The following is a 126,171-nucleotide window of genomic DNA, read 5'->3' on the forward strand; positions in this document are numbered from 1 at the left end:
GAGCTGACGAGACAGGCGTGTCCCCGCTGCGGATCTGGGCGCCCCTCCCTGCCACTGCCACGCGATCCGTGATCCCTCGCGCGCGAGCGCCGTGCCCCCGCGGGCCACCGGCCAGTGGGACGAGAGTCCGGTTCGGTGCACGCACGCGGCCGCGCCGTGAACCTCGCGGTGCCGCGCGCGGCGTCGGAGCGCCCGCGCGGTGACTCAGTCCGGTCGCGTGCGTGTCGGTTGGCCGGCAGTTAAAACCGTTGCAACTTGCGGTTTGCCCGCTGCTCCCAGCTCTGCTCTGCACGCAGCATCGGGTTCTGGCCTCTGGGGTTCCCGGCTTCTCTATGCAATCCAGGTCGTTGTCTGCCAGACTGCCACCTTGATTTCCAGTTGTTGATTTGACCTTGCTACTAGGAGTAGACTAGTGGGACGCAGTAATTAAGGCTTTGTTTGGTTTTGTGATCGTGTTACTTTGATCGCTAATTACGGTGTCAAATAAATCTAGTTTGACCGCGCTAGTGACCCTGAATAATCTAATGAGGCATTTGACCGCACGATTAGAGGATGGTTACTGTAGCATCACTGTAACAAATCATCGATTAATTACCGTCATTGGATTCGTCGCGAAAAGTTACACACATCTCTAAATTTTTTTTGCAAATAGACTTTATATAATACACCATACATACAAGATTCTCTTTTCGGGAAACGTGCGCGCTAGAATCCTTAAGGGCTAAGCTGGGCAACTGAGAGAACTGTGTGCAGCGGGTGCAGTCACTCGGTGTGTACTCATGTGGTGGGGCAAGTGTACTTTATTTTGTTACTAATAAATCAGTTTGACAATTGGCTAACCCTGCACGTACGTACTGTGTCTCCTGATTATATGTGGTCAGATGGATTATACTAGTGTCCGGTGGTGATACTACTCCTACTGTATAAGTAGGGTCACATCGGTCGGGGGACCTGCCAGATAGGCCGCGTCCGCATCCAAGGAGGCCCGCTTTAAGACCGGACAAGGACAGAGATCAGATTAGAGCTGTGTTTAGTTTTTGCGAAAAATTTCTAAAATTTTTCTCCGACGCACATCACATCGAATCTTACGATACATGCATAGAATATTAAATATAGTTAAAAATATAACTAATTACACAGTTTTGTTGTAAATGACGAGACGAATCTTTTGAGACTAATTACTTTATAGTTGGACAATAATTACTAAATAAAACCGAAACATACTACATTAACTTTTTCGCGAACTAAACACACCTAGGTTCTCCGGGGAGATACTGTGGCCATGTGAGCTCCATCTCGTGCTGTCACCTCACCCCGCCAGCAGCGCCTTCCTCTGCGCGCGATACGTAATAAGTTGCCTGAACAACACACATAATATATCCTTTTAACTAGCTACTAGAGAGAGGAAATTGAGCAAGAAAGAAATACACACGGCATGCATATGGTTAGAGAAAAGCATCATATAGGCCGAAAAAATAATCAGTTCGCAACGGGAATGGCATCCATCAGCCAGTATTCCGGTAACATGACAACTCAACAAGGCGTGTACCCGTAACTGGCACAGGTACTACTCCCTCCATTCCAAATTATAAATCATTCCAAAAATTTTGGAGAGTCGAACTTTTTCAAATTTGACCAAATTTATATAACAAGATAATAACATTTGTGATACCAATTAAATATCATTAGATTCTTTGTTAGCTATATTTTTATAGTATACATATTTGATGTCATAATTTTTTGTGTTTCTCTATAATCTTGGTCAAACTTTGAGATGGTTTGACCCTCCAAAATTTTTAGAATGACTTATAATTTGGAACGGATGGAGTAGTATATATGATCCCCGCCATGCATGCATTGTGTTGCATATATTCCTGCAGAGATATATCGAGTCATCGAGAGCACGTAACGCTGCTATTGGGGCCGGTCTAAAAAGAAGAAGCAACGACGCGAATCATTATCAACTTCGATCAGATCGGCACAAGCGATGCACTCATTACTAGTTCACTACAGCCCGTATGGGTCGTAACAAAATCTTAGAGCAGTCCCAACCCTTCAACTCAGTTAGTTTCCATAGTATTAAATACGTTGCTATGTAAGAAAAAGCTGCGATGACAACAAAGTTAATGAGAAGAGAAAATAAAATATGAAGAAACCAGGTCTAATACAAGAAACCATGTCTACATGAAAACCAAGACAGAAAGAGAGAAGATTGGAGAGGAATAGAAGAGAGAAGAGATATGATTGGATAGCAATAATTTTAGAAGAAACTATCCATTGGAAATATAATTTTTATGAATAGTATTTATATAACATGACAAATATAGAAACTACCAGTGGTTTCTTAGGTTGCGACTACTCATAGAAACTACGAGAGACCACTAGTAACCCGGGCAGTCTCTCGTCTCATCAGCAACCCGGGCAGCCGCCAATAGACGGAATAATGGAAGCCGTGACGGCCTGACGGGATGCATATGGGCTCACGGCTCAGGTACGGGGTCCGTCTGATCCCCCGGCCGGCTCGCGTAAATACCGATCGATCGGTCGGCCGGTAGGTCGTAGGTGAGACGTTACGTGCGTCACAGGCATATGCATGTGCATGCAGCAAGCATGCGTCCACACGAGAGAGAAAAAAAGGTCCTGCTCCGCGCGGCCGGGCCGGGCCCATGTATGGAGCCGGCCGGCGGCATCGGTCGGATCGGAGCCCGTCGGCGGCGCCGATCGATCGGTGCGTGGGGGCACTCGGGCGCGGGCGGGACGTCGTCCTCGCGTACGCTCGCGCGTGTCGGAGCGCTGAACCTCGCCGTGCAGACCGTCGCGCCGGCGTTCGCTAGCTCGCTGAAGGGTGAAGCTTAATTGCATTGGGACATGAGAGGTGGTGGTGGGCGCAGCATGTGAACGTGTCCAATACTACTATATATATAACAACATATGCATGGTCGTCGCCGGCCGATGGATCGAGCTTTAATATGGATGGACGACTGGACATGCGTCGTGCACGTACGTACAGGGCCCCAAAGCAGCTGCTGCTGGTGGTGAGAACGAAGGTGCACGAGAGATCAATGAACTGCAACGCTCCCTGCATGCATGTGCCAAGTTTCAATAATTCAGTAGCGCATGGCTCCACTAGAACCAATTGTACATTGCATGTACGCCGAGCTGGTCCGGCCCAGCCGGCCGCTACATTATCCGTTTGGCAGTACTGCGTAGGACCGACCGTAGGTACGCGTACTGTCCATGCTAGGCTTGGATTAATAAGCTTGTGCTTGCTGCTCGTACTAGCTCTCACTTCATCTGGAGTTCCGGACCCGTCTTCTGCTCATGCGGGAGGAAGTGAGAGTTTAAATCGGATAGATTGAATGGACCCTCATTACTGGTTTCAAACTATGTATATACTCACCTTTCTAAATGATTAGTCATTTTAGCTTTTCTAGATTCATAAACTTTGTTATGCATCTTGACATAATATATATAGATACATGTATATATACTTCCTCTGTCATAAATTACTAGTCATTTTGACTTTTCTAGATTTATAGACTTTGCTACGTATCTACATATGTATTATGTCTAGGTGTGTAACAAAGTGTATGAATTTAGAAAAGCCAAAACGATTAATAATTTGAGACGGAGAGAGTAGTAAAAAACTGTGAGTATAGAAAAGCCAAAACGAACCAACTTGCGGGCTCAATATTTCTTTCTTACCTTAAACACCTACATCTCTATCGATACACTACTCCATCATTTCAGGTGTCCCCAGCTAGCTTAGGCATCCAGGAATGCGATTACCCCGCCAACCAAATCCACGAAAGACAGACATCCCCATACGGCCATACGTATGTCATGGCCCTCGTTGTTGAGATCGACCACCAATTCCGCGATTAAATGGCGGAGACGCAAATATCACTCTAGCTAGCTCAGGCCAGTCTTGCATGCACACGCACATGCATGGTGTAGCTGCTTGCTAGCTCCTGCGGTGGTGTACAGGGATCAACTCTTAACTAAATTAATCCTGCCGTGACAGTGTCAGAATTAAAGTCAGGCCGTTGATCCGGGAGCTGGTCTCTCCCTCTCCAGCGTCCAGCCTATGGACGGAGAGCGACCGAACTGGCGACGATGACGGAAATGTAAACCTAAAAGCTAGGAGTCCAAGCTGTAGCGTTCGCACATTTATCCGTGTAGCCATCACGTCCGGTGGCGCATGCATGCGTACCCGCACAGAAAAAGAAAAAAAAAAGCGATGGAGCTACCGTATACTCTCGCTTGCATGTGCGTACAGCTCGGCACCAGCGGCGTGTCCTGGCCCGCGACAGGTCACGCCGCCGGCTCTCTACATCATACTGTTACTGTACATGATACATGCCCTGCCATGCCATCATCCTCAGCTCATCATCAACAACATTCTCCTAAATCCGATCATTAGGACCCGTAATCCCGTCCAACTGTCGTATCATTGTAGGTATGGCGATTCGGTAGCTAAATTAAGATCGATCTTTATTCTGCCTCTCCTTATTAATCTAGTTGTTCGTTTGATGCTGAATTGCTGCTGACTTGGACCCATGGATGTGGACATGCATACACGTACTGCAGGCTCGCCAAGCCAGGGTGGGGTTGCTTTGAGAAATGTTGGAGATAGGGAGAAGCCTACATTATGTTTAGTGAAAAAGAGGAAAAACACCATGGTGCGGACAAAAAGCGCGCCCGTGCGGTCACCACTGTTATCTCGGTCGAGGGTTTAGTGGGTGTTTGAATACATTAGTCAGATGACTAAAATATTTAGTCAGGTGACTAAATTTTAGTCACCCTTTTTGGATGGAAGGACTAAAAGAAAAGACAAAGAGGAGGAAGAGAGAGGAGACAGAGGAGGAAGAGTGAGGAGACACAGCCATGCACGTGGTCTAAGAAAGGGAGATATAGTTTGTCACTATTAGCAGCTCTCTATGTGACTAATGGACTAAAGAAATTTTAGTCCATTTTAAATATCCTGTTTGGTAAATAGATGACTAAAAGTAACTGAAAGAGCCGTGGTTACCCTAGGGGGCGGGGTCTATTCCTCGGGTGAGCGAGTGGGGGGCGACGAATCGCAGAACGCGCTCGCCCCCGCCGTCGCTCGTCTTCCCGGCCTCCGCCGCCTCGCCTTCCTCTACTTCCTCTGTCGCTGCCTCCGCCGGAGCCTTCCTCCGCCTTCGGCCTTCCTCCGCCGCCACCTTCGGCAGCCTCCGCCGGCCGACTCCGCCTCCGCCTTGCAAACTCTGCCTCCGGCCGCCTCCACCTCCGCCTCCGGCCGCCGGATCTCGCCGGATCCCGCCGCCTCCACTCCTCTACGACTCGCGCGATGAATAGACGCCCCCGTCACCCTATCCAATCACCCCCCCCCCCCCCCCCCCCCCCCCCGCACGAGCCAAATAGTACTAGCAGGCTAATAATCCAATCCACGCGAGCACATGCATGTCCCGGTAGCGTTCAACTTTGCCCACCAAATCAAATCAAATCAAATCCACCGCACCCAAACCACCAATTTGACGCTTTGCCCCCCGGCCGCGGGCGCCATCGATCCGCGCGCGTCAGCAGGCAGGCCCGGCCATCCCCAACCGGCAACCGCGCGCGGCCGCGGCTACATATAACCCGCGCACCGGAACGGGGCACACAGCCACTTGCCCGTTCATTGGTTGCAAACTTGCAACCGCGCGGCTGTTTGAGCGAGCGGGCGAGCCGAGAGCTCGCGATCGCCCGCCAGCCATGGACCCCTGCGCGTTCGTGCTCCTCACCGTGGACCAGCTCCTCCTCAAGCTCCCCGCCGTGCCGCGCCCCAGCTCCGGCGCCGGGGTGCACCCCTCCACCTCGCCCTGCTTCTGCACGCTCAGCCTGCAGGACCACCCGGCCTCGCCGCCCCGCACCGCGCTGCTGCCGCTCGCCGGCGCCGCGGCGCAGCACGCCGACCCCGTCGTGCTCAGCCTCGACGCCGAGGCCGTGCGGAGGCTCTCCGCGCGCCCCGCCGAGCTCGTCGTGTCCGTGCACGCGGGCCCGACGGGGACCAGCTGCGGCATCAGCGCGGCCCGCGCCCTGGGCCGGGTGCGGGTGCCCGTCGACGTGGCGCGCGCCGCGGCCGGGGAGACCGTCATCGCCCGCGACGGATGGGTGGACGTGGGGAAGCCGGGGTCCGCGTCTTCGCCGTCCTCCGCCGCCCCCGCGCGCGCGCAGATCCACATGGTCGTGCGTGCCGAGCCCGACCCGCGCTACGTCTTCCAGTTCGGCGGCGAGCCGGAGTGCGGGCCCGTCGTGTACCAGGTGCCCGGGGGAGCTGCCGGCGGCGGCCAGCGGCAGCCGGTCTTCACCTGCCGGTTCAGCGCCGGACGGAGGGCATCCAGGAGCAGGTTGGTATAGCTTGAACTACCTTGTTAGTTTGGCGTGCAGTTCAGATAGCACATTTTTCTGAGTCCCACTTGCATCGAGATACCTTCGTCGATTTGCTTGCAAATTTAGTTATCCTTGTTCTTGTGTTGTTAATACTAGTAAGTTGTTTGATCGTTCATCCTTAGAACTTGATTTACGGAGCCAAGTCCTTTCGTAGTAGTAGTTCCTATAGTCGCAGACTTGCAGTGGACCTAGAATGCTAGCTAGACATTAGCAGGCAAGGGTAATCCTGGTCTTATGGAGCATTAATTGTTGGTCCAAATCAACAGATGGATACAATTAAGTGGGCTTAAGAGACTGATATACAAATCCAGAGGTCAAAAATTCAAAACTCGAGGATAAGCAGACTACTCTAAATTAGCAAATTTACTCAAACAAAATAGGTTTATAGTAAAGGGGTTTGGTCATCAGATAGCTGGTGGAGATTTTTTTTAACAAGCCGGTGACAGTTACCATAAGCTAATTAATGATAACCCCATATCCACATGCAATCAGTTTTGAACATTTCTTTTTGGAAAGGAAGTAACTAGTGAGCACAGCTAGATAGCTCAATACCTCTCTTCATTTTTTTAGAGAAAAAAAAGTCAAAAGCATCCCCCCTTCTTTCTGTTTTTTCTTTTGATTGTTATTCGTACCTTTCATATTATTGGAAGCCAGCTCTTAGATACTTTGTTGTTTATCATACATTCAAACTCCTACCGGCATTATACTGCAACTGAACATAAATTATATTTGTTCTCCGTGGAAGGTAGCATTTCTTGTTGGAATCAAAATGAATTGGTGAACACATGAGAATCCATGTCGCTGTCCGCGGAATTGTAAAACGCAAAAACAAACTAGACCCACAATTTTTTTGATCAAATTCCTCAATACAAAAATACATTGGTCCTGCAATCTGAGAAGCCAAGTTGGGTCTCTAGAGAAACCTTCAGTGTCAGTGCTGCTCTGCTCAAATCCCCATGTATGCATTAATCCAGCTAGCTTAATGTACCAGGGTAATTTTACTTACAGCTAGCTGGGACTGAATGACTGATTTCTTAAACCTGAACATCCACCATGCTGAGGTACAAGAGACACACCAACCGTGCATGTGATGACTTACCAACCTAGCTCCTTATGGACTCATATAGCTAGCTGGCTCAGAATCTTCCTATATCATGTCCAGCTAACCTTGCACGAGGCCGGATTGCCATAGCCCTTACCTGCTAATTAATCTTGTCGCATTCACACTTGGCGCCACGAACGCTATGAGGTTATGCAGTAGTGACACTTGACTAGATTTATTTACTAGGATAGGATAGGAAATGCAAGCATGCGCCTGCACTGCATGTTACGTTCCTGTAAACTTAACTAACCCCGCATGTGCGCTCCGAATTTTGACCAGATCGCTGACGCCGCAGTCGTCCATGACCCGGGGCGCCAGCCGGAGGCTGCGGTCCTGGCTCAGCAGCACCCTCCACGGCGACGGCCGCCGCGACGGCTCGCGCGAGCAGCGCAAGGGGTGGACGGTGACCATCCACGACCTGTCGGGCTCCCCCGTGGCGGCGGCGTCCATGGTGACGCCGTTCGTGCCGTCCCCGGGCTCCGGCCGCGTCTCCCGCGCCAACCCGGGCTCCTGGCTCATCCTCCAGGCCACGGGCGCCGGGCCGTCCAGCTGGAAGCCCTGGGCGCGCCTCGAGGCGTGGCGCGAGCGCGGCCCCGTAGACGCGCTCGGCTACCGCCTCGAGCTGGTCTTCGACTCGGGCCCCCACGAGTGCGCCGTCCCCATCGCCGAGTCGTCCATCAGCACCAAGCGCGGCGGGCAGTTCGTGATCGACCCGGCCACGTTCCCCGAGGCCGCCGCCGGCGCCGCGTGGCCGTTCGCCGGCGGCTTCGTCATGGGATCCACGGTGGAGGGCGAGGGGCGGGCGAGCCGGCCCACCGTGCAGGTCGGCGTGCAGCACGTGACGTGCATGGGCGACGTCGCGGTGTTCGTGGCGCTGTCCGCGGCCGTCGATCTCTGCATGGACGCCTGCAAGCTCTTCTCGCAGCGGCTCAGGAAGGAGCTGTGCCAGGACCAGGACGAGTGACAAGTCGGAGAGACCGGCCCGACCGGACCGGACCCGAGGGGTGTGTATTAGTGCTCTTGGGTGCGGCTTTTGTGCTCCTGTGGATTGTATGGTGCGTGTGGTTGAGGTAGTCCAGTAGCTATTTTGTCTTGTGGCGCTGAAGGCCCTGTGGCTGTTTTTAGTGTAGGCTGGGTCGGGTCACAAGAACAGAAACGGGGTGTGTTCATTCCCTTATTCTTTCATTACAGCATTCACTTCTTTCCATTCTTTCTACACCTCTCTCTTCTTTGTTCAGTTCAAAAGATGCACATTGGATGTCTTCAGATACAGTATTCTGCTTGCGCTTTCAGGGCCGCGTTGCACTTCTTCTAGAGGCCTTTCAGGAACTCGTCGAGCGGCGAGGCGGCCCATCGCGTCGGGCGAGTCGACGACATCGATGACGACGGCCATGCCGCGGCGCAGGAGCACCTTGGCCAGCTCGACCTTTGGGTTGAGATGGCCCACTCCCAGCGAGGAAGCGAGGGGTACAGGACCACGGTCGTCTGCTTCTCGATGGCCATTGCGAATTGCGACCGAGCAAGGGAAGGACCAGAGATTACAGGTGCATTGTGACTGCCGAGAGGCTTGGACATCTATATAGAATGGGTTGCAAGAATCGCTGCGTGTTTACTGTTTAGTGTGTACTCCTCCATCTTGACACGTATCATTGTACTAGTATGGGAGCAACGACTTCCCCGCAACCACATGTTTCCACTCGTTCTTTCGGCAAAAGCTCACGAATGCATCAACTGGTTGCATTGCGAGAAAACAGGAAATATCCTATTATACATTTGACAGCAACAAGTTAATTTAGGCCTTGTTTAGTTCCTAAAAATTTTCAAGATTCCTCGTCACATCGAATTTTTGAACACATGCATGGAGCATTAAATGTAGTTTAAAAAAACAACAAATTGCACAGTTTAGCTGTAAATGATGACATGAATCTTTTGAGCCTAATCTATTATATTATTAAGGGAGTGTTAAAAGAAGCCACCACGTTCGCCGAGAGGATCTAGAAATTCTCACATTAATCTAAAAAAGAGAAGAATGTACACCATTGATTTTTATGATGATCCGACGACTTAGATTAATTCAAAGAGTCAATACAAAATACTATTATAAAAAGCTAAAATTTAAAAAGAAAATACATAAGCCAATAGAAGTATTAGACTACAACTCTACTTAGTCCGTACATGACCAATATGGCAGCAATTCTATTCTCGCTATAAAATTTAAAAAGAAAATACATAAGCCAATAGAAGTATTAGACTACAACTCTACGTAGTCCGTACATGACCAATATGGCAGCAATTCTATTCTCGCTATGGAGACCAAAGGAAATCTAGGCTAGGAAATACAAACTATTATAATAGGTCAGCAACTCAGCCGTGGAATCAAGGACTATGAAAAATCATTTTGAGAAGCTCAGTGTTACAATCTGAGAACAACGAATGATCCAGTGTGAGCTTCATGGGTCGCTCTTTGATGACGTCGTGATAAAACAAGACATTCAATTTGATCGGAAGGGGCAATCTGAGACAATATCAGTGTGGTGTTGAGATCGCCACCACCCCTGGAGATTCAGATGCCATGGAGGAGGAAATCGCTATCATAATCGACGCCCTTGCCATGTGGATTGAGCTCCCCACCACGAGCAAAACGGGTGCTATGTATATGCCCAGCGGCAGCGGTGGTTGGTTAATTCCATGTGCTCGACGGTAATGGTGGATAGTTTCATACAAGAGCTCGACGATGACCGCAATAGAACCCATGTTTGTTTGGCTTATTATTTAAGCAAGTGGTTGAAGTTGATTCCATGTTTACTCAGATTCTGACCATACCAGATAATGGAAATCAAGGAGGCAAAAAAGATATTGAGCCTCTGAGCCGAATGGTCACCAATGATTCTGATGTCGTCGAGGTTCTGATTCACTTAGACCAATGAATAATCACGCAGGGGGTGCAAATGATGATGGGCACATAATTCCAACCAGCAGCATGATCTCAGCGATAAAAATCAACAAGAAAAAAAGAGAGGACATCCTAGATGATGAGGGGCTTCATTTGAAGCCTCTTTATGCTCTCCTTGATAATACCGTGATTATTACCATCGAGGATCCCGAAAAGAAGCCGACAAGCCAAAAGAAGAATCAGAAGAGAGAGACTTTAGAGGCCGGGCCGTCAGCTTCTACCGCTACAGGAACACATTTGGCCTCACATAATTGGCCGTCCATCATAGTGATCACCATGGTGTGCGCAAGCAGAGCGTTGGAATAGCACTATAAGCAGTGCATGAACCAGTGATCTTGGCCTCAATATGGTGCCGAGAGCGCCTGGCGCAGATTGAGGAGTTTTATCGTGTGGCCATGTTGCAAAGATGGCAGGGGATCACAAGACCATTTGATGACACACTGACTACCATTCTACCAACATGTTCATCATCTTTGTTGCCGTATGACATGCTGACTACCATTTCATAACAAGAGCATGTACAATACAATCAAGCTACTAGCATGTAACTTCAATGGTGGATGGAAAAAAGTGGTGAAGTAAAGAAGATCTATATGTATTTTATCTTGAAATTAAAATATGCTATTCTACATGAATTAGGAAAAAATAAAAAATACATATAAATAACAAATAAATTACTAAATTATAAGAAAAATAATGAATGACATTTAAGTTTCTATTCATATTTAATTGAAAGCAAATTACTTAGCCAAAGAATAGAGTTACATAAAATTTTCATTCTATTGTCAGTAAGGATTTGCACCGTTAGATTTTATGAAGATCTAACGGTCGAAACTAACTTGACAATTTATACCAAAGAGTTCATGCCGAAAATAATTAGTAAATATTTAAATTTGGAATTTGAAAATAAGAAAATTAATAGTTGACCAAAGAGTTTCTGTGGAATATGATTAATTAAATAGATATGGAAACCATGAAAGATACCTGTGCTATTCAAGTCGACATCTTCACCCGTTTGCCCTCCCTCCTTCTTGCCCATCCACCAGCAGACGGCCCATGTCGCCTTGTATGTCCTTTTCAGAGTTCATCTATATCCATATATACCTAGGGTTTGTGCTGTGCTTGCCTTGCACCATGGCAAAGACAAACAGGTTCCCTCCCGTGAGAGTGTTTGCTGGGGCAAGGAGAGACCTTTGATCCGATCTGGCACACATCAGTCTCCCGTCTTGCTCGGATGAGAGTTGCTCGGTTCAAGTTACAGTGTCGTCACATGGCCTGTCACGATTCAAGATCTTACAGGCTCTCTCCATATAATTACAACAAAAGAAAAAAAGTAACGGCACCCTCCATGCAAAACATAATAATACAATTATGTTAGCCTCTCCAGCAATGCATGCAATGATGGACAATATGCTATCGTTCAACTGCTAATGCGAGCCTGGTGACTGGTGTGTTCATAATGTTACTATAGTGAGACATTGATTTCGGCGGTGATTGATAAACAGCTCAATTTTGACCGAGAGTGACCTAGACGCTACACTTTGTGGAAAGAGAGAGATAGAGAGAGAGGTGGGAGTTTGCACAAAGGTGAAAAGGCAGTACATATTACATCCATTGGATCTCGGGAGTTAAAAATTGGCATGTTAATTAATTTGAAAGAGAGCTTTTTATTTGTTTGGTAAAGTAATTGCATCAACACTAGAGAGCCCATAAGTATAAACAAAAGTTTATATTCAAAAGAAGTAAAGAAAACCAATCAATATTGTTATATTATATAGAGTTGTTAGTAGGTTTAACTTAAGTTTACAAAAGCAATATCCGGTGTAGCCTTGGAATGAAAAAAATAATTTAGGGGTATTGACTAAAATAGGAGCGCTAATTTATCCCTCGGTGCCCTAATGGGCTAAATAAGGACTAACAGGCTCTTAAAACCAAATAAACATTATTTGTGCAATTAAATTACCAATTAGCCCATATTTAGCCCTTTTATTTGGCATCCATATAAACAAAATTAAAGTTTAACTCTGAAATCCAAACACCCTCTAAATACTTAAGTGTTACATGAATCCAATAGAGTCTCTTATTGGTTTATAAATTATCACAATAATATGTCAAAATATATAAATATCTCCATCATTGATCTTTGTGGACTCATGTAACACATAGATTTTCTATGATACAAGGGTAAACTAAAAGCATCTCAGGATGACACACCTATAACGATTACCTTAAGTGCGTAGTATATACTCCCTCTGTCGTATTAGGTTTGTCCCAAGTCAAACTTGGTAAACTTTAACCAAATTATGGAAAGAAATAATAATATTTACAATACCAAATTTGTTTCATTGAATCCACCATAAAATATATGTTGATAGTATAGTTGTTACTATATCTTTCTACAGACTTGGTCAATGTTAGTAAAGTTTGACTTAGGACAAACCAGCTAATGCGACATGTAAATAAAAATGGAGGGAGTAACTGCCAGAGTGAATTAGTGTTTGTAGAATCATCAAGGTGCAATGAGGGGGAGTTGAGGAGATCTGAAGTATCCTAAATTTCAAGCACCAGTCTAGAGAAAGATCAGTGGTCCAAATTTGATTATGCGAGTCACAGAATACAATAGCTGAATCAGCTGGAAGAGGGTAGAAAGGCTTCCTATCTACGGGAAGATGCACGAGGCATTGGTACCTGTCAGCGAAATAATTTTAGAAGTAAAAGCTTTTCGTGAAGCTATAGAAAGCGGTATGTGAAATAGACAACTATGAAACAACTAAAAACTAAAGATCCATAGTGAGTCCAAGAAGATGACAAAATTTAGTGAAATCAGCATCCTGATTTTCATATGAGTTAATAATTAAAATAATCAAATAAGAGTGTAATTCAAATACATAAAAATAACTCCTAGAGTTTTATAAACAAGTTAAGCAAATCACTATATGAAAATACACGTTTTTATGAAACTATTTTCATAGGTATCAGGAAGAAAAAGACACAAACAAGGTAAAATCTAAACCATAATAAATAAATGTTTAGGGCCGTGTTTGGTAAATTTCGAGCATGTTTCCCGAGAAAAGAATCTCGCATGCATGGATTACTAAATGAAGTCTATTTGCAAAACCTTTTTAGGGATAAGTGTAATTTTTCGAGACGAATCTAATGACGGTAATTAATTGATGATTTGCTACAGTGATGCTACAGTAACCATCCTCTAATCACGCGGTCAAAGGCCTCATTAGATTCGTCTCGCGATTTACACGGGGGATTGTGGAGGTGGTTTTATAATTAGATTTTATTTAATACTCGTAATCAGTGGTTAAAGTAGGGTGAAAATTTTTTCACCCTACAACCAAACACGGCCTAGATAAAAAATAGAAAAAAGAATCAAATACAGTATTAGGAAAAGGGGCAGTAGCTAGCAAAGGAGGATTGAAGGAATTATAACATAATCCCTACTCTTAGTGTTTTGCTCTTAATTTCATAATTAATCTAAATTGAGGTAAGCTGATAAGGACTGATCAGCCAAGAGTACGTAAACGCACCATCAAAATAGGGCATCTGCATTAAATTATGTTTACATATAGATATTCCCTTTTGTCATGTACATATTTTGCACAATGAAATAAGATGATATCTTAAACTGGACTATTTGGACAAAGTAATGACAATGAAACAATTAGACAAAGTCACTTGAATACATTTAATTTTAAGTTAAAAAGATCCTAATTTTAACATGAAAAATTGCTAGCTACCCGCGCTATCTGCGCGGGCCACCTTGCTAGTTAATCTATAATTGGACAGTAATTACCAAATAAAAACGAAAGTGCTACAGTAGCCAAACCCAAATTTTTTCGCGAACTAAACACGCCCTTACATGTTTTAACTGCTATATGGATACCAGGCAGGGTACAGATACACAAAGTACTACCGCAGGCAGCATACTAAAAATCTATTATCTTATTATTTGGCCAATAAACGGAGTCTCCACGTTCACTCTCAAAGCCTAAAAATTTCCACATTAAACGATGAAAAATAGAAAAATAAAAACTACCCACCACTGTCATTATGATAAAAATTAGCCTAAAATACCCCTGTGACTAATTAAAAATCACCCACCAATGCCATTATAAAAAATTAAATATAAAATATCATTTAGCTATGTATCAGTTACAAACATATACTATTAATAAAAACTAAAGCTAACAAGGCCAACAAACGAAGCATCCACGTTCGCTCTCAAAACTTAGAAATTCCTACGTTAATCGAAAAAATAAAAAAAAAATTACCCACCACTACCATTATGATAAAAATTAGCCTAAAATACCCCTGTGACTAATTAAAAATCACCCACCAATGCCATTATAGAAAATCAAATATAAAATATCATTTAGCTATGCATCGAAAACAAACATATACATATTAATAAAAACTAAAACTAACAATAATCAATCAAAATAAAACGAAAATAAAAATAATTATATGCATAATATTATTAAAGCTCAACAGATTAAATTATTATTATAGGTAGATTATATTTAAATTGTTTTAATCAATAATAAGACATAATTTATGATAATGAACAAGGTGATATATGGTAAAAAAATAATATAATCTTCAAGTAAGGATACAACGACATGCGAAGTTTTGAATTTTCAATACTAGCCGCGCAAATGTACGGGCTATACGCCTAGTTCGCTGTAAACCTGTTGGAATCGATTACGACTTCTTCTATATTAGGTATCCTCCGTATCGTATCCGTCCGGAACCGAATTACCTGGACGATCAGTAGTTGTCGGCAGGGGGCATGAGATTATCCTGGGCGCCTGTATGCTGTAACTGCTGAAACATTTTTATTTTTTTCGATAGGTGATCCCAGTTCTCTCATGTCAGACGGCCACTCAGTACAGCAGATGCCTGTGCCACGGCCCTGGCCACTCTGTAAATCTCATGCTGTACAGACTTCCAGGACTCCGAAGTGTTGCTGCTCCGAGCGCTGGCTATGGCATTGGCTATACCCGGATAGACTGCAGTATCCCAGTCGTTCTGCTCTGAAGGTCCATACACCTGCAAGTGTTAACACTTGAAATTAGTGTAAGCGTTCCAGAGAGGAAAACGAGTGCTTCGTGCAGGAGTCTCGGCTCACCAGATGCTTAAACCATTCTTGCTTGACGATGCCTTCCCTGCTAGTGAAGGCTCGCTCGGCCTGCATGAGCCGGTCATTGAGCTGTCGGATTTTCATTGAATCCTTGTTCAGCTGCTTGCTCAGCAGTTGCTCTCGAAGTTCCTGAAAGTGGCCATGTCTCATCACAGTGCACAAAACGCAGTACGGTAGAATGTAAGTTTTGCATAACTCGAGCAGCAATTCTCAAGTGAAGGTACCTTTTGTTGGTTGTTGGCTTTGGTAGCTGCCGTTCTGAGATCTCTGATTGAGTTGTACAGTGGGGAACAAGTAACCGCTGTTCCCTTCAATCCATTCTCTAATACCTTTGTGTATGCCTGCATTCAGAAATAAGGTTAGAACTTCGTCATGTGTTCCCTGTGTCTGAGTGGCTCTACTGGCCTATAGATGCAGTTGCATTTAGGGACACAAGCTGACCTCAAGCTCGATTGCATAGGACATGTAATTGAAGGGTATGATCTCATCATTGGCCAGCCTCAAAGCCATCATTCCCCATATGCTAGCAGCTGCAAGATGAACATCTTGGTTACCAACGTGGTGGTGCAGATAGTGCATCAACTAATATTATGCACAAGAACAATATAACAGGTCAGACCTGCAACATGCCTTCGGAACCCAGGATCTCCGAAATTTTCCATCCACACGTAGTCATCGTATAAGGAGTGGTAAACCGGATATCCTGGTCCTACAAACACCAACCAGAAACATACATTAAAAGAGGAAAATCGCTAGAATAAACGAATTGATGGAGATCAGGGGCCTTACCTTCACCAAACACTAAATTCATTGAAGGAATACCAGCATGTTGGACAAAGGCTGAGTAGTCAGATCCTCCATCGCCTAGTCTTAGAAACTAATGCAGGGGAACAGCAGTGAGAGATGAGTGATTCACCCACTAAAAACACAATTCTGGAGGTATGGAATTAAAATGTGCTGCTGAATAAATCAGAACTTGAAGTCCTTAGAACCTCCAGGGCCTGTTTCAGTTGAAGGAACTAGTAGCCTAATACAACTAACCGGCTCCTCAGGAAAAATATAGACAGTAGATTATATATTGGACAAGCAATTTATTACAACTCACCTTTGGAGAACCATTTGATTTGATCCATGAATCATATACAGACTGAGATGAATTGTCAGGATCTTGAATCTTCACAAAATGACAAAGAGCAGTTTTACCTTTTAGGCGTTGTAATATGGAAAATACTATAAACACAGAAGAAAAAACCTATGTTTGACTAAAAAATGGTCACCACAAGAAAACAAAGTTCACTATCATGACCATGCCCCCCCCCCCCCCCCCTCCTTTTTCTTTTCTCCTGGGTATTTGACTACCACTAGTTTCAGGCAGGGTGCCCATACCACTTTAGTTATTTCCTGAAGCAACTCATCAAGTTGGGGAGTTGTAGATGGCAGGAATCCTGGGCCAACGACTGAAACGTCAATATTTAAATAAGCAACAGCTCTAGAAGATAGCATCTCCTGGTTTTCTTCAACCCATTCAGTCGATCCTGTCTGAGTAAATGCAAATTTTGATCATTATTGCTGTTTCATAGTAAATATATACAGACGGACAAGAGTGGTTCAGAGACAGATACAGACCAATCCATATTCTTCCGCATCCCAGCTACAGAATATAACGGTTCGTCGAGGTCTCCAACCTTGCTTTTGCATCATCGAAAACCTTTGAGCTAACTAGATGGACAGAAGGTGAAATAACATGTCAAGAACCAGACAGGCAGCAGATCTTTCTCCATGTGCAATATTTGAGCTAACAATAGGTCACGCACAGAAAACATGAGATGGGACTAAGCTTCAGTTACTTAAGCTTACATATACCGTGTTCGGCTTGCTCGCGCGGCCGGCCGGAGCTACAGTAACACTGTAGCTACAGTACCCTCATATTTAGGCTCTCCGCGCTCGTCGTACTCCAAATTCACTCTCTAAACAGAATATTCCGTTCTGGTCATCAAGATTCTCAACTCTATATTCAGTTTCTCCGCGCCCATCCATTCTCTATATCTCCTCTCTATACCAACTACCACATGTGGGACCCACACCTCAGATTTTTTTCCCCTTTTTTTCTCCCCCTCCCTCCCTTCTCCTTTTCCACGCCGCGCCTCCTCTCTCCCTCTCCACCATCTCCCTCTCCCCTCGGCACCCTCCCTCCGGCGGGGACGCAGCGGAGGCACGGGCAGGGGCGTGGCCATGGCGCCGCTCCTCCCTCGCGGGTGGAGGCACGGCGAGGCGCGGCCGCGGCCCCTGCTCGGCGGGCTGGACGGACGGACGCAGCGGGGAGAGGCTCTACACAAGGGCTCCGGCGAGCAGGCGAGGGCGGCCCTCCCCATGCCAGCGAGACTGGCGCCCTCTCCTCCTCCCTTGCCCGCGGGACGTCGGGGCGCGCGCAGAGCGGCGGCATGCCCACGGGGTGGCGCGGCGCGCGAGGTGCGGCAGCGTGCTCGCGGGGCGGCGGCGGCGGCAACAGCAGCAGCTTCGGAACGGCGGTGTGCGGGCTCCGGCCTTGCTGCTGCTCGCCGCGCCGGGGATGGCGGCCAGCGCCCCTCGTCCTCCCTCTTGCCTCCCGCGCCCCTCCTTCCCCAATCTCCCCGTCGGCGCTCCTCCAACCCTCCATGGGCGCGCCCCTCCTCCCTCCCCCTGCTCCCTCCCCGCGCCGGCCATGGGCGCTGCCACGGCGGAGCTTGCGAGAGGAGGCCGCGGAGGCCCCGGCACCCCTCCTCTCCTGCTCGGTCGGGCGGAGGCCGCGGCGGCCAGGCTCGAGTTCGGCACCCTCTCTCTCCCTCCCCGTTCTCTCTCTCTCCCCTCCCCTGCGGACGGCAACGGCCCGCATGGGGAATCGAGCAGGGGCCTCTCGGCGGCGGAGGCGAGCGCACGGGACCGCGACCGGCGAGCGCACGGGACCGCGACCGGCGAGCAGGCAAGGGCGCGCGGAACCGCGGTGGGCGAGCGGGGACATGGCGGGCGGCGGGCGAGTTCCTCCCTCCCGGCGGCTGTCCTCCCTCGCCGCGGGGCTTGCTCGCGGCGCGGTGGTCAGCACGCGGCGGGGTGGGCCGCAGGCGGTGCGGCGGCGCAAAACGGCCTCGGCGGGGGGCCGTGGGCTGGAGGAGCAGGGGGCGTGCGCGCACGGCGGAGGAGCAGGGGCCCCGCGAGTGCTCGAGCTCCCGGCCTCCTAGCTTCGTCCCGTCAGCGTGCCCTTGCGCCGGAGGTGGAGGACTCCCACGGCGAGGCCCCCTCCTCCCTTGCGCCGGCGCATCCTCCTCCTCCCTCCTCGCGGCGGCGACGGCGGACGCCTCTCCACCCCCTCTCTCTCGGCGCGAGGCCGTTGGACAGTGCGGGACCCGGGCCACGGTGGCGGCGTAGCGCGCGGCCGCTATCTGCGCTCGATTTGGCGAGCGGAGTCTCGCCCGCAACGATACAGAGCGATGTAGCGCGCCCCGCTGCAGCAAAAAATCTCTATATCCGGTACTCAAGGACGGGATGGAGAGCCCACTGCGGGCAGCCTTATGCCTTCCCGTAGGTCGTTGAGCATGTGCAGTAACTATTCGCTACAGTACCATCTGCCACAGTAACAACCGCTACAGTATATATTCTCTCTCAAAATCAGCTGCTACAGTGAATCTCCAGCCGGAACTAGCCAGCCGAACAGGGTGATAAGCGAATCTAGGATTTCAGATTAGGGTGGTCCAATAGAACAATATTTTTAAATATGTTAGTGAATAAATCAATCTAATCTTATAAAATTCCTCGATTTGTACATTCTTAATTAAATTCTATTATGGAAAAAGTCTATATCACCCCCTCACCTATGGAGGGTGGAATACATAACCCCCCAACATATGAAATGTCTATATTACCCCTGAACTTTCCAAAACCGGTCAAATTACCCACTAAAGCAGTTTTGAAAAATCATAGTAAATCACAGAAAAATCATAAAATAGAAAATTCAATTGTGTTAGATTCCAAATGAGTAGAACTACACATTGAATATATAATATAATATAATATAATATAATATAATATAATATGCTTTAGTATTTTTTTGTTGTAGCTTTAAATCTATGCTTTTCTTCATAGCTGTAAAAAATGTACTAAAGTATACCATATTTTATTTTCACTGTGTAAATCTTCTCATTTATAGTCTAACACAATTGAATTTTCTATTTTATGATTTTTTTGAGATTTACTATGATTTTTCAAAACTGCTTTAGGGGGTAATTTGACCGGTTTTGAAAAGTTCAGGGGGTGATATAGACTGTTTCATAGGTTGTGGGGTTATGTAGTCCATCCCCCATAGGTGAGGGGGTTATATAGACTTTTTCCTTAAATTATCAATTGCTATATGCCAAAAAAAAGTAGCTATTTTGTCTACTAGTAGTAATAAATAAAATCAAATATGAAAAAAATCAGGGGGTCAAACTCTTTAGGCCGAATCTGGGCCCTGGCCCATCCCGTAAATCCGCTTATAGAGGAAATGGTTGGTTGATACCTATTCTAAGCGAATCAGCATTCTGGCCCAGCAGGCCTACAAACACAGTGACTACTCAACAATGGCGAGGACGTTCTGTAAGCGACAATTACCTCAATCATAGCTGCAGTTCCGCTGTTGGGGTCGGATGCTCCAAACGTCCAAGCATCACGATGGTTACCCAGAATAACATACCTGTATCACAAAACGCAGTGTATTCTCAGTTCAGTCACATGCTTAGCAGAAAAAGACGCGGTTCTGTGTGGTTTAACTTATGCCTACGGCAATGACACGTCCCTAACCTCTGTTAAACAGCGAGGATAATGACTGGCTCTAATTTTTTGGCTTTGAAGGGAACGGCTTCCAGTAAACGAAAAGGACGAGAAAATTGTGCTTGGCGTTTTAACAGTATATACGGCATGTTTCCTTCAGGACCATCACTTAGCTACGTTTTAAGCTAGTTTTCCCTGAAGGAAACATGCATTTCCATAGCTAGTACATTGCACCGAAGGCCCAAAACCAAAACTCCAAAAGTAGGCACTTGAAACGTGTATGAGGTCGGAATAATGGTTAATAAAAAAGACATAGTCTTTTCTGACTTTCTTAGAGAATGATATGCCGCAGATTCTTCCGATCTGCAAAGCGGAGCTCGATAGGATATTGTAGGTTATCGTAAGAAGCCAAGAACCATACCCCACCGGCACTATATATGCGCAACTTGCCAGGGTATCATAATTTTTTTACTATTTTTTTATTAGACCTTCTATATTGAACAGCGGCGTCTTCTACAGAGTGAAGGCAGGTGAGGATAGCTCCTCCTCATCCATATCATCTAGAAGGTCAATGGATGGTCCAAAAGCAGTGCTTTGAAATGCGCAAGGCAGCGAGTATGGCGGTGCAACGTCACATTTCACAAAGAGTATGGCAGAAGCATCCGTGACAACGAAGGATCACTAAAGAAATCATCGCATTCCATGAACAATTTGTTACCTATCTGGCTCTTCAGCGCCTTCGATGACGGCAAAGACATTCTCGATCGTTGCCATCGTATCGTTCCCCTGCAAATTCCACAGCAAAGCATCAATCCAAGGACCCAAGGCGGCCAACCGTAGAGCGAGAAAAAGCCGGCTCGAATCGCCCATACAAGATACGTCAGGTTCAGAACCGCCGGCCCGGGCCCGAGGCGGTACACGGGGCTGTCCTCCCGGCCCTGCCAGCCCGCCGGCGCCACGGCCCCGCCGATGGCGCCGTGTATCTCCATCGCGTCGCGCGCCGACACCGGCAGCGCCGGGATGAGCGGCATGTCGTCGGTGCGCATGGCCTCCTCTACGCTGAGGCGCTCGCAGCCCTCGGACGACGCCCACATCGGCGTCGTCGGGTCGCCCACGCCGCGGAACAGGCTGCCCACCTGCACGCCGCTGGGCGGCAGCCACCGGGAGTCGGGGAACGGCGCCTCCCCGGGGGCGCCGCCGTACTGGAGCGGGTCCGTGTACACCACGGCGGCCGCGGCGCCCGCGGCGCGCGCGTTGTGCGCGATGTCCTCGCAGTGGATCCTCCCGTACCGCGCGAGCGCGACCTTGCCCGCGACGTCGACGCCGCGGGCGGCGAGGTAGGCGAAGTCCTCCTCGCGGCCGTAGTTGGCATACACGGCCTCCGCGGAGACCGACCCGGACGCGGCGTACGCGTAGAACGTCGGGACGGCCTCCGCCGCGGCGGCCGCGTAGGGGTCGCCCCGGTAGGTCTCCTGCCTCAGGGCGAAGGAGGTGGCGGCGGCGCCGCGGCCCGGCGCCGAGAGGGAGAGCGAGCGGTGGACGGGGTAGGAGAGGAGCACGGAGTAGGGCGTGACGTGGGCGGGGAAGGAGAGCGCGTCGCGCACGTAGTGGGCGGTGAGGGAGTTGGCCCTGGTCCCCGCGACGTGCGGGTGGAGGGTGAGCGCGCGGAGGTGCGCGGCGGCGGTGTCGTTGGAGCCGAGGGAGAGGAAGAGCGCGCCGTAGTTGGGGGCCGGGCTGGGCGCGGGACGGAGCGCGAAGAAGAGGAGCAGCGAGAGGGAGGCGAGCGTGGCGGAGAGGCCGAGGCACAGGAGGCGCCCGCGGGGGCGGGGCTTGGCCCGCGGCGGCCAGGCGGGGGCGAGGAGCGAGGCCGCGTCGAGGCGGGACATGGCGCGGCGGGGGCTGGGGGCGCGCGGTGCACGGCCTCTTGTGGTGGCTCCTTTGGCGGGCAGATGAACAAGAACAAGAAGTGCGGGGGTTTAAGCGGCGGGCGCCGCTGACGTGGTGCCCTCTCCTCGCCGGACGACGGGCACGGATCGTTTGATGGAACAGTGTTTGGAGTCTGAAGCTACTGCAGAGCTGAGATTGCTAGTGGACGTTGCGCTGTCACGGATCACTGATACTGTTGCGCCCAACTCTTATCACCAATTCAGTCGATGCATTTATAGATGGCCAAATAGGCTCGATCAAATGAGCCGTATACACGAAAAAAAACATACTGTAACTCAACCCAACCCATGACCAATAGGGTCAGTGTCGACCCGACCCGATGCATAAGGTCGTGCCCGGGCCTGAACTCCGACCAATAGTGCCGACCCTGACCCAGCATGACTAATGAGCCTGACCTATGTGACACGACTATTTTGGGTCAGACCACTAGCCGTTAGAGGCTCTGGAAGCCCATTAACAGTCCAAGGCACATGTAAGAGCCCACCACCACCCTCTTCCCCCTCTCTCTCCCTGCCCCCATCCCCTCTCTCGTTCTCTCCCTGCCGCCCCTTCCTTTCCCTTGACGATGATGGAGGAGAAGCGGCGGCGACAGGGGGCCGGCGAGCGGCAGGGTGGACGGTCGCCGACACGTGAGTAGGGGATGGCCGAGGTGCGCGCGCGACGGGGATGGCTGGCGTGCGAGCGGCGGTAGAGGGTCGGGGCGTGTGGCAGAGGACGGCGGGCACACGAGCGGCTGAGGTCGTCGGCCGCCGCACAAGCAACATGGACGATGGTGTGCGCGCCGCGGTGGAGGCCGGCGGCCGGCGTGCACGCCGACGGGGAATGCCGGTATGGGCGCGGCGGAGGCCGGCAGCCGACGCGAGAGTCAGCCAGGAGAGCCGGCGTGGGTGCGGCGGAGGCCGGCCGGCACACACGCGCCGCTTACCCGGTGGCCAGTGGTCGGTGCGGTGGCTCCCACACGGAAGTCGTGCCTGACGGGCCGTCGCGCTGGCCGTGCTGATGGGTTTGGATGGGCCGGCCCGGCACGATTGAATCGCTATAGTGTCGTGTCTGGGCCGCCGGCTCAGCCCACGGACCATCACGGCATGACACGATTAGTTTAATGGGCTTTGTAACTGGATCATGCCGTGTTGGGCCGTGTCGGCCCATTTGGCCATTTATAGAGTAAATTAGAGAGAGTGTGATTGCTTTGTTGGTGCATAGAATTAAGTTATGTAGTGCAAATACGGTGAAAAGTTGAATATAATTATTGTTTTTAATTTTAGAGGGTGCATTAACACTCCTAATTACTCCCTCTATCCATTTTTGATAGCTATATTTCACTTTGACATAATGACCAAGAAAAATAACCTTACTTATCGTATAATAAATACAATACAGATTTTTGTTGGTACTCCAATGTTTTAACTGGAAATTTCTTGTTACTAGTGCTATTTATTGATATACCCATACTAATTGTAAATATAGCTATCATTTTTAACATTTGAATTTTTTAAATATAGCTATAAAAAATGGATAGATGGAGTATTCGCTCTGTTCAGATGGCTTGTCAGTCAGTCAGCCAGCTGTGTTTTTCTCTCAGACCAAATCAGCATCAGCCACCAGTATTTTTCTCTGACAATAAATCAGCACCAGCTACCAGGCACAGCCAGCCGAACAGACGTGAGATAAGGGAGAAATACCCAATTCTGATATAGTCTCTTGCAAAATTAGCTGGCAATAACACATCTCCCTCGCCAGCAGTAGTTTTATATATTCTTATCATGCAGTAAGAGCAACACATGCAGCACCGATCGTCAAAAAAAAAAAGAAGGAATCGAATCGCCAGGATTCCTCCCAGGAAGAATTGAGCCCCCAACTCCCGCCAGCGACCCCACCCCATCACGCCCTCCTCCCTCCGTTCCGAGGCACCGACCCTCCCCTCCCACAAACCCACACCCCCTTTTCGAAAAACCCTCCTCCCCCCGTCCCGTTCGATCGGCGAAACGGAAGCCTCCCCTGTCCCGGCCCCGCCCGCCCGGCGGCTGGTGGGATCATCATCGATTGGCAAGCGATGGACCCCAACTCCCCCGCGGCGGAGTTGGAGGTCGTCGGCTCTCTCTCTCCGCCCTTCACGCCGCATCCCCCGGCGGCGGCGAGCGCCCACGCCGACAGCGATGATGGCGGGGGCGAGGTGGAGTTCGCGAACTTCACCGATCAGGAACTGGGGTCGAAGATTAGATTTTGGGAGGGGGAGTTGCAGCGGGGTGCACTCCGGAAGACGCAGGACAAAGGTAAAAAGTTGCGGGCACGCGTCGGCCGGATGAAGAAGGAGCTTGATCGCCGGATAGTCCATAGGCAGAAGCAGGTGAACAAAATCTGGGCTTTGCGCTATCATATAGGGTTCGAATCATGTGTTAGGATGTCCGATGGATTTCCGTTACTGACAGTGCGGTTGGCGATTTGGCTCCATGAATCATGTGCTAGATCTAGATGTCTCATGGATTTCAGAGTTTTGGGTAAAATTAGGGTTTTTAGTTGTTATCAGCTATAGTGGATTAGTGGATGGAGAAAACAAGATCATCCTAGGAGGAGCTAGGTGTTTTTTTTTTTCATTAAGAAGAAATAGCCATTCAAACTGGAGATGACATTTTACTCCTCACCAACTGAGCTTAGTTCCTCACAGTAGATAGAAATGAGATGTTAGTTTGCATGTGATTGACAAAAGCACAGTTTTTTTTTTTGCTTACATCACCGAGAGAGATCTAAGCAATAGTGGTATCAGTTAGCAATTACAGATTAAGTGGATACATAAACAGCTTTCTTCCCATGATGATGTTTGCTTGGACTTGAAAGGGAGATTTTGTCTTTATGATCACAAGTTTTTTTTAAAGACTCTGAAATTACATGTTGGGTTTTTCCTGGCTTGCATCAAGTACATTCCTATTTTTAGCATATCTCATTTGCAACAATGCATTACGGTTCCTTTTCATTATTTTAGGATGACACAGTTCGGAGACGGGCAGTGCAAGCTAAGTCTACCTGTGGTAACGGGGGAAATGTCTACGACTTCAGTAAGAATTAAGCATTTATTTGTTGGTTCTGGTCCGTTTCTTTTTTAGGCCTTGTTGGTTATCTTTCTTATAACCACTGCTCATGATTATATCTTTCTTATAGCTATTCGGTAGAGTTTTAGCTTGCTTATGTTATTAATCCTGCAGTTAACAAATGCACTGATGGCTGGCCGAAGTCTCTCTCGAAGCTCGAGAAGGCCAAGGAGCATGACATGCAAATACTGTAGGGAAACGGGTAGGCTACGCTAGCATCACTACCGCATAAACCCAAGATACTTACGAGTAGAAGATCATAGATCGTTACCACTAGACGCGCAGCGGAAGAAGTCGCGCGTCGATTTAGAGGAAGTAGTCGATCACGTCCCACGAACCGAGCTCCTCGTACTTGATCCCAGCAGCCGATCAGCGCAGCAGTCGCAGCAGCGCCTCCACGGAGTCCACACGTACGGGGATGAAACGCCGGGCGTCGGTGTGCTAGCACCGCACGCACAGCAAGGGCGGCGGCCGAGAGAGAGGGAGGGGCGGCGGCTAGGGAGGTGGCGCCGCTAGGTCATCTCCCCCCTAGCCCCTCCCTCATATATATAGGGCGTACTAATGGGCTTCTATCTCATAGGCCCATTAGTAACCCTAATCCCTCTTGGATCAATATCCACTTGGGCCTTTAAACCGTATTGTGATGATGGGCTCTTGGGCATATCACCAACAATCTCCCACTTGCACTAGAGACAATCATACATGCAAGCTTTCCAACATTCCAAACCCCTTAAGTGTGTGACCCGTTAGGTTCATGTGTAGGTGGTCGTGATCGGAAATCATTTCCGAATCACAAGTCAATAGCGGCACCTAGCAGGGCATAGTGACTCACAAATACACATAAAGATCATATCGGCCGAACCATAGATATACTCATACACCGATCCCTTTGCCACACGATATTAGTCAAGCTCAAAGCGAGATGCGTGCCACCTTTGTGATAGCTCGACCATTCTCTCGATCTAATAGTGGATTCTATTCATAACTAACCTTTAGTCATCATGATTAACTCTTTAATCACTTTGGCATGGCCATGCACTTTCAAATTCAACTATCTCGAGGGGCCCAGAGATATCTCTCCCGTTATCTAGGAGGGGCAAATTCCATCTTGATCCGCTCACATCCCATTCCATGTTTCATGACATACCTGTAAGCTGCTTTTGTAACTACCCAGTCACGGAGTAGCGTTTAGCAGCCCCAAGATGCACCACTACACACAGTGAGAAACAATGGCGATCTCAGGTCTAAGGATTCAGTAGGTATAACACTCAAGAACAACTGATGGCACATACAAAATAACAATCCCAACATTGTCTTGGAGTGGGTCAATCCAACACCATGTTCACCTACATGTGTCCACATCATTAATCCGATATCTCCATATCCATGATCCATGAAACATGATCATCAATTAATGCATGTGCTAGTCTCAACGTCGTTGTTGTCCCACACAACGACATAAACTAGGGATAATTTAGAATCATATCATTTTCAACAAAGAGTTTCACGAACAAGTCACATACTTGATAATCAATGTAAAATAATCATCCATGGAACAAATAACAATTATTTATCATTACATAAACATACTCATGACACAAAATCTCCCACGCACACTAGAATCACTGATGTAAGTATCTAATACCCATAGATCTCATGTGCGCCTCATGCTTTGGTTGTGGGAGAGGCTTCGTCAACAGATCAGCAACGTTTGAATCCGTGTGCACCTTGCAAACCTTCACATCACCTCTCTCAACAAAGTTACGGATGAGGTGATACTTTCGCAGTATATGTCTGGACTTCTTAGTTGTTCTAGGCTCCTTTGCTAGTGCAACGGCACCACTATTATCACAATAGAGGTCCACTGGACTGGACGCACTAGGAACAACACCCAAGTCAGAAACAAACTTTCTGATCCAAACAGCTTCTTTTGCAGCTTCGGAAGCTGCAATATACTCGGCCTCTGTCGTCGAATCAGCCACCGTATCTTGCTTGGAACTCTTCCAGCTCACTGCCCCACCATTGAGGCAGAAAACAAAACCGGATTGCAATTTGAAGTCATCTTTGTCTGTTTGAAAACTAGCATCGGTGTAACCCTTTACAAGGAGCTCATCTTCGCCTCCAAATATTAGGAACATATCCTTAGTTCTTCTCAAGTACTTAAGGATACTCTTTACAATTGTCCAGTGAGGTTCACCGAAATCTGACTGATACCTGCTCGTAACACTTAGAGCAAAAGAAACATCTGGGCGCGTGCAAAGCATAGCATACATGATCGACCCTATGGCTGAAGCATAAGGAATCGTACTCATCCTCTTTTGCTCATCAGGTGTCGTAGCACACTGACTCTTGCTTAGAGTAATGCCATGTGACATTGGCAAGAAACCTTTCTTGGAATCTTACATATTGAACCGATTCAATATCTTGTCAATGTACGTGTCTTGGCTCAATCCAATTAGCCTTTTTGATCTATCTCTATAGATCCTAATACCCAGAATATAAGCCGCCTCTCCTAAATCCTTCATCGAAAAACTCTTTTTCAATGAGGTTTTAACGGCTTCAAGCATTGGAATATCATTTCCGATCAGTAATATGTCATCCACATATAGGACCAGAAACACAAGTGCGCTCCCACTAGCCTTTTTGTAAACACAAGGCTCATCTTCATTCTTGATGAAGCCAAACCCTTTGACTACTTCATCAAAATGAATATTCCAACTCCGAGATGCTTGCTTCAATCCATAGATGGACCTCTGAAGCTTACATATTTTCCCAGCATTTTTAGGATCGACAAAACCTTCAGGCTGTGTCATATACACATCCTCACTTAGATGTCCATTAAGAAAAGCGGTTTTGACATCCATTTGCCATATCTCATAGTCATAATATGCGGCAATTGCTAGAAGAATCCGAACAGACTTTAGCATTGCGACGGGCGAAAAGGTTTCCTCATAGTCAACACCTTGAATTTGTCGGAAACCTTTCGCCACCAATCGTGCCTTATAGATGTGAACATTTCCATCCATGTCTAATTTTTTCTTAAAAATCCACTTACAGTCGACAGGTCTTACACTGTCAATCTGATCGACCAAGTTCCAAACTTGATTATCATGCATGGATTTTAACTCGGATTCCATGGCTTCAAGCCATTTGTCGGAGTCGGGTCCCATCATTGCTTCTTTGTAGGTCAAGGGCTCATCATTTTCCATCAATAATATATGGCACTCCTCCGTAATAAGGAGGTTAAGCTTGTCAGTAGCGCGACGTGCCCTTATAGACCTTCGTGGGGCTGGTGCCTCAACTACGGGTTGTGCAACATCTTGCACATCCCGTGGATCTTCAGTGGGTGCTGAAACAGTTTCGGGTGTTTCCTGAATTTCTTCAAGTTGCACCTTGCTCCCACTAAATCCTTTTGAGAGAAACTCCTTTTCTAAGAAAACACCATTGCGAGCGACAAACACTTTGCCTTCCGTCTTATTGTAAAAATAATATCCTTTGGTTTCCCTAGGATACCCCACAAAGAAACATTTGTCTGACTTTGGAGTGAGCTTATCTGACATCAAACGTTTGACATAAGCCTCACATCCCCAAACTTTGAGAAAAGATAATCCGGGACGCTTCCCAGTCCATATCTCATATGGTGTCTTCTCAACAGACTTACTTGGAACCCTATTCACTGTGAACGCAGCAGTTTCAAGAGCATAACCCCAAAATGACAATGGAAGATCAGCTTGGCTCATCATGGACCTAACCATGTCCAACAAGGTTCGGTTCCTCCGTTCGGATACCCCATTCCATTGAGGCGTTCCGGGCGGAGTTAGCTGCGGAATAATTCCACATTGCTTCAAATGATCACCAAATTCAAGGCTCAAATATTCTCCTCCACGATCAGATCGTAGAAATTTAATTGTCTTGCCTAATTGATTTTGTACTTCATTCTGAAATTCTTTGAACTTTTCAAACGATTCAGACTTGTGCCTCATTAAGTAGATATAGCCATATCTACTAAAGTCATCAGTGAAAGTAATGAAGTACTGAAAACCACATCGGGCTATTGAGCTCATTGGTCCACATACATCGGTATGTACAAGTCCCAACAAGTCACTCGCCCTCTCACTCTGACCAGTGAAAGGCGCTTTGGTCATCTTTCCAACCAAACAAGACTCACATGTGTCAAATGATTCAAAATCAAATGAGCTTAACAATCCATCTTTATGGAGTTGTTCAATGCGCTTCTCATTTATATGACCTAAGCGACAATGCCAAATAAAAGTGGGATTCAAATCATTTGGTCTAAGCCTCTTAGTATTAATGTTACAGACAGATTTATCCTCAAGATCAAGAACATATAATCCATTCATCAATGGACAATGAGCATAAAAAATACCATTGCAAAAGATAGAACAACGTTTGTTCTCAATTACAATCTTAAAATCACCAACTTCTTCCAAACATGAAGAAGAAATAATGTTCTTGCTCAAAGCAGGAATGCAATAACAATTATTTAATTCCAAAACTAATCTGGAGGGTAGAGACAAGTGGTAGGTGACGACCGCCAACACCGCAACCTTTGCGCCATTGCCGACCCGAACGTCCAACTCGCCTCTTGCAAATCTTCTAGTCTCACTTAGACCCTGCAACGATTTGTAAGTGTGAATCATCGATCCAGTATCAAATACCCATGATTCACTAGAAGATAATGCAATATTTATTTCTATAACATTTATACCTGAAGTGGAAGTCTCACTTCCCTTCTTCTTCTTCTTTTCTTCCAAGTACTTCTTGCAGTTCCTAGACCAATGTCCCTTTTCATGACAGTGGAAGCATTCATCTTCAGAAGTAGGGCCAGATTTGGCCTTAGGTGCTAGCTTTAGCTTAGAGCCCGAGGACTCACCACCGGAACTCTTTTCCTTGCCTTTACCTTTGGGATTAGGAGGCGTCCAACGCTTCCTCTTTTTGTTCCCCTTCTGAATCATCATCACATGATTGGATTCTTCTTAATGCTCTCCTTTGCTGTTTTTAGCATCCCATGCAACTCACTCAATGTTTTATCCAAGCCATTCATCTGAAAGTTCATGATAAAAGGCTCATAGCTCGCCGGGAGCGACTGGAGAATAACATCAGTAGCCAAGTCTTGGTGAAGTTCAGAACCAAGTCTATCCAAAGTCTCAATATAACCAATCATTTTGATCACATGAGGACTGACTGGGCTACCTTCTGCCAGCTTGCATGCAAACAAGGACTTTGAGATATTGAACCTCTCAGTCCTGGCTTGGTTCTGAAACATCCCACGCAGCCCCTCGATCATGGTATGAGCATCCGCATGCTCATATTGCTTCTGCAGATCAGGGGACATGGTGGCGAGCATCAGACAGCTGACATCAAGTGAGTCATTGCAGTGCTTCTCATAAGCTCTGCGATCAGCAGCAGTTGCATTGTCAGGGAGATCATCAGGATATGGCTGCTCAAGAACATACTCCTTTTTCTCTTGCCTGAGAACAATTCTCAGGTTGCGGTACCAATCAATAAAGTTTGTTCCATTCAACTTTTCTTTCTCAAGAACAGAACGCAAATTGAAAGCGGAATTGTTACTGGCAGACATGATCTACAACATTAAAGTAAAGCAAGATTTCAGCACTAAGTTTATGTAAAGACTTTCATTAACTGATTTAACAAAAGACAACCTACTATATCAAAGTCATCTTCCCTCTAATGACATATAGTGGTTCAAGATCCATAATCACTAAAATTCTAGTGAGCTTTAGCATCACGGCTAGAAAAGTAGTGATACAGGTAAGTAACAAATTACTAATCACATCTCTATGCGACTCTTGTTTGTTGGGTGGCATCCAATGCCCCGGCCCCAACCCTATGCCTTAAAGCCCAAAACTTTTTTGATAGCTTTGCTGAGTAAACCAATACTATGCTTGTGAATGTCCGACATCCACCCTATACAAAAGTGATAGCTGAGGGTACTCTACTTTGGTAAACCTACCACACAACGATCAAAATTTATAGGTGCAGCTATTGGTAAAAGACATCAAAAACTCAAACTTTTCTGAGGGAAACTATTCTATCATGATTAAAGCATCCACCATATGTAAAAGCATGAAAGAATAGTATGACAGGAAAATAAACATCACAGGCATATAATCATATTATATTGTGAATAGTATGGCCTCTTGCATCACAATGGGCTCCATCACCATGGCTCCAAGGTGACCTCCATTGCCATCCGTCCTGTCTTGTGGTGATCATCATCGCCATCATGATTGAAACCTCCATGAAAAGATACTAAGCTACTACATCTAATAGCTAGTGAAATAATTACATGAGGATTCAAACATCACAAGTCGACACGCAGGTCGTTATACAATAATGGTGCAACCTCAACCCGGTTGTGTTAACTTGCGACACGCAGGCCGCACAAATCATCACATACATCATCACATGACATTGAGGCCATACCATTCACATCACACCCTGCAAAAACAAGTTAGGCGTACGACGTGTTCTACCAAAGTAGCGCTTGAGAAGCCGCTACAGCGAGAAAGCAACGACGGTCCCTATGAAATCCGCTACGGAATTACACAGATCACATCTATGGAATCCCTATGAAAATCTCATCAGAGTGATCGCATCACCTCAAATCCGAGCCATTCATAATGCCTCAATTTTCACTAGGTCAATCACCTTGACCGTGCAAACTTTGCACTTGAGAAGACTGCATCTACACATGACCTTGATCTGTTGGTTCAATCTGCTGACTATGCACACAGTTAGTCCCGATGGTGATTCCAGCCGGTAGGGACTTGTCGTATGCATAACAGAGAAAGAACACAAACTAATCTTTTGTCATATGCCGCGCAATCAACTTGCTCCAGTTTTAACCCCTTATGACCAATTGATCTAATCAAACCGTGCAAAAGTAATAGATCCAATCTACTACAACATATCACCTATATGCAAAAGATCCAGACCAAAAACTACGCAAGATGGCTCTGGTACCACTGTAGGGAAACGGGTAGGCTACGCTAGCATCACTACCGCATAAACCCAAGATACTTGCGAGTAGAAGATCATAGATCGTTACCACTAGACGCGCAGCGCAGCGGAAGAAGTCGCGTGTCGATGTAGAGGAAGTAGTCGATCACGTCCCACGAACCGAGCTCCTCGTACTTGATCCCAGCAGCCGATCAGCGCAGCAGTCGCAGCAGCGCCTCCACGGAGTCCACACGTACGGGGATGAAACGCCGGGCGTCGGTGTGCTAGCACCGCACGCACGGCAAGGGCGGCGGCCGAGAGAGAGGGAGGGGCGGCGGCTAGGGAGGTGGCGCCGCTAGGTCATCTCCCCCCTAGCCCCTCCCTCATATATATAGGGCGTACTAATGGGCTTCTATCTCATAGGCCCATTAGTAACCCTAATCCCTCTTGGATCAATATTCACTTGGGACTTTAAACCGTATTGTGATGATGGGCTCTTGGGCATATCACCAACAAATACTCCTGGAGCGCGCCAAAGAGTTCAAGGCCAAGGCAGACGCTCGCACCTCAGAGTTAGTCCTCAAGCGTCCGCAGTGCCTTGCTGATCTCGTTCATTCCCAAGCTGGAGTTGAGAAGCATCTCCTTCTTGATCTCCTAGCAGAGTCGGAGCGTGAACGCTCCAACGCGCACGGCATTCACATCGAGCTGCAGGATATTCAGCGCCTCTTGAAAGAGGATCCCATCGACAAGGAGATTGCTGCACGCCGTATCCGCATGTACATCCACTATTGGACACGTAGCTACAAGGGAGCGTGTCCAGAGAGTTTCAGCAAGCCCATCTCACGTCAGGAGACTCTACGTCACAGACCCGCCGAGTTAAAACGTTTAATTAAGCGTGATCACCATCATCTGAACGCATCAGACGCATTAGATTAATTAAGTGTAATTTGACAGGCTGCTTTCAACCCACAGGCCGATCGAAACACACCAGAAGTCCCGCACGACGGCGAGCGCAGGCGGTACCAGCATGATAAAATATTATAAAAATAGTAAATAATATAAATGCTTTTACAAAACAGTTTTAAATTTAAAACTTACAAAAGAAAATATAGCAACGGAAGAGAACCTAATTTACAGAGCATTTTACTAGAGAATAAACAAAGCAACTAAATAAGTCGAGAACTATCGAGACGTGAAGACAAGGCGCCACATCGAGCCCACCGATGTGAAGCCTAGTTAGCTCCTATACCTGAAATAGGATAAACAACAAACCCTGAGCAACTAATACTCAGCAAGACTTACCCGACCCGTGGGTATAACTTAGCACACATACCTAGACATGCAAGGCTTTTGGCTGGTGGTTTATTTTGCAGAAAAAGCGACTAAAGTAATTCCTTAATTTCAATATTTTAGCTCCAGGTTCTATATAAATTAACTATAATCTAATATTTGCATAAATCAACTATAGCAACACATAGTGGTGCAATCAATTATGATTCAACGTGTTCATCATATATATATATACTTATCATCTCATCATTATACTACGATGCGACGCAGTGATCAAGGTGCTTATATCCGAGAGCGACTGACGGCGAATCGATTCGATTTAACCTTGCAAGGTGGACCTAACCAACACGGCACGCGTATGCCCCGTCGGACCACATGCACCAACATTTCCCCTCCCCGCCTCGAACTAAAGAACCGCCCCACCTGCATATAGTCAGCCGAGCCCTACGAGAGACCACCAAAAGTAAACATATGCATCCCGCTTCTCCGCGGCCATTTGACTCGCCCTAAGGGGTGGGTAGAAGTTCTATACTTTCGAAGCAAGGCAGTACTCGGCTTACCGGTTTCGACTACCTCCTACTCCTGGTATGCGGTTAGTACAATTCAAACATGATCAGCAGGCCCAACAACGGTACGATACTTAACCGACCCAGACCAGTGGCGGATCCAAAGGGGGGCTGAGGGGGCTCCAGCCCCCCTAACTCCATGAAGTCCATGGGAGCCCCCTCAAGCCCCCCTACAATTTCCAGCCATAGTTGAAAGTGAGGAGAAAGAAAGGAGGAGGAAGAAGAAGAGAAAGGGAAGGAAGAGGAGGAAGAAAGGGAAGACGAGCCCCCCCAATATTCAGCTTCTAGATCCGCCACTGACCCAGACGGGACTAAGACACCCAGAAACCCTGCCCTGCTGACATACCTACATATCCTCATCATTCCCGTCCGGTCTCAATTCTCCATTCATTACATATCAAATTCAACAACTCATATACTAAAATATTAATATATCTTGTATCTCGCGAGTAACCGGAAATTATTCGACTTCTAATCATCATATTTCTCGCGAGTGACCAGAGATCACTCGTCTTCTACCGAGAACCATTAAGCATAGCACTTCTATCGTCCTATACATACTAGTATAACTCAAGGGAACCTAGGGATCATGCAACTAGGGTTCCAAATAATTTCTAAACCTAATGCACAAGTAATAGAGACATATTTAGGTGTCATAAATTTGAAACAATAGGATGTGCACCGAGGCTTGCCTGAGGGTAACACTAAGTTAGTGTTAATATTAACAAGGCCTTGGGCCCTTCCGACCATTGGGCCGGGTCTTCATGAATCCCCTCTCAATCCTGCTTCACCGATCCTGAGCTTCACGATCCATCTATAGTCGACGTTCTCACCACGTATTCTATACAAATGCATATGAAATGCCAATTAATGTACAAGCATATAAATAATGCGGATATAATTTCACAAACACGAAGCAACTATCGACCGAGTATAAACGCTACGATTCTCATATAATTACGACTGTCAGCCCTACTACTACCGGTCAGACCGGTATACCAAACCGGTCAGACCTGTCTGGCCCGTGTGTGACTCGAGATCAAAAATCCAGAGTATCCGGACGTATTCTCGGAGTATCCGGACTCCCAAGCCCGGAATATTTGGACATAAACTCGGAGTAGCTAAACCACTACAAACCCGGAGTATCCGGACAAATTGCCGGAGTCTCCGGACCCATACCGGTCATACTGGTCCAAGCACCGGTCAGACCGGCTGGCCGAAAATAAACCCTAGCTAAGTCATATAACACTGATTTAGCTCTCTAATTTAATTTAACCTAATTCTTCTTAATTGTAAATTATTCTTTAATTTCCAAATAAACCAACACATGAAGAATTCACTAACACCTCAACTATATTTTCTAGGCCGGAAACTTGTATAGTGGACTACACATGCCTAAACTAAACCACAGCCTCGGTTTAATAATTTTTGGACTAACAGATTTGCCGAAACTAATTAAATGAGTCTAAACACCACTTAAACTCTACTATGGGCAAAAAGGACAATTCGCAAGAACAAATATTTTTCCCTTGTAGATACAGACGTAACCAATCTAACAAATCTAACTTTGTATTTTTACCATTTTTCCTTGATTTATTAGGCATCCGGCAAGTTTTTGCTGAAATAATAAAAATCAGAAACCAACCACCGGAGACTCTGGGTTTTACCCCAGATTCTCCGGACACAATGTCCGGAATTTCCGGATGCTCATCCGGAGTTTCTGATACCTCTAATCCGGAGATTCCGGACTTATATCCAGAGTTTCTGGGCAAATCTAAACAAAAGGCCAACGACTGTGCATGCCATGGTGGCCGGCGACGCGAGCGAAGCACGGCAGAGAAAAAGGGCCAGGGAAAGGGGTGGGGAAGGTGGAGGAGCTCACCAGGAATCCATTCCCATGGTCGATTTGGGTGGAGGAGGACTGGAGAAGCGGATCGACGCGAAGAGGCGGAGCTCGGGCGGCGCTCCCATGGCGGTCGGCGGTAGGGCCGTCGATTCCCGCCGGGGAAGGCTCGAGCAAGGCTCGTGGAGGTGCGGTGGAGGTGCGGAACACGGTTGGGGAGGCTCTCGAGGAAGGAAATGGACGAACGGCGACCGAAGATGCCGGGGCGGTGAGAGCAGAGGCTTAGCTCGAGCTCGGGCTGAAGGGAGGATCGAGAGTTGAATGAGAGAGATGAGGACGGGAGCAGGCAGCTCGGGATAGGATAAGGACGTGGGCTGTCCGGAGTATCCGGGCACATTTACCGGAGTATCCGGGGTGTTACAATCCTACCCCCTTAATTAAATCTCGTCCCGAGATTTAAAGAGAAAGCAAAGGGCCGATGATTTACTTCTAAAAATTGTATAAAACCAACAAATGTTAGCCATCGTGTGCACTTGCTTAAACGCAGTTCTGGATATCCAAAGAAAACCAAGGGAACACTTGGAGGAAGAAAAACTCAAAGGGGGAATCAACTCCAAGTTGCTTATACAAGATGGACAGAAAGCCTAACATTGATTGAATCAAATTCTTTTTGGTTGCCATGAATCGTTGGAGTATCAAGGAAAAGTTTTTGTCCAAGAATATTCTTACTCAATAATGTTTATTATATTTATTAATTGGGTTGAATGATGCAGGATGCATATGTTTTAATGCATGTTAGTGGTCTAAAATTCTTAGAAACTCAAAGTTTAACTACCCATTCACGTTGTTATTTGCACATGGCCTACCCCCTTAAAAACAGACTCGCATTATAAGGGTTGCAGGAAAAGACAGTCGTAGCAGGTCCTATCCACACGTACTTAAGCACCAGCGCGTACCCAGCGGCTCAATGTATGGCTGCAGTCCACACGAGGCCCTAGGTCTCGTCGCGGCGCTATAGTCCGAGGGACAATCACCACTACGTAGAGCAACCCAACAACACAAATAATCAGAAAAAGATTTACAAATTATGAACACAACCTGAGTTCTGTCATTAGTTAGTCGGTCAACCAGGGTTTCCATGTCAGTCCCATACCTAAACAATATATGATTATAAAATGCCATAATATTGCAATCCTATTCATGCACGATGACTATAATGTATGTGCTCAAGTTCTTGATTTATGTATATTTTATTTGAGCAAGAATACAAGCAGAGCTATTTAAGATATAGAAATCAAGGCGATTAGAAATTACCTAATATCAATGTTAGAAGAACACTAGGATGTTTCTAGTCACCGAGAATGGTTAGGATGGTTGATCTTCGAACATTTGGATGAAAAACTTAGAGACGAAGATATACGATCTCGGCTTATCATTGACCAATAGCGGAAGGTTTAAATAGAATAAAATGGTCATAGAACCACTTATGTTAGGGAAGGTTTTATCTAAGAATAATATCTTTATCACAATTCTTGGGAAAAATGTCGATAGTAGTGGAAACAAAGTTAAAGTAAAGAGAAGGTCTACAACTGCACTACAGGCATCAAAATCTAACATGACCGGTCAGGCCGCCCACCAAACCGACCAGACCGATTACCACCGGTCAGACCGGTACTACAACCGGTCAGACCGGTTAAACCGAATCATACCGACAGATTTGCACACTCTGCACAGCACCCAAGTGTGCAACCCCGGTATCTATCCGCACAGAGGCGTGTGAATACGGTTAGCAGGGACAGAAGTCGACATGTGAGATGTGCATGGTGTGAAGAAATTCATACGAAAATACCAATAAACATTAATAAGCACTATTCATACATGTTGTTTTGCTAGAAGTGCTTATTAAACAATATGGATAATATAATGTATGCACGACCTATACGTCCTTATTTTGACTCTCAAAATAATAAGATCCACCAGAAGGTTTCATCCGCGGAAATGAAGAACACTAATCACTACTATATTCGTACTTCGCATTTCAACTATTTAACTATTTAACTAAATAGATACGTTTTGTTCAAACACTAAGCACTGATTTTTAGGTTTTCCTAATCATGTATGGTCCGGAATTACTGAAATGAGATGTACCGGGCGTGGAGGAACTTATACAAAGCTTACTAATAACAACCGAAGCAAAATAATATGATCAATAAGATGAAATGCTAATAAACATTCAAAGCAAAAACTGTACATATGATATGATGATATGATGTATGCATGATTATACTATACGTCCTCACAAAGGAAAATTTTTGCCACTCAAACTTTGGCAATATACGGAGGTTCTTGTGGTGGCATAATACGTACTCTCCCTGTAGATACTAGCCGTTTACTACTAATATTTCCTACGTAAACAGGGTTAGTGTACCTGCAGAAGAATCACAGTATATATATATATTTATATCCAAAAATGATAATTGCCTGGAAATTAGTTGCTATTATATATATCTAGTCACCTGATATAACCTACACTAAGTAGGACTTACGATCTAATCTCTCATAATCCCTTAATCGCAAAGAAATGTAGATTTCTGAAATTCATTTTTAGTCTTGAAAACACCAAAATAATATTGCCGGTACCCCTGGTGCATTTCAGCTCTGATACCAGCTTTGACAGACCCGCCGAGTTAAAACGCTTAATTAAGTGTAACCGTCATCATCTGAACGCATAAGCCGCATTAGCTTAATTAAGTGTAACTTGACAGGCTGCTTTCAACCCACATGACGATCGAAACACACCAGAAGTCCCGCACGACGGCGAGCGCAAGCGGTACCATCATAATAATATAAAGGCTTTTACAAAACAACTTTAAATTTAAAACTTACAAAAAAAAAGATAGCAACGGAAGATAACCTAACTTACAGAGGATTTTACTAGAGAATAAACAAAGCAACTAAATAAGTCGAGAACTACCGAGACATGAAGACAAGACGCCACATCGAGCCCACCGATGTGAAGCCTAGTTAGCTCCTATACCTGAAATAGGGTAAACAACAAACCCTGAGCAACTAATACTCAGCAAGACTTACCCGACCCGTGGGTATAACTTAGTCCACATACCTAGACATGCAAAGCTTTTGCCTGGTGGTTTATTTTGCAGAAAAAGTGACTAAAGTAATTCTTTAATTTCAATATTTTAGCTCCAAGTTCTATATAAATTAACTTTAATATAATATTTGCATAAATCAACTATAGCAAACATAGTGGTGCAATCAATTATGATTCAATGTGTTCATCATCATCATTATATATATATATATATATATATATATATATATATATATATATATATATATATATATATATATATATATATATATATATATATATATATATATATATATATATATCCCATCATGATACTACGATGCAACGCAATGATCAAGGTGCTCATATCCGAGAGCGACTGACGGCGAATCGATTCGATTTAACCTTGCAAGGTGGACCTAACCAACACGGCACGCGTATTCTCCGTCGGACCACACGCACCAACCTTTCCCCTCCCCGCCTCGAACTACAAAACCGCCCCACCTGCATATAGTCAGCCGAGCCCTACGAGACACCACCAAAAGTAAACATATGTATCGCGCTTCTCCGCGGCCACTTGACTCGCCCTAAGGGGTGGGTAGAAGTTCTGTACTTTCGAAGCAAGACAGTACTCGGCTTATCGGTTTCGACTACCTCCTACTCCCGGTATGCGGTTAGTACAATTCAAACATGATTAGCAGGATCAACAACGGTACGGTCCTTAACCGACCCAGACGGGACTAAGACACATAGGAACTCTGTCCTGCTGCCATACCTACATATCCTCATCATTCCCGTCCGGTCTCAATTCTCCATTCATTACATATCAAATTCAACAACTCATATACTGAAATATTAATATATCTTGTATCTCACGAGTAACAGAAAATTACTCGACTTCTAATCATCCTATTTCTCGCGAGTGACCAAAGATCACTCGTCTTCTACCGAGAACCATTAAGCATAGCACTTCTATCGTCCTATACATACTAGTATAACTCAAGGGAACCTAGGGATCATGCAACTAGTGTTCCAAATAATTTCTAAACCTAATGCACAAGTAATAGAGACATATTTAGGTGTCATAAATTTGAAATAATAGGATGTGCACCGGGGCTTGCCTGAGGGTAACACTAAGTTAGTGTTAATATTAACAAGGCCTTGGGCCCTTCCGACCATTGGGCCGGGTCTTCACGAATCCCCTCTCAATCTTGCTTCACCGATCCTGAGCTTCACGATCCATCTATAGTCGACGTTCTCACCACATATTCTATACGAATGCATATGAAATGCCAATTAATGTACATGCATATAAATAATGCGGATATAATTTCACAAACACGAAGCAACTATCGACCGAGTATAAACCTACGATTCTCATATAATTACGACTGTCAGCCCTACTACTACCGGTCAGACCGGTATACCAAACCGGACAGACCGGTCTGGCCTGTGTACGACTCGAGATAAAAAATCCGGAGTATCCGGACGTATTCTCGGAGTATCCGGACTCACAAGCCCGGAATATTTGGACATAAACTCGGAGTAGCTAAACCACTACAAACCCGGAGTATCCGGACAAATGGCCGGAGTCTCCGGACCCATACCGGTCAGACTGGTACAAGCACCGGTCAGACCGGCTGGCCGAAAATAAATCCTAGCTAAGTCATATAACACTGATTTAACTCTCTAATTTAATTTAACCTGATTCTTCTTAATTGTAAACTATTCTTTAATTTGCAAATAAACCAACACGTGAAGAATTCACTAACACCTCAACTATATTTTCTAGGCCGGAAATTTGTATAGTGGACTACACATGCCTAAACTAAACCACTGCCTCGATTTCATAATTTTTGGACTAACAGATTTGCCGAAACTAATTAAATGAGTCTAAACACCACTTAAACTCTACTATGGGCAAAAAGGACATTTCGCAAGAACAAATATTTTTCCCTTGTAGATACAGATGTAACCAAATTAACAAAACTAACTTTGTACTTTTACCATTTTTCCTTGATTTATTAGGCAACCAGCAAGTTTTCGCTGAAATAATAAAAACCAGAAACCAACCACCGGAGACTCCGGGTTTTACCCCAGATTCTCCGGACACAATGTCCGGAATTTCCGGACGCTCATCCGGAGTTTCCGAAACCCCTAATCCGGAGATTCCGGACTTATATCCAGAGTTTTCGGGCAAACCTAAACAAAAGGCCAACGACTGTGCACACCATGGTGGCCGGCGACGCGAGCGACGCACGGTAGGGAAAAAGGGCCGGAGAAAGGTGTGGGGAAGGTGGAGGAGCTCACCAGGAATCCATTACCATGATCGATTTGGGTGAAGGAGGATCGGAGAAGCAGATCGACGCGAAGAGGCGGAGCCCGGGCGGCGCTCCCATGGCAGTCGGCGGTAGGGCCGTCGATTCCCGCCGGGGAAGGCTCGAGCAAGGCTTGTGGAGGTGCGGAACACGGTTGGGGAGGCTCTCGCAGAAGGAAATGGACGAACGGCGGCCGAAGATGGCCGGGGCGGTGAGAGCAGGGGCTCAGCTCGAGCTCGGGCTGAAGGGAGGAGCGAGAGCTGAATGAGAGAGATGAGGACGGGAGCAGCCAGCTCGGGATAGGATAAGGACGTGGGCGGTCCGGAATATGCGGGCACATTTTCCGGAGTATCCGGGGTGTTACACTCTAGCGACACACTTGGAGGGCACTTCCACTGCTGAGGGTCCCGTTCATCCAGCTGAAGAGGAGGCGCGCTCATACTTGGGGAAGCTGGATGCCGCCTTCACCGAAGCCAACGATGAGATAGAACATGGGCTGTCGGGACGCGAGGCCCTGGATTCTGCACGCTTGAAAACTGCCTCCCAGTTGCAGGAAGTTTCGATGCAGGCTGTAGAGTATGAACGACTGGCGAAGTCCGCAAGGTTGTGTGAGGCAGAGCTCCAGGAACGAGAGGACACTTACACTCGGTGTCTGATCACCTGCAACGATGCCGTCAACTCGCAGCGCGACAACGCCGACAAGCTGGAGAAGCGCATAGCAGAAGTGAAGGCCCTGGTCGAGCAATCTACGGAGCAGAGTAGGGACCAGGAGGGTGCGTTCCAGTCAGCTGTCGCCATGATCCTGACGTACCCTGTCAAGGATCTCCCGCCCAAGAAGTCGCCATCAGTAGAGTGAAACTGGGTCATGTTGCACTGGCTCCGTAGTTTTTGTTTAGTATCTCTTTTGATCTTGTAGACATCTTAGTCAGAGTCTCTTTAGTGTTTTGATAAACTTGGAGTTCAGCTAGGAACGGGGCATTATCTGTGCACCCTTTGGTTAATTTGGCGTTCCTTTTAGAAAGTCGTGACATACTTATAAAACTCTGCTAGTTATTCAATTGCAACTTTTTAATTTGCACACGTACTCGCCGCCTCGCGCGTGTCGCGGCTGCCGCAGTGCTGAACTCGACGAGTCGTGGTAGATGTACACTTGCACAGGCTAAGTTTGCCGGCCTCTTGCCGTCGCGGACGCAAACTTGCCCGCGTAAGTCGTGATAGAGATTTGCTTCTGCGCCGTCGTGGTCGTGGCTGTTAACTTCAAGTTTGTTACGCCGCCGCCGCACAGGCGGATTCAGCATGGCCATGTTTCCTTTCCTCTCCGTAGAGCATCTCCATTAAATTACCTAAATTTTTTTAATATTTTTGATGATTGAAGATGCTATAACAGATTATCAATTCAATCCTCATTATCTAAAAGTATTTGGTAATCATCAAAACACACCTCCCTCTCACCTAAATGAAGGTGATTTTCCCTCTATCCTATTTTTAATGATTGAATTTTGGTAGTCTGCTGCAACAACCATTACCAAAAACTGCAGGTCAAAACTACTTCCTTAGATAGTTATTGGTGATGGAGAAAGAATATTTTAAGTATGTGGTATGGATTATGTGTAATTTGTTGGAGAGGCTCTAATTCCTTCTCAGGTATGGATAGGGGTGGTAAAGGGCCCAATATTTTGAACTAAAAAATCTAAGGATCGGGCCCTAAAAGGGCCGGGCTCTAAACATATGTATTTTTGAACTAAAAATTTTAAGGGCTTTATTGGGCTGTGAAGAGGCCATTAGGGCCATGGCCCATTACCACCCCTAGGTATGGAAGGTTCACAAAACTACTTAAGACAAATGACACAGAAAGAAAAGCAAGGACATAACAGTTTTCGAATTAAAGTTTATGGTTAACTGCATTTGGGAATGCAGGGCACCCTGCTTTTGTCCTCTGCCCGTCTCATCGGTTTACGAGCAGTCAAAAAAATATACATCTTGCATACTGTCACGAGGTCCGCCTCACTCAACTTCAGAACCAAACCACCTTCCGGCTTGGTACTACTACTACTACTGCCTCCTAAGTACTCCTACTAATTTTCCTCAAGTTATAAAACTGCATCTGGGTGCGAGAGTGGATAGATGAGTTTTTGGCCAATTCCTTAATCCCCATATCACAAATTGAAGTCTACAATCGAGGTTTGTCACACATTCGTAATTTTGATCCCCAATGTCCAAATTGTTATATAGAGGCACATGTGGTTGTCATTGCACACGCTGATGGCCATCAAAATTTATTTTGACGCAGGCACACGGTTCAACGCAGACAAACTCTATTGCAAAATTAGATTTTAAATTCAATGTACAAGGTGAAATGTGTCCCCCCCCCCCCCCTATCACGTCATTCCGTACGATAGCGGTTGGACGCGCCCGCATGTTTCATTTTCGTTGAATCTTTAAGCACCAGAAAAAAATAAACATCTTAATACTTAATAGTGTCGACACTATGTGATAATCTTCATGATTTTTTTGAGGGTCAACAGGAGAGCATCCCCATCTGATTTATTTTATTATGACCCCTAATGGCCCGCGTGATAATTAAAAGTTTTACATCTCCCTCCTAAACCGACGGGGACCCTCCCCAACCTCCATCAACATGTCCTGTGTTGCTGTTCCTGCGGATTAGCTGTTCTTTGTGCTCTTATGTTGGTCAAACTTAGTTTGACTGCATCAAAATTATGTCTATACTTACTTTCTTCTTAATGAAAAATGTGTTCAGTCACGTCCCGAAAAGCCGTCAGTGAGATCCCAAAACTTCTCAACATATTCTCGTAGGCCCCATCCCATGCTGCTGCTGACACGGTATATACCCCTGTCCGACACAGTTCTCCACCTACATCCAGATATTTGCAGGCAGATCCTTTCGTGCTGCTTTAATTTGCCGCACTACGGCACTGCACCGTGATTGCGAAAGCAAGGACAATCATACAGCTCCTGAGAAGCTGGTTGGTGATACTTCCAAGAGAATCTCCAATTCTTCATGAGAGAAGATTCACTATTTTTATTCAGTGCACACCAGTAAAATGGAGCATATTTCTTCAGGATTTACACGCTATAACCCAAATATATATCTGGCAGCCTTTTCAATCCCTTTAATTTCCAAAAAAAGGAAACAAAAACTGAAGCCATCCAGTATTTTGATCAGTAATCCTGTATAGAATGAGAGCTGCAGTGACCAGTGAGTATCATGTTAGCCCACCATCAAGGACTGCAGAAGCCTTGGAGACCGCCCTTGCGACCCTGTAAATCTCATGCTGCAGCGACCGCCAGGATTCGGTTGTGTTGGACTTCTTGGCCTTGTCCATGGCCGAGACGATACCGGGGAATGCTTTGGTGCCCCAGTCATCCTGACCCGACGATGCATAGATCTGCCGAACAAAAACGATGAAATGTGTTGTCAGTGTTTCAACTTCATAGTTAAGAAGCGCACATCAAGCTGCGAGGCAGTAGCTGTGATAGTGAAACGAACATGGCACCATTTATGCCATTTCGAGTGATTTTGGTGATCGAATGACAACACAACACTTGGACTAATATGATTGTTAAGATGACCATTTTCAGGCTTTTAGGTTCAAGTGATGACAAAGAGAAAGAGAAAATAGGCGTAGCAAGGCCCGAAGGGCCGCCCCTACGGGGGTTCCGCTAATCGATTAGCGGACGGGGGTCGAGGGGGAGCCGCCCCTCGCGGGTCTCAGGGCAGCGCCCTGAAAGCTCTTCGGTCAGTAGCACCGGAAGAACCGACGCATGAGCATCGGTGCATCCGATGGTTGTCGGAAGAACCGACGCAATGGTATTTTGGTGCAGAAGGAAATCGAAGCCAAGTCAGCTTATAGGCACCGGATGAACCGATGGTTCAAAAAGGGGCATCGGTGCATTGGGCGTACTGTGTTCCAGAGACGATGCAAGTCGCGCAAGAGCCAAGTCTTCAGCACCGGTTGAACCGGTGAAGCATCGGTGCATACCATCGGTGTAATGACGTCAGCAGAAGAGGAGAATGATGTGAGTGACCGGTTTAACCGACGGGAAAGCATCAGTTCAACCGGTGGTCACTATGTCAGCTGTCAGGAGCTCAACGGCTACTTCGGGTATTAGAGTGACCGGATGAACCGACGCTACCCCAGACAGAGGCATCGGTTCATCCGATGATACGCAGATTTTCTGCTGACTATTGGAGCAACGGCTACAAGACTTGGTAGCCTATATATACGCCTCACCCCGGCCATTTGAAGATTGCTGGAGTTGCTGGACATCCCACACACACCCAATAACATCTCCAAGCCATTCAAGAGCATCAAGATCATATCCTTAGCCCTTAGCACACTTTGAGAGTGTTGTGTAAAGGTTAGCTCTTAGTGAGTGTGATTGCAAGGCCTTGAGCCTTTGTGCTGTGGTTCTCTAGTGAACCAAAAACAAGAGCTTGGTGCGCCGGCACCTTGGAGCTTTGAAGCTCGCCGGCAACGTCATCGACCCTCTGACTTGGTGTGGAGCGGCGACGACACTTTGTGCGGGGGACGTGGAGACCCCATCCTTTGTGGAGAAGCTCCTTAGTAGAACCCGGGGCCAAGGTGATCGTGATTGTGTTCACGGAAGAGACTTGGTGGCCGAGTAGCAATACTCTTAGTGAGTGCTACAACAATGTGGATGTAGGTGTGCCTTTGTGGCTAACCGAACCACGGGATAAACACCCGCGTCAAGAGTTTGCTATCTTCTATCCCGCTCATTAAGCTTCCGCATTCCTTACTAGCAATTTGTGTGTTTTACTTTCATAGAATAGTTTCTTGATAGGAAAGGCTATAGGTTGCTAAACTCTTTTGGGATAGGGGTGTCGGTACCCTGTAGCAGGGATACCCACTCTTACTGCAGCAAGGCAGGACCCGCGTAGTTATCCGTAACTACGCGCAAAGGACGGAGTAGCCAGGCCCCACGGGTCAGGCTCTTTCCTCACCAGGCCAACGGCCCCGGACCCGTTCCCTGCCTGGGGATGGGTCCGGAGACGCCACGTGTCTCTAAGGAAGGGAAGCTCCAAGCTGATAGCCGAGGCCTCGGACCCCCCATAGGGGTCCGGGACCTCCTGCGTCCATCCGGACCCCCCTTACCGCGTGGGGGTCCGGAGCCGCCACGTGTCCCGGAGGCGCGGGCGCGGGCTCGTGCGCGAGTCCTCCGCTAGGAGACTCGCCCACCCACCGCATTTAATGCGGATGGTTGAGGCGTGCTCTATCGCCGCGGCACGCGGGACAGCCTTTGTCAAGCCTCACTGTGCACTGCGTATTACCAAGGTACACAGTGCAGCCGCCTGTGCCGCACCCGCGCAGAGCCCGTCTGCAGCATTAAATGGATACGACGGCACGGCACTTTTCCATCATGCTGCCTACGCCGCAAGCTACATAGCCCGTTCAGCTACGTGGCAGGCGACGCCACTAGCTATGTCTGGCATCGTCCTGACAAGACAGCGCCTGGACATGATGAACGAGGGACTCCAGGAGCAGGCAAGGGATTCCAGGAGAGAGATCTCCTTTGCCTGCGACGCCATAATGTATGAACAGTACGTTATTTTATACTACATCGTTGGGCCCACCTGTCGGGGTCCCAACAGCCATGTACGCGCCTCCCTTGAGATATAAAAGGGAGGCGCTCGTTGCGCACTACAAGCTCTCCAGACACACAAGCTCTCGCGAACTCTCTCACTCTCGTGGGAGGGCAATACAACACACAGTGGACGTAGGGTATTACGCTCCGGCGGCCCGAACCACTCTAAATCTTGCTGTGTTCATCGTGTTCTTGAGGGAGATCTAACTAGGACTAGCTAACCCCCGAGTACACACCCTCTGGGCTAGGGCGGGTGCCTACCGCCACCCGGCTGTGGTTTGCAGCACCACGACATTTGGCGCGCCAGGTAGGGGAACAGCTAGTCGCAGTTCGTCTCTTCCTCGCCCGATGGTTCGGGTGGACGACGTGGAGATGACGGAGGGTGTGGCGTCCTCCACGCCACACGCCTCTCGTGTCCCTGCTCCAGGGGCAATTGTGCCCGTGGAGCAGCCACCGTCGGCGGCGGTGCGCGCTGCTCGCCGGCAAGAGTCAGGGCGCCCATCAAGGGCCCCCTCACAAGCTGCGAGCGGCGGAGCGCTGGCAGCGGCTAGGGAGTTACTTCGCAACCCCCCGGTTGAAGCAGCCTCGCCAGACGCCCTGAAGCAGTGGCGGGACGACGTTGACCGTCTCCTCCACCTGGCTCAGGCCTCCCCCAGTTCTGCAAGGACTGGGCAACGACCTCCGCCCGGCAACGCGGTGGTACCTTACCGCCAGCGTCAGGGCGGTGCATCGGTGTCCGTGCGCTCCCCTACCGTGAGGGGGTGCACGAACAGAAGACCTGCGGGCGGAGCTCAACCGCCGACGCGCGGGAGAGGATGCCCGCATCTTCGTCGAGAGGGCGCGAGAGCGCCGTCTTAACATTGAGGGCCGCAACCTCAATGCCGACTTGGACGTGGTGGCACCCAAGCCCCCGGTGAACGCCCGGATACAGCCAGGCGCACCAGTTGCTGGGGTGGGCTGCGCTGCGAAGGTGGAGCACCTCCGCGCAGTGGCATGGCCATCCAAGTTCCGTCCCCACCTGCCGGAAAAGTACGACGGTACCACTAACCCGTCGGAGTTCCTGCAGGTGTACGTTACCGCCATCACAGCGGCTGGTGGTAACGGCGCCGTCATGGCAAGCTACTTTCATGTAGCCTTGTCTAGGCCAGCCCGGACCTGGCTCATGAACCTCACACCTGGGACGATCCAGTCCTGGGAAGAGCTCTGTGCGAGGTTCACAGCGAACTTCGCCAGTGCGTACCTGCAGCATGGTGTGGAGGCACACCTTCACGCCGTGAGGCAAAAACCTGGAGAAACGCTCCGGGCCTTCATCTCGCGCTTCACCAAGGTACGGGGTACCATTCCTCGTATCTCAGATGCATCTATTATCACTGCTTTCCGCCAGGGGGTACGTGACGAGAAGATGCTCGAGAAGCTGGCGACGCACGAGGTGGAAAGCGTCACTACGCTTTTCTCCCTGGCAGACAAGTGTGCCAGGGCCGCTGAGGGCCGTGCATGGCACTCAGCCCCCCAAGACGGAGATGCCAAGGCTGGCGGCTCTGGTGCTACCGCTCAGGGCGGTGGCAAGAAGAAGAAGAAGAACCGGAATCGCGGGGAACCGCAATCTGGCGGACCAGTCATTGTAGCAGCAGCGCCAGCGGCGGCGCCGGCTGCAGCAGCAACGGCTGGGGGCCAGAATGCACATGGCAAACGCCCTCGCCCGCAAGGTGGAAGCGGAGGTTCATGCCCAGTGCATCCCACTGCTCGCCACAGCGCCGCTGACTGCCGCGAGATCCAGAAGCTCGCGAAGTGGGTCAGTGGGCGGCGTGAGCAGTCCTCCAAAGACGGCTCACCGCCTCCTCGCCAGCGGGCCGGCAAGGAGAAGGCCTCCGACAGCGGGGCCACCGCCGGGGAGAAGGAGCTGGGGTACCAATCCCCCGCTCGAGAGCTGAAGGGCGTCTACCACGACGACTACTCCGATTCCGACAACGGCGACCGCCGCAAGAAGCTGTACGTAATGTACGGCGGAAGCTGGGAGCTTGTCTCCCGACGGGACGTGAAGACCCTTCGCCGGGAGGTCCTTTCGGTGAAGCCGGGGGTCCCGAAGGCGGCGCCGCACCAGAGGTGGATGAACACCACCATCTCTTTCGGGCCATCCGACTGCCCGGAGAATATGGCCGGAGCTGCTGTACTACCTGTAGTCACCGCTCCTGTCATATCCAACGTAAGGCTCTATCACGTGCTGATTGACGGTGGGGCCGGCCTCAATGTCATCAGCTATGCAGCATTCAAGCAGCTGCAGATCCCGGAGTCCAAGCTGACTCCCTCTCGCCCATTCTCTGGAGTGGGCCCACACCCGGTGTTCCCTCTGGGGAGCATCACATTGCCGGTTACGTTCGGGACCGAGGAGAACTTCCGCACAGAGAGCGTTCTGTTCGATGTTGCGGAGGTGAACCTCCCGTTCAACGCCATCATTGGCCGACCGGCACTCTACCGCTTCATGGCCATTGCTCATTACGGGTATTTGGTCTTGAAGATGCCTTCCCCTGCCGGAGTCCTCACCGTGCAGGGTGACCGCACCGCTGCCGTCGCTGCAGTTGAGAGACTGCATGCTCTAGCTGCAGAGGCTGCACGTTCCGAGGCGGATCCATCCACCTCGCAACCCAAGGCACCTGCAAAGGCTCCCAAGGTCCAACTGTCCGATCCGGACCATGTTCCCGTGAAGACGGTGCAAATTGGAGCGGACTCCACCAAGACCACCCGCATCGCGGGGAACCTGGAGGAGAAATAGGAAGACGCGCTCATCGCTTTCCTCCGGGCAAATGTCGAAGTGTTCGCCTGGGAACCGTCACAGATGCCCGGGATCCCCAGGGAAGTGATCGAGCACAATCTGAGGATCTACCCCGACACCACGCCGGTGCGCCAGAAGCCTCGGAAGCAGTCCGTGGAGCGACAGAACTTCATCCGCGAAGAAGTCCATAAGCTCCTACACGCCGGCTTCATCGAGGAGGTCCACCACCCCGAGTGGTTGGCCAATCCGGTCGTCGTCCCAAAGGCCAACGGGAAGCTTCGGATGTGCATCGACTACACCAGCCTCAACAAGGCATGTCCTAGAGACCCCTATCCTCTTCCGCGTATCGATCAGATCGTGGACTCCACCTCCGGGTGTGACCTTTTGTCTTTCCTAGATGCATACTCTGGTTTCCACCAGATTCAGATGTCTAGAGAGGATAGGAAGCATACTGCCTTTGTAACAGTAGATGGGCTTTATTGCTACATTGTCATGCCGTATGGTCTAAGGAATGCCTTACCCACGTTTGTACGAGCTATGAACAAAACCTTCTGTAATCTTATTAGAGATATTGTTGAGGTTTATGTCGATGACATTGTGGTCAAGACTAAAGTAGGGTCAACACTAGTGGAGGACCTATCCCTCGTCTTCGACCGGCTCCGCGCCACGCGCACGAAGCTGAACCCAGAGAAGTGCATCTTCAGCGTCTCAGCAGGGAAGCTGCTGGGTTTCCTGGTCTCACATCGAGGCGTCGAGGCAAACCCAGCCAAGATCAAGGCGATCGAAGCGATGAGGCCTCCTGGCCGCATCAAGGACGTCCAGAAGCTTACTGGATCTCTCGCTGCCCTTAGCCGCTTCATATCGAGGTTGGCTGAGAGGGCCCTTCCCTTCTTCAAGCTATTGAGGAGGTCCGGTCCATTTTCTTGGACCGAAGAGGCTGAACAGGCCTTTCAGGAGCTGAAGCAGCACCTCACCTCGCTGCCAGTATTGGTGGCTCCAGAGCCCGGTGAGCCGTTGTTTTTGTATCTTGCTGCGTCTGCGGAGGCAATCAGCATGGTGCTGGTCGCCGAAAGGACGGAGCAAGCTCGCCAGGGGGACACCAGGGTCTCCCCGGCCAAAGATGGTGAGCCGGACCCCGCACAAGGGGGTCCGGAGGAGCCTTGTGCCAGTGGGAACCCAGAGCCGCTGGGGGCCCAAGGACCTGATGTGGTGGATAAGGGCGAGCCGGACCCGGTAACCAGGGTCCGGACCGTCCAAAAGCCAGTTTACTACGTCAGTGAAGTCCTCCACGAGGTGAAGGCCAGGTATCTTGAGACGCATAAGCTTATCTATGCAATACTTATTGCGTCCAGGAAACTGCGCCACTACTTTCAAGCACTCCGAGTTGTCGTAGTGACCTCTTACCCGTTAAGAGCGATCTTGCACAACTCCAACGCCACAGGCAATATCGCCAAGTGGGCGGCAGAGCTGGCCGAGTTCCAACTGGACTTCTAGCCACGCCATGCAGTCAAGAGCCAGATCCTGGCTGATTTCATAGCGGAGTGGACTCCTTCCCCAAGCAATTCTGGGGGTCCAGTCGTCAACACTGGACCCCCGGAGCCGGAAATCAGGGCACCAGTCTTCACCGAGCCCCACTGGACACTTTTCTTCGACGGGTCCGCCCGCGAAAAGTGGGCTGGAGCTGGTGTGGTCCTCATCGACCCAAACGGAGATTAGCTGAAGTACATGGTGCACCTTGAGTTCAAGGCCACCAACAACATGGCGGAGTACGAAGCTCTGATCTTTGGCCTGACGCAAGCCCTCTCATTGGGGGTCCGGCAGCTTCTGGTGAAGGGGGTCTCCCAGCTAATCATCAAGCAGGTCCGAGGGGATTGCAATTGCAACAATCCCCAGCTCGCGGCATATCTCATACACGTGAGGAAGCTCGAGAAGGACTTCGACGCCTTGGAACTGCAACACGTTCCCCGCGAGCACAACTCAGCAGCAGATGATCTCTCTGCGAGAGCATCTACCTGGGCATCCGTGCTCGAGGGTGTCTTCGAAAGACGGCTGCTGAGACCTACCGCCCAGCCTGCTGAGCAGGGTGAAGGGGATCAAGCTAGCACCTCGAAGCCAGCGGTCCCGGCAGCACCCCGGCGCCCTGGTATGGTGCCCGACCTGGGCCGTGTGCTCTGTTGAGGATCCTAGTGACCTCACAGAGCCACCCCCACCTACTCAGGGAGCTCCCGATGCATGGATCTCCAGATCCGGGACTACCTAAAAGATAACATCCTCCCTGATGATGATGTGTCCGCTGAGCGCATTGTCCGATTGGCTAAACGCTACGCGGTGGTAGAAGGCGATCTCTACCGCCGTGGCGCCAACGGTGTCCTCATGCGGTGCATTTCCCAGGGAGAGGGCCGCGAGTTGCTCGCGGAGATCCATGGAGGCGAGTGCGGAAGTCATTCCTCCTCTCGCACGCTTGTTGGCAAGGCCTTTCGGCATGGCTTCTACTGGCCAACAGCACTCCAGGATGCGGCTAAGCTGGTAAGGTCCTGCAAAGCATGCCAATTCCATGCAAAGCAAATACACACCCCGGCTCAAGCTCTGCAGATGATTCCGCCCTCATATCCATTCGCTGTGTGGGATGTGGATATCCTGGGGCCATTCCCCCGGGCTGTCGGCGGGTACCGGTTCCTCTATGTCGCCATCGACAAGTTCACCAAGTGGCCGGAGGTTACCCCTGTGGTGAATATCACTAAGAAATCAGCAGTCGCATTCCTCAGGTCCATTGTGTGCAGATTTGCCGTCCCAAACCGCATCATCGCGGATAACGGGACCCAATTCAAAAGCAGACTCTTCCAAGAGTACTGTGAGGACATCGGCATCCAGCTATGCTTTGCGTCCGTAGCACACCCCCGCAGCAATGGACAGGTTGAGAGAGCGAATGCAGAGATCCTCAGGGGACTCAAGACCCGCACCTACAACTGCTTGAAGAAGCATGGTGCCAAATGGGTTGACGAGCTTCCATGCGTACTATGGGGCAACCGGACCACACCCAGCCGAGCCACCGGGGAGACTCCGTTCTTCCTGGTCTACGGGGCTGAAGCATGCCTTCCCCCAGAAATTCACCTGGGCTCACCACGGGTCCAGGCCTTTGACGAATCCATGCAGGAATAGCTGCGGTGTGACGACATGGACTTCGTTGATGAGCGAAGGTGGTGAGCAGCAATCCGAAATGCATGCTACAACCAGGCGCTCCGGCGCTATCATCAACGGTTCGTGCACAGTAGGGAGCTCCGGGCTGGCGACCTCGTCCTCAGACGGATCCTGAGCCGAGCAGGGCTCCACAAACTTTCCCCCAGCTGGGAGGGGCCCTTCAGGGTTACAGAGGTATGCCGGCCCGGATGCGTTCGCCTCGCCACAGAAGATGGAGTGCCGCTGCCCAACCCATGGAACATAGAGCATCTGCGTAAGTTTTACACCTAGGCAGAGCTGGAAAATAAACTTTTCCTTTGTAATAAGATAGAGTTACCGTGCGGCCCATAGCGGTTGGGGGCCACCCTCGTAAACCCGACCTCTGGCATCCATCGCACCGTCGGCTAACACGCGGCTCAGAACGGTAGAGGCCCGACCTCGTAAACCCGGCCTCTGGCATCCATCGCGCAAGCCATGTACATCAAGATTGCAAAGGAAAGATTTTCTCCTAGTTCTGTCTTTGAGTCAAGTTAATTTTCGCAATTCGATTCTCGAAGTTTTCACCTTTCTAACCCCCGCGGGAACCTCAACTCTTGTTGCTACAACTAAGATCTGAATTGAGCTGCTGGACTGCCGTACAGATCCGGACCCTCTTGCTGCTGGAGAGGAGTCCAGACCCCTAGGGACCTACTCTGGAGAGCGGGTGCTTGTTTCCTGGGGTGGGCCGGAGCCCTGTGTAGCCGCTTAGCTAGTTCCGTACCAAAAAGCCTACACACTCCACCACCCTGTAACGAGTACTCTAGTACCTGGAGCCGGGTAATTAAGGGCCCGGACCCTGTTCCAGCTCAAGAGTTGGTTTCCTAAGCCCAACACGGCATGTCCAGTCCTATATCAAAGGATCGAGTACAACAAAGTGACCTTGCCCACTGCTGCGAGAGGCATGAGACGATGAAGCCAGGTCTGGAAAGATCGTGCTGTTTCCTGGAGTGGTCCGGAGCCCTGTGTAGCGCCTTAGCCTGGTCCCGTACCCTAAGCCTACGCACTCCACCACTCTGTAACAAGCACTGAGCAACCTGGACCTGCGCATCTAGAGCCCCGGACCTTGTACCAGCCTGGCACTAGTCAGGGATGAGTCCCGCGGGCTTGCTACTAAGCTGTAAATTTGAGGTGGTACACAGGTTAAGTCCTGACTGGTGGTAGCCAGCCTCAAACCATTGAGCCTACCTACCAGGGGGTCCTAGCATCCGCTTCAAAGCTTTCATGTAGATCAAGGTCCAGTCTCAATGGTAGACAGACTCAAAACAACTGAGTCTATCTCCCAGGGGGCCCGGAGCATCCGCTTTGTCCCAGACATCATGAATGGATTCTGCATGCGTCAAACAGCTAAGTTGCAGTATCATTGCTACTGTATAAGTGAATTTAATTCTTCTCCCTGTAGTTCTATATGCTACACAGGGAACAAGACGTTTGCTCATCTTACAAACTATGCAGCCATATGCCCAAGGAGGTCCGGAGTATCTTCTACGGCTCACGTGGCAGACAGGTCCAATCAACTGAACCTATCCGCCAGGGGGCAGGGCGCCGGGGTGCTGTATACCGCAAATCAGCAACTAACAAACAGCTAAGTTGAAGTTTCTTCTATTTCAAAAAATTTCAGTTAGTACAATGTTTGTTACATAGTGCAAAAGGAAAAAGATACAATGCCCAGCTCAAGGGTCTGCAGGTTCCCGTTTGAAGTAGGCGGCAACGAAGTCGACGACCTCTCGCACGCTGTCCCGAGCGACGGCCTCCGTCTCCGCTACAGGGCCATTGACCACGGGCGCCAGCGAAATGGCCGGGTCGTGGCTCCGGAGGCAGGTCAGGATGTGCTCCGCCACCATCTGGATCAGCTCGCGGCCCTCGGTTTCGAGCTATCCAGCAAGGACCGGCCCCAGGCACTGGAGCCTATCCGAAGCAGAATTCAGCACTGGGAAGGCGTCAGCTACCGAAACTGGCGGCTCCGCCACCTGGATTGGGCTCAGTCCAAGTGGCACCAGTGCCAGGCTCGCTTCGGTCGCCCAGTCAGCGATCCGCTGGGCCTCTACACGCTGGTCCTCCTGGTACTTCCGGACCGCCTCCTGGATCGCCTCTCGCCCCTGGGTGTCCAAAGCCGCCTTGGCCACCTCCACCTCGCGGGACCTCTCCTCGAGCTCGCGAGACCTCTCCTCGAGCTTGGCCTCCCTCTGCTTCGTACACTCCTTCAACTTCTTGAGCGAGTCTCGCTGGCGCCCAAGTTCCTTCTCTATGCCGGTGGCGTGGGCCTCCCGCTTGGCGAGGGATTTCCGGCCCTCATCCAAATCCGCCTCGTCGGCAGTCAGCTGGCTGGCTCTCTCCTGCAGTTGCTCGCGCCATCCCTGCAGAGTCGCAGAGAAGACGTCGAGCTCCTGCCTCCGGACCTCGAGGTCCTGGCTGCGAGTCTCCAGCTCGGACTGCTGAGCCGCGAGACGAGTCTCGAGGTCGGACTGCTGAGCCACGAAGCCAACAACCTCCAAGGCGAAATCCTTCTCCCGCTGCACCAAGTTTTTCTCTCGGTTCGACACTGCGAACTCCCGGTCAAACACCTTCTTAAGGTTGGCTCGGTAGGCCTCTTGGTCCGCCTTGAGCTTCGACCGAGCTTCCGCAGCACGGGAGGCTTCAGCCTTTGTGTGCGCTTCCAGGCGGGTGTGCCAGTCGGAGAGACACTGGCGCTCGCTCTCCAGAGCAGACCACTCCCGTCGGAAGGCCGCCTCGGCGGAGGAGGTTGCCTCCTCGATCGACCGCCGGACCTGAAACAGCACCTGGGGGAGGAGAGTCACATCCTCCTACGGGAGTTGGAGCTGCTGGAGCCGCCTGCCAAAGACCACCTCCAACTCCTCCTCTGCAACAGGACCGGAGCTGGGGGTGGGGGTTTCTGCTGCAGCACTTGTCTCCGCCGCCTCCGCTGCCGCCGTGTCGGGTGCGGCTGTGCCCAGCACCGGCGCCTCCGCCGCCGATGCGTCGGGTGTGGCTGCGCCCAGCACCGGCGCCGCCTCCGCCACCGCGTCGGGTGCGGCTGTGCCCAGCACCGGCGTCTCCGCCGCCGCCGCGTCGGGCGCGGTTGCGCCCAGCACCGGCGCCTCCGCCGCCGCAGCGTCGGGGCAGCGGCGCCCAGAGCCGGCATCTCAGCCGCCGCGACGTCGGGTGCGGATGCCCCCAGCGCCTGCGCCTCAGCCATCGCTGCGTCGGGTGCGGCAGCACCCAACACCGGTGCCTCCGCCGTCGCTGCGTCGGGCGCGGCTGCACCCAGCACCGGCGCCCCCACCGCTGCTGTGTCTGCTGCCTCTGCCGCCGCAGCATTGTGTGCTGCTGAGTCTGGAAATAACGCGCCTGTCAGCATCATGTCGCGCACCACCGGGCTGGCATAGGTCGCTGTACCTGAGGGTCCCGCACCCGCCGTCGCCGTTGCCGTCGTCACCGAGGCCGCGGACGCCTGGGTACCAGCCGATGAACCGGCAATGGTGGAAGAACTGCTAGGGCGACGACCCCTGGCAACAAAGTGGAGAAGCCTTAAGCAAAAAAGCAGAGCACCTGGCACAAGGGAATAGAGCAGGATAACACTAACCCAGAAGTACCGGGCACCCAGCGTCCTCGGAGGCCCGGCCTCTTCTCCTGCAGCAGCTGCTGCTCCTGCAGCTGCGATGCAGGCGCAACCCGGGCTTGCTCCTGCTGCTGCTGTCCCTGTGGCTATGGCACGGGCGCGACCCGGGGTTGCACCTGTTGCTGCTGTGGCCCCTCCCGCGCCCGCTGCAGCTGCTCCTGCGGCTGCTGCTGCTGCTGTTGCTGCTGGCGGGAGGAATTCCTCGGCGGTGATGGTGGTGGTGCAGTCGCCCCAGAGGACCCGCGAGGGCCGGCAGCCCGGGAGCTACCCTGGCCCGCGCCCTCGGAGGTCCTCTGGCGCTTCGCGTCGGACTCCGAGACCAGGGTCCCATCGCCCCTGAGTAGCCTGCGCCGGCCTGCATCTCCCGACGATGCACCGGATTAGTGTAGCTTGATCCCCGGACGCACCAAGGATCCGGAGCCCACGGTTCGGGTCGCCTCCGGTCTGGCGTGGGGCCAACCCCCCGTCGTCCAGAGTTGGCAGGGTAGCCAGCACCGCCACCCTCGCGGGGTCCTCGCAGAGGGGGACTATGCACTGAGGGAGGATCAGATTCTCCGGAATGAAGGCGTCTCCCGTCACGTTCCGCACCAGGACCTCCAAGGCTTCCTGGGTCAGGTCGCTCCCCTCCCCACGGTGGGTCCTGCTGCAGTCGTTGAGGCCGGTGTAGTTCCACGCAGGACGCGGCCGCTGCTTCAGGGGAGCGATCCGGCGCTTCAGGAAATCTCCAAGCACATGCCACGAGGTGAGGCCGCTCTCCACCAGCGACCTGATCTTGCCCAGCACGGAGTCGAATTCCGGCTGTAGGGACGGCTTGGCCCTCCAGGTTGCGCGATCGGAGGCGGGCCCCTCGGTCGGCAGGGCGAGACGCTCGTTGGCTTCGGTGGTGGCGACCACCCAATCCGTGCGCCACTACTCCCACTTCCCGCCAGTGAGGCCGGGAATGTAAGGGGTCGGCAGGTCACTCCTTATCTGGAAGTAGTACCCCCCACTTCGTCCTTGCTCCTTCCGGACCTCACCAGAATGAAGAAGTAGCGGAAGAGGATGACGCAGGGCCGCACTCCCACGAACATCTCGCACAAGTGCACGAAGATGGACGTCAGGAGGAGGGAGTGGGGCGTCAGGTGCTGAAGTTGGAGGCCGAAGTCTTCCAGCAGCAGCACCAGGAACGAAGAAATCGGCAGTCCCACGCCGGTGGAGATGTGCCAGGTGAATAGCACAAACTCCTCGGTGCGGAGGTTGCCAAGGGGAATCGAGCCTGCTCGGACCCCCCCAGCCGGTCTCCTGAGCACTCCATCCAAGCAGGCGGGGCACTGTGTTCAACTCTCCCTCGGTCTGGAAGCGGCGGGGATGAACAAGGGACGCCATCTCTCGGTGGAGCGAGGAGCAGCCTGCGTAGGGGAGAAAGGGGCAAGGAAAGCTCGAAGGCAAAAGGGCGCAAAGGTTGGAAGGAAGAAGGCGAATGCGGAAAATTAACCGCGGAATGCGGTTCGCCCCATTATAAAGCCTGACTCAACCGGCGCATCCCGGAACCGTCGCCGGAACCCAAACGACGCCCGCGCCTGGTGTTAACCGCCCAGTCCATGACATGGGGGCCCAGGCCCACCTGTCGGGGTGAGCGGGTAACCAACAAGGGTGCGAAAAGATGGGATCTGAACCGTCGCCCGCGCGCGCGGAGCGAGTCGGAAGCTGAGCTGGCGTGCGCGTATTAAGCGCTGGCATGGCCGAGCTTTTCGGGAACTGCGTCGGTGGTAAATGATCCGTTTACTCCGGCCGCAACAATGCCGAGCGTCGCGCGCGTGACTAGGTGAACCACTGTGCGTGGGGGCCATGAGTCAATAAGCCGTTGCGATGTGATGAGGCAGCAAACAACCCGATGGATGGTCAAAGCCGGTCAAGACCCCTGCAGCAAGAAGCTTCAAGCTATGCAGAGCCAAATCACAGTAGTGGTCCCACCTGCGGGTTCGTACCTCCCCCAAGGTGGGCCCGGGGGCCACTGTCGGTACCCTGTAGCAGGGATACCCACTCTTACTGCAGCAAGGCAGGACCCGCGTAGTTATCCGTAACTACGCGCAAAGGACGGAGTAGCCAGGCCCCACGGGTCAGGCTCTTTCCTCACCAGGCCAACGGCCCCGGACCCGTTCCCCGCCTGGGGATGGGTCCGGAGACGCCACGTGTCTCTAAGGAAGGGAAGCTCCGAGCTGACAGCCGAGGCCTCGGACCCTCCATAGGGGTCCGGGACCTCCTGCGTCCATCCGGACCCCCCTTACCGCGTGGGGGTCCGGAGCCGCCACGTGTCCCGGAGGCGCAGGCACGGGCTCGTGCGCGAGTCCTCCGCTAGGAGACTCGCCCACCCACCGCATTTAATGCGGATGGTTGAGGCGTGCTCTATCGCCGCGGCACGCGGGACAGCCTTTGTCAGGCCTCACTGTGCACCGCGTATTACCAAGGTACACAGTGCAGCCGCCTGTGCCGCACCCGCGCAGAGTCCGTCTGCAGCATTAAATGGATACGACGGCACGACACTTTTTCATCATGCCGCCTACGCCGCAACCTACATAGCCCGTTCAGCTACATGGCAGGCGACGCCACTAGCTATGTCTGGCATCGTCCCGACAAGACAGCGCCTGGACATGATGAACGAGGAACTCCAGGAGCAGGCAAGGGATTCCAGGAGAGATATCTCCTTTGCCTGCGACGCCATAATGTATGAACAGTACGTTATTTTATACTACATCGTTGGGCCCACCTGTCGGGGACCCAACAGCCATGTACGCGCCTCCCTTGAGATATAAAAGGGAGGTGCTCGCTGCGCACTACAAGCTCTCCAGACACACAAGCTCTCGCGAACTCTCTCACTCTCGTGGGAGGGCAATACAACACACAGTGGACGTAGGGTATTACGCTCCGGCGGCCCGAACCACTCTAAATCTTGCTGTGTTCATCGTGTTCTTAAGGGAGATCTAACTAGGACTAGCTAACCCCCGAGTACACACCCTCTGGGTTAGGGCGGGTGCCTTCCGCCACCCGGCTGTGGTTTGCAGCACCACGACAAGGGTTTTCACACTAGAACAACCTAGTTGCACATCTAGATAGCATGTTTTAGTTTAAGTTTTTGTGTAAACTAGTTGGAGCCATAGATCTAAGTTTTATTAGTGCCTAATTCACCCCTCCCCCTCTTAAGCTAGAGCACCCGATAATTTTCAGATAGGCTGATGCTCTGTCACTCACCATATGCTTGTACCATGGTCTGCCGGCGAGTCCCTCTCGGTTGGTGAACGCTCGCTCAGCCATCATCAACCGGTCGTTTATCTCCCTGACTTTCAGTGTGTACTGCCTTGTCTTTAGGCTCCAGTTTTCTGCTTGCAGCAACTACGCGCAAAGAAATTGTTTCAAAAAAAAAACTACGCGCAAGAAATGAGGGGTTTTGATTGAAAAGAGTTTCAGTGAAAGCTACACATCTGAGTACCATCAGACACGTTAGGTCTCACCTTCTTCTCCTCATGAATTTTAGTGGCTGCGCTCTCAAGCTGCCTGATGGACTTCTGTAAAGGAGATAAAGTGACAGGGAATCCCTTACATTTCTCTGCGATATCTTTTGCGCATTCCTGCAATTACAAGATGATAGATAATCGTTTCATATCTCAAGCATTAACACAAGTTTAACAGAAAGCAAATCATGTGTCTCGAATGTGAGTAAGTGGTACCTCCAATTCGGACGCGTAAGAGATATAATTGAAGGGTATGATCTCATCGTCAGCAAGTTTCAGAGCAATCAAACCCCAGACGCTGGCCACTGCATGATTATGTGAGGAAAATTGGTTTGCCAGTGCTTGGGATAAACTTGAAAGCTTTCGAGAGAAAATAGATGATTCAGTACCTGCAACATGCCTGTGGAACAAGGGGTCTCCAAACCTCTCCACCCAAACATAATCATCATACAGAGAGTGGTAAACAGGGTATTCTTCAACTGCAAGAGAAATTATGTTACATCAACTGCTAGATCTGTAATAGCAGATATTAATAATACAGATTTTTTTTTTGGTTCTGGGAAGCTATGATTCCAATTTTGTGAATTTGTTCATCACGATACTGAAGCGATCAAACAGACAGGAACGACTGATGTTAATGCTTCAGATACAGTTTCACTTACACAGTCCGTAAGACATGTCAAGTGTTGGGACCCCAACATGCTGGAGAAATGCTGCAAAATCAGTTCCAGCACCAGCCACTCTAGTTATCTGAAAAAGGAAAAGAAGCCTATCACTTCAGCACGTGACGACAATAGCTCTCAACCACTGGAATTTTGCTCTTTTCATCATTCATTGGACCCAAAACAGGAGTTATAGGTCATTTTCATTGCTAAACGTACCGGTGGATGATGGCGCATCATTGTGTCATACAAGGTTTGAGATGGTTCATCAGGATCAGGTACCTTCAAACAGAGAAATGATAAAAAGGTAAATTTGCTAGCTCCATAACAAAGTGATGTGTGCAAATTAGGAACAGCCCGGATAACCATTTTACTCGCTTCTTTGATAAACTCATCAAGTTGAGGGGTTGCACGGGGTTTAAGACCCCCAGGACCAAACACTGATATGTCCACGTTCAGGTAAGCAATAGCTCTCGAAGCTAGAGTCACGTTGCCACTGGGTATCCAGTATCCATATCCAAATCCATACCCGTATTATTTGGGGAGGGTATGGGTTACCCATTTACTTGTGGATAGGGGTAGGGTAATAGAGGATATTACCCGTTTCACCCGTACCCGGTCAAAGTTTGCCAGGGCCAGCAATCCGCAGCAAGAAGTTGCGATCCCCTTTTCATGCAAGGCAAATTTCTCTCTCGTCAAGCACAGCTCTTCTCTCCCTCTTACTGCATGAAGATCTCGCAACTAGTATCTGCTTGCTTCGATTGGGAACTCCGGTGGTGCGGCCGAGGCCTTAATGACCGGATTGGGCCTCTGCGTGGGTGGCTGTGCTGGATCCTGCCATGGACAGCAGCCTTGGCGAGCTGCTCTGCCGCATCGACGACACGGCGTGGTCCACGGAGGCGACGCGGCTGCCGGCGTGCTTGCTCGAAAGCTGCTGGCGGACGCCCGCAGCAGCCGGCCTCAGGTTGTGTTCTCGCCGGACAAGGGGGTCGCCGGCAGGTGCCGCTTCCTTCGGGTCGGCCTGCTCGAGGAGAGTGTCGTGCCCGTCAGCCGCACAAGCGAGGAGGTCGTCTTCTCCTCGCCGTCGGCGAATGCCTGGTCGGAGATCCTCCATGGCAGAGCAGCTCCCACCTCCCACCTCCGCAGTGGCTTGAATTCGATTTGCTCTTCCCACGGCACCAGTGATGCCAATCTCCATGCTCGCACCAATATTATGTCGACGAGGTTAATCTCATCTTCTCTCTGGTACCCGTTGGCTTATCCATGCCTGTTGGGTATTACCCTACCCGTTTAGTGTTGGATAATTGGGGATGGGTAATTTGTGGGCATGGGTACGGGTGACCCGTGCCTCTCCCCAACGGCATCGTGAAGCTAGAGTGTCCATGTTCTCCTCGACCCATTCAGTTGACCCGATCTGAGACATTGTATAGATCTAGCATGAATGGTTGTCCATCTGCCATGTGAGCAGAAACGGATATGTGAATTAGCGAGCAAAAAGGTACCAGAGCAAACTCTTCCGTGTCCCAACTGCACAGGATTATCGTTCGTCTAGGCCTCCACCCTTTTGCTTGTAGCTTGGACAGCCGCTCCGCGATCTATAGACAATGGAAGGAAACTGGATGACTTCAGAATTTTGTTCTTTGAAGAACGGGATAATTGATCACTAGTTTTGCAAATGCACAGAGGAGAATTCCCTAAATTGCCTAATATATGTCATCAAAATTGCTCTGGATTCTACATGCTACTCAGGAGTGATCACCTCAAGCATTGCTGCTGTTCCACTGTTTGGATCAATTGCTCCAAATGTCCACGCATCACGATGGTTGCCTATGATCACGTGTCTGCACATACGTCAAACAATATTAAGCTTTGTCAAGTTTCAAGATGCCCATGTGCCACGATGGCTGGGATCCAAACTGTGCGAATTTGACAAAACAACAGACCAAAGAACCACAGTTCGGTCAAACAAATCTGCAGGGTATAAACATACTACTCGGTGTCGACTACAAGAACTGGGAAAACAGAATATGGTGTGCCCAATTGACAAGAAAGGGTGCGTGTGTTGTGTTCCACTTTGTAGCAAGGCTGCTGCCATTACACAAAATTTTGCAAATCTGTACGAATTAGGAGAGATTAGGTACCTGTCAGGCTCTTCTTTCCCTTGGATCACCGCATAAACATTTTCGATGGTTGCTAAGGTCTCGTTTCCCTGAAACACGCAGTCAAATAGTCAACAAATTCGCACTCCAATTCAGAGGGGATAGTACCCGACAGATAATGGTTGCGTTGGGCTCCGCTGAGCCACTCACAATGTAGGTGAGATTTTTCCGGGAAACCAAAAATCCTGTTTCTCGGCGGGGTCCGGTTTTTTTACTTATCGCTCGAAATTTTCGGCCCTTTTGAATATCCGCCCAAACCAAATTGGTGCAGCCAAATATCAGGCCACCCCGCTGCCTCCTAACACTAAATCTTATTCATATTCCATTCCCCATCTCTCTCGGTCCCTCCACGACTTCATAGGAAGCCATGGCGATAGCGGTGGCCATATTAAACAGAATGTTTGTTGTGGCAAGAAAGTCATATTTATATGCATTGTTGTATCTTGTTTATACTATTAGATTGTTTGGAAATAATCTAGGTTACTTCCTGCATAAATTGAGAATTTTTTTCTAAATTTCATCCGAAATCAAAATGGCAAATCCGATAATTTTTCGAGAAATCCGATAAACGCGTTTCTCGCTGACCTCCGGTTTTTTTTCCTTACCGGTAAGGAAAACCTTGGATTCAACACGGCCGGGCCGGGGCCAAGTCGGTACACGGGCGCGCCCTCGCCGCCCTGCCACTTCGGCGGCGCCACGTCGCCGGCCATCGCCTTGAGGATCGTCTCGCCGTCCCTGGCCGACACCGGCAGCGCCGGGATGCCGGGCATGGCCTCGCTCCCGCTCAGGTCCTCCGCGCTCAGCCGCTCGCAGTCGTCCCCCGCCGCGCACGACGGCCACATCGACGTGGTCGGGTCGCCGTTCCCGTAGTACAGGGTCCCCACCTGCACGCCGGTCGGCGGCAGCCACCGCGCGTCGGGGAACCACTTCCGCTCCGCCCCCTTGGCGGCGCTGCCCCCGAAGTCCTTGGCGTCGGTGTACACGATCGCGGCGGCGGCGCCCGCGGCGCGCGCGTTCCGCACCATGTCCTCGCAGTGGATGTCGCCGTACCGCACGAGCGCGACCTTGCCCGCGACGTCGACGCCGCGGGAGGCGAGGTAGGCGTAGTCCTCGTTGTGCCCGTAGTTGGCGTAGACGACCTCGGCGGCGACCGAGCCGGACGCCGAGTAGGCGAAGTACATCGGGATGACCTCCGCCGAGGCCTCGGCGAACGGGTCGCTTTTGTAGGTCTCCTGCACCAGGGAGAAGGGCCTGGCGGCAAGGCCGCTCGCCGCGGCGAGGGTGAGGGAGCGGTGGGCGGGGTAGGAGAGGAGCACCGAGTAAGGGGTGATGTGCGCGGGGAAGGAGAGGGAGGAGAACGCGTGGAGCACGTAGCGTGCCGCGGCCGCGTTGGCCTCGGTGCCGGCGACGTGGGGGCGGAGGGTGAGCGCGCGGAGGTGGGCGGCCGCGGTGGCGTTGGAGCCGAGGGTGAGGAAGAGCGCGTGGTAGCGCGACGAATTGGTTGGCTCGAGGAGGTGGTACGACGCGACCAGAGCCGCCGTGACGGCGAGGAAGGTGAGGAACCTGCGCCTTCCGGCTGCGCTGCCGCCGTTGCCGGCGGCGGGCGTGGGAGACTGGAGGAGCGGCTGCCGCTGTTTGACGGAGCGAGACGTGGCCATGGCTGCGGCGGCCATGGCGCGCGACCCCTGGAGGTGGAAATTGGGCAGTGAGCGGACACCCACTGTTAAATCTTAAGAATCGAAACCTGGCTCAAATCGGGAAAAACTACTGGGCCACGTCGCGTCCAAAACATCAGCCGTTGGATTCCTCATCTAGGGTGGAAAAAGCACGTACACGGGCCGCCTCTCGGTCATCTTCCAGATGCTTCGCTTGCGGTCTCCCCTCGGCCCGCCGCTTTCTCTCCCTAAGGCCGCGCCGGCGCCCGCGCGCAGGGTTCGTAGTGGCGGCGCAGCTGCTACTTCGCTGGCCTGCGCACATCTCCGCCCGGCCCTACCTCCTCTGCGATCGCCTGCGAGCGACCCTGCGACCCTGTCCAACCGTTGCGCTTCTTTCCGGCCTCCTACGCGGCTGCGTCCCTATCCACCTCCTCGCTTCTCCCGGCGGCCGTCTCCCATGAGTGCCCCTTGGATATCAACCAGCGACAGAGGCCATGTCCCGCCCGTGCCTAGGCCTGCAGGATCCCGGACCGCTGCTCCTTGGGGTGCCTCAAGAACGGGTCCGCGCCAAACGCCATGGAGCACGGCTGGACACCGCCGGCGCCTATCGACATGAACGCGAAGCCGGAGAGCAGCCACGCGATTTGCCTCGCCACCGGCGGCGCGCACTGCTCGCTGTCGTTGCACGGAGGCGGACGAGCTCCGAGGATCGTGACGCTCAGCCACAGGGAGACCATCCAATGTGAAGCGAGTGAAGAAACGAAGGCGATGGCTTCATGGCGTTAAGAAACTCCCTTGCTTCTGCCGAGTGAATTGAAGAAGAAAGGCAGTGAACCTCCGATCTCTGTGCACTTACAATACGAGGCTGTTCGACCAAAATTAGAAGGCTGCTGAGACAAATGAGTGTTAATTTTACCCTGTTCTCCTGAACTCTCGATACAAATTATGGTATTCTGTATTCAAGCATTCGATTCAGAGTTTCAAGAAAGGGCAAATCACTATGGATTCTAGCAGCTTAAACACTTGTTACTTCAATTCCCATTCAGGTTTGCAGATTGGAGTACAAGTCTAGCCAGGTTTTCATGAATTGTTTTCTGAAAAAAAAACTTTCAGTTTTCAGATGACAGTACCTACCTATATCAATAATTCCTAATAGAGCGAACCAAGAAACTATGAATCCTCCGAATGCAAGAGCTTACCTTATAACATGCCTAAAAAATAGCATAGGAAACCGTAAATGTTGTATTCACAAGTACGATTTAAAAATTCTTGTATTGATTTCTGTATGTATGTGCATAATTGTGCACACTACTATACCTGTTGGCTTCCAATTCTCAGACAAGATACCCGTGCATGACTGTTGTTATTGTTACTGGCAGAGATACACTTGTTTAACTATTACAGGTCCTTCCTTGCTTATAAATAACTTTTGAATTCTACCTTTGCTGCCACAGATATCACATGTTGGATTCAAATAATTCTCGATTTGAGAATCATCTTTGTTTTTTTTGTTTCAACAAAAAAGGAACATTCTATTTAATATTTGCAATGTATGTGTCGATGAGATTCATGGTTTCCCTTCAATTGCAGCCAAAACCAAGAGCTATATACATAATGAAAGTGGTGGGATGAAGCCTGACACCAAAATCTGGACTTTCATATATGATTGATGTATGTAATGATTTTTCCTCTTGCTTCCTTTTTTGATTTCATTCGCATTCGGGAAGTTCGAGGAGAAAAACAAAACATAACATTTGTAGTATGTAGTGCTACTAATAGAAAATTTGGCTCATATATATTTATAGTCCTGCAACTTTAACAGCTGGGGAATGCACATGATATGACCATATACTTTTACGTAACATGTTCAGCACTTCAGCAAGAGGGAAGTGTATCATTTGGCGACCATGAAACAATCAACAACAGAACTTGTGGCATTTCATACAATATAATATAATTATAACCTTATAGAGAGGTATTTATCTCACAACGATTATTATGTCTCCATATCATTCTTGAAATGTGTAGGCAGAACTTTCTCTTCATCATTCTTTTTAGTACTTCAAAAATTGCAGAGGTTTTGATCGTAAAAAATTGTAGAGGTTTTGTTACTTCATTATTCTATAATCTACTTGAGGTTTACCTATGCAAAGAAAATGAAGAAATTCCAACAGAAAAGTCAATATATAAAATTTATAGCCAGCCTACATGGTACATAGATGTTTATAACTTTCTGATGAGTTGAATTCCTTTAGTAGCCCTCGCTCCAATTTCTTCCTAAACAAGCCTAGCCCCTCATGTGCTTGTTTTCAGGTAAGCGAAGGAGGTAATAATATATTAGGAAGTAATGTAAAGTATATCGAATTTGAGCGAAAGCATATACCTATTTGGCTTCATATTAAGTTCTAATAATTACCTTTCCGACTACCTCCAAAATGGCGCGACAACGTCGCGCCTAAGGTTTTCTAGTTCTTTAGTTATAAACGGCATCTGAACTTTTGAAGTGGATCTTCTGTTCCGTCCGTCTGTGTTCAGAGAGTGCAGAAAGCATACACAAAACAGGATCCAAATTGTAGCCAGTAGCTGCCTCAAAAAAAAATGTAGCCAGTAGCCACTAGCCACACGATCATATGCTTTTTAATCACACGCATAAAGGGCAAAGATAAATGTTGTCTATACGGTTAAGCTATGCTAGTTTGCAAGTAGTGGGTATTTCTCCTCTTTTTCATAGTGAATTTCCCCCTCCATCTCTACTGTCATCCCCAACTCCGACGAAATTCATTCTATTTTATTCCCAACGAGATCACGCATAAAGCGCAGGTTAGAGGATAGGAGGTCAGGAGTTTGGGCTTCAGAGCAAGGCTAATAGCATTCGGCGGCAGCCGGCTGCAACGATGGCTGATGATGGTGGGTCCGTTGCTGTTTAATGTATCACAGAGAGCCATCACCAATAGCAGGGGCCGCATGCCCTCTCCGCCCGCTCGAGCGGGTGTCTCATCAGTCGCTCGTTTCATTCTCTTTCTACTTTTTATTTCTTCCACGTAAGATCTTAGCAAGTTCTCAGCCTCTTATAATACATACTCTTACTAAAGATTAAAGCAAGTCTGGTGATTGATGAAGTAATAGACGGATCAACGAATTGGATGTTCACACTAGTTGTTATAGGGTGTGATTGGTTCATTGGCTAGTTCTAGCCTGGTTAGAAAACTAAGTCAGGCTAGAGTTAACCAGGCTTAATCAGTATAATTCGTCTGTGTTTGGTTGGGTGGCTAGTAGTAGGTTTGTATTGTTCAATTTGTATTTGGTTGGCTGTAGATATTGGTAGGGTGACCTTGCATTGAATGTTGGTGAAATTACCACCTCTTTTTCTCTGCTCTTCTCTCCCACTCCGGTGAGTGAGGTCGTCTCCGTGCTCGAGGGAGTGGAGGCCGCTCCGCCGCCTGATGCGGCCGATGAGGGAGATAAGCGGTGACTGCGGCCCCGAGCTCGCCCCGGCCTCTCATCCCGTCCAGCTAGAACCGCCGCCGGCTCGCCGCTCTGTCCTTTGCTTCGCCTTCACTTGCGTGATGCGCCGCCACCAGTTCCACCGCAGCGCTGCCGCCCGCCCAGCCCCCAGTCAAGGGACTGTGCCGGCGCAGTGGGGGAGGCGCTGGCGGTGGGTGTCCGGCGCGTAAGTGGCGGAGGCCATCGATGAGCGCGGCGCGCTGCAGTGCAGCTGGCCACGAGCGGTGCAACAGAGGGGGAATGTGCGAGAGAGATGGAGGTGAGCAGAAGTGCAGAACGAGCTTTTGCACTACGGAAGCTTATGCAGCCTGTATAAGCTGGAAACGTCCGAATTTGGCGTTCCCCACAATGCAGACAAGAGGAGACTTTTTGCACTAGATTAACCAGACTGAGGAGGCAATGCAGGTTTCCAAACATCTATAGGCTGCATTGTGGAAGCCTGACTAAGGGATATCCACCCATCCAATCACACCCATAACTCCCTCGCAGCCGCAATAAGTGTCTCAAATCCCCAACTACTCGCGGCTAGTGTATTGAAGCATCTCACCATCCGCTTACAACAATGTCCCAAATCGAGCTCATCCTTCTTCTATGCACTATGCACTAGAGACAAAACAATTGCTGCCCTTGAACAGGTCCGACCTTACCGCCGTCTAAGAAATTCTAACATAATACATTTTCTACTCTAAACATAATACCTCCATTTGTAGTGAGGTCACGAGTTATAAATGTTGGTAGGAGTGACCATTATCGTGCGCACCTCAAATCGTGCAACTTTCAACCATCTAACCTCAAACTGAGGGTCTGTACGTTCCATGTGGCTTTGCACTCTCGTTAAATTTTAACCTTAAATTTTAGTTAAAATTTAGCTCGCCCCTTTAGCACTCTCGTTTGAAAAAGCTAGTTCTAAAGTTTAACACCTTCGTCTATTAGCATCTCATTAGCATTTAGACGCAAACAGCGCCTATACGTTCCATGTGGCTTTGCACTTCATGTAAAAAAAGAAGACGACGAAACCTGCGCTCCTCGATCCCAAATCTTTGTCCCCGCCGCCGCTCCTGCAGTCCGCCCCACATCCTCAGTGGGCCCTGCTGCTCTCTATCCTTCCCAATTTCTTTAATTCATCCTATGTTTTGTGTGTGTGGGTGCTTATATTTGTTTTTGAATGAACGGCACGTGGCGAGTGCGTTTTTATTATTATAATAAAAAATACAAAGTTACGGTCCTGTAAGGCCATAACCAAATAATAAAAAAAGAAAAATAACACCAGCAGGTTGAATTAGGGCATCAATACGCCAAACTCAACACTACTCAACAAATCAGGCCGGTCGGATTGGAGCATCGACGCAGTTGTACAACTCATCTCCACAGCAACTCCATGCGACAAATTCAGCAGAAGCAGAGCTCGCGGCGCTCACCGAAACCATCCACACTCATATAGTTGCCGAGAACTCTAGACGTGACCCTGCGTCGACAGGAACCGAAAGATGCAGACCGCACAGCACCGGGAAGACCGCCGCCATGCGGAATCCACCGCCGCCGTGCCGCTGCAACACCACCGACCACCTGACGGAGTGATACCACTAAAATCGGACCTCTCGTAGGCTGCCTCGCAGTCACCACCACGATAACACAACGCTCGGGGTGCCCGTAAATCGTATGCACCCGATCAAACGGCGTTTTAAAACTATCCTTTTAGAACGCCGGCCACCATTAGTCACCGATAATTGAGGGTAGGAGTAGTATAACGCGAGCTGTGTGACGTTTGACAGCAGTGTGCTTTCCGACTTTTAAATTTCCTGATGGTGACGACGGGCCGCTGCTAGTTTTCCTTCTTTTCCGCCCTAAAAATCGATTCTCACGAGCTCCGGTACCCAATTTCAAACATGGTGCACGAGCACGAGGCGTCGAGGCTGAGCTCACGAGCTCAGCTGCTCGGACTTTTTCAGAGGCCTGAGCGGCCTCTGTTTAGCTCAGCGAGCTGGGGTTCCGGTCTTGTTCCTCCGTCCACCAAGACAACACGTAAAACCAGTTTTAGTGGAAGTTTTATGGGCGCAATTATAAAAGCTTAAAATTAGATAACTGTGCCAGAGAGTTTCATGGTGCTCATATCTCATAAAACTCTAGCCTTATCTTTTCTTGCCATGTCAGCAAAGTTAATGATATTTAATATTATGAAATCTTCTATGAAACTTCCATTGAGACTGACCTGACCGGTCCTAGTCGGCAATTCTATTTATCGTGCACGTGGCTGCCAGCCATCGCGTCGCAGAAGCCGAGAAGCGCATGTCCGCTGTGCTGTTCGGGCGTTCCGCTGTGCTGGACGGTGGCGTTGTCTTTTTTTTTATATCCGGCCTACTATTCCACTTTCCATTAGGTCGGTCCGTAATAATTGAACACATGTTGTCGTATCTATTCGCCACATCTTCGGTTCTCGGTTTTCCATGTAGGGGTGATAATTGATTCACCGTTCTCATTTCACCATTATTTTAATTTTGATAATTGATTAAGTTGGACAAATGACAATGATTCTTGTTTCTTTCTTCTAATCCTATTTTTACTTCTTTAATTTGCTTTGGTTTTTGCCTTCATGCATTAGGTACCGGGTGTTTATTCATCGCGCGCTATTGCACATCGTTGTGTCGCAAAAGGCTTCCCCCAATTCTATTGTACAATCCTTTTAGCGTTTTGAAGTGTTTAATAATATTTATAATTCTGGAACATTTTGAACGGTTTAACTACATGTATTCAGAACTTTTTTAAATATTCTAATGTTCCAGTACAATCTTGAAATATTTTACAAACTGTTTCAGAACAATCTGAAATGATTTCCAAACAAACCCATTGTTCGCCTAAACAGTTGTTTTGCCCGTTTACACAGTACACAGTGGTATATCATTTCCGTTTAATTGGTTACTTCGACCGTTTAAACGGTCATTTTTCCTGTTTAAACATCCGTTTTACCTGGATAATGAGCTAAACGGCAGGTGACCGACTATTTACCGTTTAGCATTTAGGATAACACCGAACAAACCTGAAATATTTTTTAATCATTCAAAACATTATGAAGTGTTTAACACTATTTACTGAGAAGTTTTCTTGTAAATATCTTTTTCAGCACAATCTGAGATGTTCCCAAACTGATCTAAATGTTTCGGAACACTCTAAAATGTTTCCAAACAAACCTGAGTTATTTTTAATTATTAAGAACATCATAAAATGTTCTAAACTTTTAAAAATGTTTCCAAAACAAATGTGAAATATTTTTTTAATCATTCAGAACATTACAAAGTGTTTAACAACACATTATTGAGAATTTTTTTTGTCTCAAAAATTTCTCAGAATTTTTTTTTTGTAAACAATATTTTAGAACATTCTGAGATGCTCCCAAATAAATCAAAAATGTTCCCAAACAAAGTCTTGAGTGTTTTAGAACTAAATAGATTTCAAACAAATACAATGTGTTCAGAACTTTTGGAAATGTTTAATGTTCCAGAAGAATTTTGAAATGTTTCCCAAATATATCTGAAATGTTTTGGAACATTCTAAAATGTTTTTCAAACAAATCTGAAAATATTTTTAATCATTCAGAACACTATGAAGTTTTTAGCAGCATTTTTTGGGAACTTTTTGTGAATATTTTTTCCAGCACACTGATGTTCCCAAACTAATCTAAATGTTTCGGAACACTAAAATATTTCCGAACAAACATGAATTGTTTTTAATTATTTCAACATTTATTTATAATTTTTTGAAATATTCTAATGTTCCAGTGCAATTTTGAAATATTTTCCAAACATATCTGAAATATTTCAGAACAATATGAAATGTTCCCAAAATTTTAAATTGTTTAACAACATTTAATCAGAACTTTTTGAAATGTTCTAATGTTTCAGTACATATCTGAAATATTTCGGAACAATTTGAAAAGTTTCAAACATTTAGAACCTTTCCAAATTGTCTAACAATATTTTACTATCAAACTTTTCTTGTACACACAAATATTTTTGGGAACACTGAAATATTTTGGAACTAACCTGAAACAAATCACTTTTGAAGCAAATGTTCTTCAAACGATAGCTTAATGGGCCGGGCCCCAGCTTCCGCTCCCGCTCCCGTGAGGCGCGGGGCGCGCCCCAAGCTTTCTGCGACGTGATCACGTGGAGTTGCATAAAGCGACATATAGACGCCTCCCTCCTAGTTCGCCACCGACCCGGATCGGATCGGATGCGGGGTCGGCAGCTGTGTGAGTGTGTGCTCCCGGGCCCCGTGCAAGTTGCAAGCCAGAGAATCCAGGATAATGATTGGCGGACGCTCCGAAAACGCAGCAAAAATATCGGGAAAACACAAGATACCGGTGAGCCGTCCGAGCTGGGCGCTGTCGACCTGTCGCGCGAGCGCCGAGTAGACGAACCCGAGATGCCGGGAGCCGAGCGTTCGCAGTCGCGGGCGCCGCCAAGATCCGGTGCCCATGTCGTGTCGTCCTGCCGCAGGAAGAATCAGGCCGCGTCACGGCACGGCACGGCAGCTCCCCGTGTCACGACGACTCGGCAGGTCGCCGCCGCTGTACAGCCGCGGCAGCAGCGATCCGCCGTGAGTGCGGCTCGTCAGTCCACCGTACGTGAAAACTTGGCCGTCTCGGCGCTTCAAAGTTCCGCGAATGTTTTCCATGCGGGGGTGCTGCCGTGGTGGCGTCGGGACGTCGACGGCGGCGTCTCGAACGGAAGGAGCAGAGGACAATGCATCGCGCTCATCATCTCCTTGTCAGAGGGAGATGATCGGGGCAAGCAAAACAAAAACGGCGGCGTCCTGCACGACACGGCGGCGCTCCCAAGTCCCAACCGTATGTGGGCCAGCTGGTGCTTTCCAGTTGGGCCTAGCGGTCTCCAGGCCTCCAACGACGGCCACCAGGCCCAAATAGTTTGGAAGCTAAACTAGATGTAGCAGCTCGTGTTGTCCTCTCTTCCTCTCGGTGTTTCTAGGCGCTACAGTAAACCGAGGCGACGCGAGAGGCGATTCTTGTTTCCTCCGCCGATTCGTCGTCTCCCTCGTCTCTGCCGCCCTCGCTGGCATCGGAGAAGGAGGGGGTTCGATTGAATCGGCGGCAGATCGGTTCTCCTGTGTATACTAGTTATACAGTAGGATAGTTGCTCGGTGGCGGTGTGATGGCCGCCGGTTCTTTTGTCCGATGGAGTGGCACTGATGGGGGTGGTGTTGGACTGTTGGTGGATCTGATGACGTCCGGGTTCACCTTACCGCCTGTAAATCGTCGGTTACCGGTGATTTTACCGATACCGCTACTGAACGGGATGTGGTTACCGATCGGGTAAGCGGTATTTTCCGATTCAAAATTCAAAAATACAAAAGTCAATTTTTTTTCTTCAAAAAAACAGTTACTGATACAGTAAAAACGGTAAGGTGAACCCTGGGTGACGTCGGTGAATCCGATGCTTCCTTCTTGCGTGGTGCTCCATGGAAAATAAGTTCCCTCCTCGGTGGTGCAGGCAAGGTTGGCCGTTGGTGTCTTCGCCGACCTTTGCTTCATTCCGTCCTGGAGGTGGGTGTCTCTCACCCTGTGTTGCTACAGCTACAGCGTGCGACGGCGGAGGTGTGCAGAGGTCGACGCCAAGTTGTGTGTTGGTGTGGGCGTCTTCTGCATCTCCGGCAGTTTCCCCGACACGGTGAGAAGCAGCAACATCAGGTTCGGTTTCTTCCTAGCCTTCGTCGTCATCGACGGTAGCTCTGGAAGGTAAGTTTACTAGCTCGATGAGATGCCGGGTTGGTCTTGGGTTACCACCTTATCTGGTGGATTTCATCCCCCTCGGGGTTCGTTGTCGTCCGGTGTGCCAGGGACTCTGGTATCTGCGGTGTCAGATTCCTCAGTATTCGACAATGTTGTCCAGTCGGGTTGTTCAACGTCTAAAAAGCAAGTCAATTTCGATTTGCTGCACAAGACGGCAACAAAAAATTGTGTGGCTTCGTCGGAGCGGTGGTCGGCTTCGGGCAGCGTCATCCGGCCGCCGATGGCGAGGAAGACCAAGAGTTAACAAGAAATAATTTTCTTTTCTTCCAAAGATGTTCTTGTAAGATTTGGGATGTAAGCACCAAAATTTTTATATGAAATATAACCCGGTTTCTAAAAAAAAGAAGATGTAGCAGCTCGTCTGACGTCTCACGGTAATTACTGGCTGAGACCTGAGGTTGCATTTTGTGATAGGAACTGGATTTCAAGACATGTGATGTGATCCGTTCGTGAATGGATCTTGTTTTTTTTTAAAAAAAAATCATCAGATCTGGATAAAGTTGTAGTATCTGAATGCCTGAATGGATCTGGCTGAGTCATCGTATTTTATCTGAAAACGACATGGACTTTTAATCTTTGATATCATTTACGAGTCATCGGTCCCGGTTTTTTAATAAACTAGTGATTTGCGCGCGCCCATGCGCGCGTTGCCTTTTCTTACTAGAAAGCCTTTTAAGTTAGCATCCTGCATTATCATTTATTAGATAATGTTTACTGAACATAATTTTTTGGTTGAGCAAATAATGCATATACATATATGAAATGGCTGCTCAATAGCATAGTTGTTATTGTTACTTTATCTATAAAGTAACGGTATAACTCAATAAATCATTTGTTATATTGCTACTGATATTTGTACAGATTTGTTGAGGCCACCTTCATCTGCCAGGTTCACAACCGCAAAATTTGCCACCTCTTAGCTTTCATGGTTCTATATCCATCTCTCTGGGAAATTAGAAATATTATAATTATGAACTAAAGGCAATCAACATCTTTAAAGCAGCACAGATTAATATGCATATGACAAAAAACTATCAAATCGTAATCGAAGATTACAATTATATCCTTTATAGATTATATAAATGTTGGGATAGCGATCTACATTAATCCAAACCTTGTAGCTCCCTCTAATTGTGTTTATTAGTGTGACACCGTAACTTTTTGAGACAAACACTCTAATTGATTAATCCAAATTGAGAAAAGGACAGTGAACTCCTAAAAACATACCAAATGTTGTCACACGGTTATTGGTAGAATGGTTTGACCAGTGCAAATGTAATTATTAAAGTTCAAAAATAACATCTAAAATTTTATTCTCGTCTGTTCAATATATTCATTTATACCATTGAATTAGATTAGGAAAGCAAGGTATTTGCAACAATTATTGTACATGACTTAATGGTAAAGAGTAATACCAAAATGTATAAATAAAAGATGCATATTAAAAGTTCTAATATTATAATATTGCACAGAACAGTAAATACGATTACTATATTTGAAATCATAAATAATTTACAAGTCCTATGACGTTTCCCAACAATTAGAAATAAAAAACTGAGAATTTGCAGTTGCCCTGAACTGAATAAAAAGTACTATCAAAAAAAGAGTAATTATTAAGGTTTCCATAAATGTAGACCGCACTGCATACCTCAAATTGTCAGTGTCCTTGTCTGAAGAAACTAGTTGAATACCCCGCGCGTTGCTGCGGGATTTCAGGGCAAAAATGTTGAAGTTGAGTGTGCTGAAAATATAGAGTTACAAGTTGCAGCCAATTTTAACATTGGATATATATGGAATGATTGTATATAAGAAATGCTTAAATACTAACGTAGATGTACATATAAGAAGTTCTAGTTGCCAAAACTGATAAAAAGATGAACTATAATAGTTATGATATGGACATTTTAATTTTATTCTAGGACAGTAACACACATTGCATTCAACTGAAAAAACAACGTACGAAAGCCAGATGGTGCGAGAATGACCTGTGAATACGATGTGAAGGAGAAAGGTCGGCACTTTTGGCAGGTCTAAGAGCGGGCAGGTCTTGCCATGGCGGAGGACCAGTCGAAAGACAACCAGGATGTTTACTTGGTGGATTCCCCGCGCGTTGCCGCGGGTATGGCGGAGTGTATTCCCCACGCGTTGCTGTGATAATTTTCTTGTGTTCTTTGTATATGAGACGACTTATGCATGCCTCAAAGTGTGTTCACATCTAATTTAATTTTGTTGCACTGCAAAAGAGAATGGTTCATTGTTTGCAAAATAAGTCATGATACAGAGGAATGTTTATTTGAACCTTCGTGGGAACCCAACGAATTTTATTCCATGATAAAAACAATAGTAGTTGGTGCTAGTGATGGTGTTCTGCATATGTACTAAGCAAGACCTTAATTCGACCGGGCTCTTAAACATTGTCATTGAGATATCGATGTTCACATGAATTTTGCATAGCTGTTGCATTCTTCAGACCAAGATAAAAAAAAAAGCTGGAATAGTTCATATACACAATGCTCATCATGACGATGTCACGATGAAGTGGCAAAAAACTGATCTCATCTAAGACTTTACACATACTATGATCTGATGCAGGATTCATGGTTGAGAGATTGACAAAGAAATTGGAATAGTGAGACTGCAGGATACAATATAAAATAACAAAATAATTTCTAGATAAGCGTCAGCATATGGTAAAGCAAACCATCACTGTGAACTTGCCGCACTGCGTTGAGGGAGGGAACACAGCCCAATGCCCAGCAACCGGGGATCGCATCTACTTATAGGCGTCGTCCACGATCATCTTGTTGAGGACGGAAGATCCGATCGATGGTTCGGAACGCCAGCCTCGCCGGCCGCCGATACGGTCGATGACGCTGACCCAACGCAAAGGATGCAGTCGCTAATGCGGAAGCGGAAGGAGCCCAGCATGAACTTGCCGATGATCTTGCTGATGTGCACACGATAGCACCAGCGCTGCCGTGGCGGTACGTTCCTCCGGAACAGCCACTCCACCTCCTGCTCCGGATCCTCGACGGAGAACCTATCATGACGCGGCTCGGCGGCCGCCGGCCACACGCACGAAGATCGGAAATTTGTAGAGAGATATGAACAGGTGACCGAGCCATCGCTGGATCGCTAGATGTGGCAATAAATAAATAGTGTTGTCATGACTACCCAGTTGAAAAGCCAAGAATTGATGGTGGCATGGAGAAACGAAGAGACGCGACGTATTGATAATGATTGCAAAATTTCTTGATGACAGGAGGGAGAAGCGAAGAGCTAGGTGACGTGAAATCTGCTAATGGGGATTTGGTGGGGCTGCTGAGGTGGCATAGCTGCATGTCGAGAGAATTCCTTAGTGGGGGGCCTTGTGTGAGTGAGTGAGATGGTGGATGTTGGATCATCAGACGTATAGGAAAACAGAGAGAATGGAATCTAACAGTTTAGATTTAAGTGATGATGTGGTTTCATGTGGTTGCAGGAAAATCATAATTAATGATGTTTAGTGGATTGTGTCTATGCAAGATATATATATAGATATATAGATAAACAAACGTTCTCTCAAACTGAGAATATGCTGCCGGCGGCGAAGGGATAAGCCGGCACGCGCAGGCAGCTGCGTGCGGGAACCGATGGGGCCACCGCAGGGGCCGCATGCTCCAGGCCGGCACCAGCCAGCCGATGCGCATCGCTGACTGCGCGGGCGCCTCCCCCGCCCCGATTTCTAATAAAATCGCTGGTACTGCAAAGTTTTGGAAGCAGGGCAATTGTCTGATCACAAAGTAACAAGTCTTGTTCAATGTTCAGTACTCTGGCACAAATACGGAGAGCTAGACGGCACGCGCAAGGAATCAGAGGCATCGCGCGGGGAATGGGCGACGAGGCGAGGGCGCGGCGGCTGGCCGCCATCGCGAGGAAGTGGCTGGAGGACCCCGCGTCGGGTACTCCGGCGATCTCAGCCGCGCCGGCAGCGAGCGAAGAGCTCAGCTCCCTGGTGATGGCCGGCGCGCGCGTCTCCCTCGCCGAGCGCGGCCGCGTGGTCTGCTCGCTCCGCGTGCGCGCCGCGCTCACGGTGCGTGTCTGCCCGCAGCCTCTGCACGCCCCCGCTCCTCCGAGCATTCGAGCCTTGATCTGACTCGCTCTGCTGCTTCCTGTTCAATTGTTCGTGGGTCGCGCGCGCAGGACGCGCAGGGGAGGTGGCACGCCGGGGCGATTGCGGCGGCGGTGGACAACATGTGCTCGGCGGTGGCGTTCACGGTGGAGGGCGCGCCCACGGCCACCGTCCTGTACAGCCTGTCCCACTTCTCGCCGGCCCATCCCGACGTGCGTGCGCGCGCGCGGCCTGTCCGATCGACAGTAACGCGACACCAGATCTTCCGTTTTCTACCCTCTCCCTTCATTCTGCGTCACCTGTTCCGGCCTCAATCGCAGGAGGAAGTCGAGATGGAGGGGCGAGTGGTGAACCGGAAGGGGAAGCTGACGTCTGCGGCGGTGGAGGTGCGCAAGAAAGAGTCCGGCGAGCTGATTGCAATCGGGAGGCAGTGGATTACACGAATTACACCTGCCTGGGCAACCAAGAGCAACAAAAGCAGCAAGCTCTGAACAAATGTGAACATCTCTGAACATGTCAGTTCACAAGCAGCAACTCTTATCTTGGTTATCCGATATTGTAAGTCGTTTTGGCAAATTTAGATACATAAAATTTTGTTGTGCACCTAAATAAACCTTATATCTAGATGCCTGATAAAATTATACATCTAAATTTGCTAAAACGGTCTACAATTTAATTTAGAGTGCACCTAAATAAACCTTATATCTAGATGCATGATAAAATTATACATCTAAATTTGTTAAAATGTTCTACAATTTAATTTAGAACGGAGAGAGTATTTCAGAACTCGGTGGCTATCTATTTTCAACGCATTTTCGAAAGAAGCTGCTTTCTTGCTGGTATGGCATTTCCGTTGCGCTCCCACGACCCCATCCATCTATGGAGGAGGTGGGACCGAGACCCGCCGTGCCAATGAACTTGCAAGGCGTCTATCAGATTCGCCTTCCCCAGGATCCTCTTGCAGCCGGATTGGATTACTCATTCGTTCTCCATGCCAGTATAATTTTCTTTTGAACAGCAGAGGCGCATGGAATTCCCACCCCAGCAGCTTATAGCACCTGCAAGCACAGAACAAAGCAAAGGGGCGAAGGGCCTTCCGTTTTCTGAAGTTACAAATCCCCAGGGATGTAAAGCGTATAATGAGCTCGTACAGTTTCTTCGCCTTTAGCAACTACCTACTCACAATTCACAAGGGCGCCCAATTCACAAGTGCGTTGCAGCCGCCGCCGCTGCTCAACTTGGATTTTCGATTCAGGCAGAGAACACACAGGCCAGTGCATAGCATAAGCAGAACAAACGAAACGACACATGGTGACATTCTGACATTGCATTGCATGGTAGATTCCTGTATACATACGTAGCTACATACTGTACCACTCACCAACAAATATAATGCACTATGGTAGATATTCTCCCAAAAGAAACCTAAAAACTGCTCAACTGGACAAGGGACCAGTAAGATATGTAGGGAAGAGCACGTAGAGCAACATCACGGACCAGTGTGGCCGGATCACCTCCCGGCCACGAGACCGCTGAACACTTGGCTGTTCCCAGCCTGCGTCGACTCCCACTCGATGGATGACAGCAGTATTTGCGAGAGCGCAATCACCACCTGCTTCATGTCAGGCCGTAGAACAGGATCTTCATCCACGCACTGTTTTGCTAGCATGGCCATCTTTGGAGAAGCATTTCAGAGCATTCAGAACGGCGAGCAAAGGTTCAACAAAATAAGCTGGCAAGATGACTAGGAAAAGTCTAGATCTAATTTGCAAGAAGTACACGAGTTTAAAATTCATACCTTGTACACACAGTCATGAGGTACGAGTTTAAAATTCATACCTTGTACACACAGTCATGAGGATACAGGTCCCTTAGATTACGATCAATGCAGTCTTTCAGGTTCCCCATATACATTGAACTAGGACATTTCCTTAGAGCAGTCAACATCTGTAGAGTACGAAACCAAAGTTGGTGGCTTTTGGAGTAAGAAAAAATAAGCAAAATAGGAATTTGAACAAAGTTAAATAGAAAATATATGCTACTTGAGTGATAAGATAAGGCATAAGCTATAGTATTCGGAAGTCAACTGATAATGAACTGAGAAACTTACAACTGATGCCAATGAGCGCCTTTCAGAGCTTGAGCTTGTGCCCATTCCTTCAGCTCTTGCAATCGCCTCCTTTCCAGATATTAGCTCAAAAAGTACTACGCCAAAAGCATAGACATCACTCTTCGTAGTTGCCAGGCCATCCCGCAGGTATCTAAGATATCAATGAAAGATTACTACAATACCATTGCTAGAGACAAAGTTCACTTCTAATCGTAAGTATGAGAGCAAAAATGCACTTACTCAGGGGCCAGATAACCAAAAGTACCAACAACCTTAGTGACAGAAGCCTCTGCATCACTGGATTTCACTACTAGTTTTGCAAGGCCAAAATCTGAAATCTGTAAAGGCAAAAGAAGCCATACACAAGGTTTATTAGTTGATGAAAGTAAAAGGGGACCAAATAATTCAAAGCAGCTAACCTTTGCTCTGAAGGAACCATCAAGCAAGATATTACTTGATTTAATGTCTCTATGAACATAATGATCCTTTGTGTGCTCGTGAATGTATTCGAGTCCTCTGGCAGCATCAAGTGCGATCTGGACTCTAAAGATCCATGAAAGTGTTGAGTACCCTGAAACAAATAATGAAAAGGAATAAATGAACCAATACAATAAATCCTGTGGAGATAGCATAATTAGGTGTTCAAACAAATGGTAACATAATACCAAGTGAGGCACAGACAAGTCTGTAGCTACTGAGGAAAATAAGATTCAAGTAGTAAATTTAAGAACCAGTCAAATAAACTAAAATAAGCTCAGGAAGAAAGCTTGCGGTATAATTTTGGTTCCTGGGTCTTAAATACCAGTATTTAAAAGACAACCAAGACCACTGCCTAGTGCTATGCGGTGGCTTGACAGCCATGGTGTGAGTAACTGACATGTCTAGATGATCGACTGCTTATGTGGACTCAGGTGGCGACTAGGCAGACCTTGGTGGTCCAAGGCCACACATACCAAACAGGCAAGGTGGTGCAAACCTAGTTTTAACATGTCACTATGAGGACTGAGCAGTGGCTCGTTTGATAGAGTTTCCCATCAAGGAGGCCACCCACCCGGGCTCAAATGCAGGTGCTCAAAAAATGTGGCCATGTGGGTACATCCATAAGAATTGGTTTCAACAATTTTGTCCAGGACAGCCATGGTCGGTAGTCCCCTTCTGGCAAAGCTAGGGTGGTCTCCCAGTGGTCTCCCAGTTCAATCAAGATTTAAAAAGTCCAATGGCTTCCTCTCCTCCTTACTCTTGGAAAATATTTCACTCCCTAAGTGGGCTAGAAGTTAGGCATTTGAAACATTGATAGCATAATGCTCTGGAACCAATACACGAGAAAGTTATCAACATTATTTGACACTGGGAGCTCCACAGTCCTAATAAATGAATAGCTTACGAAAATGTTACTAATTTATGAAGCTGAAAGTCATATTTAAGAACCAGAGAATCTTTGGACATCAAGTGTCAGATGTGGATATACCCTTGCTTTCAGGATCGTGTAGATGATTTTTGAGTGAACCATTTTGGGAGTACTCATAAACCAGGAAAAGCTCATCCTTACTTGCTGCATAACCAATCAACTCTACCTTTGACAAAACATGGGTCACAAAAATGGAGGTTCAGTAAACATGGAACAGCAAAGAATGAATTTAGACTAGGATTTTGTGATAGGATGATAGCTATTAAGTACCGTACCAGACTAGCATGATGAACCTTACAAAGAACTTTCATCTCCACTATAAATTCTTTAGTTTTAGTGGCCATCATTCTCTTTATCGCAACCTCCTGTAGGCAAGATTTCAACTATTGAGCAGGCAATGACAAGGAATATTATGCATAGAAAAGGGCAGCTTTAATGTCAGACCTGGTCCCGGAGAACACCATAATAGACAGAACCATATGTACCATGACCAAGAAGATTTGCATCAGAAAATGAGTCAGTTGATGTGAGTATCTCTTCATATGTAAACACAATGGGCTTCTCCCTATCAAACACATCTGCTGCCACACCTGTTTGAGAGGCTTGAATCAGTTACTAAATGAAACAAGCAAAACAAAAGTTACAATAGTTAATTTGTGCTGGTAATAGTTTAATACTAATCATGGGTTCGTTACTATGTATCTCAGGTGTGGTTTGCATTGAATCCCATTTCAAGAAACTACTTGGTCCTTCTCCAGAAAGCTCCCTTTTTTTAGGAATGGTGAACTAACCTTTGGGGACACTGGTATGATGATCACCACCATCCGCTCTTGTTGGCTTCGCATTTCCGAATTGGCAACACAAATATCTTCCAGAACCATAACAGAAACTACCACTCTTAAGGAGTTGAAACTTATGCTGGTCTGGGCTCTTTCCCTGGTTATTAGGATCTTGGAGATTGTGTCCAAAAAATTTCCATAGGGCAAGTGCAAGGAGAGCAACAGCAATTAAAGCAAGTGCAACTCCCATACTGCCAATAACCCATCCATAAGGAAATTTGGTTGGATGGTGATCTGGTTTCTCTGCAGTCGTACGCCAGAGGATATTTCATTAGATTATAATAACAAAGTATATTGTTGATTGCAGATAATCAATGGCGCTAAAATTGAAAATTTTCAACACTGATACTTGGAGCAGAAATATAGGACCAGGATTAAAAAAAAAGGAGGATTATAACAGAAAGAAAATTGAAATAAAATAAGCAAAAAATGTGGAATATGCATATTGCCATATCAAAAACAACTATGACACAAATAGTACATCGATATCATCGATGTAAATCAAAACATTAAGGAATGAGTTGTAAATTATAAAGTCTCCACAATGAATACCTACTAAAAACATTATGGAATAAGTCAGAAATCACAATAGCAACCTGGCAATGTGTTATCGGTTGGTGCTGGGGCAGGAGCAGGAGGGGGTAGTGCAACATACGCCTGTCCAGGAACTGCAAATTGGTACAGGTGGATGAGGTTGGAATTGTCAATGAGGATATTTTCCAAAATAAGGACATCACAAACATTAGATAGAAAGTTATAAGAGGTAATATAAAATGGTAAAAGGTTGACAGAAAGTAAGGCTAAGGTTTCATTTTTAAACATTACAAGAAGGAAAAAAATGATGAGAATGACAACAGTAGTAAAGAAAAGTTAACACCCCGAAGTAGGAAAACTAGATCAAAGAATTAGGCTGACCAATAAAATAATGTATGCTGACATTATATAATATTGGGAAGCTCAGCAATCGAATGCAGCTGAACTGAGGACACGGCAGTCCAGGTGAGGAACTCAATGTATCAGGGGCGGAGCCACCACTAGGGCGAGCCCGGGCGGCCGCCCTAGGTCCCCTTGGCCGAGCAGTAGAGGGTATCCTCAGACCTCAGTTCTCCACGCCGCCGGGAAGGGAGCAAATCGCGGCGGCGCCTACCGGAAGCGAGGACGACGCTGAAATTTGAGAGGAAGACAGGCAACCGCGTACTGGGCTGAGACTTGGTGGCTCGTGGGCCGAGTATTGGGCTGCGGGACGCTTCAGGCTTCAGCCCAGCGCAGCCTAGGGTTTGCGTGGGGTTTGGTGGCCGCTTGGCCAGCCGCCCAGGTCAGCCGCGCGACATGACCGCGCCCCCGGCCCCCGCCCGCCTGCGCCTGCAGCAGCTCGTCGCCTCGTCCTCTGGCCTTTGCGCCCGCCGCCCGGCCGCCTGTCGGCCCTCGCCCCGTCCCGGCCGTCCGGCCGTCGCCCCGTCCGATCATCCGGCCGTCTCGCTGCAGGCCGTCTCAGGCGGCCCTCGGCGGCAGCACCTCCCGCCGGCCGTGCGCGCGGTGCGCCCACAGCCCGCCTCGGCCCTCGGCGGCGCCTCCCGCCGGCCGCGCGCCCTGCGCCTGGCCGCTTGCAGCCTGCCTCGACCCTCGACGGCGGCGCCTCCTGCAGCAGCCCGCCTCCCGCCGGCCAGGATTGGGAATTGGCCGATTCAATTGGGGATTTGGTCATTTGGATTTTCGGGGATTTTTGCAATATTGTTCATTTGGTGATGGATGGGGGAGCAGATGAAGCCGTTGTGGGTGGGGGAGATACAGCTGGAGATGAGATCGGTTCAAACAGCGGCGCCACAACTAGGCAATCAGCTTCAATTCCAGTAAAGAAGAAGCGCTATAAGAAACTAGGTATTGCCAAATCTGTGCTTCATTATTTGACTTGATTAGTTATAGTCAATTTACTGATTCAATTCATTAACTATGCAGAGTTGAAAAGCTTCTTTGTTTCTAGTAGTAGAAAGTCATCAAGTGATAGTAACTCGGGCCCAAGCACTCATGAAAATGGTAATATTGCTCAATCTGAAGAACAAGAAGTGCTGCATTCACTAGAAACTGTACAAGAAATGCAAGCTGCTGAAAATGAAGACCAACCATCACATTTATTATTGATACTTCCATTATTAAAAAGTAACATCTTGATTCTTGTTGGTTGTTCTACCATTTTTGCTCAAAACATGCAAGCTGTCGTTAGTAGCGAAAATTTTAGAGTATGAGTCCGCCCTAGGTGAATTCTCGGGCTGGCTTCGCCACTGCAATGTATCACTGCTGTTAAATATCTCAAATTACTGATACATAATATGTGTGATGTGTAATTGGGTTCAGTTTTTAATGAAGATTAGATGCAGGGTATTATGTGTTAAGTGCAATCACTCAATGTCACATGCATTTCCTTGTGCCAACCTAGAACTACATAGCAGCACATTAAGAGATGCTGCTACCAGACCTGTAAGAGACTATTTTACTCCATTTTGTATGTAACAGCAGAGCAACCAAGACAATATACTAGTCTGCGGTGGTAGCAATTTTCAGGAACTTGTTTAGACACATTGATGTTTCACAAGCCCAGTTGCAGCTGATTATTGGGTAAGAAGTACCTGCCGCCTCACTAAAGAGCACATCTATCTGTACAATTTTGACACAATCATTCACCGTGCGTGTCCACAACAATGGTCCTGGGACAATTGGTAATTGCCAGGGAAGCCACAAGAAGTAAAACGTGAATTCCGTGGTACGCTTCACAAGCCCAGACCAATAAATCCAGAGAACCCGTACTTCATAACGAGTAGTAATTATTTAGAGATCCGTGCTTGCAACAACCCAACAAACTGGGTATCAATCTTTTTTCACAGCGAAATCTACAAAGAGCGAAATGTTTGATCGATTAGTCCGAAATGATCGCTAACATTGGGATCGCTCACCTGAGTTGAGTGGGATGTAGTACACCTTCCCGGCGGTGATGGGGTCCGGGCCGGCCATGGCATTGGCAGCCTCGATGGCATCCATGCTCGCCCCGAACCTGCTCGACAGCGACTCCACCGTGTCCCCCTCGACGCCGACGTAGCTGAGGAGGTAGTTCCAGGGGCCAGACGAGCAGCCGCAGAGCAGGTGGAGCGCCACCACGGCACCGGGGCGCGGCGGCCGCTGCGCCGCCCCACCCGGCGGCGGCACGGCGAGGCCCGCGTACGCCGCGGCCGCGACGTCGGCCGCGGTGGCGTTGGGCGCCCCCGAGGCCGCCGCGGAGGAGGGGATGGTATAGGTGGTGTTGGCGAGGTAGGTGCGCGACGGGAGGCAGGAGCAGTTCTTGCGCACGAAGGCGTACCCCGGGCTGGCCGCGGCGTCGGCGGTGATGTCCCCCGGCGCGGCGTCGAACATGGACTCGAGAAGGGTGGCATTGTCGGCCCCCGCGCCGGCGGCCGGGAACGCGAGGAAGGCCGTGCAGACGCGCGAGAGCTCGGAGCAGGCGAGCGGCGCCGACGTGGCGTTCCCCCCGGCTGCTGCGGCGCCGGAGACGGCGAGGAGCAGGGCGAGGAGCGGGAGGAGGCGGTGGGGCGGCATTGGGGGCTGCTAGGGTTCTGGCCTCGAGGCGGCGAGGTGGTGGTGGGGCATGGAGGGTGGCAGTGGCGAGCAGAGTTGAGCGAAGCTGGATGCTTCGCGTGGTCGGGTCACTGGACGCACGCTGCGGGGGAACGGGACGCCGCTTTTAGTAACAAGACGCGGTTAATTAGCGCGCACGGCCACGCGACGCTAATTAATTAACAGACGGGAACGGGAGGAGGGTGGCGCTGTTAGATTTGCCCATAATACCCCTGAATGTCTCTTCCCTTTCGCTTATGTTATGTGGACTCACAGTTGACTCAAGTTTTCTTCGATAATCCCCTAGAGAAAGCTCGTTGATAAACGGGAAAGATAGAATCACTCGAGTGGTTGGAGAAGCTTGGTCACTTGATTTCTTTCGCATGCAATGTCCAATAGAGCAATTTGCATTTGAGCTCTTCTTCTACTGTAATAGGGATACTGCCGATCATAAGAGACTAGTAACCGCCGGTCAATTATACTGATGCCCATGACCGTAATGATATGAAAACATGAGGCAGTTGGTGGCGGTGGCAAGGAGGCTGCTACGACATCTTGGCAGATGAGGTATTGGATTGAAGAAAATCAGCAAAAAGATGAAAACATGCTAAATTTCCAACTAAAAGCAAAATATGAGAAACTCAAGTGGCAATGATAGACGCATAATTTCCCATCTTTATATCTAAAGATATGTTTAACCGGCATCTGTCACATAGTACTAACCACTAGTTAGGTATGGCAGCGTTGAAACTTGAAACACAAATTTTATAGTTAAACCTACACGAACCAGTTGTCTAAAAAAAAACTACACGAACCAGTACTGGTGGTTGGGGATAAACCTATATTCGTGTTTAGATCATTTTGGCGTAAATTTTTTTTAAAGAGAATCTTACTATTTCGGAGTACTAAATAAAGTCTATTTATAATTTTTTTTGCACGGATGAGTTGTAAATTGCAAGACAAATCTAATGAGGCTAATTAATTCATAATTAATCCATAATTAGCGGATGGTTACTGTAACATCACTGTTGCAAATCATGGATTAAGTAGGCTTATTAGATTCATCTCGCGATTTACAATCTATCCATGCAAAAAGTTTTGCAAATAGATTTTATTTAGTACTCTATGCATGTGTCTAAATATTCGATGTGATGTTTTTTTATGTAAAATTTTAAGATCTTAACAAGGGCTCTATTTTGACTCCGTGTGGTTGAAGACGTGGAAAGGAATTCCGGTCACAGGCTCGCTCACACAGTCCCTCCTCAAGATGGCAACAGGTAAAATCCACGCGGATATGGGTTTGATAAACCCGCACCCGCAAGCCAAAACCCGCGCCCGCAACCCGCTACGGGCATAAAACAATACCGTACCCGTACAATCAAGTTTCAAATACATTAGTAGCTGCAGTTTATAGTTCTAATATGAAAAATACAATGCAATACAGTACTACCTTTGAGAGTGTGACGAAATCAACTTTGCCCACACATCAAAGCTTCCAATATCTTAGGAGTAAGACGGCTGCGATGCTCACTCAAAACCCTTCCACTAGTGCTAAAAGCTGATTCAAAAGCTACTGTTGTGATTGGAATAGTTAGGATGTCCCGAGCAATTTGCCTCAAAGTAGGATAATGGGTTCCCTCCAACTTCCACCAATCAAGGATATCAAAATAATTATCATCATGAGGAAGAGTTTCTTCATACAAATAGCGATCTAGCTCATTCTTACTTCGAACATAGCTATTAGTCTTCTTATTTGCAGCAAGAGTTTTAAAAATTGATAACACAGCAGCTGCATCAACTGAAGAACTAGCACCACTAGATGATGTACCCACATAGTCATGTTCTTTAACTTGGTAGTGTTTCATCAAATCAGATAGCAATTCATGAGCCTCTTCCACATAAATTTCAGCATTTTCTTCACCAAAAAGGGCAATATAGCAAGCATGTAGCATTGTCATCTTAAGACGTGGATCAAGAATGACAGCAACAACCATAAGACCATGTATATCAGTCCAATACTTGTCATATTTTTCTATCATGGCAGCAGACATTTCCCTAATTTTTTCATGCTCATCATGCTCCCAAGATTTGATTTTAAGTTTGATCTCACATACTTTAGGGGAAAAAAGGTTGGCTGTCACATATTTAGTACAGGAAAACAGCTCAGTGAGGTCATAGAATAATCTTAATTTATCACAAACTGTACTAGCAAATATCCAGTCATTTGGTGGTGGACAAACATAGTTCCTATCAAGCTCACCCAAGCGTTCGAAAATCTTCCTATAGGGTATAGCAATCTTAAGCATGATATAGGTTGAGTTCCATCTAGTTTTACAATCTAGTTGTAACTTCTTGACCAATTCAACCTTTTCATCTAGTGTTGTTTTCTCAAACTTTTCATACCTCTTTGGTGTAGCAACCCAGTAAGCAATACTGTCTCGAATGTTTGAAAGTGCACTTGCAATTATTTCCATGCCATCTTTGACGATGAGGTTGAGAATGTGTGCGCAGCACCGCATATGCAGCCATTTTGTCAAGAGTGACAGTTGATACCCTCCGATCAATATCCCAGCTTTGGAGGCACTTGTGCAATGCATCACAAATAGCTTCTGCAGTATGGGGGCATGGCACATACATAAACCTACACATAACAAAGCATAGTTCAGTTTTAAAGTTCATAATTTATAGAAAATATAAATCTGAACAGCAAGCAACAATTCATGAAAAGAAAGATAATCACCTCAAAATGCAGCTTTTAAGCATCCACGAGTCATCAATAAAATGTCCAGTGACAACCATATAACCTCTTTTTTGATTATCAGCTGTCCAAAGATCAATTGTAACAGCAACACGGCAATTGGTCCTTTGCAAGAATATCCTAGCTTTCCTTTTCTCACCCTCATAGAAATGCATTATGTCCCTTCTAATAGTGTTTCTAGTACCCATTTTAAACAAAGGCTGCAGGGCACTAACAAACTTACGAAAACCATGGTGATCAACAATGGACAGTGGGTACTCATGCAATATAATCATGGAATAAAGAGCTTTCCTAGCCACTTCTTGATCAAACACATAGTTTTCTACACTCAGTGCTCCTTTTTCAGTGGTTCCAAACTGCAAATTAGTTTGAATTTTATCCCCTGGCCTCTTGTTATTTAAAGGACAAGATGTGAGATGGGTTTTCAGATGGGTTGTACCATTCCTTGAGACAGCTGAAAGATTCTTGCCACAATGCTTGCATTTGGCCTTCCATTTTCCATCAACACACACTTGGGTGAAGTCATTCCACACTTTAGAATATTGCTTCCTCTTTTTACCAGGACCAGCAGCTTGTTCCTCTCCATCTGAAATGTGCACAACATTTTCTTCTGTTGTATCAGTTGCAGCTGCTATAGCACCTGATGCTTGGGAGCCTGGAACTTGGGAGCTACTAGGTGTACTAGCCATTGCAACTGCAGAACAATTAACATGTTCAGATCATGCCAATACGAATAGATCAAGCATATACAAGAGCAGATCTAGTGTACACAAGAGTAGATCAATGCATGCGGCTGCCACTGCAGTACATACATGAGGGCGAGCGGCGGACGTACCTGTGGACGTGCAGGAGCTTCTGGTCCTGGCGTCGGGGCCGAGCGGAGCTGCGCCTGTGCAGGAGCAGAAGCTTCTGGCGTTGGGAGACTGGGGAGCAGCGGCAGAATGCTAAGGCCTGACCGGAGGGAAACTTGCGGAGCAGTGGCCGAAGGGGGACCTGGAGCGGCGGCCGGAGGGGGCCTGGAGCGGCGGCCGGAGGGGGAGAGGCCGACCGGAGGGGAGCTGCTGGCCGCCGAGACGCCGAGCCCGCCAGGGAGAGTGCCGGCCGGAGAGGGAGACGCCGACCGGAGGGGAGAGCGGCGGCCGGAGGGGAGCCGGCGGCCCTGGAGGCCGAGCGCCCGAGGGGTTGGGTACTTGGGTTGGGGGCGCAGGGGCTAGGGGTGATGGGGTTTGCGGCTGGGACTGGGAGTCAGGGTGGGTGAGTGGCGGCTGGGAGCCTGGGAACAGCAAACCCTAGAAACTCTTATATATACTCATGTATTTGGGCCCACATGTCAGCGGGTATGCGGGTTTGCGGGCTCGGGTATTAAATTTTGAAATCCGTTAGCAAATACCTGTCGGGTTTGAATTCGTACCCGCGCCCGCGGGTACGAACCCAGACCCGAATCCGCGCCCAACGGGTTCGGTGTCCGCGGATTTGCGGGTTTTTTCTACCCGTTGCCATCTTGAGTCCCTCCCTCTCTCTCCAGAGGCAATACGGGGACAAAAAATCATGCGCATCCAAGTATGTACTATATAGTCCAGAAACAGGGGGAGCTTTGCTACAACATGCCCAAGCGGCGGGTAGAGCACATTTAACGAGCCCTCTGTCTGTTGTCTTGCACAGTTTACATATACTCTAGTGTTTAAAAGGGTTAGCAATCCAAAAGCACCCGATGATGCTAGGTCAGTCCTCACGATACTGTGGGGCGTAGCTTGGGCCTCCGCATTGCCCTCCGCACGGGGCGACTCGGCGGCGCCCCCAGCCTCCGCCGCCGCGTAGCGCCCATCTCCACCTCTTTCCTCGCCGTGGTCGGAGGTGTCCGCCCGGAAGCCCGCGCAGCCCCGAGGAAGACGGCGGCGAGGACTTCGCATGGGCTGGCCGCGAGCTCCGCCGTGCGGGGGCGGCGCGCTGTCAGCCGGCGTCGAGTTGCTGTGCGCGGGCGGTGCGCCGGATCCGCGGCACCGATGGCCGGATCCGGGCCCTCCACGGCCGGATCTGGCATGGAGCGCCGGCGGCGAGGCCAACGGAGGCTGCGGTGGTGGAGTCGATGCGGCAGGATTCCGCGTGCGGCGGAGTTGGTGTCCTCGTTTCTTGGCATCCTCAGTGGTGACGGTGCGAAGCGCGGGGCTGCGCGCATCGGCGTGGAGCGAGCTGCCCTCGCGCGGCAACGGCCTCGACGCGGGGCGTGCGGCGTCCGTGCGGCCGGCGAGCAGCCGCGGCGGGGGGCTCGCGGCAGCATCGGCGTGGTGGAGGCTGAAGGCGGCGACTGCGAGCTTTGTGTCCAAAGGAACTGCGCGGCCGGGGTGCTCGCCGGTGCAGGCGGCAGACGGCGAGGCTGGTCGGCGGGGCTCCTCCGGCGACTTGGTGGCCGGATCGACCATCCCCATGGCCGGTTCTGCGGCCGTGGGGGACGGCCGCACGCGGACGGAGATGCAGGCGGCGGTCCGGCGTCCGGGGACCCGTCGTACCGGGTGTCCGCGCGCCCTGGAAGTGGTGACAGTGGCCTCAACGCAGGGCGTGGTTCCCGGTGTGTTCGTCGTTCCCGGCAGTGGCGGCGACAATGCGGGGCGCGGGGCCGCGCGTGGCGGTGGTGTCGGCGCGGGGCTTGCGCGCGGTGTCGGTGTCGGCGTTGGCGTGGGGCAAGGTGCCCGCGCGCAGCGGCTGCCTCGGCGTGGGAGTGCTTCCCTCGCGCGGAGGCAGCCTCGGTGGCGGGCGTGCGGCATGGTTGCGCGACACTACTTGCGGCGATCAAAGTGGAAGTGCAGTTCGGCGGCATGGCGTGTGGAGGCGCGGCGGCGGTGTCGTCCCGGACGGGCTGTCGTGGCCTTGGTGTCAGTTTTGCCACGCCATGCGCGTGCAGTTTGGGGTTGGAATGCTCTGGGCGAAAGCCCTCGCCGGCGTTGCTGGTGGGATGACGGCGGCGTCCTTGACGTCGTTTTCCTCGTTGGGGGCGTCATTTTTGAGCTATAACTCTGCTGCACTGGGTTCTCTGGGTGAAAACCCTGTCCTCTGACGAGCGACGGCGGCACTCTTGGCGTCGTGCCCTTCTTGAAGGTGTCATCTTTAGAGACACAGCTCGATGTGTGGCTTCGCCGGTCCTTGGTCATTAGCGGCTTCTACTGGGGGTCGATATTTCCGCTGCTTAGCAAGATGGAAGGGTGTTGCTAAGCCCACGCGGAGGCGATCGCTGCCTTGGTGGCGGCCAGGGGTTGTTGCTTGATTATCGGTTGACTGCTTGCAGCGGACCGCGGCGGCTGGCGTTGCTTGGCAACGGTCAGTGCGGTGTGGGACGATGTCGGATGATGGCGCTCGCGGCACCGGCATCATGGGACAACTTGGCTTGCAGCGGACTGCGGCGGATTGCTCAGCCTGGCTGTGGCCTCTTGGTGCGGTACAACGTCAAAAGATGGCACAAGCGACTTCCCTGTCTCGCCGTTATGGCGGCGGTGGCTAGATGCGAGGGTAAAGCAACGAGGCAAAATCGAAACTGAGGCGTTGGCATGGCGGTTTGTTAGAGACCTGGTGGAACGGGGCATCTTTGTTCACCACTCCGATGGTGACTTCTGAAACGGATCCTGGGCGTAGAGTTATGTGACGGGTGTGGCGAAGCCCCCGTGTGCAGATGTGAGAGGTGGAGTCCAACAGCAGAAGCGGCGAGGCCCCCGCGCGTTGTGTTATCGTGGTGGCGACTGCGTGGCAGTCTACGAGTGGCTCGAATCCAGTGTTGTTCACTTCGTCGGGTGGTGCATTTGGTTGCAGCGGCATCGCGGCGAAGGATCCTGCATGGCGGCGACCCTCTTGGTGCGGTGGTGTCCGCCTCTTTGTTCTTTTTCAACGTCGGGTCACACCGAAGTTTTTCGACGATTACAAGAGTGTGAAGTGCGGATGGGTGCTGCTATACTGTTTCGACTTTGTTGCCGTTTTGTGTGGAGTGGTTACCACTGGGCCTCTGGAGGTAGTTTCGAGTTCTCCTCGTGTTGATGACCCAATCCAACCGAGTTGAGTTGTTGTGTTACCCGTGTTGACATCCCAATCCAACCGGGCGAATCTTTGTTTTTTTCAATTTCTTTTTATTTCCTGGCTATGGTCTCCCAGGGCCGTAGACTTATATTTTCTCTTCTATATCAATGAAACTCGCACTATCTTATGAGGTTCATTCAAAAAAACAGTACTGTGGGGGCGTTGATCCATGGTCCACAGGAAAAGGCCATGGCTCCGCTGTTGCCTCCTGCTTGACAGTTTCACGGCCCACCACGTCGGCAACCAACGCCTGGGTCTACCTTTTATGGCCTCCTAGGGATGCAAGTCTAGACTCGTACTGCTACTCTCTTTTTTTTCCTCTTTCATTTTTTTTCATTCTCACCTCCTAGCGATTTTCCTCTTTTTTTTCATCTTTCATTCTCACCTCTCGCCTGGCATCAACTCATCTCTCTCTTAGGGGGTGTTTAGTTCTCAAAAAAAGTTTCTATAGCATCCGTCACATCGAATTTTTGACACATATATGAAGTATAAAATGCAGCTAAAAAAACTAATTACACAATTTAATTGATTATCATGAGCAGAATCTTTTAAGCCTAATTAGTCCATAATTGGATATTATTTGTCAAGTAACAACGAAATGTGTTACAGTATCAAAACCCAAACTTTTTCACCAACTAAACACACCCTTAATAGCCGAATAGGCCGGGGGTGTGCGAGTAACGCTGAAGTTTATGGAGACATTCGAAAAATTAATTAATCTTAGGCCTTGTTTAGATGCGAAAATTTTTGGATGTAAAATACTGTAGCACTTTCATTTGTATTTGGTAATTATTGTCCCGCCGTGGGTTAACTAGGCTCAAAAGATCCGTCTCGCAAATTATAGTCAAACTATATAATTAATTATTTTATTTAACTACATTTAATATTTTATATATACTCCCTCCGTCCCTAAATAACTGTCGCTTTCGCTTCCTGAGAAGAAACTTTGATGAATTTTATATAAAAATATATTAACATTTATGATACATAATTAATATCATTAGATAGATCTTTTAATCTAGTTTTTTAATAAATTTATTTGGAGATACAATTGTTGTATATTTTTTCTACAAATCGAGTCAAACTTATGGCACGCACACCGACGACGACAGTTAAAAAGGAACAGAATGAGTACGTTCAAAGATTCGATGTGATGAAGAATTTTGTAAAATTTTAGAATTTTGAGTGCATATAAATAAAATCTCATCACTACACGGGCAAATCATTCTCACTGCAGCAGCAGCATTAACAACGGCGGGAGCAGGAGGTTGCTGGACGTCGCCGTTAACAGCTTGCCTAGGCCCACGCCGGATGCGGCCAAACCCCCCCCCCCCCCCCCCCCCGCACGTGGGGTGTCCGGCCAGCTTCACACCTCGCCCACCACCCCCACTCCACGGATGCTGATTATACAGTCAACTTAATTTTACAATCTCACGGTCGATCCCACCCACTCGTTAGACTCCACGGACGCTCGCCCCCTTCCTCACGCGCCCCACCTTTTCCTCTGCTCCCCTTTCCGCTTTCCCCTCTTTCTTCCTCACGCGCCTCCCACCCAGGCAGATCCATGGCGGCGGGCCAACCTTGACGGGCCAACCGCTCCGCCCAACCAAGACGAGCGGCGCGATGGCGGGGACCGCGAGCAGCAACGGCGGGCACCGCGAGCGGCAGCGGCGGAGCGGACGGAGGGGAGCGGCGCGGCGGCGGTGAAAGGCCCTTGTTTGGTTTTGGTAATTGAGTGACAACTTAGGTGGACTAATAAGTGTTTATGTCGAGATACACAGGAGATTAGTCCACACAAAGACACTAATATGAGCGACATGTGCCATGGAGGAGAAATGGCTAAGGGTTGATGCTATGCTCATATAGTGTGATGGAGGAACTCATTGCATATGAGACATGACATGAAGTTATGTGACCAAAGTGGAGAAGATCAAGACAAGGCTTGGCTTGATGGACCGGTTGCAATGGAGAAGGGCAAGTCAAGGCTTTGAAGTGAGGGACCGCGAGGCGGTGAAGCTTGGGCAAGATTTGGCGCCGATGGACCGAGACAACGGTGAAGAGCGAGCAAGGTCAAGATCGATGGACCAAAGAGGTCATGTGATGATATGGAGTGGATCATATCATTCAAGAAAGATCAAGCCAAGTGTTGACTCATGATGATGATCAAAAGACTTGATGGAGTTTGGTGCTTGTGTGGCATCAATATTTGGGAAGATGAAATGGAATGCGCAAGGCAAAGGTATGACTTGTAGGGCATTTCATTTCACCAGTCAAAGGTTGTGTAGAGAAGTGCATGACCGGATTTAGGATAGATGGCCGTACTATCAAGAGGGGCAAACTTGTTTGCATATCGGTGATTTAGTGTCACTTGAGCGATCTAACATTGCGTTGTTGCTAGAATCGAGTGGCGTGGTGTGATCAAGTGAAAATCCTTTGAAAATGATTGTGAAATGCTAACACACATGCATATGGTGTTGTTCACGTGGTTGTGTTGGCACATTTGCAAAGGAGAAAGAGTTGGAGTTGATGTTGATCAACTTTGGGAAGCAAGAAAGGTTTTTCGGTTTTCTCCGGAAATTAGGTGGTCTCTTGGAGTGGAATACTGCTTTGATCCATTGTGTTTTGGATCAAGTATTCAGTTGGGTTGTGTAGCCCTCTGAATTAGCTTTCCATAGAGTCCAAGATCACCTAATTTGAACTTCGGAGCTAAGAGTTATGACTGTTTTACCGAGGTACATTTCTGCTGGAAATATACCTGCGGACGGTCCGCTCAAGGGGCGCGGACGGTCCGCTCAAGGGGGGCGGACGGTAAGTCGTTATCTCGGATGAGCTCGAACAGAACTGTTTTTGGCTCTGTTGGTGGTCCAAAATGAACTGCGGACCGTCCGGTCCATGGGGGCGGACCGTCCGCCTTTAAAAGCTGGAACGGGCGCAGAAACTTGGTAGTTCTGTCTTGGGTGTCCAAAATGAACTGCGGACCGTCCGGTCCATGGGGGCGGACGGTCCGCCTTTAAAAGCTGAAACGGGCGCAGAAACTTGATAGTTCTGTATTGGGTGTCCAAAATGAACTGCGGACCGTCCGGTTCTTGGGGGCGGACGGTCCGCCCCCTACTGAAAATTCTGGGACAGAAACACTGCGGTTTCTGTGTGTGCTCACTTTTTGACCTGCGGACAGTCCGCCCCTGGGGAGCGGACAGTCCGCCGGTCACTTCCAGATTCAGTCAGAGACGTTTGCAAATCGGTTGGTTCGAAGTTTTGAACCGCGGACAGTCCGCCCTAGGGGCGCGGACAGTCCGCCCGTGGCTCTAACGGTCGACTCTGACACATAATCAATGAAGATCTAGCCGTTGGGTTTGAATGGCGGACAGTCCGGTTTTTGTGAGGCGGACAGTCCGTGAAAACTCAGTTTCCACGGGATTTGAGTGTAACGGCTAGTTTGGGGCCTCCTCTATAAATAGAGGGTGTGGCCGGCCATTTGAGGTGGCTGAGCACCTTGGGGACTTGGTGTCCATGTGTGAGAGTGCTTGAGAGCCCTCTACTCACTCTAACTTGATAGTAATCATCCGATCGAGTGAGAGAGCGATTCTAGTGCGATTGCTTTGAAAGTTTGCATCGAGTGGCACTAGGTGATCGTGTTGCAATCCGGTGTGCTTGTTACTCTTGGAGGTTGCCACCTCCTAGACGGCTTGGTGGCAAGAGGCTCCGTTGAAGCCCGCAAGAAGATTGTGCGGTGCTTCGGAGAAGAGATTGTGAGGGGTATTGTGCTCACCCCGTGGGAGCCGCGAAGAGCAACTCTAGTTGAGCGAGACGTGAAGAGCAACAAGTGGTCCGGCCGGATCATGTGCTAGAGCTCGGTGTGAGCACTCCACGTGGGAGAGTGTGACTTGAGAGTCACCACTAGCAAGAGGATCGGCGGCAACCTTGGAGCTTGTCTCAACGGGGATTAGTTTTGTGGCAACCAAGTGAACCTCGGGATAAAAATCACCGTGTCAATTTTGTCTACTATTCTCGGTGGTTTGCATTCTCCAAATCACAAGCATTGTATTTACATTCATCTATATCTTGTGCTTGTGTAGTTGCTCTCTAGTGATTAGTTAGCTTGTGTAGCTTGGTAATTATCTTCTTGCTTGTGTAGCTAGAAGTAGAGATCCTAGTGTAACTAGTTAGCTTGTGTAGCTTAATTAGTTGCTCTTGCTTAGATTGTGTAGCTAAGCAAGTTGAGCTCTTGGATTTGGATCGTGTATCCTTGTCCTTGAGCATCTAGTGGGCTTAGGTTTGGCTTTGTGCTTTTGCTCATTAGAATTGTGTAGGAGCTCCCCCGGTTTGTGAAGTACTAGTGCTTAGACTTGTATGACTTGGCATTAGAATTGTCAGGAGAGCTCTTACTAGCTTGGCACTCCATTCGCTTTGTGTAGGATCTTTTTGGAGGTGCCTTCGAGTTCTAGTTAGAGGGGTGAAGTCTTGGCTAAGCGAATAGTTTCAATTCCGCATAAGTTTCGGTTAGCCGGCGCAATTAGTTTTAGAAATGACTATTCACCCCCCTCTAGTCCGCCATCTCGACCCTACAGGCGGGCTCCGCGGGCGGCGGCGGCGGAGCGGATGGAGGGGAGCACCGCGGCGGCGGGCACCTCCGCCTCTCTCCGACGGCCCCGGAGCTGCCGCGCCCAGGCAATTTTTTTTTTGCAAAATTTTTTTCACAAATTTTTTTGAACTCCTTTGATTTTCGGATGAATATTTTTTTAATGATGCAAAAAAAATTCTTGAATTTTTTCTGCTATCCAGTTTTTTCTTGAAAATTTTTTCTACTCTCTATTTTGCTTGAAATGTTTTTTGGTCTCCAAAATTTTTCTTGTATTTTTTTTAAATTTTTTAAATCAGAAAACGACAAAAAAATTATATAAATAGAAAAAAGCCACGGGCGAAATATCGACCGTAGGAAGGGTCCCTACACTTCACCGTAAATTAGCGCGGCCCGGGCAGCGGCGAGGTGCCGGGGTGGAGGCGCGCGGCGCGCTGCCACCTCCCACTCCCGCCGGTGGGCTGGGCCCGGCCCCAAAAAGCCCGATAATTTCCGGAGTTTCTGTGGGGAATCCGTACGGCGCACATACACTGTAGAACCCCAACGGTTGATCGAGATGGGATCTGCCTGCTGCTCGCTTTGCAAAGCTCAACGTCTCCCTGCTGCCGCTGAGCATAGCACAAGCATAAAGCGGCAGGCTCGCGTGCGTGCGCTGCTGGCTCCGGGCCTTTGGCTGGTGGTTCTATACGGCGGTCGAGGCGCGTGCTCGCTGTCCGAATATTTTCCCCCGCATCAGACGGGTTCTATGATTATAGTAGTGGTAGGGTCCTAGCGCGGCTGCGGATCATGTGGCGGCCACGTGGATGGGGTGATTCTGGTGGATAACAACGTATCCAAGTGATGGGTACGCACGCGCGCCGTCGATGGAAGCATGTCTGTGGGTGGGCGCTGTAAGAGCTCGATCAGTGGCTTAATGATGAGAGCGAGAGCATGATTACACGCATGGGACGCGACTGGCGGCGCACTGATTGATGGTGAGCTGCAGCCGCCCGCCGGCGGCGGCGGCAAGGAAGCAGAGTTCCGGTTGGCAAGACACTAGCGACGGCACGTGCTGCTGACAATTGGTGGCGAACGACTAGTACCTTTCTGCTGTGTGCACTACAGTGCCGTGTCATCGTGTGGCCCCGGCCCCGGGGCGCCGGGCGGCTGCATTCCTCCGTGCTCCTCGCCGTCGCCGCCCTCTTTTCCGGCGCCCGCACGTCGTCCCCCCGCGCCCCTGCTTGCTAGCTCGGTGCGGCCTAGCTAACTAGCTGCCGGCTTCCCCGGCCGCGCGCACGCCCCCGCTTCCCCGGCCGACAGCCAGCTCTCTGCTCGCCCCGCCGTACGCTTGCCACGCTTTTCACTCGTCTCTGTACCACCACCAGCCGCCGCGTAGGCGACGGCCGGCGCGCGAATTATACAGCGTACTGGCCGCCGTTTACGTTACACGTCCAAGGACGGCCGGAGCTGCCGTTAATCCCGCACCACCCGACCGTGCACTACGCGCGTCCGGTCGGTCCCGGGCGGCGACGGAAGGAGATGGCGAAATACTACCACCTCGGGCCACGCCGCTGGACGATGGTTCCATCTACCTATTCTATCCCCACTATTTGGTGGCGAACATGGCTTGCTTGCGACCGTAACGCAATGGTGCGGGTGGATGGGCCGGGCACGGACGCGTCGGCGTCGCGACTCTGGCCCGCCACGCCCCGACGACCCCAACGAACCCAAGTGGCGTAGGATACAATACAGCCAGGCGCTGGAGGGCCAATCGCGCGTAAAATTGACCTGCCACGGGCACGGCTCGATCGCCGTTCGGCGGCAGGACGGGTCGAGCGCCGCCCGCGGCCGCTGCAAGTGGAGGAGGGGATGGAGCCCGATACAACGTGAACATAGTGCCGTTTACTGTTTGGCAGCCCGAGAATTTCGTGGCTTCTTTTTTCCTTGAATTAAGGTGTCCATGGCTTCTACAGTTCATTGTATTGGTCATGAGATGGATATATATTAGTTTCGACTGTTTATTTGGAACGGACAGTGCGCGGCTCCAGCCAGGCGGCACGCCACCTAAAGCGGGGGGGGGGGGGGGGGGGGGGGGGGCGGAGGCATTGATACGTGTTGGGGGTACAGTCAGGTAGTGCTGCCTTCTCCTGTCCGCGTCCAGCTTGTTAAGGGACCCTGCTCATGTGTTAGGTCACCGAAAAGGAACCCTCCGCACCTCTCTTTTGTCTGGCCTTCTGTCTGGTGTGTTGCATCTTTTTCATTGGTGATAATAAAAAAAGTAACTACTAGGATAGTAAAAACCATTCGGAGTGAAAAAGACATTACTCACAGCATTCGTTACTTTCCTGTAATAATTCAGACAGTTTTCATAGTAGAAAGGTGATGGAAATAGCACCGATAGTTCTTCAGCAATTCTGGCACCAATCCTGCCTTGAAAGACAAGGAATAGTCACATTTATGCCATGTTTTCATATTACAAACGAATACATTTTTCCGAACTGCGGATTGCAGAGTTAACGCAGCCTACGATAATGACTCCGTCGTTGCGCAGATCCCATTGGTCAAAGAAACAAAAACCATCGCATCACTGTGCGCTACGGCCCACGGCCCAGAACCGTTACATCCTAGCCCAACCAGTACTCATGGGCTCATGGCCTGGCAAGTGCTAAGACTTTGCCAATCTGTATTCATTCATATGACTGCTTACCACAACCACAAGTTTGTTGACACATTACATTACATACATGTAGCTATTATATGTTCGTGAGCATCTACGTCTCTACTGTTTTTCAAAAAAAAAGCTATTATATTGCAGGACATAGTTTTGCTCAAGCCACCTGAAGAATAAACGTTAAGTTGAGTTTCAAATCTCTATCTCTATCTCTATCTCTATCTATATATCTATTATAGCAAGCAACGTGTTCTTCGTTCGTCAATCGAAATTTTCAATAATTGCGTGAGTCCGATTGCATTGGTCTCCAATATCACCCCCCCCCCCCTCACACGCCACGCCCTTTGCCCGGAAAAGCTATTTATCTCGCGAGCGAAAAAAAGCAGCGCTATCGCAGAAGGGGGGAAGAAGCCCATGTTCTTCTTCTTCCCCGAGCTCGGCGGCGGTGGGGGGTGGCCGCAGAGCGGTGGTTGGTGGGCGGAGCGGCCGCCAGCGAGGTCGGCGGCGGCCTTATGAATCCGGATTGCTGGGGGTGGGGCGGGGTCGCCGGACCTAGAGGAGGGCTCGGCGGCGGCGGCCCGGTGGCGGAGGCGGTTCGGCCGGCGGAGGGCGCAGCGGCGCGGGAGCGCCGCCGGCCGGCCGGGGCCGGACCCCCGGTGAGCGGTGCCGGCGGCGGGGGCGAGAAGAGGCGGCGCGGCGGCGGCTGGACGGCTCGACGACGAGCTCGGTTGGCGTCGGCGGCGGTGGAGGGTGGCGGTGGAGGGTGGCGGCGGAGGCGCCGGAGCCCGGGAGGCGGGGGAGCAAGGGCGGGCGGCGGCTGGCTCTGCCTTCTGGGATGTGCCGCGCCCCCTCGCATATGCGGGGAATAGATCCCCCTTTGCCCGCGACGAGCGTCCTCAAACCCTAACAAAACTATTTGTATTCGGATCCAAATTAATCCAGTTACAATATATTACCTACTAACTTCGATTTCGTTTGCAAAAATTATTGGGTGGGGTGTATGTTAGAATAATTGCGCGGAAACGATAACCCCAAGACCCAAAACCAAATCACAAGATCACATGAACGAGAACGACACCGAGGCACAATGTTTTTTAACGAGGTTCGGCGATGTGCCTACATCCTCGGGGCATGACTACGGGCGCTCCTCCCCATAAACTACTGCTACACCGGCATCCGGGCACTACCACGGCCACGCCGCAGCCCAAACCAACCGCCAAGTCATCTCACGGTTACACAGCAGTGCTCTCATATTTATAGGCCCTAGGGATATAAAGTACGACCCAAACTCTATCCCTAATCTTCCAAATTTACAACTCAACTCCAGTCGTAACCGAACTGTACATATATTCGACACATATCCAATAGTGTACACCCATGTCTTATGCTGGGTCCGCCCCTGGTCACGGCAAGGATAGAACGGGCGACACGTCGTCGCCCCCGCTGGTGCGCGCAGCGGCGATGGCCGACGGAGAGGCGGCGGCGGCATGCCATGACTTCAAGTTCGGCGACAACCAAGTCAGCGACGCGCTGCTGGCCCGCCTGTCCGAGCTCGGGGCGTCCGCCCCGCGGTTGGTGGACACGAAGCGGCTGCAGTCTACCGATGCCCGGGTCAACCAGAACCGCCTGGAGCTCCCTGGCCGGAGCCCGATCTCCCGAGCCTTCACGGACGCCGAGAAGGCCCGCCTCCGGACCCCCGGCGGGATGCCGGTGACGGCGCTCGACCGCCACGGCCGCGAGTACGAGATGACGTGCAAGCTGTGGAAGGGCGACAAGCACTACCGGTTCATGGGCCAGGGGTGGGGGAGTTTCCGGGACGCCCATCACGTGACGATTCCCAAAGGGGCCAGCTTGACGCGCCGCGTCGCGGTCGAGCTGTGGGCGTTTCGCTCGCGCGCGTTGCTGCTGCCGCCGCCGCCCGAGGGCAAGGACGGCGGCGAGGAGTCCGGGCAGCACCCGGATGGCGCGCTCGCGCTGGTCGTGCTGCTCCGCGACGACGGCGACCAGGAAGAAGCGGCGGCGGCGCCGCCTGCGGAGAGTTACACGAGCATGTTTCGGGAGCTGGCGGCTGCAGCCGCGCTTTTGACAGTGCTGATGATAATAAGAGGGGGAGCAAAGCGCAAACGCCACGACGATTGAAAAAACAGGGTATGATACTATGATTCGTTTCTTGTTCTTACGACCTCACGTTCTAGTTGCTTTTAGGGCGTGTATTTGAACCCAATCGCCAAGGGAAGAAAAGGAACTTGGTGCATAAAGTGTGAGTGTGTCATGGTGTCGTCTTAGGTTAAAGTGCTCAGTGCTTGCATTAGTTTGTGTCGGCGTCCAATATTGTATATGATAACTACTTAGCTTTTCAGTTTTTCACACAGGTATTGTTGATCAGTTGGGCTAATCCTGTGTATGCATCTGCTTACATTCTTATTACCCAACTTGTGCTGCATTGAACCTTTGAGGTTTTAGTTTACAACTACAAGGACAAAGGGTTGCCTCGGCGAGGTTAGTTGTCTCCCTGCGCAGCGGCAGTCGTGCCATGCAGATGCAGCCATGGTCAGGCAGGCCTCCACCACAAAAAGCGCCAAAACAACCCCGCACGGACCGCGACGAAAACGGTGGAGCAAACGTGCGCGCTGCCCCAGACCCAGCGCAAAAAGCTGCATTGCAGGCCCTGCCGACTGCCGAGGCGGCAGCAGCGGCCAGGCCCGGGCCGGGCCGCTGGGCGCCAGGCCTCGCCGGCGGCATCAGGGCGCGTGCATGCGCTGACGGGCGCAGCGGCAGGGCCAGCGTCCACATGGATTCGGACGGTCCGGTCCCCTGGCCGGCGGAGAGGCCGCCGATACGAATCGCGATGCGAGGGAGGAGGAGGCGTCGCGGCGTCGCCGGCGCTCAATCCACCCAGGGCAGGGGGCTCCTCCGGCTTGTCCCGTGCCCATCAATCGGGCCCCTGGCCGGCCGGCTGGCCGTGTCCGGCCGCCTGACGCCCTGCCCTGCACGGCTGCAGCTCATCATTTCGCGCAGCTGCCACTGTGATGCGCAACGCATAGGGAGTTAGGGACAGTAGTAGATGCGTTCCGATCCGATCCGATCCGGACGCTCGGATGAATGCACAACGCATCATGGGTGGTGGGTTTGTGCATGCCGCGAACTCGTGAATTGTGACGATGATGCAAACGACAACGACAACGGCCGGCCGTTGTAGCGGCCGGGCTGCGGCGGTCTGCCGGAACGCGCCAGCGCCATGCATGTACCGATGCGCGTGCCCTTTTGGGATTCTGACCCTGAAAGCGGCGGCCCGTCGTGCCGCATGCCATTCACCATGCACCGATTCGCTGGGGTCTCCGACCACATGCACGGCTCGCGCGGCGTTTCCTCTGCTCTGATTCGAGTAGTTTGGCGCTCCTGCCCGCCAGCAATTAGCCTAGGTACGGCGTGCAGACGGCTTCGCTGACGAACGGTGGGAACCTGCCGGCGGTCCGTGCTAATTAACGCGCGCGCCGTTTGGGTTCGACGGCGCTGGTGCTCCCCCTCCCTCAGGCTCGTACGCCGTAGGGCCGTAAGGTACGGGCCTTGTTCAGATTTTTTACCAGCTTTGCTCTCGCCATCCGGAAAAGCACAGCACAACACGCACAAACATTCCTGTTGACAGGTTCCGGCTCCACCTCCCGCTCATGCCAGACCTTTATCAGCAGAGTTATGTTCAAAAAAAAAAAAACCTTTATCAGCAGAGCTTGTGACCATCGTTTGTTGCCGTGAAGGAAGCAGGTAAGGTGAAGATTATATATATGGAAACGTATCAGGCCTTTTCGTGCAATCATACAAATTTCTAATTTAGACAACAGAATCAACATCCAAAGAGGATGCGCAGGGAAATTGATATCAGGGAGTTGGTAACCGCTCTTTGTCCAAATGACCCGGGCACTCACGTGGCGTATGGCTCAGCCTGTCAGTGCCGTGTAACGTAACAGACCTGAGAGAAGAGTTGGAAAGTGACAGGACTGATGACATAGATTAGGTCACAAGCAGCGCGGTTGCTTGGATTAACGACGGACATACAGGGCCGGGCTGGGGGGAGGCAGCGTACTTCCTCAATCGAGCTTCGTGATTATGTGCGGCTCAACTTATTTTAAACTCTGGTTACTTCTATGAATATCTATCTATACCGCGGTCTGAACTATGAAAGCAACAGGAGATTTGTCTTGGAAAGTGTTTAGTTTCCTAGCTAATACTAGCTAGGATTTACAAGGTTTAGAGCATGATGGCTAGCTACTAACCAGAGCCAACAACGGATTTCATGTAAGTACCATATCATCAACAACCAACTAATAGTTAGTTTGGCTGCTGACACATACTAAACCGTTAAAATCTCTCTCTCTCTCTCTCTCTCTCTCTCTCTCTCTCTCAAAAAAAAAAAATCTTAGGGTCCGTGCATCAGCTGGTTATCCTCTTCTATCTAATATTCTAATTTGAGAATGAACACAGGCATGCCCGAGTTGATGATGGGCATGAAAAGTACATGGCCTGCAGGCAGGATACGCACGCAGACCAGCAGACATGGACGCAAGGGAGCCCATCAACAGCAAAAGCTTACAAATTTGGGTTTTTTCCAGCGGAAAAGAGCCACGCATGCTAAAGGCCTTGCGGCCCGATCGAAGAAGGCGTGCTGTTCGATGACCAGGTCATGAGGAAACAATCGCCATGTTGGTGCACAACTGGGACGACACGACAGATAACGCCCTCACCAAAAGTTTAAGACCTGCATTATAAATAACACAAGGTGTCAAGGTCAATAGATCCAAGAGTACGTGCTGCCAAAAAAGAGAGTTTTGAGCCCCTGGATTGCCGGGCAGGAAGGATGACGGCACCCCGATCAAGTTGCACGGGTGAGGGCACGCCCAGCACTTGAAAACTCCGTCGTCAACGACCCCGGGACAGCGAGTGAGCATTAGTTTTCCGCTTGCTTTTCGTGCACACTGCTGCTGCTGCTACGAGTGCATGTGTACCCCGGCCCAGCAGACCAGTAGAGGGGCAACACCGCCGAGTCAAACGAGCACGGCCTTGTCAACCGAGATGCTTCAATCAATTGCTCCCGATAAGGACGAACAGGGCGAGTTAGAAGCCAGGCAGGCAGCACAGGAGCCCCAAGCCGCCAAGCGGGTTGCCAGCAGTGAAAAGGAGGCAGCCCGGCCATCGCCGTCTCACCCGCCGCCACGGTGGTCCCTCGCGCGAGGCCGGCCGGCGTGCGTGCGACGGGGAGCGGCGGAACCATTCCACACGGCACCACACGAGGAGAGGAGCGCAGGCCAAATAGCGCCTCCCCACTTCCGTGACCCGGCCACACTCCGTGTAGATGGATTGATGGAATAATCTCCATTACATCACGTGCGGCCTGCCGGTCGGGCATCCACTCCACGGGCGCACGCTCTCCGCCAGGGCAAAGGAGAGCAAGCGCGCGCGGGATAAAAAGGAGAGCTGTATGGGACAAAAGGGGGAAGCCTAGAAAGGAACAGCGGGCAAGAGGCTCGGGGCACCCGCGCGCCGCTGTGGTCTGTGGACCTGTGGTAGCGGCGGCACCAGGACAAGAGCCAAGCGCATCTCGCAATCCTCACCTTGGCTTCCACTCGGCCATTTCCCACCTGGGCTCTGGAGCTGGAGCGAGCTCTCGGCCAGCAAGGTTTGTTGCATGCGCCTCTTCTCATCTCCTGGCGACTTCTCTGCTGATGATGGTAGAGGGAGAAGTGTTTCTTTGCTGGTTTAAGAAGCTGAGGATTGGTGTTTCCTTGCCTGAAAGAGTTTTGACAGGACTTGGTTCCATCTGCGATTGACCCTTTTTTGCTTTGCTGAGATGAAAAGCTGTATATATCAGCAATTCTCTTTCTCCTAATGCATTTGCCAGGAAAAGGTTACGCCTCATGTTTCGCTTCTGCTGAAACAAAGATTTAATAGCATGGCCCTGTTGTTAAAACAAGCAAGTTGCATGTTCCATTTTTCCTTGCTTTGAGTGAGCCCATCCCGTTTTTCCCCCCGTGCTGTCTTTTGGATGTTCGCTTTGACCTGACCACACGCTTCCCTCTTTCTTGTCACGTACTCACTTTCTCTAGCATAGGTTGAGTGTACAACTAAACTTTCTGGGAGCTGCACACATCTCATTGCCTATCATAATATATCACTCTAGGAGGGTTGTTGTTTGGACTCTTGAAGCCTCTGAACTAGCTCAACAACGAAACAGTCCAATGGGAGACTCCAAAGGAAGAGAAACTCTTCCACGGCTGCTAGATCTTATCCCTGATGGGAAAGAATGGGAGGCGAGGGAAGCACGAGGTGAAGGAAGATCAAGAAACACTGGCTTTGGGAGCGAGGAGGACAGGAAGCTAGAGCTGAAACTCGGTCTTCCTGGTCTCGTAGAAGAAGCGACGGCAACGGTGTCAAGGCATGAAGTGATACAGCGAGAGAGGCCAGCTCTCTCTCTTTGTTGCTTCCGTGAACCCTCAAAGCCGACCACAAACACTACTACAACGGGGACAAAGAGGGTGTTCTTAGACACCATTGAGGCCAAAACAGAAGGTAACTAGCAGTATTCTTGTCTTGTGCTCTTGTTTATTAATTATTAGAGATCAGAAACACAGAAACAAACAATAGAACCACTGTACTAGAAATACCCTGTTGTTCTGTTGTTCAATGGCTGTAGTAATGACTTCTATTCTGTTGTGTGAAGGTTATGATGATCTTTTGTTCTGTTATCTAAAGGCTGTGATGAGCAGAAACAGCAGGCCAGGGCTGGATGTGGGAACGAACTAACACTGGAGCAAAAGATTGCAGTGGTGAGTGAGAGAAAAAAAGGATGCTGCGCCCCACCATCACATGCTCCTCCCGCAGCATCTGGGCGCAACAGACCACAGGCCCAGGGAAGGTAATGATAGCCCTAGAGGTGGTTTTGCTATCCTTTTTTTTTACTAGGTCGAAACGAGGACCCTTAAGGATTTTACTTCCCTTTCCAAAAAAGATATTCCCTTCAGTTTGTCAAATCAGAGCGCTATTTTCATATGTAGAGGTGGTTGACTTCTACAAATCTGCAAATACCTTTTTGAAATTGGTATTTTCCTAGTGATCGATATCATTTCCCAAAGTACTAGCAGTTTTGATTTTGGAACATTTTGGTACAAATTTACTTCCTGAGCATTTTTTGTTCTGGACTGCGGTTGTATGTCATTCTTGTTAGCACAATTGCAGTATAAGTTGAAAGGGGATAATAGCATAAACCATACGGCATTTTATAGATATCAATAGTATATTCATCTACAGTAGTTCACAGACAAACTCACCGGCGCTCTAATCTGATGTAGAGGTGCTTCAGTTCCGGTGGTGGGTTGGCCTCCAATTGGATCCTTCAGGAGAAACCTTTGCTAATGGTAGTTCATCCAAACAATCATCTGGGCAACAAAAGGGTGAAGCTAGCACAAAGGAGAAGCTCACCTGCATTAAGAATCCTCTCTTAAAAATCAACATGGACGGGATTCCCATCGGAAGGAAAGTAAACCTTGCAGCCTATGACAGCTACGAGAGGCTGTCATTGGCTGTCAAAGACCTTTTCCAAGGTTTTCTTGAAGGTACAAAATAAATGATCAGTTCAAATGAAACAAGTACTTTTGACTCACTTTCGTGGTCTATTTGCACCTTTACAGCACTAAGTTTCAGGTTTTCTTTCATTTTACACTGCATCACCTTTGTCGCAGCTCAAAAGGATCCATCTTGTGCTCAGAGTGAGCAAGCAGATGAAAAAATATTTTCTCAATTATTGAACGGAAAAGGTGAATATACTCTAGTTTACGAAGACAATGAAGGAGATAGGATGCTGGTGGGAGATGTGCCGTGGAAGTAAGCTTCCTTTGTTTTTCACAAATCAACCAAACCCTAACAACATAAAAGAACACATCCACTTCATTTTGCTTCACGTTTTCTCTAAAATTGAGTCATCACATACTGTTGGCACTACTTTGAAAAAGTATACAACTAATACTTTGTTGCACAATCTAAACATTTTCTTGTGCATATAATCCTTGCAGTGTATTTGTCTCAACTGCTAAAAGGCTGAGGGTTTTGAGGAGCTCGGAGCTTTCCTGTGGTTTGGTAAGCACAAGGGGCCACCTCAAATGGTGGTGCAGATTTCAGTTACAGGTTTGATTGCCCCAAACTAAGCATGAACTTCCTTTCAATGCCTTCTCTTTTTTACAGGTTGGAGTGGCTCCTAGAAGAGTACCAAATTGCTGAAAGCCTGAAACAGTGAAGAATTCTATAACTTGGAATGTGAGGAAACCGAAGCTGGCCCATTCCAATTTCGGGATGACACCTATTTTTTTCCTGTAGAGACTAATCTAATGAGATAAACTAGCATATTTCATATGCATGGGAAGGCGCTGGCTGTTTTGTAAATTAGGCTACCATGTAATTTATTGTTGTAGGTAGTGTCCTCAAGTAATTCTTCATGGTTTTGGCATTGGATTTTTTAGACAGTTGCAGATGAAAGGCTTACCCAGGTAAAATTCCTTCTTCTCTGTGACAGATTTGTAATCTTTTGTAACCCAACATGCAAATCTAATGTGCAGACCACAATCATTAGTACTCACTAGTGTGCTGTATAGAACAGCAACATGCTATGCACATTGTTGACATGGCATTTAAGGAGTGCAGTGTCATGTGGAATTTGCCATTACTACAAAATGGGAAAAGAGCAAGGTTCACGCAAGCACCACAAGAACTACGAAAGCAAAGCATGTGCCAGCGCCTTCATGCTTGTTGGGTGCCAAATTGCTCTGCTGTGCCAATAGTGCCAGGACCTTGACTTCATAGAAGAGGTGCAAGTTGTCACTCTTTGTTGTAAAGCTAAGAAATCACATGACGTCTTGTTTTACATGAGTATCTAACATTATCCAGGTCCATTAATGAGTACACGCACCTGATGACACCAGCTGCCAAACCTGGAAGTTATCTCCAAGCTGCCTTGGTGGCCTGGTGACCATACCCCAGATACTCTAAAAAAAAGTCAGGGTAAACAGCAGGTGGCATTGGTTTTCTAGAATGACAGAAACAACACAGCAAGTGACACTGTCTACAAACCATGTTTTATGCCAATAAATTTTGTTGACTTCTAAAAGTGGAATATCAGCACAGCCAGTTCCACTATCTATGTATGCTTTGACCATTAAGAAAACTATTTATGTACAGTACAGTTAAGGACTTACGTGGTAGGACCAAAGCATGGAAGACATACGAGTAGAATCCAACAGGATGTTACAGCTGCTATGAGGCTTACTAAATGGAACTCCAAAATAAATTTGCAAAACAAGGCTTACCCAAAAAAAATAAATGCAAATATGATCTGCATAACTTGAAACGCCTTCAGCCTCAGCCCTCAAACATCAACATGAAGCCATTTGTCTTCTGCAGATAACTAACACCTGAGTGTAAAGATAAATTATAATCCATGATGACACCTCGCGCGTGCGCGTGCACACACACACAGAGAGCTTCTAGAGAGGAATATTCACCTCGATGCTTTCAGCCCTACACGCCTAGGAACTGGGAAAAGAGAAATGTCTCAGTCATTGGACCATAACTGAATTTCAGACAGCAGGAAAATTAGAAGGCAGCCGATTCCGAAAGAATCCTAGGGCCTTTTGCAATGTCCTAATTAGATATCGTAATCTCCACTACATCGTGTGCTCATGTTACCACTTGCAGCACTGAGGTATATTTTACCTGTATCACTATGGATTAAAAAATTGCAGTTCCTTTGCAAGCCCAGTTCTTTGTGTTGGTGAAAGCCACAACAGGTGCTCAGGCAATTCAGGTTACAAAGAGCACCTTCCTATAGTGAATCTTTTAGTCCACCTCCACCAGTAGCTATAGATTTACAATACCAAAATTAACCTTACAACCAGCAAATGAAGAAATTATAGAGAAGTGTATTTGTGCACATAATTGGCAATTATGCATGCCATGCCAAGATCCAGATTCCAGACATCCGGTGAAAGAAGTCTATACAGAATGATAACTCATAAATCCCAATGATACACTAGCACATATGAATATCTCATAGACATTAACCGTTAGCAATTAGCACACAAGGAAAGGTTGTGTGACTACTTCAGTTTCCTGCATTGCCAGCTTATGTATCCCCCTCCACTAAAAAAACTGTCAGCAGCTTCAATAAGGCTTGGCATCCGTTCGAGAAAAAAAAAAGGCTTGGCATCCAAAACGAATGGTCGGTACAATACTGCAAGGCTGCAACCCTGTCTGTGTTCAAGTTTTCAATGAACATTACTATTATTATGTGATGTTCTTTCACAGGCAAAGGCTAACCCACATGTAAGGAGGTCATTGTTATCACTTCATTAATCAAGAAAACTGTAAAAAACATGTTAAGTCTGTATTACCTTCTTTCTCCTAGAGTCCTCCCTGTAAAGCCATGGCATTTGGCCTCTTTCTAAAGGGAATGGAGTACGTTAGATTGGTAGTTTATTTATCCCACCATCAACTGACCCCAAAAACAAAGTACTCAGATGCATGGAATCAAATAAGGGAACATAAACTAGCAATCCATATTAAAAATCAGAGAATGGTCACACCAGTAAATGCAACCTGTGTTGGCTTGATGACTAGAATGAATTCATTTATCAGATATTAACAAAACAAATAAATCAGCAAGTCAGCATAACACCACATAAAGGAAATGGTGCAAATATTATATTTCTTGTGCTGTACCAAAGAAAAGGAACAGGAACAGGAACATTCCTTTACAGCACATTTAGAGATGCAAGTAGGTTTTGGGTTTGACCCATTTGCTCATCCTATATCTTTTAATTTACCAACAATGTGTACAAAACAAGCTAGAAATTAAGTTGGTGGTTATGGTAGATACACAAAAGCACAAAGCAACAGTATTACAAAAGAAAAAACTGCCAGCAAAACTTAAAAGTTGCCTAATCTAGTAGTCCAAAACTGCATTGAAATTTGAAAGACACCGCCTCTTGTTGGTTCAAACTCTTAGTTGATCTAACACAACTGCAACACATAACCAGTACAATAAAAGCGGGCTGGCAAGAATTGACGGCTTCTTAATCTTTACTTTTTTCCTTCAATGTGTTTGCTCGACAAGTCAAAATTAGATTGCTACTTTATCGATGTGAAGAAACCAGCATGCAGAGTATTCAATTTCTTATATGAAATGGCATGTCCTGTTTCCAGTGAAACATTAGCTTTTTTTCTATTATCATATCTTGTGCCTGTTTCCTTCCTTCTCTAGTCAATTATGATATGTTAAAAGATAGTATAAGAATGATCTCTTTATGATAAATCAGAACAATTCAATGTTTGACGATTGAAAGCTAAGCTGCAGTCTTTCCCATAGATGAAAGCATTGTAACACATTGAATCATAAGAATGGACAGGCACTTCTAAACCACTAGTCCATGACGCGCGCTTTCGCACGCGAGCATGAAAGGAGCATATAAATTTCATGAGTTCACTAAGTTTAAGAAGTGTACGATTAGCCGGGTAATAGAAGGTCCCTTGATGCAGCGTTTGTGTGGTAACACAGGTAGGTTCGGGTGTGGACTATTTGGTCGTGGTTTGCGATTGTTGTGGACCGATTCTTCGGTCACAAGTTCCAGCGACGTAACAAGAAGGCGGCTTCTAATAGTGGCTAGGCGTATTTATGTTTTATTTGCTGTAATTCATATTATTCAGAGTTTGTTAGTTTGGTGTGTTAGGGCCGGCTCTATATAAAGGGGAGTCGGCACAATAGACAATCAAGCAGATAATAAACCTCAAAGAGTTCAGAGCCTCCAAGGGAGGGCAAACTAGGGTTTGATACCCTGCTACCGCACTATCTATCCCTAGCGCTATCATCTGGTATCAGTTGCCTTTGATCTTGCGCCTCCTCTCAGCCCACCGCCAAACCCTAATCACCTCCTTCCCTGCGCCAACTCCACAGCCAGCCGTCGGGCAGAGCCTCCCTCACCCGGCGCCACCCCGTTCCCCGCTGCATTGGTTGGCAACGAGGAGCAGCCAATCACCAAGGCAGTCTTCGAAGAGGCCATCGACAAGATGATCAAGATGATGGGCGATCTCGACAAGAAGGTCGACACGGAGGTCTCCGCGGTTCGCCAAGATTGCGCCCACCTGTCGACCTCGATCAAGAACGTCCAGACTCAATTGCTGCACAAGCAAGGACGCTTCGACCATAACGCATCTGGACCATCTGGCGGCGGCTTTGATCGCTGCCCTGCACCACCCGTCCACAAACTATGTTTTCCCAAGTATGATGGATCGGAAGACCCCCTCACTTGGATCCACAAGGGAGAACCATTCTTCCAAGCTCATGGAACACCGGATGATCAGAAGGTTTGGACGGCCTCGTTCTACCTACAAGGCGCGGCCAGCCAATGGTACTACCGCTGGGAGAAGAATCATGGCGTTCCGAAGTGGAAAGCGTTCGTCGACGGCGGCCACAAGCGCTTCGGGCCCGTCTGCGCAGCAATCCGCTTAGCGAGCTCTCTCATTGCCGCCGCACCGGATCTGTCGACGAGTACGTCGACCAATTCCTCAAGCTCCTGGCCCACTGCGAAGACATCAGCGAGAAACAGCAGATCGATCTGTTCACGGCCGGCCTGCAGCAACCCATGAGCACCGACGTCGAGATGCATGCACCGGCCACGCTGGAGGACGCCATGGCGCTAGCACGTTCGTACGAACATCGCCTCCAGATCACGTCCGACGTCCCTCTCACCCCTGCACGCCCTGCCAAGTCGGCGTCCACTTCGTCGACGACTGCGGCTCCGGCAAGCAACCCGCCCAAGCCAGCCGCGACTACTACTCGTCCTCGCCGCCTCTCGCCAGATGAGATGGCCCAACGTCGCCTCGAGGGCTTGTGCTTCAATTGTCCGGCAAAATCCAGCAAGGAGCATCTCAAGCAGTGTCCCATGCGGGGCATCTACATCATGGATATGGAGGAGGATGACGCGGGCTCCAACTCGGACGCCGACGGCTCGCCAGAGGTGTCCATCCACGCCATGACCGGCATCCCCACGGGCGACACAATGCTGCTGCACACCACGGTGTCGCGGGAGCCGCTCGTTGCCCTCGTCGACTCGGGCTCGACACACTGCTTCATGTCCACCACCGCCGCCGAGCGCCTCGGGCTCCATCCGACGCCGCGCCCTGGCCTCACGGTCGGCGTCGCCAATGGCGAACGCGTGGCCTCCGCCAGAGTCTGCCCCAACACCATGCTCTCCATCGCCGACGAAGACTTCTGCGTCGACATCTACGTCATCCCATTGGTGGGATACGAGCTGGTCTTGGGGTGCCAATGGCTACGCACCCTGGGACCGTGCTATGGAATTTCAAGCTGAAGACAATGACGTTCTGGCGGGATGCCCACCGAGTTCGCTGGCACGGCGTCGGCGCAACCCCATCGCCAATGTTGTCCGCGCTGGCCATGATGGACTTCCTGGAATGCCTCCTCCAAGAATTCAGCGACCTGTTTGCCGAACCGACGGGCCTACCTCCACAGCGCCATCTGGATCACCGCATCCACCTCGCCCCCGACACAACGCCCGTGGCGGTCCGCCCATACCGCTACCCACAGCTCCTGAAAGACGAGATCGAGCGCTAGTGCCAAGAGATGCTTCAGCAAGGCATCATCCGGCCAAGTACTTCGGCGTTCTCCTCCCCCGTCCTCTTGGTGCGCAAGAAGGACAACAGCTGGCGATTCTGCGTCGACTACAGGGCGCTGAACGCCAAAACCATCCGGGACATGTTCCCGATTCCAGTCGTTGAGGAGCTTCTGGACGGGCTCCACGGCGCGACGTACTTCACCAAGCTGGATCTGCGCAGCGACTACTTCCAAGTGCGGATATTCGACGACATTGCCAAGACAGCGTTCCGCACCCACCATGGCCATTACGAGTTCCTCGTGATGCCATTCGGCCTCACCAACGCGCCATCTACGTTTCAAGCACTCATGAACGAGGTCCTCCGTCCTTTTCCTGCGCTGGTGTGTTCTCGTTTTCTTTGACGACATCCTGATCTACAGCAAGACCTGGGCCGAGCACTTCCAGCACATGCGCGCAGTCTTCACTGTTCTGCGCGAGCACAGCCTGGTGCTCAAGCGCTCCAAGTGCCTCTTCGCGCAGCGCAACGTCGCCTATCTCGGGCACGTGATCACCGGCGCTGGCGTGGCCAGGGACGAGTCGAAGATTGAAGCTGTCAAGGTGTGGCCGGTTCCCAAGACCATCAGGGCGCTGCGGGGTTTTCTCGGCCTCACGGGCTACTACCGGCGCTTCATCCACAACTATGGGATCATCGCCGCGCCACTGATCGCCCTCCTCAAGCAGGAGGCGTTCCGCTGGTCGGACGACGCCACGGCGGCCTTCGACGCACTAAAGACCGCCCTGACGTCCGCCCCGGTTCTGCAGCTCCCAGACTTCAGCAGCGAGTTTGTCGTCGACTGCGATGCCTCCGGATCCGGGTTCGGAGCGGTCTTCCACCAGGGCCAAGGGCCCATCGCCTTCTTCAGCCGCACCGTGGCGCCGCAGCACGCCAAGCTAGCCACTTACGAGCGGGAGCTCATCGGCCTCGTCCAGGCTGTACGTCACTGGAGGCCGTACCTTTGGACGCGGTCGTTCACCATCAGAACCGACCACTGCAGCTTGAAGCACCTCCTCGACCAGCGCCACTCGATGACCCCGCAGCACACATGGGTCAGTAAGCTTTTTGGCTACACGTTCTCTGTGAGCTACAGGCCTGGTCACCAGAACGCGGCTGCAGACGCCTTGTCTCGCCGCGACGAGGACTCAGACAGTGCCCAGGCGCTAGCACTGTCCGCCCCCGAGTTCGCCATCTTCGACGACTTTCGCAAGGAGGCGGACACTCTCCAGGACATCATCGACAAGCGGCGCGAGATCGCGGACGGCACGGCCGGCGCCGCTTGGTCCGTGGTGGACGGCTTCGTCATGCACCACGGCCGCGTCTTCGTCCCCTCGGCGTCGTCGTTGTGGCCCCAGCTGCTCGCCACAGCGCACGGCATGGGCCATGAGGGCGCCCAGAAGACGCTCCATCGCCTCCGCGCCTCCTCCTACAACCCGCACGCGAGCAGCCTCGTCCGCGACTACGTCAAGGGCTGCGACGTCTGCCAACGCAACAAGACCGAACACCTACATCCAGCAGGTCTTCTACAGCCCCTCGACGTTCTGAGCTCGGTCTGATCGGACATCGCCATGGACTTCGTCGAGGGCTTCCCTCACGTTGGCGGGAAATCGGTCGTCCTCACCGTCGTCGACCGCTTCTCCAAATACGCTCACTTCATCGCGGTCGGCCACCCCTACACTGCTACGTCCATCACCCGGGTCTTCTTCGACCAGATCGTACGGCTACACAGTCTCCCTTGCTCTATTGTGAGCGATCGGGACCCGGTCTTCACGAGCAAGCTCTGGATGGAGCTCTTCACACTCGCCGGCGTCAAGCTCCGCCTCAGCTCGGCGTTCCGGCCTCAGACGGACGGCCAATCGGAGGTTACTAACCGTATTTTGGGCGTCTACCTCCGCTGTCTCGCAGGTGATCGTCCTCGCAGCTGCCTGCGTTGGTTTCCATGGGCGGAATACTGCTACAATTCATCGTGTGTGTATATATATATGGCATTTTCTTTACCATAACTGAACAAAGTCATTACATGTTGACTGACAAATAGCAAGCTTGGGCAACCAAACAAGGCAACACCTCATTGTTTGCAGAATCTTATTTGAGCTAATTGACGCTGTAAAGTGTAATAAACAAGTTGAGCCAAGCATTTAAGCAGCATCCAAGCCCCATAGTTCTTGCACAGCACACTAGTACACAAATGTAAAACTCTGAAACGCCACCTAGATTCAGCTCAAACTGCATTGCATCAAGCAAAGCTTCCACCGATTGACAAGTTCACCAGAGCTGGAGCCGCGAGCTAGTCCTTCTTCTCGAGGCTGGTATTGTTCAGCCTCTCGATGGCCAGTATGAGCGCCTGCGTACCGAGCCCGCCCTCGCCGTGCGCCATCAGCGACACGTAGAGCTGTTGCGCGAGCGCGAGCCCCGGCAGCGACAGCCCCATGGCCTGGCATTCCGAGAGGCAGATGCCGAGGTCCTTCACGAAGTGCCGGACGTAGAAGCCGGCCGCCATGTCCCGCTCCAGGATCCGCTTCCCGTACAGCTCCAGCGACTTGGAACCCGCCGCGCCGGTGGAGATGGCCTCCAGCCACTTGGCCACGTCCAGCCCGGCCTTGTGCGCGTACACCATGCCCTCCACGAGGCCCACCATGGTGGACGCGATGGCGATCTGGTTGCCCAGCTTCGCGCGCTGCCCCGCGCCGGGCCCGCCCATGTACAGCGCGTTTCCCATGAGCTTGAAGAGCGGCGCCAGGCGGGCGACGACGGCGGCGTCGCCGCCCGCGAAGATGGAGAGGGTGGCGTTGCGGGCCCCGCGGTCGCCGCCGGAGACGGGGGCGTCCACGGCCGAGCAGCCGGCGGCCGCCGCCGCCGCGGCTATCTCGGCGGCGAGGGTGGGGTCTGAGGTTGTCATGTCGACAAGGACACCGCCTGGGGCGAGGCCGGCGAGGGCGCCGGTGGATGGATCGAGGGCGGTATAGCGGACGTCGGAGGGGAAGCCAACCATGAGGAAGATGACATCGGCAGCCGCGGCGGCCGCGCGCGGGCTGTCCGCGAGGCTGGCGCCGCGGGAGACGAGGCCCTGAGCCTTGGAGGCCGTGCGGTTGAAGACGGTGAGCGCGTAGCCGGCGGCGAGGAGGTGGCCGGCCATGGACTGGCCCATGACGCCCGTCCCCACCCAGGCCACGCGGGTGGTGTCCGGAGAGATCGGGCGATCGGAGACGTCCGCTCCCGTCGATGACGACGACATGGCTGCAGCAGCGGCGGCGGCGGTAGCGGTAGCGGCAAGGGGAAAGGGCGGGCCGCGGCGAGCGAGGGAACGGGAGATGCCGGCGAGCATTTGGGGGCGGAGTCGCAAGTGCCCTCTGCTGTCGCGTTGCAGCAGCCGATGAGGCGTGGTCGCGTGAGGGACACACACCTTCTGGTCACTGATGTCACCCTTGGAAACGGGCCAGGTCCATGCAAAACAGCGAGGGCTCTATCCATCCGTGGGCCGACTGGTAGCCCAAGAGTGAGCTCACGGGTGACGAGTGGCCCAGAAGCCGCCCCAGCACGCCGCGAGAGCCGGAGACGGCTCGACTAAACCGGATCGCCACCCAGCCGGACCGCACAGGCGCAGCACTTCCCCAACTGCCCCAAGAAATTGCGAGATCGGACGGCCAAGCGCCACGCAACGCCCGCGAATTCCCCGAATTGACCCTGCTTTTCCCATTGCCAGCCTCACCTGCCGCCGGTCTGGATCGACCGGACCGACGGTCCAGGCGCCGAATATTCGCCCGCGGGATATTTCTTGCCCGGTGCGGCAACTCCGCCACTATAAACATCCTCACTGGGCGGCGGCTAGGGTTTTAGTGCTTCTCTCCCGGCGGCGCCTCCACATCTCGTCTCTCAGATCGAGAGGCGAAACCAAGGTAACTGACCCCCCCTTTTCTCACTCCATCTCGCTCTGGTTGCTAGAGCTAGTTCAACTATGCGCCGTGATTCTAGCTGATTAGTATTTCTAGTGGAGTTCGAGTCGTTTTGGTTCCATTTTGTAGTGTCGTGTGTTGATTGGATTGAATCGTAGTGTGTGCTGATCGAATCTGATGTTTGCGGGGGGTAATCTCGATGTAATTTATGTCAATTCGTTGGTTTATGGGGTCCCTGTCGGTTCTCTCTGCGGCTCATCTCTACGATCTGTAGAAATAAGGTGTCGATTAGTTTTGGATTATTCGGTTCTTCCCTTAATCGTGTCGATTAGTTTTTACACGTTAGGGTCTGTGAATTGGATATGGTGGGATCCTTCGGTGGAACTAATCTGTAGACTCAGATATGCTGTTTCAACATGAATAATTGTGGCCGTTACATTATGATCTTGTTCTAGATGTTTCAACATGAATAATTGTGGCCGTTACATTCTGATCTTGTTCTGCGATTTCTGGTCTGCTGGTAGTTCTTAGGTTCAGGGTAGTTATGTACTTATGTATACGATCTCGTTTTGTCTGTTTGATTGTTGATTTCTTGTCCATTTTTGTGATGTTCATTACATTGGAATACTATTGATGTGCTTGTACATACTTCGGTCCATGAATTCGTTTCGTAAACTATGCATTCCTTTTTGCCTGTTAGACTTTTCTGAAGGTTAGAATCTTCAGCTACTTTAAATGTTTGTCTAAATTAATCTTCTGTTTTTCCATGTAAGCTGGTTTGCCAGTCCAGATAATCTGTCTGTATAAGAGTCCCTTGTTTGAAGTGGTAACCCTGGCACCCTGCAGGATGTGCATGTCTAATATTGTATCACCTTGTTTGTTGTGCTTTTGTATTTAAGTTGGATTAGTTTCACTTCTAGTAGCTCACTGCAGTTTCTATTATGTGTAGTGTACTGTGTAATCTCAATGAGCAAGAGACAATGCAAAAAAAAAAAATCATATTATGTGATCATTGACTGAATGCACCCTTTGTTCAATTAAATATTAGTATAATGAGGAGAGGACGCACTCTGCGTTCAATTCAGATAATTTTCTGTTTATTATTTCCTAACTTTTATGTGAATGCAATCCCATTAGTTGTAAGCATTATAATAGTTTTGCCTGATAAAGTAAGTTAAAACATGTGTAGTAACTTTGTGGATTGGACCCCAATCACTTTGCACATATTGCACTTATACAATATCTGTCTCTTATTGTCCTGACAATTACAGCAGATAATCCTTTGGTCACTCTTTTGCTATCAAAGTTTCTGGTTTAGTTATTTGCTCATGTTTTGGTTCTATTCTTACTATTTTCTTGGACCTTTGAACAGCAGGAAAATATATATTTGTAGTGTGATCTTCAAAAGAAGTCAAGATGGTGAAGTTCACGGCAGAGGAGCTCCGTGCTATCATGGACAAAAAGAACAACATCCGTAATATGTCTGTTATTGCCCATGTGGACCATGGTATGTTAAGAACTGTGTTTTATTAGATGCCATGCATATATGTTGTTTAATGTTTTCAGGCCTTTTGAATTTAGACCCAGTTTTGTTTTAAATATTTACAGATGCATTGCTTCACAGTTGATGCTGTTCATGCCGTATTATCTATATCAGGCCTACTTAATGATGTGTTAAGATAGTCATCCCATGTAGGAGATAGGCTTATTGATTCTTTAAATTATTGTGGTCCAAATAATATCTATTAGTGATGTGTTTTCTGTAAATGTATTGTTGTGCTTGTTATCTTGTGATAGGTTACTATTATCTTTTAATTATTGTGGTCTATGTAATATCTGCTAGTGCCTAGTTGTGTGCCTTCTATGTTAATGTATTGTTGTGTCTGTTATCTTGTGGTAGGTTATTATCTGTCCCTAAGGCTGTACTTTCTATGATGCATGCTGAGTTTGTTGTTGAAGTTCCACAGTGTTCTTACGTGCCATTAATTATTTGCAGGCAAGTCTACCCTTACAGACTCCCTTGTGGCAGCTGCTGGGATTATTGCCCAGGAAGTTGCTGGTGATGTTCGCATGACTGATACCCGCGCAGATGAAGCAGAGCGTGGTATTACAATCAAATCCACCGGTATCTCTCTTTATTATGAGATGACTCCAGAGTCACTGAAGAATTACAAGGGTGAGAGAGATGGTAACCAGTACTTGATCAACCTTATTGACTCACCTGGGCACGTCGATTTTTCTTCGGAAGTGACAGCTGCCCTTCGTATCACCGATGGTGCTCTAGTGGTTGTTGACTGTATTGAAGGTGTCTGTGTGCAAACTGAGACTGTGCTCCGCCAGGCTCTTGGTGAGAGGATTAGGCCAGTCCTTACTGTGAACAAGATGGACAGGTGCTTCCTTGAGCTTCAGGTTGAGGGTGAGGAAGCCTACCAGACTTTCTCCCGTGTGATTGAGAATGCCAACGTCATTATGGCAACATATGAAGATAAGCTCCTCGGTGATGTCCAAGTCTACCCGGAGAAGGGAACTGTTGCTTTCTCTGCTGGTCTGCACGGCTGGGCCTTTACCCTCACCAACTTTGCCAAGATGTATGCATCCAAGTTTGGAGTTGATGAATCTAAGATGATGGAGAGGCTCTGGGGTGAGAACTTCTTTGACCCAGCCACGAAGAAGTGGACCACGAAGAACACAGGCTCGGCTACCTGCAAGAGAGGATTTGTTCAGTTCTGCTATGAGCCCATCAAGCAAATCATCAACACCTGCATGAACGACCAGAAGGATAAGTTGTGGCCCATGCTTCAAAAGCTTAATGTTACCATGAAGGCTGATGAGAAGGAGTTGGTTGGCAAGGCTTTGATGAAGCGTGTTATGCAAACCTGGCTTCCAGCTAGTACTGCACTGCTTGAGATGATGATATTCCACCTTCCTTCCCCAGCAAAGGCACAGAAGTATCGTGTGGAGAATCTGTACGAGGGACCCCTTGATGATGTCTATGCTACTGCCATCAGAAACTGTGATCCGGAGGGTCCTCTCATGCTGTATGTTTCAAAGATGATTCCAGCATCTGACAAAGGGCGGTTCTTTGCCTTCGGTCGTGTCTTCTCTGGGAAGGTTGCTACCGGTATGAAGGTTCGGATCATGGGTCCCAACTATGTGCCTGGCCAGAAGAAGGATCTGTACGTGAAGAGTGTCCAGCGTACTGTTATCTGGATGGGAAAGAAACAAGAGTCAGTTGAGGATGTTCCCTGTGGTAACACCGTTGCTATGGTCGGTCTGGATCAGTTCATCACGAAGAATGCTACACTGACCAATGAGAAGGAAGTCGATGCATGCCCAATCAGAGCAATGAAGTTCTCTGTGTCCCCTGTTGTGCGTGTTGCTGTTCAGTGCAAGGTTGCCTCTGACCTGCCGAAGCTAGTTGAAGGTTTGAAGCGTCTGGCCAAGTCTGATCCTATGGTCCTCTGTACCATTGAAGAATCTGGTGAGCATATTATTTCTGGAGCTGGTGAGCTTCACCTTGAGATCTGCCTGAAGGATCTGCAGGAGGACTTCATGGGTGGTGCTGAAATTATTGTCTCCCCTCCTGTTGTCTCTTTCCGTGAAACTGTTCTTGAGAAATCCTGCAGAACTGTCATGAGCAAGTCTCCCAACAAGCACAACCGTCTCTACATGGAAGCCCGCCCGTTGGAAGAGGGTCTTGCTGAGGCTATTGATGAGGGACGCATTGGTCCACGTGATGATCCCAAGGTGCGCTCCAAGATCCTCTCTGAGGAGTTTGGATGGGACAAGGATCTTGCCAAGAAGATTTGGTGCTTTGGACCTGAGACCACCGGCCCGAACATGGTTGTTGATATGTGTAAGGGAGTGCAGTATCTCAATGAAATCAAGGATTCTGTTGTGGCCGGCTTCCAGTGGGCCTCGAAGGAGGGAGCACTTGCTGAGGAGAACATGCGTGGCATTTGCTTTGAGGTCTGTGATGTTGTTCTTCATGCTGATGCCATTCACAGGGGTGGTGGTCAGGTCATTCCAACTGCCAGGAGGGTCATCTATGCTTCTCAGCTCACGGCCAAGCCAAGACTGCTGGAGCCAGTGTACCTTGTGGAGATCCAGGCTCCTGAGAATGCACTTGGTGGTATCTACGGTGTTCTGAACCAGAAGAGAGGGCACGTGTTTGAGGAGATGCAGAGGCCGGGTACCCCGCTCTACAACATCAAGGCTTACCTCCCTGTCATTGAGTCCTTTGGGTTCTCCAGCCAGCTGAGGGCTGCAACCTCTGGTCAGGCGTTCCCTCAGTGTGTGTTCGACCACTGGGACATGATGGGCTCTGATCCTTTGGAGGCTGGCTCCCAGGCTGCTCAGCTGGTGTTGGACATCCGCAAGAGGAAGGGTCTCAAGGAGCAGATGACCCCGCTTTCTGAGTTCGAGGACAAGCTCTAAATTTTTGGCCTTTTGTGGTACTGTTACCCCCTGATGGTTTAATCGTCCATTCGTCTGCTGTAATGGAACTATTTTTGTATTTCATTTCCTTTAGTGGTCAAATGCTTCTGTTTCTGAACATCATTAGCCATATGGTAGTGCCCTGCTAAAACTGTTGTTATCCTTTGTGATGTAACAGATGAAACAGAGTTGGTATTTGTAGCATAATCTTGTTTCTACTGTTTATTGATTTTTTTTCCTTTGATATCTGGTTGATAGAATTTCACTGTTTGCTTCTTGCCTTGAGCTTATCCTTGTGTCTGTGAATGGCTCTTGCTTTTGGGCAAACAAGTGTTGCCCATGTGATCCTTAGTTTTGCCCAGGTCTGGATTTAGGGTTTCTGGTAGGTGTCTTCGTATCCGTATTCTGTAATTCTATCGTTGTTTATACGGTTGCAACACGCCAACATCCAATATCCCTGTGCTGCTTTGTGTGATATAGTCCATCCGTGTGCTGATTCGTCTCATCGGGATGTGCCTTCCTGAGTGGATGGATGACCTGAAAAGATGTTTAGTGACTAACTGCACTGGCGCAGTGGGCATACAACTCAATGAAACTATTTTTTGAAAGGAAATTCTATGAAACGTGTTTCCAACACCCTATTAAATTGCATGTGCTGAGGACATCCTTGTTACCTTGTGTTTCCACGGGAGCACGTCACATGTATCCTTTGCTGTTGTTTTGCTAACAAAAACAATTATTTCTAGCACGGGAGGAAAACTTAGTGAAACTAGTAAGGGTGTGCTTAGATCTTTTTGGCATAAATTTTTGGAAGAGGATCTTACTATTTAGGAGTATTAAATAAATTTATTTATAATTTTTTTTGCACGGATGGGTTGTAAATCGTGAGACGAATCTAATGAGTTTAATTAATTAATAATTAACGGGTAGTTACTGTAGCATTATTATTACAAATCATGAATTAAGTAGGCTCATTAGATTAAACTCGCGATTTACAACTCATTCGTGCAAAAAAATTTACAAATAGATTTTATTTAATATTCTATGCATATGTCCAAACATTAGATTAAACTCTAGGATTAAACATGGCAAGGCTGCACGAGAAATGCGAAACCGTTGAGAACTGACAATCTATACAACAAGCAAAGGCCATGTTTAGATCTTTACATGTAAACGCAAAAAAGCCGTAAACGCGTTAAAGTGAAACGAAATCTTGCTAATTTGAAGCACTAAATGAAGTCTATTTACAAAACTTTTTGCATGGTTGGGCTGTAAATCGCGAGACGAATCTAATGAGCCTACTTAATCCATGATTCGCAACAGTGATGCTACAACCCATCTATGCAAAAAGTTTTACAAATAAACTTCATTTAGTACTTCAAATACTCTATTTACATCTTTACACATTTTTGCAAAATGAACTAAACATACCCTCAACGTCAAGTCTTCTCCCGGCGAAAGGTAAGAGCCATGACAACGACGCGATCGGGTAAAGAGAGACGGGCCCACCCGTTCTGGAATTAATTTTCCTCTCCACGAGCGCACTAGATACCAGCGACCACAAAGCCCACAGGCTGCTGTAATCCAGGAGCTCTCGATCTTCCAGAACACCACGAGTCCAGTACGCGACCTCATTGGGGTTGCGGCGACGGCACGCAGGCCGGACGCCGGAGCGGCGACCCCGTGGGCCGCCGCGGAGGGGCGGGAAAACGACGCGCGGGATGGTGGGTCATCGGTCAGCCCGCACGCCACGCCGGTCGTCGGTCAGCCGTTGCGGGCCGGTCCAAGCGCGTAGACTGGTCTTGCCCCGCCCGGCAGGGGAGAGGAGGGTTCCCACCGCGGCCTTCTCCGTCAGCGTCGCGCGAGGCGCTTTTTTCTTTTTTTATATTTAAAAGAAAATAAAAATTTCAAAAATATATATCCGTTTTACAATATTTCAAAAATATTACCGGTCGCTGCCCATAGGGCGACAGACCTAAAGTGTAATTTTTTTCTTCAAATTCGCAACGAGGTCCCTGGAGAAAAAAAGGGGCATGTCGCCCCCCCAATGGGCGACAGGGGCCTGTCGCCCACCCCTGAGGCGACAGGGGCCTGTCGCCCGTTGGGGGGGCGACAGGGTCCCCTCCCCTTTTATAAGCCCTGGCCGCCATATGCCGCCATTCCCTTTGTCATTTGAGCCTAAAAATTCAGGAAAAAAGCTGGAGTGCTTGCCGTGTTGTCACATCTTTTTGAAATGGTGGAAGAGCACTACTATTGGGTCACGTATGTCTGGCAAAGAATGCGATATTTGGGAAACCCGTGATCGCCGTTCTGAGTAGTGGCAACCTGTGATCTCGTACTCGCAGCTAGATACACTATGGTTCCTATTTTGAGCTATTCGAGCGTGTAGTCGTCATTATCGTCGGCAGGATCTCGGCCGCTAACTACTACCGCACCTAACTTGTCCTTCATTAAATCACGGAAAAAAATTGCAAGAACTTCCCTTATTTCACGAGCATTATGGAACCCACAAACATAACAAGTTCACATCAATGATACCTATAGAAACAAATGACAAGTAAACTAGCACAATCATAAACATCGGATACAAATAAGCGGTTCGCAGCTATCTCATTACAAATAAACATCAGAGATACAAACATCAGATATATCTAACCACCCCTAGGGTGTCGGACTCTCTTAGCCCTCTGCTGGGCACGGACATGGCCCTCGGAGTAGGTGAGAACATCCGGAGACCTCACCTGTCGCTCAGGACGCGCAAGGGGCTGCGGTGTCTGCTGCTGAGAGATCCCAAGTGGTGCTCCTCCTAGCTGTGAATACCCCAAGACATCGGGGTCACCTTGCGCGACAGGCTCTTCTGGACTCAAGCTGTCGAAGTCGTCTAAGGTGAAGGTCTCGTTATCTGGTCGAAAGGAGGAAGAAGAAGATCCGGCGCCCGCATGGGGGTAGAATCCTACGCAAAAAATGTGGATGTTAGCGTAGGCTCGTATATTTTGTCATGACATGAATCTTCACTCGTTCAAGGAACCAATACCAACTGTCTAAGTTCTCATTATCAACAAATACAAATGCGAGCGAAACTATTTGGTTGTTGCAATATACCCCGATTGCGGTGAGTATCTGACCTTTATACCTTCCGGTCAGAAATGTGCCATCAATGCAGATCACCGGAAGACAAAACTAAAATGCTCTAACACAAGCACATATGCAAAAGAAGGCTCGTTGCATAATTCTTTGTCCCCTAGTCAAGGCTGGTACAAGGTATGTGTCATAAAAGCTTCCAGGATTTCTAGCAGCAACCTGGGATAACATACGAGGTAGGTTATCATGTGATGCCTCGTATGTGCCGAACCGCATCTCGAACACCCTTTGTTTAGCCCGCCATGCCTTCAAATAACTGATGGTGTACTGGTAAGTCTGCTCAATGTGTCGAACAATTATTTTTTGCTCATAATTTAGATTGTCCATAATAAACCCATACATTTGCTTTGCAACAAAGTCGCATGATATATTGCGATGCGAGGGAAGAACTTCTGACAGCAAACAAGTGTGCTCTGTGACAATGGAACATTTCCAGTTTGACTTCCATTTTCCCTTGAATGCATGTACTCGCCATGGACATCCAGCATTCACACACTTCACCTCATATTCTTTACTGCCAGACTTTACGACTCTGAATTCTCGTTTCAATGATATTGCCCATAGTCTCACATCATTTTTTACGGCTTCAATGTTTGGATATGTTGCACCTTACACTACCTCATTCCCTCTGTACTCTCACTCCTGATTTCGTACATCTTCTGCGACATGACTGCCAAAATCATCCTCCTTCCACTCTTTTGGCAATGAGTACTGCTCGTCATCAGATGAGCTATCATATTCTTCCATCTCTATTGCGGTTTGGTCTTCTGCCTCCATCTCGTCCACAATGCTATGTATCCTCTCTCCCTCATCAGCAAGGCCCTGTGGTCCCATGTTTTGGTTCTCTGTCTCT

The 126,171-nt window shown here is 49.4% G+C and overlaps 8 protein-coding genes, 1 long non-coding RNA gene and 1 pseudogene across 15 annotated transcripts; 5 read left to right on the plus strand and 5 right to left on the minus strand.

Moving 5' to 3' along the window:
• The first annotated feature begins 5,654 nt into the window (after positions 1-5,654).
• LOC120674034 lies at positions 5,655-9,114 on the plus strand. Its single transcript, XM_039955097.1, has 2 exons — positions 5,655-6,374; positions 7,799-9,114. Exons 1-2 carry the CDS (start codon positions 5,740-5,742, stop codon positions 8,481-8,483), a joined length of 1,320 nt encoding a protein of 439 aa, XP_039811031.1. The 5' UTR covers positions 5,655-5,739; the 3' UTR covers positions 8,484-9,114.
• A 5,945-nt stretch (positions 9,115-15,059) lies between these two features.
• LOC120674238 (probable glutamate carboxypeptidase LAMP1) lies at positions 15,060-22,327 on the minus strand. The gene is made up of 12 exons (XM_039955383.1): positions 21,276-22,327; positions 21,122-21,189; positions 20,245-20,326; positions 17,251-17,343; positions 17,011-17,163; positions 16,730-16,798; positions 16,414-16,501; positions 16,244-16,333; positions 16,066-16,154; positions 15,849-15,965; positions 15,613-15,753; positions 15,060-15,533 (listed from the first exon to the last, which is right to left on the minus strand). The coding sequence occupies exons 1-12, from the start codon at positions 22,287-22,289 to the stop codon at positions 15,351-15,353; spliced, it is 2,187 nt and encodes a 728-aa protein (XP_039811317.1). The 5' UTR covers positions 22,290-22,327; the 3' UTR covers positions 15,060-15,350.
• A 22,193-nt stretch (positions 22,328-44,520) lies between these two features.
• Positions 44,521-64,772, minus strand: LOC120673641 (probable glutamate carboxypeptidase LAMP1). Of its 2 annotated transcripts, XM_039954586.1 has the most exons (14): positions 63,690-64,763; positions 63,215-63,228; positions 63,047-63,114; positions 62,665-62,746; positions 62,408-62,500; positions 62,284-62,319; positions 61,272-61,391; positions 61,125-61,187; positions 60,906-60,993; positions 60,633-60,722; positions 60,460-60,548; positions 60,244-60,360; positions 59,984-60,124; positions 44,521-44,935 (listed from the first exon to the last, which is right to left on the minus strand). In XM_039954586.1, the coding sequence occupies exons 1-14, from the start codon at positions 64,735-64,737 to the stop codon at positions 44,753-44,755; spliced, it is 2,232 nt and encodes a 743-aa protein (XP_039810520.1). In that variant the 5' UTR covers positions 64,738-64,763; the 3' UTR covers positions 44,521-44,752. The 2 variants fall into 2 exon arrangements, with proteins under 2 accessions (XP_039810520.1, XP_039810521.1); XM_039954587.1 differs by lacking the exon at positions 44,521-44,935 and having other exon boundaries at positions 60,016-60,156; positions 63,690-64,772.
• Positions 64,773-77,652: 12,880 nt separating this feature from the next.
• On the plus strand, positions 77,653-78,798 carry LOC120672055 (acyl-coenzyme A thioesterase 13-like). 2 transcript variants are annotated; one of them, XM_039952347.1, is made up of 3 exons: positions 77,653-78,098; positions 78,209-78,349; positions 78,458-78,798. In XM_039952347.1, exons 1-3 carry the CDS (start codon positions 77,826-77,828, stop codon positions 78,626-78,628), a joined length of 585 nt encoding a protein of 194 aa, XP_039808281.1. In that variant the 5' UTR covers positions 77,653-77,825; the 3' UTR covers positions 78,629-78,798. The 2 variants fall into 2 exon arrangements, with proteins under 2 accessions (XP_039808281.1, XP_039808280.1); XM_039952346.1 differs by having other exon boundaries at positions 78,209-78,798.
• A 633-nt stretch (positions 78,799-79,431) lies between these two features.
• LOC120675546 (lysM domain receptor-like kinase 3) lies at positions 79,432-86,203 on the minus strand. Of its 3 annotated transcripts, none has more exons than XM_039956744.1 (11): positions 85,443-86,202; positions 83,091-83,162; positions 82,447-82,737; positions 82,100-82,245; positions 81,931-82,020; positions 81,716-81,821; positions 80,667-80,818; positions 80,488-80,585; positions 80,248-80,398; positions 79,977-80,084; positions 79,432-79,812 (listed from the first exon to the last, which is right to left on the minus strand). In XM_039956744.1, exons 1-11 carry the CDS (start codon positions 86,077-86,079, stop codon positions 79,648-79,650), a joined length of 2,016 nt encoding a protein of 671 aa, XP_039812678.1. In that variant the 5' UTR covers positions 86,080-86,202; the 3' UTR covers positions 79,432-79,647. The 3 variants fall into 3 exon arrangements, with proteins under 3 accessions (XP_039812678.1, XP_039812679.1, XP_039812680.1); XM_039956745.1 differs by having other exon boundaries at positions 79,671-79,812; positions 79,936-80,084; positions 85,443-86,203; XM_039956746.1 differs by lacking the exon at positions 79,432-79,812 and adding an exon at positions 79,813-79,935 and having other exon boundaries at positions 85,443-86,203.
• LOC120675547 lies at positions 84,127-84,884 on the plus strand. Its single transcript, XR_005675388.1, has 2 exons — positions 84,127-84,372; positions 84,451-84,884. It is a non-coding gene; the product is annotated as an uncharacterized LOC120675547 (long non-coding RNA).
• A 4,282-nt stretch (positions 86,204-90,485) lies between the features above and the next one.
• On the minus strand, positions 90,486-91,281 carry LOC120674966 (translation initiation factor IF-2-like). Its single transcript, XM_039956060.1, has 2 exons — positions 90,594-91,281; positions 90,486-90,508 (listed from the first exon to the last, which is right to left on the minus strand). The coding sequence occupies exons 1-2, from the start codon at positions 91,279-91,281 to the stop codon at positions 90,486-90,488; spliced, it is 711 nt and encodes a 236-aa protein (XP_039811994.1).
• A 14,333-nt stretch (positions 91,282-105,614) lies between these two features.
• On the plus strand, positions 105,615-109,374 carry LOC120676941 (annotated as a pseudogene). Its single transcript, XR_005676044.1, has 7 exons — positions 105,615-105,814; positions 106,316-106,704; positions 106,888-107,050; positions 107,484-107,747; positions 107,874-108,015; positions 108,204-108,267; positions 108,373-109,374. The product of XR_005676044.1 is annotated as an auxin-responsive protein IAA6-like (transcript).
• A 6,452-nt stretch (positions 109,375-115,826) lies between these two features.
• Positions 115,827-117,260, minus strand: LOC120676940 (probable 3-hydroxyisobutyrate dehydrogenase-like 1, mitochondrial). The gene has a single exon (XM_039958286.1). It carries the CDS (start codon positions 117,170-117,172, stop codon positions 116,135-116,137), a length of 1,038 nt encoding a protein of 345 aa, XP_039814220.1. The 5' UTR covers positions 117,173-117,260; the 3' UTR covers positions 115,827-116,134.
• A 326-nt stretch (positions 117,261-117,586) lies between these two features.
• Positions 117,587-122,421, plus strand: LOC120676939 (elongation factor 2-like). 2 transcript variants are annotated; one of them, XM_039958284.1, is made up of 3 exons: positions 117,587-117,743; positions 119,113-119,247; positions 119,737-122,421. In XM_039958284.1, exons 2-3 carry the CDS (start codon positions 119,157-119,159, stop codon positions 122,175-122,177), a joined length of 2,532 nt encoding a protein of 843 aa, XP_039814218.1. In that variant the 5' UTR covers positions 117,587-117,743; positions 119,113-119,156; the 3' UTR covers positions 122,178-122,421. The 2 variants fall into 2 exon arrangements, with proteins under 2 accessions (XP_039814218.1, XP_039814219.1); XM_039958285.1 differs by having other exon boundaries at positions 117,604-117,743; positions 119,116-119,247.
• Positions 122,422-126,171: the final 3,750 nt, after the last annotated feature.

Source organism: Panicum virgatum, chromosome 5N (assembly GCF_016808335.1).
Source record: "Panicum virgatum strain AP13 chromosome 5N, P.virgatum_v5, whole genome shotgun sequence".
Classification (NCBI taxonomy): Eukaryota; Viridiplantae; Streptophyta; class Magnoliopsida; order Poales; family Poaceae; genus Panicum; species Panicum virgatum.

What these genes read in the sequence shown, in the direction of transcription:
- LOC120674034 (XM_039955097.1), top strand. Translation starts at nt 5,740, where the DNA reads ATGGACCCCTGCGCGTTCGTGCTCCTCACCGTGGACCAGCTCCTCCTC. An exon ending in CGGAGGGCATCCAGGAGCAG is followed by an intron (nt 6,375 to 7,798) that starts GTTGGTATAGCT and finishes AATTTTGACCAG; the next exon opens with ATCGCTGACGCCGCAGTCGT.
- LOC120674238 (XM_039955383.1), bottom strand. Translation starts at nt 22,289, where the DNA reads ATGTCCCGCCTCGACGCGGCCTCGCTCCTCGCCCCCGCCTGGCCGCCG. An exon ending in GGCGCTGAAGAGCCAGATAG is followed by an intron (nt 20,327 to 21,121) that starts GTAACAAATTGT and finishes TTTGTGATACAG; the next exon opens with GTATGTTATTCTGGGTAACC. An exon ending in AAGCCAACAACCAACAAAAG is followed by an intron (nt 15,754 to 15,848) that starts GTACCTTCACTT and finishes GGCCACTTTCAG; the next exon opens with GAACTTCGAGAGCAACTGCT.
- LOC120673641 (XM_039954586.1), bottom strand. Translation starts at nt 64,737, where the DNA reads ATGGCCGCCGCAGCCATGGCCACGTCTCGCTCCGTCAAACAGCGGCAG. An exon ending in GAACAGCAGCAATGCTTGAG is followed by an intron (nt 62,501 to 62,664) that starts GTGATCACTCCT and finishes CATTGTCTATAG; the next exon opens with ATCGCGGAGCGGCTGTCCAA. An exon ending in GGGTCGAGGAGAACATGGAC is followed by an intron (nt 61,392 to 62,283) that starts ACTCTAGCTTCA and finishes AGTGGCAACGTG; the next exon opens with ACTCTAGCTTCGAGAGCTAT.
- LOC120672055 (XM_039952346.1), top strand. Translation starts at nt 77,826, where the DNA reads ATGTTCAGTACTCTGGCACAAATACGGAGAGCTAGACGGCACGCGCAA. An exon ending in GCGTGCGCGCCGCGCTCACG is followed by an intron (nt 78,099 to 78,208) that starts GTGCGTGTCTGC and finishes TCGCGCGCGCAG; the next exon opens with GACGCGCAGGGGAGGTGGCA.
- LOC120675546 (XM_039956744.1), bottom strand. Translation starts at nt 86,079, where the DNA reads ATGCCGCCCCACCGCCTCCTCCCGCTCCTCGCCCTGCTCCTCGCCGTC. An exon ending in TCATACCAGTGTCCCCAAAG is followed by an intron (nt 82,246 to 82,446) that starts GTTAGTTCACCA and finishes CCTCTCAAACAG; the next exon opens with GTGTGGCAGCAGATGTGTTT. An exon ending in ATGGTTCCTTCAGAGCAAAG is followed by an intron (nt 80,586 to 80,666) that starts GTTAGCTGCTTT and finishes TTGCCTTTACAG; the next exon opens with ATTTCAGATTTTGGCCTTGC.
- LOC120674966 (XM_039956060.1), bottom strand. Translation starts at nt 91,281, where the DNA reads ATGGGGATGGTCGATCCGGCCACCAAGTCGCCGGAGGAGCCCCGCCGA. An exon ending in GGCCCAAGCTACGCCCCACA is followed by an intron (nt 90,509 to 90,593) that starts GTATCGTGAGGA and finishes AAACTGTGCAAG; the next exon opens with ACAACAGACAGAGGGCTCGT.
- LOC120676940 (XM_039958286.1), bottom strand. Translation starts at nt 117,172, where the DNA reads ATGCTCGCCGGCATCTCCCGTTCCCTCGCTCGCCGCGGCCCGCCCTTT.
- LOC120676939 (XM_039958284.1), top strand. Translation starts at nt 119,157, where the DNA reads ATGGTGAAGTTCACGGCAGAGGAGCTCCGTGCTATCATGGACAAAAAG. An exon ending in TATTGCCCATGTGGACCATG is followed by an intron (nt 119,248 to 119,736) that starts GTATGTTAAGAA and finishes AATTATTTGCAG; the next exon opens with GCAAGTCTACCCTTACAGAC.